The sequence below is a fragment of the Paroedura picta genome, chromosome 1 (assembly GCF_049243985.1).
Source record: "Paroedura picta isolate Pp20150507F chromosome 1, Ppicta_v3.0, whole genome shotgun sequence".
NCBI classification, from domain to species: domain Eukaryota; kingdom Metazoa; phylum Chordata; class Lepidosauria; order Squamata; family Gekkonidae; genus Paroedura; species Paroedura picta.
In genome coordinates this window covers 14,965,702-15,105,497 of record NC_135369.1, presented here as the reverse complement: position 1 = coordinate 15,105,497, position 139,796 = coordinate 14,965,702, and the positions used below count along the sequence as shown (strand labels likewise).

Here is a 139,796-nt window from a genome sequence, read left to right as displayed (position 1 = left end):
CAATTCCAATGAGCCCCTGCCAGCATTTCTTGGCGGGGGCTCATGGGAATTGTAGTCCATGAACATCTGGAGGACTACAGGTTGATTACCCCTGCCCTACAGAATGCAGGAGCTCACAACAACCCACCCACCCACAGTGCCCTCTCTGATGGCAGTCTTGGGGCGGCAGACAGCATAAATAACCCATACGTACATGGGTTTAAACTTCAGACAGGACATGCCCAGGTCCCTTGGCCTTTCCTCGTAGCCTTGTTCTCCAGGCCTGTGATCGTCTTTGTTGCTCTCCTCAGCACCCACTCCGTTCTTAGAGAACGAGGAAGTGGGTGCCTGCCCTAAATTGCTTTTGGTGTTAAATTCCACAGTGAAGAAATTCCCGGTGGGGAGGGGGAAGTGACAGAATTGGTTCCAGTAAAGGGGAGAGAATGAGAACTGAGGGTGTGTGGCAAAGGCTTTCTGGAAAAGGTGGGTTTTTGAGGAGGGACTTGAATAAACAAAAAGAGGGGGGCGGGGAATTGTACGGATGTTCTTCTGGGAGAAAGCTCTAGGAATGTGGAGTAGCATGGGGAGTTATTGATGTGGGACACATCTTCTGGCGCGCCTCGTAAAATGGAAATGTAGAAGGACGTGACAGACATAGTCCCGCCCACGGAGCACTCCAGAAGGGCCCAGCCAGCAGCCGCACAGGCCCCATGACCCTAGGCAGCCATTGTGTGACCTGCAGGGGCCGAGGCAGGGGCGGAGGAGCAGGTAAACGGGAGCAGGGAGGGAGTGTGTATTTGTATGTTTGCTTGGGAGGGAGGGAGGTTGGGAAACCAACAGGTAAAGGGGGGAATGGGAGGGGAGAAGGGTGTCTGTGTGTTTGTGTTTGCGGGTGAGGGAGGGGGTGGAAGCAAGGAGGAGCTTGGGAAACCAACAAGTGTGTGGGGGGGGGAAATGGGGGGGGAGTATCAATATGTCTGTGCGTGTTTTTTTGCGAGGGAGGGAACTGTCCAACGCGTCATGTGAGGCAAACTTGTGAGCAGGGGGTTGGACTAGATGGCCTGCATGGCCCCTTCCAACTCTATGATTCTCTGATTCTATGAAGTGTGTGAGAGAAAATAATGCGTGTGTTTCCACAGCAGAAAGTGGTGGAGAAGAAGAGCCCAAAATCTACCCGCTGGCCACCGAAGAGAGGACCATAGTACCGTTGCAGGCCTCCCCCGTTCCCTCGCCTTGTCCCCAATTAAATGATCAGGAACCGTGGTCCAAGTCTCACGGCCTCTATGAGGCCAATTCCCAAGCGACACCCGCCTCTGGGGACAGGGAAGGAGACTGTGACATCATCTGCTTGGGAGACGTCCAGTACCCTGAGGCCAACAAGTCAGGGGAGAGCCGTCGGGGAGCGAGGCAAACCAAGCAGCCCGAAAGACACTACATGCGCAGCATATCTGGCGACGAGGAAGAGTCAAGGAGTGACAAGGAAGGAGACTGTGACGTCCTGTGCTTGGGAGAGGTCCAGTACCCTGAGGCCAACAAGCCCGGGGAGAGCCAGCGGGGAGGGAGGCAAACCGAGCAGTGCAAAACACACTACACGTGCAGTGTCTGCGACAAACGCTACGTCTACGAGAACGCCTTGAAAAAGCACATGCGCTGGCACATGGAAGTCTCGCGTGAGGTGGTGGCTTCCGTCCAGAGAGAGCAGCTGAGAAGGGCACATGCTTCACCACAAGAAAACTGCAGCCTGGGACAGCAGAGTTGGGAAGTTCAGGACAGGAGCACCCTTGGTGCCCAGTAGCCCAACATTTATGACTCCCTGTAGGAAAACAGGTGTGTGTCTCTTCCTGCCATTTTGAAAACCCATTCCGGTTACTCATTTGGACTTAAAAATACATCAAGTACCATAATGTCAGCTGGTGCTTTTTTTAATCTTACCTTCCCAAGTTCACAGTTCTCCCTTCCTCTTTTCTTCATCTGCACGACAACCCTGTGAGGTAGGCGAGGCCCAAGTGTGATGGACTCAGAGTCACCAAGCAAGTTTCCATGGTAGAGTGGGACATTTGAACTAGCTCTCCCAGATCCTAGTCCTGGCGTCATTTAATTGGTATTCCCCCCACACTAATGTATAAAGTTGTGAGGGACGGAAAAACAAGATGGATTTTGCAGGGGTGGCCAAGCTGTGGCTCTCCAGTTGGTCATGGACTACAATTCCCACAACCCCCTGCCAGTATGTCTAATTGGAGACTGGTAACTATAGTCCATGGACATCCGGAGAGTCACAGTTTGGCCACCCCTGGTGTAAAGGATGCCAGTTTACAGCTGGAATCTGGGGGTCCCCTGGAATTATAGTTCATCTCCAGGCTGGATGCTGTGGCGGGGGGACTCTGTGGCATTGTACCCCACGGAGGCCCCTTCCTTCCCCACATCCCTGGCTCCACTCCCATCTTCAGGGGCCTCCCAATCTGGGCCTGGCACCTTTCCCCCCATCCCCACTGGTGGCTGAGGGGAGGGGACGTGCCAAACCTAATTCTGGATGTGTTTGACTAATTTGGCTGCATTGTTCAGTGGGATTTATAATAATTACAGGGAATCCCTGCGGCCTTCAGACGAACTGAGCGTTTTATCTGTCTCTGTCCTGCCTTTGGACACATAGGCTCCACCCCTTGGCCCCACGGCTCCACCCCTTTCCACTGGCCCCGCCCCAAGTAGGTGGGGCAGGACTGGGCTCCGCCCTAGAAGGCCCCACCCCCTTGCCAGATTTGTGCCTTCCGAGAGTTAGACCCCCTTATCGGTGCGAGGGGGTTAAGTAGCCCCCTGCCTCATTTCCAGAACCTTCCGAAGGACACCGAATAGCATCCTTCTTTGCCGCGGACCGCTTCGTCCCCGTTTTGTTTCCAGCTGAAAGGCCGGAAAGGAATATTATTTGTTGTTTTTAATATTAAAAATTTCTATCCTCTGCCTTGTTTTCTCACCACCCACTCTTGATATATTTATACCCCAGTCTGTTGGCTCTTGAGGGAGGCGCAAGATGGCCGCCGTCCTGGCATGGCGCAGCATGGGCCAGGTGGGCCCTGACAATATTTTCATGCTTTCTCGTACCGAGCGGAAACATCCATCTGCGCGAGCAGCTCGGCTGCGTGGGTTGGGAGTTCTGCAGAACTTCTGCCGTGGTGTCGGCTCTGTCCCGAAGGAGCTGCGGGGAACTGCCTGGCTTCGTCTTCGTCGTCAGCCGAACGGCTGCTCCTCGGAGCCTCGGCCCGTGATGAACCGGGCATCTGCTTTTGCTCCCGCGTGGGACCCCAGGGTGCCCACTGTTATGCCAGCCAGCTTGCTTCGGCATCCAGTTTGATGTCCCCTCCTGCCCGGAGCTGGACGTTGTCTCTGCTGTTTGCTTTCGGTTGTGTTTTTAAAGAATTTGGGAGCCCCTTTGAGCTTTGTTGGTAAGCTGGATTGACGGTTCAGGGGATGTATCAGATTTGGGTTTTTTTCCCCCCTCTGGCGCCAGAGAAAGGCTCTTTGGCAGAATATAAAAGCCAGACCTGAGAATGGTACCAGCTTAATGCTTTTGGGTTCACTGAGGCGTTTGGGGATGGCTTAGGGTTGCCAGCTCTGGGTTGGGAATTCCCTGGAGATTGGGGGCGGAACCTGGGAAAAGGTTTGGGACGGGGATGGACTTCAGTGGGGTATGATGTCACCCTCCACCTTCTAAAGCAGCTGTTTTCTCCGGGGGAACAGATCTCTGTTACTTGAAAATCACTCAACTAGCATGCTGTAGTGGTTAAGAGTGGCAGCTTCTAACCTGTCAAGATGGGTTTGATTCCCCGCTCCTCCGTATGCAGTCGCCTGGGTGACCTTGGGCTGCGCACAGTCCTGATTGAGCTGTTCTCACAGAGCAATCCTATTTGGGGTCCCACCTCAGTCCCACCTCAGTCCCACCTCCCTCACAGGGTGTCTGTTGTGGGGAGAGGAAAGGGAAGGTGATTGTAAGCCGCTTTGAGACTCCTTTGGGGAGAGAAAAGTGGCATATAAGAACCAACTCTTCTTCAGTAATCTCAGGGCTCTCTCAGCCCCAACTATCTCACAGGGTATCCGTTGTGAGGAGAGGAAGGGAAGGCTTTTGGAAGCTGCTTTGAGACTCCTTGAGGCAGTGAAAAGTGGGGTTTACAAACCAACTCTTCTTCTACTTTTAATTCCAGGAGATCTTGGCCCCACCCCCACAAGGAATTTTGTCAACCTTTGGTTGCTTTGCTTTTTTAAAAAAATGTAATTGCTTTTAGCTCTTGGGGACTGAAAGGCTTCCCATTTGAAAAGTGGTTTCTCAAGTCTGCTGCCCAATTGATTTCGTAATGTTTTTAGCCAGTCAGAGAGTTTGACCTCACGCCCGCCCCCTTTTAAGCTGCCGTGTTTTATACTGTGATTCATCTGTGGGCTATATTGTGCCACTACCATCCTCTCACCCAGACCACTTCAGACTGTCCTCGTGTGGAGTGGCGGAAAAGACGTCTCTTGAATAAAGAAGGGCTTCCTGTTATCTGAAAAATCTGAGAACAGTTGTTGACTCCACAGGAGCTGAACCGAGACCAAAAATAAGGGACATTTTTGTGTTTTGCTGACCTTCGAACCTACCTGTCAAGAACTGCTCGCTGCCTTCCCCCCCCAAAAAAGTATATGTACATTTATTTAAAATCCTTGCCCCTCTTCATTTGCAGGGTAGTCAAAACTATGATAAATTCATACCTGATACTGAGGGGGAAAATCTGATTTATTGAAGACCTAGGAATACACAAGCGTGCAGGGGGAAGGGGGCTCATTGTGTGCTCCGAGATGACTAAGGTACTTCGGCATGATGTAAATGGATGAAATTTGGTGTGCTTTTAATGAAAGACAAGGTGAAGAGAGTGGCAGCATCTTGCCATTTCAACAGAGGGACTTGGCTCAGCGGAAAAGCCTCTGCTTGCCGTGCAGGAGGTCCCAGGGTCAATCCGTGTAAAGGATCTGGCAGCGGGTGATAGGAAAGACCTCTGCCAGAGAACCTGGGGAGTCAAGGCCAATCTGAATTGACATGAAGGACCTTGATGGACCAATGGTCACATTCCGCATAAGGCAAATTCATGTGTTTATGGGCGTTCATGGAAGTGGACCTCAAATGCTTGGGAGACTTAAAGGAGGAAGAACACGGGTTTTGTACCCTGCTTTTCAGTACCCGAAGGAGCCTCAAAGCGCCTTCCCTTCCTCTCCCCACAACAGATACCTTGTGAGGTAGGTGAGGCTGAGAGAGCTCTGAGAGAACTGGGACTGGCAGCAAAGGACACTTCAGAAGCAGAAACATGGTAATCACATAGGCCAGGGGTACAGAAATGGCTTCAAAAGCCCTGCACTGGGGTAGCTTTACAGCTGACCTTTGCAACTCATAGCATCAATGGCTTCACAGAGGCCCAGAATCATGCCTATGTGTTTGTATGTTTCTCCAAGGAGGTTGGGGCACTGTAGGTGGATCTCCCCTTCTCCATTTTCACAACAACTCCGTGAGAGAGGTGAGGCTGAGAGACCCAAGGTCACACGTAACGTCTCAAAGCCGAGCAAGGAGTGGCAGCTTAGTCTCCCTGAGCCCTCTTGGGACTCCACTGCCCAACAACGGCCCTTGTGTGCTGCTCGCCCAGCCCAGCCCTGGTGTAAGTTCCCAACCACGGTCACACAGCCTTACAACCACAAGTTGTCAGAAAGCTGAGCCCGCACGTTTAGTCAAGCTGAGGCTCTCCAGATGTCCATGGACTACAATGACCATGAGCCCCTGCCAGCACACACTGTCAGGGGCTCATGGTCATTGTAGTTTGTCCATAGGAGGTTTCAAACCAGGGATTTAAGAGATGGCCATTCCAAAGAGCCTCATGGCCTACAACTGCTATACGAAGGGGTGCTGTTCTAACTGCAACAAACTGGGAACGAGTCACGGGATGCAGCTGGGCCTCTACAAAAAAGAGTGCAGGCCAGCTTAGCTAATGGGTTTGCATAGCAGCTGTCGACCCAGGCTGACCTCCTTTCTCGTCCCAGTTCAGGGAGGAACTACATCTGACCAGCCGCCTCGTCTCATTTTTTTTGGAAATCCTTCACATGTAACTCCCGCGACACCCCAAATTGCATGCACACTGGCCCATTCCCCCTTTCTTTTACTCCCTGTAAAGCAAGAATGAAAGATGCAGCCAGTTATAGGTGACCTTTTCGGCGACGGTTCTGGAAACGGCCGTAAGAGAGAAGAAACAACCACCCTCGGTTTGGACATTTCCCCCTGATTTATTGTATTCACATGCTAAAAGAGTCAGTCCTCAAAGCAGCTCAGTCCGTGCCCCGTGGCAGATCCATCCCGTGACCCCCATCACTGTCCCCTCCTGTTTCCAATCGCCGACGGTCTTGTAAACTTTGCCATAACTGAAGAGCGATGTAGCGTGTCGGTGCTCAGAGCACGTGGACTTGGTGCAGTTTTGATTTGCGAGGGCAAGTGTGGAGCAGGTAGGCGCATGGATTTCAGGAAGCACCCCCCTTTCCTAGGGGTAGGATGTACCAAAGCAGGGTACAGGGAATGGTGAACTTGAGAGTTTTTTAACTAGTACACGAGATTGCGAGCCATGAGAATTTTTGCACTACCAAAGGATCTGCCTTTCATTTCCCCCTAGAGGAATGGGACCAATTTTTAGGATTAAAGTTGTTTAGTTCAGGCTGTAAGCTCGGGAGATCACATTTCCCTTCCTGCTGCTTTTAGCTGTTAGCGACTGGCTCAGAATTAGCTGCTGTCCTGGTGGATGGTTACAAGAATCAGCGGGTTTCTTCAAAGCAGTGTCAACAAGAAGCTTCAACAAAATGCCTGGATCAGCTGTGCCAGAGCTAGTTTCCCAGCTCAATAAAGCTTAATCAGGAAATTAAGATACACATTGCAAGAGATCAGCTGCAAACTGAGATTGAGGTTTCTTTCTCGTTTTTTGCAACCTAGGATATAGAACAAGATGAAATCAAACCAACCTATACATTTCGCAGGAGGAAGCTTCTCTGGGAGATGCTAGGTTGGTTGAAGTTGACCTCTGGCAAAGCTTATCTTAATCCCCCCCTCCTACCAAACAAAAAAAAAGCTTATAGAGTGAATGGGACGTCCCTTGATGAGCTTTGTGAGTGAGATTATACTTAGGGCATGTTCATCTGGGGTCGGTGCATGTAAATTTAGTGCAAATTAGTAACATTCATCCTGGCGCTCGGAAAAGAGTTGATCCTCCACCTGTCTTGGAATGTATGGGTGGGGAGTTATATCAGATGCAAGTATGAAATCAGGGTACTAGTCAATCCAGGTGGCTAAACCTTGATCATGATAGAGAGGTAGGGAAACTGAAGACAGGAAACCGAGCTGCTTCCTGCTTTCATCCTCTACAAACTTGTTCCACTCTAGACAAGCTGATGTTTCAGGGGCCTTAGGTCTCTCTGTCATGTTTATCATCAGTAAAGCAAAGAGGTTTCAAGGGCAAACAGGATGGAGGCGGATCAGTTGTCTTCTGAACAATTTGGCCAGCTCAGAATCGGCAAGTCGCGGTTTGATTCTTACGGGTGCTTGGAAAGTGCAAAAATAAGCCTCACAAATTTCCCAGCTGGCTCCAACCCCCCCCCCCTTTGTTCTCTGGCATTTCAGCTGGTATAAGGATCAGCAAAGCTTCCAATTTCGGCTCCGTGGGGAGTGACACTCAAAATGTCAACCACCCACATGAGGCCTCTGTTGGGCGCCGGGCGACTTACAAAGTGCAAACGTGTCACGGAATCAAAATGGGCAAATTTAACCTTGTTCCTCCCCCCCCCCCCAACTCTGCCCAAAGATTTAGCCCCTTTACATCAAGCGCTTTTCCATGGCTTTCTGTCAATAAGATTGCTAGGCTGCTGGATCATGGCTATTAGAAAGAGGGAGCACCCTTGCGGGAGCTGGTAGAGGGTGCGTGAGCTTTGGGGAAGCCGCCCCCCCACCCAGTTATTCCCCACCCCAGCTTTGGAGAGAGCCCCACCCCTCTCCGGCCCTGAAAACCCACCCTACCCCTGCTTGATTATATTACAGAACGTGCAAAATTTCACTAGCCCCACCTAACATGGGGAGGAGAAGAGGAAACGGGGCAAGGCGGGCCGCGCAGGGGAGAAGGTCGAGAGGCCGGGGGAGACGGGGAGAGCGGTGGAGAGGTGAGGTCGGCGCGGTGGCGGCTCAGGGGCTGGGATCCTTTTTCCGTTTCTGGAAGCGCCGGAATTTGCCCTGGATGGCCAGGGCGGCTTTCTCGGTCTCGGGCGCGTTCAGGTCAATGTCTACTTCCTCTTCTTCGGCTTCCACCTTCTTGGTGCTCCCAGCTTTGTCTGTGGGGAGAAGCAGAGGGTGTGGTCGTTAAACGCATCAGGGAAGGCGACAACATGGCAACCGCACAACCCTCCCTCCCTCGTGAGCACAGGCACAGCCGACGGGCATTGACACAAGGAAGCCGGCCGAGGATTTAAATATATATCGATTGCAACCTCCTCTCTGCGGCAGAGACGCGTCTGCATGTCCTTTGGTTTGGCAGGTGACGGACGTGGCTGGCAGCCAGCGGTGGGTGCTGTGAGTGGTCTGGCACACCTTGCGTGGTGCTAGTTTCCGCCCACCAGCAGAGGGCGACAAAGCCACCGTCTCCACCCACGCCCCGGAGGCTGATGGGAAAAGACTGTGGTGGACCCTACTGGCGGCCCCTAACAAAAGCGACAACCATTTGCTGTGTTAACACTGGTTGATCATTTGGGATTTTACTGATCCACCTGGCAAAGCATTGCCCCGAAAATGGACATTACACTCTTAAGCAGGAGTCCAGTCCCTTCAACAGGGTTTGCTCCGAGAAAAGTGTCCTTAGGTTTGCAATAAAGAGAGGGAAAATGGAAGATATTGCCTTTCTCTTTAACCCAATGCTGGGCTTCACCCACACGAACTGCTGTATCACACCGACTGTCCTGCTCAATTTTAGTAAGCCCCATCCCACGGGGTTCTACTCAGCCTGTCTCCGCTTACCTGACCCACCTTAGTCCACCCTGTCCAACTCGGTTCTACTCAGCCTTGTCCGTTCCAACCAAAATCCTGTCTCCGCTTACCTGAACCACCTTAGTCCACCATGTCCAGCTCGGTTCTACCCAGCCCTGTCCGTTCCACCCTAAATCCTGTCTCCGCTGACCAGAACCACCTTAGTCCACCCTGTCCAGCTCGGTTCTACCCAGCCCTGTCCGTTCCACCCTAAATCCTGTCTCCGCTTACCTGAACCACCTTAGTCCACCCTGTCCAGCTCGGTTCTACCCAGCCCTGTCCGTTCCCCCCTAAATCCTGTCTCCACTTACCTGAACCACCGGGTTCTCCTCCGTCCCACTCATTCCACCCTAAATCCTGTCTCCATGGTCCACTCACTCTTCCAACCCTGCCTTTTATGCCTCTTTCCCCTGTTCTCACTCTCTCCACTGTGCTGCCCTGCCATTGGCTCTGGATGGAGGATCACTGCTGATCCCAGAGAGGGTAGGCAGTGAGGCCGCACAGTAGCCATGGACCTTCCCAGGGCCCTGGCAACGACTCTGCATCACCATCTGTCTGGAGGGGAAATGCCCTGTCTTTTTAATAGAGCCTGAATGGTACGTTAATTTAACAGGTGATGTCATTTATCTCCATGCTGGGAACAGCTGCTCACGCCTACGCCTTTAAATCTATATTAAAGAGGCAGGCCAATTTTCTGGAGACTTATCGGCAACCCCACAAGTGCCCGACAATGCCAGCTCCCGGTGCCAGCGGTAACAGATTGCTCAGCCCATTGAACCTCAGCATGGATCCCCGCGGGGCCTGCCAAGGTGATGGCCCTTTCCTTCTTCCCCAAAGCAAGGAGCTAATTCTGGCTTCCCTCCACATCCCTGGGATGGGAAGTGCTTCAGAAGAGCATCACATTTTGTCTGCCTGGAGCACCACTCTGGAAACAGCTGCTGTTGTCATCGGAAGAGGGGCAGCTGGCAGCCTCCCGGCTCTCAGTGATTGGTTCCTGCTGTACGGCAGCCATTTTTCAGTCACTTCCTGCTTTCGGAATTTCAAAAGTCTCCATGGGGTCAGCAAAGACTGGAGTCTCCTGGTTTCATTTAATACTCTTTTTCTCTCTGAAGTCCTGTGAGATTCCAAAGAGATGCTCAGCTTCTTGGCTGGCAGCCCAAGATGGTGGATTGGTCTTATAAGGTCACAAGAGACCATCCAGTCCAGCGCTCTGTGTCCCACAGAGGCCAAACGCCAGGGGCCATCAGGAGGTTCCACCAGCAGGGTCAGAACTCCAAAAGCTCCCCCACTGCTGCCCTCCAAGCATCAAGAAGACAGCGCATCACTGCCCTAGAGATAAGAACATACAAGGAGCTATGATGGATCAGACCAATGGCCCATCTAGTCCAACACTTTGTCAGGAAGCCTACCAGTGGGGCCAGAACTTAAGAAGGCCTCCTGTTCTTGCCCCCCCCCAATTACCAAGAATACAGAGCATCACAGCCCCAGATATAAGAATATAAGAGAAGCCATGTTGGATCAGGCCAATGGCCCATCCAGGCCAACACTCTGCGTCACATAGTGGCCAAAACCCAGGTGCCATCGGGAGGGCTATCAGCAGGGCCAGAACTTCAGAAGCCCTCCCCCCTGTTGCCCCCTAAGTACCAAGAATACAGACCACCACGTTTCATTTATTGTTGTTGTTATGTGCGAAGTCGTGTCCGACCCATCGCGACCCCATGGACAATGATCCTCCAGGCCTTCCTGTCCTCTACCATTCCCCGGAGTCCATTTAAGTTTGTACCGGCTGCTTCAGTGACTCCATCCAGCCACCTCATTCTCTGTCGTCCCCTTCTTCTTTTGCCCTCGATTGCTCCCAGCATTAGGCTCTTCTCCAGGGAGTCCTTCCTTCTCATTTATACCTTATGGCTAAGAGCCACTCTGCTCCATCTGTGTCCCAGGGGAATTTGTGGGATTCCAATTCCAATTATGGAATTCATTATTTATTTACAAAATTTATACCCTGCCTTTTTGTCCTCATCAGGGCCACTGGGACGGCTAACAGAGTGAAAACACACACCATCAAAACCATATCTTAAAGAGCATTAAAACCAAGCAGGTCAGTAGTCAACACCCCTGACCCCAGCTAAATGGCTGTCACAGAAAACTAGCAGGGAAGGGCTGTATGGATCAGGGGTGGTTTGGCTTTCCCATAATTGCTGAGAAGGAAAGACTCCAAGTGATGTACTTTGCTTTCAAAATGATGTTTTGCGTAGGTTTTCGTTTTGGAAGGGGCAGAGAAAAAAGAATGGGAGGAGGAAGAAAATGAAGAACAGGAAGAAGTAGAGGAGGAGTTGTTTTTATATGCTAATTTTCTCTACCAGGGCAGAATCTGCACTTCGCTTTTTATCCCAGGTGACCCCAAATTAAACAAACTCATCTACACCTCACTTGATTTCCATTTTGGTATTTAGAGCTTTAAATTTTCCCTCTGCAACGTCTATGATTAATCCGCGGTGACACTACCTTTCCCCCACAATATCCCGGAGTGGATGTAACTCACTACATTTGACAAAAACACTCCGAAAGTCCCTGTATTAATGTATGTGTTTTGCCGGATTCACTTCTTCCACCTCCTCTGCACCGCCAACGCTGACACAGCGCAGTCGTCTGTCACTAATTGGTCAGGGCATCAGTTCAAAGACTGCTGGATCCCAGTTGCTATTCCCTTGTAAGATTTATTTTTGCCCTCATTTTTTAAGTGACTATGCTCTTGTCCAAAAGCCCAAACTTCTATATGCCAAGATTTGCCTTTCAGATTGTCTTTCCCCCCTCGCTCGTTCAGGTAGAGAAAAATAAACAAGCAGCCTCATGCTGCATTCCCCCCCCCCCTCCTGCTTTGGCTGTAGAGCCAGGAGACAAATTGCAGGAAATAAAGCTTTCTCCAGCCTTGTGTTCCTTCAGTGCCAGCTGGAACTTCACGACCACCGTTCCCCTCTCCACTCTTAGCTTCCCCAATCAAGTGTGAAGGAGAGAGCAACCAGACAATTAAGTCTAGAAGGCAAAGTCTGTTTCAATTTGGGAAAAACAAAGGCAGAAGACCCGGGTTCAGATCGACCTGAATTCAGCAGGAATGACAACAGGGGGGAAATATGCAGAACTAGCCTAGAAGGAATCTCAAAGTGGTTTACAATTGCCACCCTTTTCTTCTCCCCACAACAGATACTCTGTAAGGTGGGTGAGGCTGAGAGAGCCCTGAGATTCCTGCTCAGTCAGAACAGCTTTATCAGTGCTGTGGCAAGTCCAAGGCCACCCAGGTGGCTGCATGTGGTGGAGCGGGGAATCAAACCCGTCTCACCAGATTAGAAGTCTGCACTCCTAACCACTACACCAAGCTGGCTCTCAGACAGAGGCAGTCCTGCAGGTATAATAACTCCAGACCCTTTGGGGTTTTAAAGGTCATAACTAAAACCTTGAACCTGAATCTGGCGTCAGGTTAGCTGAGTCACCACAGGTCTTATATGTGTTCTCCAGCTTGGTGTAGTGGCTAAGAGCAGCGGCTTCTAATCTGGCGAGCCAGGTTTGATTCCCCACTCCTCCTCCACATGCAGCCAGCTGGGTGACCATGCACTAGTCACAGCCCTGATAGTGCTGTTCTCACAGAGCAGTTTCTCTCAGAGCTCTCTCCGCCTCACAGGATGTCTGATGTGGGGAGAAGAAAGGGAAGGCAATTGTCAGCCGCTTTGAGACTCCTTCGGGCAGCGAAAAGTGGGGTATGGAAACCAACTCTTATTCTTCTTCACTGACTACCCATAAGGACTTGTATAACCGCATTCTGGACCAGCTGGAGTTTCCCAAGCCAGAGCTTCCCTGACCTTTCCATCAGCGGCACCCTTGTTATGGATATTTGCTCACATGCCGTCTGGTACCCCAGGCTTGCCGAGTTGCATTTCAGTTCTCAGCGTCACAATTCCTCTTAAAGTCTCCTGAGATGTGAGCTAGGGATGCCAGCCTCCAGGGAATCCCCTGGAATTACAGCCTACTTCCAGGCTACAGAGATCATTCCCCCTGGAGGAAATGGCTGCTTTATCATCATCATTAGTTTTATTACCTGCCTCTCCCAGACAACCTAGCTCATGGTGGGTTACATACAAAATGCACATATAACACAATCTCCAGTTAACCCCCCCATAAAACCCCCATGAGCCTCTTGTGGTGCAGAGTGGTAAGGCAGCAGACATACTATCTGAAGCTCTGACCATGGGGCTGGGAGTTCGATCCCAGCAGCCGGCTCAAGGTTGACTCAGCCTTCCATCCTTCCGAGGTGGGTAAAATGAGTACCCAGCTTGCTGGGGGGTAAACGGTAATGACTGGGGAAGGCACTGGCAAACCACCCCATATTGAGTCTGCCATGAAAACGCTAGAGGGCGTCACCCCAAGGGTCAGACATGACTCAGTGCTTGCACAGGGGGTACCTTTACCTTTAAAACCCCTATAAATTGGAGAAAGATATAAAAACCATATGGCAGAAATAACACATTCTCTAACAGCCCCCATTAAGAGCCGGGGTGGCTGAAGAGGGCTGTGACACCTAACCACGCCAAAGGACCAGCGTGGAAGCATATCTTCCAGGAGGGAGTCCCATCTGAGCTTCTCCTAGCACTAGGCCTGGCCTCAACCATAGACCTGGCGGAAGAGCTCCGTTGGAGCGTGGACTTTGTGGCTTTGTACCTTGCTGAGGTCCCAGTCTTCCCGAGGCTCCTTTCCCAAATCTCCAGGAGTTTCCCAGCCTGGATCTGGCATCCCTAACCCTCATCCCCACCCCACCCACGGGGGATCAGGGAAGACCCTTCAACCCTAACCCCTCTCACACTCCCAGCAATGGTGACAGGTGGTCCAGGCTGTCATCCGAAAGAGTGAGGAGCCACAAGCACAGACCAAGGACCTGGGTTTGGGAATGTGTGGAGGAAGGGGACATGATAGCTCTCTTTAAGTATTTGAAAGGTTGTCACTTGGAGGAGGGCAGGATGCTGTTTCTGTTGGCTGCAGAGGAGAGGACACACAGTAATGTGTTTAAACTTCAAGTACAACAATATAGGCTAGAAATCAGGGGAAAAAATTTCACAGTCAGAGTAGTTCAGCAGTGGAATAGGCTGCCTAAGGAGGTGGTGAGCTCCCCCTCACTGGCAGTCTTCAAGCAAAGGTTGGATACACACTTTTCTTGGATGCTTTAGGATGCTTTGGGCTAATCCTGCGTTGAGCAGGGGGTTGGACTAGATGGCCTGTTTGGCCCCTTCCAACTCTATGATTCTATGATTCTAAGCTCAGGTTTCTGAATTGCAAGACCTGGGGCATGGGAGGCATGCAAAGATCCTGCCCCGAAGCCCAGCAAAGGAGCCGCCTTCAGGCTGGGAGATCCGGGTGCCAGGGACAGCTTGTGGAGTGAATCTGTCAAGCTGATCTACGATCCTGTCGCCGCTGCTGCCTGTCCCTTTGCTCTTATCGCTGCTGAAAAGCTGAGGCCACTTAGCTGACGCTTCATAACTCTGTTGGGGTCTGAGCGAGAGGCAAGGGATGGGTGAGAAAGGCTGGCTTTTGGCAGTTTGGATGAGCACAGAGAGATGGGAAAGGAGCAGGGATGCCAGCCCCCAGGTGGGACCTGGGGACCCCCCAGAATGACAGGTCATCTCCAGACTGAAGAGACCGGTGGCCGGGGAGAAAATGATTGCATTGTAGGGGGAAGCGGCCTATAAGAACCAACTCTTCTTCTTCAAGAAAAGAAAGAGAGAGACGACAGCATTTGGCTCCCCTCCCCTCTCTGAGCTTCCCCAATCGAGTGCTGAACACTTTCTGTTTCAACTGGGGCAGAGGGGGATAGAGGAAGACCCGAGTTCAAATCGATCTGAATTAAACAGGATCCACAACGGAAAAAATACATAAGTGCAGAATCAGCCAGAGAGAGATTATGTAACTGGAGTTAAGACCAACCAAGTTTAGTTCTGGGTGTTAGGTTGGACTCCAACAGCACTTTTCAGACTAGGATTGAGCACTTTGGCACAGTTTGGCTGAAGCCCGAGGCGGCCAGCACCACGGTGCAGAGGGGAGGGGCGTGGTCGACATTGCCACACGCTGGCGGCCGCTCGCAGGCACAGAGTTCAGCAACTGTGTGCAGGCGCCGGCTGGTGCAGCGCCACCAGCGCCACCCCTCCATGTCACAGCACTGGCCATCTCGGGCTTTGGTGTTTGCCGAGGCTGCCAAAGCACTCACCCCTATTTCAGACCAACAAAGACCTAAACTTTCTCGGTCTTAAAGGGGCCAATGGAGGACTCAAACTTCATCTTGCATTATTTTTAGCCCGCCCTCTTGCTTGGACTCCAGACGGATCGTGCAGGTTGGGTCAAACAGTCAGCGGGATGGGACGCCGAATAAAAAGTGCATTTGGAGGAAGGCTAAAGAGCCAGCCAGAAGTCGAAAACCGGAACGGAGGCAACGCATAAGTAGGGAGGTGACGCATCACACGATGCCAAACTCCCACCGCAGGAGGCTCGTTCCAACTAGCTCAATGCAGTAATACGGACCGCAGTCCCTAATAGCTCTTCGTCCCAGTAACCCTGTGAATTACCTGTAGAAATGCCTTCTTGAATAATTCAGTTCCGCAAGGCTTGCAGAACGGAGCTGTTAGTGCTCGGAGTGATGCTCACACTTTTACGCTGGAAATAGGCCAAAAAAAAATGGCACACACCTCCGTCAGCCGCAGGAAACAAAATCTGGGGCCCTCGCTCCAGAACTAGGGTGTGCGTAACAGCCGTGCGTGCGTACGTATGGAAGGCGGGATTAATGATCCCGGAGGGGTGGTTGGTACCACTCCGATTGGCAGCCTGAAGCTACCTACCGTGTACTTACTACCTGCCGTAGCTCACCTTTTTCCTCCTGGCCAGGGATCTCGTTGGGGGACGGTGACTCATTGGAGCGCAACTGCAAGGGAGGGAGAGAGAGAAAGAGAGAGAGAGAGAGAGAGAGAGAGAGAGAGAGAAGGTCACTCATTAGAACAGACTGCATTAGAACAGGAAGACTCAATTGCTTGGGCACTCCGCATCATTCAGACAACCCAGGGTCTACGTCAGCTTGTTATGCAGTTCAGGATCATAGAATCATAGAGTTGGAAGGGGCCACACAGGCCATCTAATCCAACCCCCTGCTCAACGCAGGATCATAGGATCATAGAATCATAGAGTTGGAAGGGGCCATACAGGCCATCTAATCCAACCCCCTGCTCAACGCAGGATCATAGAATCGTAGAATCATAGAGTTGGAAGGGGCCATACAGGCCATCTAATCCAACCCCCTGCTCAACGCAGGATCATAGGATCATAGAATCATAGAGTTGGAAGGGGCCACACAGGCCATCTAATCCAACCCCCTGCTCAACGCAGGATCATAGGATCATAGAATCATAGAGTTGGAAGGGGCCATACAGGCCATCTAATCCAACCCCCTGCTCAACGCAGGATCATAGGATCGTAGAATCATAGAGTTGGAAGGGGCCACACAGGCCATCTAATCCAACCCCCTGCTCAACGCAGGATCATAGGATCATAGAATCATAGAGTTGGAAGGGGCCATACAGGCCATCTAGTCCAACCCCCTGCTCAACCCAGGATCAGCCCAAAGCATCCTAAAGCATCCACTGGGAAAAGAAAAGGGCTCCATATTGGGTGGGCAGCTCACCCACAGCAGGGGCTGGGAGGAAATACTCAACTAAGGGGAGGATGTTTTCTGTCTTGCCCCCCCCCCCCCACTTGGCCCGGTTCCGCAAGGCCTGCAAAATGGAGCTCTTCCGCCAGGCTTTGGATTGGGGCATCATCTACTGCGCCCCCTTTAACTCCCCCCCACAGTCAGAAATGCCTGAGAACATACAGGGTGATCTAGAATTAATGACCAAAAACAGTTGCTAATTACAGTTTCAACTGTTTTTAATAAAGGTGGTGGAGATGATGATGATGATTTCTTAACAGCCGCTCCCTAGACGTTTTCAATATTTCAACCACGCCTGGTATCTGGACAAAGCTCTCCCATACCTGTGAGCTGAACAAAGCTCTCCCATACCTGTGAGCTGAAGGCTCGTTGAAATATTGAAAACTTCTAAGATACGTTTCAAAATCATAGGAGGAAACAACCACCAATGAAAGGTCTGCTTTGAAAACGGAACAAACTCTAGAGTCTGTTCTGGTTGTTCCATTTATCATTAGAGGTTGTATAAATATATTGTTAACTGATTTTGATAGCCGGAGACAGGTTCTCTCTTTTTCTGTTAGAAGATGGAAAAACGGCAGGCGTGTCATTCTCGTGACCTGCGCCTCCATGGTGAGTGAGGCCGGATTCCTAGCCCAGGGCACAACACACCGTCCAGGTCAGGTAAACGCACCTCCTGATCTGCCACCTTCCTTCCGAGCCACAGGACCTCCGTCTTAGAGGGGTTGAGTTTCAAGTGACTCTGCTCTAGCCACCCATACAGGGAAGGCTTAAATTTTTAATGAGAATAATTTTTAGTTGTTGTTGTTGTTAGGTGCGAAGTCGTGTCCGACCCATCGCGACCCCACGGACAATGATCCTCCAGGCCTTCCTGTCCTCTACCATTCCCCGGAGTCCATTTCTGACGTTCCAGGTTCCTATGGAATAAAAATCTTTACAGCATCGGACTGTCTTTTCGCCACCAGTTACTTCCACAACTGAGCGTCCTTTCGGCTTTGGCCCAGCCGCTTCATTCATTCTGGCGCTACTCGTACTAGCCGTCTGCTCATCCCCAGTAGCATATTGGACACCTTCCGACCTGAGGGGCTCATCTTCCAGCGTCATATCGTTATGCCTATTGGAACTGTCCATAGAGTTTTCATGGCAAAGATACTGGAGTGGTTTGCCATTTCCTTCTCCAGTGGATCACCTTTTGTCAGAGCTCTCAGCTATGACCTGTCCGTCTTGGGTGGCCCTGCACGGCATAGCTCATAGCTTCACTGAACTACGCAAGCCCCCTTGCCACAACAAGGCAGCGATCCTTGAAGTGGATTTTTAGTATTGACTGCCTTTTGTATTTTTGTACTGATTGTGATGTCCACCACTCTGAGCCGTTCCCAAGAGGGTGGAATACCTGGGTTCAACTCCCCTTTGCCCGCGCAAGACGGGATCCAAACACAAATGCACAAGCTGTTCATTCCCGTCACCAAGACACAGCGTGGTGTAGTAGTCAGACTCAGGTCTGGGACACCCAGGTTCGACTCTGCCAGTCATACGCGCTCAGCCTCCCCTACCTCACAGGGTCGGCGTGTGGTGACAGAACAGAGAGGAAGACCTTGGAGGTCAGGCAGGATGAAAACATACAAGATGGCCTCTCGGCTCCATTTCGCAGAGTCACGGAACCAAAGGGTGGGAAGGGCCATCTACTCTGACGGGACTCAAGGCAGGATCAGGCTAAAATATCCCGGAGATAATAGAAACCAATCCACTTCTGGTGGGTACAACGGACAGGAAGAAGGGCCAGTGACTGTGTCCACGGTAGATGATTTTTTTAAAAACAAGATTTTAACATACCGCCAAATCGGTTTTTGTTTTTGTTTTCTGCTGGAAAGCTCTGCTTTCAAAGGCAGCCTGGCTTAGAGTGAGGTCCCGATTTAATCCAAACTAGTCCAATTCTGCGCTTTCACAACAGCTTTCGTGATCCTCTGTCAAACACCCAAAATTAAAGCCGTCCTGCTTAGGCGGAATATAAAATACGGAGGAGATAATTGCACTGCTGAGGTCGAGCGTTATTTTAAAAAAGGAGAACGGGCTTATGGCATTTGTCACAGGAGCAGAAGCCATGAATATTTATGGCTGTCATCCGCCAGGCCCCAAAAATATTTATGGGCTTCGAGATTCAGAGTGTTCCTCACCCCCCCCCCCGCCTGCCCACATCAGTTGCCTGAATAGCTTGTCGGAGGTAACTAGGGATGCCAACCTCCAGATGCAACCTGGGGATCCCCCTGGAATTACAGCTCCCATCCAGACTACAGTTCTTGGTTCCCCTGGAGAAAATGGGTGCCTTGAAAGGTGGGCTCTTATGTAGGGTTCCTGGGTCGGGAAATGCCTGCACATTTTGGGGGTGGAGCCAGGAGCGGAGGGGATTTGGGGCAGGGGAGGATCTCCCCAGGATATAATGCCATACAGTTCTGCCCTCCAAAGCAGTCATTTTGTCCGAGGGAACTCATTTCGTTCATCTCCATGGGTACCACTGGGAGGTTGGAGACCTTAACACTATGGCAGGGGTGGCTGGACTGTGGCTCTCCGGATGTCCATGGGCTACAATTCCCATGAGCCTCTGCCAGCATGCCAGGACACCCCTGCCATACTGCCAGGGGCTCATGGGATTGGAGTCCAGGGACATCCAGAGAACCACAGTCTGGCCACCCGTTCCATAGTATTAGAGGCTCATGGGAATTGTAGTCCATGGACCTCCGGAAAGCCACAGTCTGGTCACTCCTGCCATAGTGTTAGGGGCTCATGGGAATTGTAGTCCATGGACATCCAGAGAACCACAGTCTGGCAACCCGTGCCATAGAATTAGAGGCTCATGGGAATTGTAATCCAAGGACCTCCGGAGAACCACAGTCTGGTCACCCCTGCCATAGTGTTAGGGGCTCATGGGAATTGTAGTCCATGGCCATCCGGAGAGCCACAGTCTGGTCACCCCTGCCATAGTGTTAGGGGCTCATGGGAATTGTAGTCCATGGACATCCGGAGAGCCACAGTCTGGCCACCCTTGCTCTGTGGTATTGCAGCCCACTTGAGGTCCTTGTCCTCAGCCTCCACCCCCAAATCTCCAAGAGTTTCTCAACCTGGGTCTTGCAACCCTACCCCCAATCCCCCAAAACGGGCCCGGAAGAACCAGACCACCCTAGAGGGTGGCCACAGTCGGTACTTGGACAGGAGACCCTCAAGGGCCTGCAGGGTTGATCCCTGGAGGAAGCCAATGGCAAACAGCCTCTTCTCCTCTCACGCCCGGAGAAACCCTGTGGATGAGGTTGCCGGGAGCCAGGCGTGACTTGACGCCAACGTCTTGCTTGCGGTGCAATCCTGAGAATATTTTCTCAGAGCCCGCCCCCATGGACTGACCCAAGCAGGAGTCTGCATCGACCGGGCTCGGATTGCTCAATTGGTTGCCAATCAATAAATGTCACGGCGCTGCCAAACAGTATATATATATATATATTGAAAATGCATGCTTTCTAACTAGATTTAAATCAATGGTTTTATGAGCTCTTTTGTCAGTGATTTAGAGCCTGGCTTTGATTTAGATCGATCCACCCGGTGGGAATTCCTTTGAAAGCGGCACAGAGCGAAGAAGCCAGTACAGGGGTAGGGATGGGAATAGCGAGAGCCAGGAAATGGCAGAGGAGGGCAGCGCTAAGCCCCCTTGCCCCCCCCCCCAGATGAAGAAGAAGAGTTGGTTCTTATATGCTGCTTTTCCCTACCCGAAAGATTCTCAAACTGGCTTACAGTCGCCTTCCCTTTCCTCTCCCCACAACAGACACCCTGTGGGGTGGGTGAGGCTGAGAGAGCGCTGATATCACTGCCCGGTCAGAACAGTTCTATCAGTGCCGTGGCGAGCCCAAGGTCACCCAGCTGGCTGCATGTGGGGCAGTGCAGAATCGAACCCGGCATGCCAGATTAGAAGTCCGCACTCCTAACCACCACACCAAACTGGCTCTCAATTTCCTGATGTACTTCCTGCTCAGTGACCCTCACTGGGAAGTACTTTCTTGACCTAAACAAGTCGTCCCTGACAGCCTAGCCTGATCTCATCGCATCTCTGAAGCTAAGCAGGGGCAGCCCTGGTTTGTAGTTGGATGGGAGACCCCAGGGAAGTTACCATGAAGAGCCATGCAAGGGCAAAACACCTCTGTTTGCCTCTAAAATCCTAAAGCGGAGAGGCCAAACTGTGGATTTCCAGGTGTTCGTGGACGACCATTCCCATGAGCCCCTGACATCGTAGTCCATGGAACATCTGGAGAGCCACAGTTTGGCCACCGAAAATCGGCTGTAATCTGGCATTACATTTCGCCATCAAACAGGGCCCCGGGGGTGGCTGTGCATGTTTGCGTGGAATGTCTTGTTTCGATTTACTCCATTCATACCTCACATTTCTCCCTAGTCTCCATTTTTATCCCCCCAACAACCCTGTGAGGTAGGTTAAACTGAGAAAGCATGACTGGCCTCTCGGTCACTCGGGAAGCTTCCATGGCAAAGGGGGGGATTTGAACCCAGGCTTCCAAAATCCTAGTCTAACACTACCGTGAAATACAATGGCCAAAACCCAGGGGCCATTAGGGGGACCACTAGTAGGGCCACACCTCCAGGAGCCCTCCCACTGTGACCCCCAAAGCGACAGGATACGACATTTCTCTGCCCCAGAGTGCTCCATCTATATCTTGTAGATAAGAGCCACTACCGGACCCTAGCTCCATATAATAATAATAATAATAATAATAATAATAATAATAATAATAATAATAATAATAATAATAATAATAATGATGATGATAATAATGATAATAATGATAATAATGATAATGATAATGATGATAATAATAATAATAATAATAATAATAATAATAATAATAATAATAATAATAATAATAATAATAATAATAATACATAACTAAGTGGTTACAGCTTGGAGATTAGCTGCCATTCCAGGAGCTCTAGTGCTGGCAAATTCCCCCTGGCCATTGGCAGGAGATGGGGCAGGGTTGGGGGGGCTGGGAAACGCCTGGAGATTTGGGGGTGGGGCCTGGAGAGGACAAGGGCCTCAGTGGGGCCCGACGCCGCAGAGTTCTCCCCGCGCAAACATCCCTTTGCCTCCAGGGGGAGCCGATCTCTCCCGTCGGGAGACGAGCTGCCCATCCGGGAGATGCCCAGGTCCCACCTGGAGGCTGGCAGCTCCAAGCAGGCGCTTCCTCCCCCGCCTGGCTGGCGCGCGCGGTTGCAGCACCGCAGCGGGAGCGGCTGCCGCTTGGATGACGCCCGCGCGGGGGATTGGCGGCGGGAAGCGGCAATTACGCCCCGCGGAGGAGCCGCGCCGGGAGAGAGACGCTTCGAGCGCGGGGGAGGCTGCCCAAGGGAGGGAGGGCGGGCGGGGTTCCCGGGCGCGTCTCGCGAGGGGAATAGGGGGGGAGGGACCTCCCATTGGGTGCAAAAATACACGCATACACACCCACACCCCGTTACTAGCCCAGCTCTGTAGCTTGCTGCGGTTGGTTTCGTGGTTGGTGGCTTTGGAGGGGCGGGTGGGATTTGCACTCAGGACCTGCCGGAGTTGCGACAACCGCAAGCGTTTTTCAATAGGGGGCTGGAAAGTGCCCGTCAAGTGACCGCTGACCCTGTAGGTACAAGGCAAGAGAGGAAGGAGGGATGCCAGCCTCCAGGGGCTGGGTGCGGGCAGGATTTGAGGCAGGGAGGGAGTTCAGTGGTGTATAAATCTGCAGCCATTCTCTCCAGGGGAACTGCCCACTGTTGCCTGGAGATGAGCTAGAATTCTAGGGCAGGGGTAGTCAACCTGTGGTCCTCCAGGTGTCCGTGGACTACAATTCCCATGAGCCCCTGCTAGCAAACGCTGGCAGGGGCTCATGGGAATTGTCATCCATGGACATCTGGAGGACCACAGCTTGACTATCCCTGCTCTAGGGGATCCCCAGATCCCTCCTGGAGGTTGGCATCTCTATACCAGGCGGGTCCTGGAGACCCCTGGAATGACGGGTCCAGAGGACAGAGATCAGTCCTGATAGCTTCTGAGAACTGACAAGATCAGAACAGCCAGGGCTGCTGAGGTCAGGGTAATGTTTTATGGGCCCTGCCGGCTAAACCAGCCTAAGCTGCCCTGGCCCAGTACATTTCATTATGGTTCCCACTGGGCATGGACTTCCCCACCTTGGTCTTTCCTGGGGATTTGGGGGTGGAGCTTAAAGAGGGTAAGAGATGGGGACAGCAGTACAGTATAAAGCTGTAACAGAGGTAGTCAAACTGCGGCCCTCCAGATGTCCATGGACTACAATGGGAATTGTAGTCCATGGACATCTGGAGGGCCGCCATTTGACTACCCCCGCGTAGAGTCTGCCTTCCAAAGCAGCCCTCCAAGAATTACACATCTTAAGTCATTTGCAGATTTCAAGGACGCACCTATCCGGCTCCTTCAAACTTTCCCTCCACCCCCAAATGTCCATAGAGGTGTTGTTTTAAATCTCAGTGTGTTCAAACCGTCTAGGTCCCTGGATTGACCAATGGAGATAAATCAACAAGATTTATTAAAGTGAGAATTGGGGGACAATTAATCAAATATTAGAAGCTTCCCTAGTGACACATTTTCTGCAAAAAAAAAAAAAAACTGCGGGTGATTTAAGATATTTCAGAAACCATCTTCCATGTTAAAGAGCCGTATCAGTCAGCAATTCTTTTTCCTTTGTGAAGCGCTTTAAACACATTTTTGATATGTAAGAGGCGAGATTGAACTCCACGTTACTTCAAACTAAAATTATTTGTATTTGTCCTCGGGGCTTCGAGCGCAGTTCACTTGTGGGGGGAGGAGAGGGGAGAGGGGAGGCAGCTGTGAATTTTTGTGTTGTGCAGAGGGTTGGACTAGATCAGCCTTTCTCCACCCTGGGTTTTCTTGACGGGTTTTCTCTACCCGAAGAAGTATCAAAGCAGCTTCCAATTGCCTTTCCTTTCCTCTCCCCACAACTGACACCTTGTGAGGCAGGTGAGGCTGAGAGAGCCCTGAGATTACTGAAGAAGAAGAAGAGTTGGTTCTTATATGTCGCTTTTCTCTACCCAAAGGAGTCTCAAAGTGGTTTACAATTGCTTTCCCTTTCCTCTTAGTTCAACGATATAGGCTAGATATCAGGAAAAAAAATTTCACAGTCAGAGTAGTTCTGCAGTGGAATAGGCTGCCTAAGGAGGTGGTGAGCTTCCCCTCACTGGCAGTCTTCAAGGAAAGGTTGGATACACACTTTTCTTGGATGCTTTAGGATGCTCTGGGCTGATCCTGCATTGAGCAGGGGGTTGGACTAGATGGCCTGTATGGCCCCTTCCAACTCTATGATTCTGTGATTCTCTCCCCACAACAGACACCCTGTGAGGGAGGTGAGGCTGAGAGAGCCCTGAGATTACTGAAGAAGAAGAAGAGTTGGTTTCTTATATGCCGCTTTTCTCTACCTGAAGGAGTCTCAAAGCGGCTTACATTCGCCTTCCCTTTCCTCTCCCCACCACAGACCCACTGTGAGAGAGGTGAGGCTGAGAGAGCCCTGAGATTAGTGAAGAAGAAGAGTTGGATCTTCTATGCCGCTTTTCTCTACCTGAAGAGGCTCAAAGCGGCTTACAATCTCCTTCCCTTTCCTCTCCCCACGACAGACACCCTGTGAGGTGGGTGAGGCTGAGAGAGCCCTGATATCACTGCTCGGTCAGAAAAGCTTTATCAAGACCGTGACGAGCCCAAGGTCACCCAGCTGGCTGCACGTGGAGGAGCGGGGAATCAAACCCAGCTCTTAACCGCTCCACCAAGCTGACCCACAAGGCCCCTTCTGTGTATCTTTGTCAGAGCATTGTAGGAGCCCATGTGGAATGTGGAGAGAGACGGTCGCTGGGGCTGGTGGACTCCTCTGTCCTTCAGAGGAGCGTTGGAGAAATGCTCACTCCTCCAGACCCAGAGGAGGAGTCTGCGTGAGCCAGACGCTTCTGTGCATGGATCTCTTTCCCCGTATCAGGCGTTTAGCACTTCCTATTTGAGCCATTTTTAAAAATTGAGCTGTAATGAATTAATGTCCTTTCCCCTCCATAACGGTGGCTTTTCGCTCTTCGGGGAATGCTTTCCGCATCGATCTGTCTGCCCAGGAAGCTCTGATGATGTGCCACATGACGACCGATCCTCGGGCAGAGCGGGTGGGCCTCTTGAGACTCCGGATTCACAGAAGCATAGTGCTGGATGGGACCTCCAGGGCCATCTAATCCAACCCCCTGCAGAATGCAGGAAATTCACAACTCCAACAGTGTTATGCAGGGGTAGTCAAACTGTGGCCCTCCAGATGTCCATGGACTACAATTCCCATGAGCCCTGCCAGCAAATGCCTGTTTCCTCCAAAAATAAGACACACACACACACACACACACACACTGGTGATCAACATGGATTGATAGCTGTAGCCAGTTTTTCAAAGGAGTCTCCCATGCAAACGCTAACCAGAACCAACCCTGCTCAGTTTCCAAGAGAAGAAGAAGAGTTGGTTTTTATACTCCACTTTTCAGCACCCGGAAGAGTCTCAAAGCGGCTTACAGTGGCCTTCCCTTCCTCTCCCCACAACAGGCTAGGGCTGAGAGAGCTCTGACAGCACTGCTCTGTGAGAACATCACTATCACGACTGTGACTAGCCCAAGGCCCCCCCGTTGGCTGCATGTGGAGGAGCAGGGAATCAAACCTGGCTCACCAGATTAGAAGCCACCACAGAGCCTGGAAATTCAACTCTCAGCAGAAAATCTACAAATTGGATCCCCAGACATTTATTGCAATGTTTTTTTTGGAAAGGCTGCTGTGGGGAGGGGGGGAAAGAGAGACCAAAGCCATGGCATTGGACCAGTGGGTTTAAAAACCCTTTCCCCCCCCATTACCACTGAGACGCCTCTTTCTCCCCCCCAATTTTCCTGTCCTCGAGTCCTTTCCCAGTGCAATAGTCGCCTTTGTTTCCCAGCCCCACCCCTCGCTTCCTCTTTGCCTCATCCCACAAATAGCTCTTGTGATAGGCTTTGTTTTCATTCCGCTGCGATTCCCCCACACAGGTCACGCAATGGTTGTGCATGCATGCGCACGCAGGCACACAAACACACGCCGAAGATCCGGCTGTGTTCTCTTCCTTTCCCCGACAGCGGCACAGCTCAGGCCCCCTGCTGTGTGCACATCAGCCCTGCCCTCTCCGTCAGTGGAGGACAGACAAACTATAGGGTTATGGAGGGGAGGAAGAAGACCCCACAGGGGAGGGGATGCGGCTGCCTCTGGCCAGAGCGGCAGCAGCAACCCAACAGGTAGGGAGGCGGCAGCAGCAATCCAGCAGGTAGGGAGGCGATGGCTGTTTAATTCCTGCAGCTCCAGGGACGCTACCATCCAGTACTAATAGCATAACCACGCCTGACGTTTATTAGAGCCATGCAGGGGGTTCCGAACAGGGCCTGGTGCTGCATCCCCCTCACTTTGTAGCATCTGAAAGTCAGGTTGATGACTGGAGATTGAATCTCCAGACTTTGCCATTTTGGGATTCCAAAGCAGCTGTTGGGGGGAGGACAGAAGTTTGGATCAAGGCCACAGCCAGCTAATCTAATCAGGAGCGATTGTATTGCACCCCGTGGCATCTGTGAAGGAGACAGAATCATAGAGTCGGAAGGGACCATAGAGGCCATCTAGTCTGACCCCCCTGCTCAATACAGGATTAGTCTAGAGAAGAAGGAGGAGAGCTGTGGGGGGGGGTTGTACCCCACTTTTTACTATCTGAAGGAGTCTCAAAGCTTTCCCTTCCTCTCCCCACACCAGACACCCTGTGAGGTAGGTGGAGCTGAGAGAGCTCTGTAAGAACTGCTCTGTGTGAACAGTTCTAACAGGACTGTGACTGACCCAAGGTCTCCTAGCTGGCTGCAGGTGGAGGAGTGTGGAATCAAACCCGGTTCTCCAGATTAGAGGCTGCCGTTCTTCACCACATCGCCACGCTTGCCTCCAGCGTCCCAAACGGGGGATTGTGAAGCTGCTCCTTGAAGTGGGCCAGTGAAGGGGAGCGGGACACCTCCCAAGAAAGCCGATTCTGCTGCTCAGCTACTCTTACTGTTGTTGCCTGGTATCCAGCCGGTATCTTTCCACCCATAACCTGTATCCATCCTTGCAAGTCCTGCCCTCTGCTGCCCACAGAAACAGTTCAGGGAGAAGAAGGAGAAGGAGAAGGAGAAGGAGAAGAAGAAGAAGAAGAAGAACAAGGAGAAGAAGAAGAAGAAGAAGAAGAAGAAGAAGAAGAAGAAGAAGAAGAAGAAGAAGAAGAAGAAGAAGAAGAAGAAAAGTTGGTTCTTCTATGCCGCTTTTCTATACCCAAAGGCGTCTCAAAGCGGCTTACAGTCGCCTTCCCATTCCTCTCCCCACAACAGACACCCTGTGGGGTGGGTGAGGCTGAGAGAGCCCTGATATTCCTGCTCGGTCAGAACAGTTTTATCAGTGCCGTGGCGAGCCCAAGGTCACCCAGATGGCTGCATGCGGGGGAGTGCAGAATCGAACTCGGCTCGCCAGATTAGAAGTCCGCACTCCTAACCACGACACCCATCTGGCTCTCAGCAACATGGTCCTGATCTAGGGCCCCCTCCCCATGATTTTACCAGAAAACACCTGGCACAGATCGGTCACTGACCTCCCACTTAAGGCAGCTTGAAAGACACTCTTGGTTCTCAGCACCCCGGCTAGTTCCCTGACTGCTTAACTTGTATCTTTGCAAATAAGCAAAATTATGTGGGTTTCTCTCCCTCCCCGAGTTCTCTCTCTTGTTTTTGGAATATGTTACTCTTCAGGGAGTAGGTGGGGGGCTGGACTTGGATGGCCCTTCGTGGTCTCTTCCAGCTCTGTGAGATTCTGAGATTTTTTCACGACAGCCACTGCTGATGCCGGGGATCGAACCTGGGACTTTCCTCTACCAATGAGCCACTGAGGTCTTCCACATGACCCACTGCTTGGTCCTTCTTAACCGGAGATGCCGGGGATCGAACCTGGAACCTTCCACATGCCGAGCAGAGGCTCTTTCCCTAAGCCACAGCCTTCCCCTTTGGAAAGGCTCCTGAGCATGTCCATCACTGTACCTTGTTGCCAGGAGTTCCACAGATCAATCACGGCCTAGGACAAAACAGGGCCCATTCTGCACACATAGGATAATGAACTTTCAATGTGCTTTGGCAGCTGGATTTTCCTGTGCGGAACAGGAAAATCTACTTCTAGTGCATTGAAAGTGCATTATCGATTGTGTGCAGACTAGGCCCAGGTCTCTCTTTTTTTCTGCTCCAGCTTGACTCTAGCACCATTCTGAGCTCCTCTTTCTTTTCCATCCCTTTGTGTTGGATCCTGCCATCACCCTTGCCTGCCTTCGGTCGGGTCCGTTTGGGCTAAAACCGGGTCTGGGAAGAGAGAGAGAAGAGCATGGGAGCCCGAGCTCTCTTCTCTCTGCTCCATATGTGAGCTCTGGCACTCACTGTCACTCTTTTACTTTCCCCCTCTCCAGCTTTTGTGACGCCCCCCGCCAGGCACTCCCGCCTGTCAGGCGACGGCTAATTTATTTTTCCGCAAGACGGAGAGCTGCAATTGTACGCTGCCGACACCCGCCAGCAAGAACACATTGCAGTCAGCTTGCGACTCTCTTATTACCTGCCTGGGATTTTCCATCTCAGATTCATCGGTGGCCCCAGCAAGGATGGAGCGGAGGAAGGAGGGTTATTCAGCCAATCCCCGAAGTCGGGTTTTTTCCCCCTTCTTCTGCAGTTTATCTCACAGGTTGCAGAACAGACTCGCAGCTGCCAAGACGTACCGGATTACTGCCTGCTGAGGGAATTCCCAGGGAGAATATTTTTAAGGAGCTGATCTTTTAAAGGACCTGATCTTGGCACAGACTCCCATGCGGGAAGGGATAAGGACGGCTCCCTCTCCAGCAGGGTCCTCACGTCGGTGCCCAAGGCCGGGTGCCCACTGACCCCTTTCCTGGTGCCGGCCAATTGTTTTCAAAAAGCAGGTGGATTCAAATGACAACCATCTTCAAATAATTAGAATCACAGAGTGGTTAGAATCACAAAGGGACCTCCAGGGTCATCTAGTCCGACAACCTGCACTATGCAGGAACTCACAACTATTTGCCTAACCACAGTGAGCCCAATTTCATGCCCAAATGATCTCCACACAAACACACACATGCACGCACACACATAAGGTAAAGGTATCCCCTGTGCAAGCACTGGGTCATGTCTGACCCTTGGGGTGATGCCCTCCAGCGTTTTCATGGCAGACTCAATACGGGGTGGTTTGCCAGTGCCTTCCCTAGTCATTACCGTTTACCCCCCAGCAAGCTGGGTCCTCATTTTACCAACCTCGGAAGGATGGAAGGTAAAGTTAACCTTGAGCCGGCTGCTGGGATCAAACTCCCAACCTCATGGGCAGAGCTTTCAGACTGCATGTCTGCTGCCTTACCTCCCTGCGCCACAAGAGGCTTTTTACACACACATATACACACACCAAAAATCTCCAGAATCCAGCCTGGCCCGGAGCAAATTTACCTACCATCCCACAGCAGCAATTAGCTGATTTTACTACCTTAGGCAGATGGTGAGTGGGTGGGCAGGGAGGGATGTGCCAGTGTTTGTCTCTTGGGACCCTTCCTTGCACACCCAGAAAATTGCTAATCGCCACTCTGGGATGGTAGGTGAATTCCAGTCTGGATTCTGAAGACTTTTAGGGTGGGGTGGGGATGACTTGGGCATGAAATTGGGGTCCCGGTGGGTGGGCAGCTAGCTGTGAGTCCCTGCATTGTGCAGGGGCTTGGACTAGATGACCCTGGAGGTCCCTTCCAACTCTTCTATGATTCTAAGGGGGATTTTGACCCAGCTGCTCTACCAGAGATGTGATTGGCTGTTCAACCTCCCACAGTGACCATTTTATGTTTTTGTGCCCCTCCCCACATTAATTTCCAGATGCTCATCTATGACCACAATGAAGATCTGACTGAAGACCAGAAACCAAAGGTACCCACAGGCTCACGAAAGCCTCCAGCGACCCCCGGTTTATCATCTGAAACTCCTGGCGCTATCTGGCTCACAACCCAAAGCACCCCCCCCCCGCATGTTTGCACAGCAGCCATCAGCCCCCCTCACTCGTGTCTCCCCAGGGTGGGGTTGTCAGGGTCCCCCAGCCGCCAGTGAGGGATGGCAGGGTGCGGTTGCCAGCTTCAGGTCAGAAAACTCCTGGAGATTTGGGGTCGCAGCCTAGGGGGGAGAAGAGACCTCAGTGAGGTACAATACGATAGAGTCTCCCCTCCAAAGCAGCCCTTTTCTCCCAGGGGAACTGATTTCTGTAGTCTGGAGACGAGCTGTAATTCCAGGGGGGTCCCCAGGTCCCACCTGGAGGTTGGCATCCCTAATCCAGTCAGTTCACGGTCACGCCAGACAAGTTGTTGGAAGTCTGAAAGCCGTCCTCTCGTGCCCAGCATGCCGGATTTTGAGGCTGCGTTAAGAAGGAAACACATTGGCTGTCCAAAGCCTTCCCTTCAGCAGTTCTGCCTTCTCCCCCTCACTTCCGCCTGTCCCCAGAGCGTCCTCCCACAACATGGGAGGGAATTACATGAAGCTGCCTACTATTGAATCAGATCCTTGGTCCATCAATGAGTATTGTCTGCTCAGACTGGCAGCAGCTCTCTAGTGTCTCGGGCAGAGAAAGGTCTTTCCCGTTCCCTCCTGTCTGGTTCTTTTAACTGGAGATGGTGGGGATTGAACTTGGGACCTTCGGCATGCCAAGCTGAGTCTCTGCCACCAAGCCACGGCTTTTTTTTGCCCTTCTTCCTCCAAACTCATCTTCCTTTTGTAGGTACCACTCCTAGCCCCTACTGACACAGCATGGGAAGCTTCAGATTTTGTCTGAAATTTCCTCAGGGCAGGACCTGCTTTAGGATGCTTAGGGCTGATCCTGCGTAGAGCAGGGGGTTGGACTAGATGGCCTGGATGGCCCCTTCCAACTCTATGATTCTATGAAACTACAAGTACAACGATATAGGCTAGATATCAGGAAAAAATTTCACAGTCAGAGTAGTTCAGCAGTGGAATAGGCTGCCTAAGGAGGTGGTGAGCTCCCCCTCACTGGCAGTCTTCAAGCAAAGGTTGGAGACACACTTTTCTTGGATGCTTTAGGATGCTTAGGGCTGATCCTGCGTTGAGCAGGGGGTTGGACTAGATGGCCCGTATGGCCCCTTCCAACTCTATGATTCTATGATTCTATGACCTTCCTGGTTCATCGGTCCAATAACTAAATCAGTGCTAGAAAAACAGAGGGTGCCAGACTAGGATCTGGGAGACCTGGGTTCGAATCCCCACTCCATCATGAAGCTCTCTTTCTCTCTGAGCGCCTAGCCTAGCTCACAGGGATTGTAGTGAGGAGAACCTGAGAGGAGAAAGAGGGTGAAAGAGTACAAAAAATGTAAAGATAAAGCACGAAATAACAGAAGGAGGCAAAGGTAAAGAAGGTGACAACAGGGAAGAAGAGTTGGTTTTTATGCCCCACTTTTCTCTACCAGGAGTCCCAAAAGCAGCTGACCATCGCCTTCCTTTCTCCACCACAGACACCCTGTGAGGTAGGTGGGACTGAGAGAGCTCTGAGAGAACTGCTGTATGAGAACAGCTCTAACAGGTCTGTGACTAGCCCAAGGTCACCCAGCTAGCTGCCTGTGGAGAAGCAGGGAATCAAACCCTGGTTTGCCAGATTACAGGCCATCGCTCTTAACTACTACACCACACTGGCTCTATTTCTTCCTTTCCACTCATAGCCAGAACCCATTTTATCTGGCCAGGAGAAAAGCAGATACTTGAGTTTTGCTCAGATTTTTACTCTGGAGGGCTCCAAATAATTCATTCCATAAATGCCCCACAGTTATTCCCCCTTCCATTCTACAATTTCCACATAGTCTTAGTCTCTCTGTCTCTCTGTCTCTCTCTCTCTGTCCTTCTGCCCTGGTGATATGATATTCTGACAGTCCTTGGGGCTGGGTCTTTCCTCTGTATCTGTCGTTGCTGAGGCAACGGCCAGCTAACCCATAACGATCTGAATTGCAAAGAAGAAGAAGAAGAAGAAGAAGAAAGCAGATGCATCGGTAATAATCTCCCACGGAAGAAACAGAAAAGGGGTGTGTGAGACAGAATACAAAAAAGATTTCATCTCAGAGAGACTGCTTTCTTGTTTTCCCTCCACCGAGATTGGATTCACACAGCCACAAAAGAAAAGAAATGAAATGCAGAGAATGTAATGGGAACGAAAGGTCATGCGTACTAATGGGTGCATGGGGGAGGGGGGAGTTGGAGCCATTCCAGAAATGAGGGAGGCCCAAGGAGAACTGACAATTGGTTGGCCCCTTTCCTTTCTCCTCTGGGAGAGTTCTCCCCCCTTTCACAGCTGTGCAGCAGGCAGAAGTACAAAGTACCCAGCAAGGAGGGCCAAGCCGTGGCTCCCCAGATGTCATCAAATTTGGAAGGGCCCTCCAGGGGTCATCTAGTCCAACCCCCAGCACAATGTAGGAACTGACAACTACCTGCCCACCCACAGTGACCCCAATTTCACGCCCAAGTGAATCTCCCACCAAAAATCTCCAGAATCCAGGCAGGCCTGGGGAAACTTCAGGTACCATCCCACAGTGGCAATCAGCAATTCCCTGGGTGTGCAAGGAAAGGCCGCAAGAGACAAACACTGGCTCAACCCTTCCATGGACTACAATTCCCATGAGCCCCTGCCAGCCTGAGCCTGGCAGGGCATCATGGGAATTGTAGTCTATGGACATCTAGAAAGCCACAGTTTGGCCACCCCCGGTATATAGCAACCCCCCTCCCCTCTCCCGCAAGTGGTTTGATGCATCGAATACCAGCTCTCTCTCTCTGGGCAGTGTTGAAAATCACAGGGGTCTGTCTGGACAAGCAGACAGTCATCCAGGGTGGGAGAAGAAGCAGAATCCCCAGGGAGATTTATTATCCGGTCACATCCTGATACAGGCTGTTCACCGAATGCCAAAAAAGCTGCCCCCTGGGGAGAAGGATTTTCACGGCAAGAGACGTTCAGAGGGGGTTTGCGCAGCCCCAAGTCAAAGCGATTAATCAAACCAGCTTCGTTTCCGAGACTTGGACGAAATCAGCCTAGCCCAGCCCTGGCATTTCTCTAGTCTAAAAAAGCACACGATGTCTCTGCCCCCAAAGAGCTTACTGTGCAAAAATCTACACAGGTAGCAGGGGAGAGGGAGGAAGGATGAGAGCTAAGTTAGTGGAACGTTGGCAAGGAGCTGTGAATCAGCGGAGGAAGAAGAAGAGCTGGTGTAGGTAATGTGGAAGACCTCTTCCTGAGCCTTTGAAGAACTGCGGGGAGTGGCGGGGGCTCAGTGGTAGAGCAGTTGCTTGGCATGCAGAAGGTCCCAGGTTCAACCCCCGAACTCTCCATATTACCTACCAAGCAGGCTTTGGACAGCCGCTACCATGTTGAATTGATTTGATGGGCACACTAGCCTCTGGTCTCTCCAATGACATTGTGGGTCCCCCCTCCTCCAATTGGATCTCTATAGCAGGGGTAGTCAACCTGTGGTCCTCCAGATGTCCATGGACTACAATTCCCATGAGCCCCTGCCAGCATTTGCTGGCAGGGGCTCATGGGAATTGTAGTCCATGGACATCTGGAGGACCACAGGTTGACTACCCCTGCTCTAAAGCTCTCTCACTTCATTCCTGCTAGGTTGAATTTTGTTTCTCCCCCCCCCTCACCTTGTTAACTCGGCTTTTCCTCCACCGACCCTCCAGCCGCCGGTGTAAAAATAGCATCTCCGTTTACTCTGTGAATTGGATGGAGCAGCCGGAGGCCCCCTCCCCTCGCCGGCTCCCGCCCGGCCTTTTGTGGCAAGGCCTTCCCTCCCCACAGCCTCCTCCATGGCGCCCTTTCCTCTCCCTCTCAAGTACTGATGTGACCGATGCGGATCCAAGAGAGGAAACTGAAGAAGGCGTTCGGGGGCACTGCCAGTGAGCCTCAGGGTCCCACCTTTGTGCAACCCCTGGCTTCTTACGAGAAGCTCACGGCAAGCGATCCTTTTTTATTCTCAACGGGCCTGGGGGGACGTCAGTCAGTGGGGGAAGAAGGTCGACCGGCCTGACGTTAGGCTTTAAGGGCGAGTGGAGTTTTTGAACTCGGGTTTCCCAGGTCCCGGTCTGATGCCCTGAGGACTAGACGGCAGAGGCGTCACATCAAAATCGCAAGAGGGGCGTAGTCCCACTGTATACTGCATTGGTCAGACCCAGTTTGGTGGAGAGCCAGTTTGGTGTAGTGGTTAGGAGCGCAGACGTCTAATCTGGCATGCCAGGTTCGATTCTGTGCTCCCCCACATGCAACCAGCTGGGTGACCTTGGGCTCGCCACGGCACTGATAAAACTGTTCTGACCGAGCAGTGATATCAGGGCTCTCTCAGCCTCACCCACCCCACAGGGTGTCTGTTGTGGGGAGAGGAATGGGAAGGCGACTGTAAGCCGCTTTGAGCCTCCTTCGGGTAGGGAAAAATGGCATATAAGAACCAACTCTTCTTCTTCTTCTCACCTGGAGTCCTGTGTGCAGTTCTGGAGGCCTCAATTCAAACGGGACATTGGCAAAATGGAGAGGGGGCAGAGGAGAGCAAGGAGGATGATCTGGGGCCTGGGGACCAAGCCCTGTGAGGAAATGCTGAGGGACTTTGTGATATTCAGCCTGGAGAAGAGGAGGCTGAGAGGGGACAGGATGGCTCTCTTGAAGGATCTGAAAGGTTGTGCTTGGTGGAAGGCAGGGAAAAGTTCCTGTTGGCAGCAGAGGAGAAGATCCACAGTCATGGGTTTAAACTATGTGTAGAATGGTACCGGCTAGGTATGAGAAAAGTTATTTACACAGACAGAGTAGTTCAGCAGTGGAATGGGCTGCCTAAGGAGGTGGGGAGCTCCCCCTCACTGGCAGTCTTCAAGCAGCTGCTGGACAGATCCTGACCAAGGATGCTTGAGGCTGATCTGCATTGAGCAGGGGTGACCTGCATTGACTAAATGGCCTGCATGGCCCCTTCCAGCTCTATGGTTCTGTGATTCTAGACGACCCCGGCTATCCATCCTGACCAAAACGTGTCTGGTGTTTATCTTCCCAATGGACAGTCAGGCTGGTTCTTTGCAAATCACTCCCGGTGAATTCACTCCCAAGGAAATGTGTGCAGCATTGCAGTCTCGGAGGCCTGGCAGCCGGAAATTTGGCTGCCGGTCCCAAATCAATAAGGAAACTTCAGGCGCCCTCAGTTCTGGATCCCCTCCAGGCCCTCTGCTCCTCTCCTTGCTTCCCCCACCCCCTCCAGTTTTCCTGCCCTCCTTTTCTTTCAACCATTTTCCAGGCTGGGAAACGGGGCTGAAATAAATAAAAGGAATTTTGGAAGCGATAAATGTCAAGTTCTGCATTTTGGTAGGAAAAATTGAATGTATCGTTATAAGATGGGGGAGACCTGTCCTGGCAGTACTATGGGCAAAAAGGATCTAGGGGTCTTAGTACACCAGACACTGAACGTGAGTCAGCAGTGGGAATTGGTGTCTAAAAAGGCAAATGGGATTTGGGCTGCATCAAAAGAAATATAGTGTCCAGTGAGGTGATGGTACCGTTTTATTCTGTTCCGGTTCAGCCTCACTTGGAGTACTGTGTTCAGTTTGGGGCACCACCACTGATGAAAGATGTAGAGAAATTGGAGCAGGTCCTGAGGAGGCCAACGAAAAGGGTGAGGGGTTTGGAGACCAAGACGTATGAGGAAAGGTTGGGGGAGCTTGGTCTGTTTAGCCTGGAGAGGAGGCGACTGAGAGGGGATCTGATAACCATCTTCAAATACTTGAATGGATGTTATAGAGAAGATGGAGCAGAATTGTTTCCTGTTGCCCCAGAGGGTCGTACCAGAACCAATAAGTTGAAATTAATTCCAAAGAACTTTCAGCTAAACATCCGGAAGAAGTTCCTGACAGTGAGAGCAGTTTCTCAGTGGAACAGGCTTCCTCGGGAGGTGGTGGGTTCTGCTTCTTTGGAAGGTTTTAAGCAGAGGCTGGAGAGCCATCTGACGGAGAGGCTGATTCTGTGAATGTAGGCAGGTTGTGAGTGGCTGGGCAGAACGGATTGTGTCGGTGCTTGGCTCTTGTGGCCCTTTCTTGCATGCCCAGGGTAATCACTACTTCGGAGTCGGGGGGTGAATTTCCTCCAGGCCAGTCTGGCCAGGGATTCTGGGTTGGGAGGGGGAGCATCATCTGGTCATGAGATCGGGATCCTGTGGGTCGGCAGGTAGTTGTGAATGTATATAAATTGGTTATAAATTGCATATAAATTGATGGGTGCCTTCAGGAGGAGCAACAGTGGTGGTGCCCCCCCCAGCCAAGCTGCTTGCCCTGCCGTGACTCCTATGGAAGTGTTGTTCGACCCCTAAAGGGGTCCTGACCCCCAGGTTGAGAACGACTGATCTAAAGACTACCAAAGACACCTTTCTCCCCACCCCTGAGCTGCAGGACAAGACTGCCTTTTCCACATTTTAGCCCACAAGAACGTTCGCTTCAAGAGATCGGTTTGTCTGTGTAACGCAGGGATGCCCAACCAGGGGAGCTCCAGAGGGGGTCCGTGGCCTTCCCCCCCCCCCTGCCTTAATGGACTCAGCCACAAGCTGGCGAACCGGCTACTTCCACCAAGTCGTCTGGTGGTTTCTGCGCCTGCAAGAGAGGGGATCCCACACATCTGCTCTTGCCCTAAACCCCCTCCTCACCCCCCCCCAGTCCTCCTTGAGCCGGCCGGTGGTGATGTCACTTCCAGTGACACATCACTTCCTGGGGCAGTAGCAGGGAGGCGTGGCCAGCTGACATCACTTCCGGGGTTCCTTGAAGCCTGAAAAATTATTTCAGCCATTCCCCATGGTGAAAAGTTTGGAAAAGGCTGGCGCAAGGCTGGTCGCGTAGTTCCTTCTTGCCCTCGCACGTCATGCCAACGCCATCCTTTTCAGAGTCCCACTCAGAAATGGCAGGAACCCGACAGAGGCAACAGCCTCAGAGCAAGACTGGCACCCCAAACGGCGTTCATCCGGCAGCTCCAGACATTTTGAGCCACGTCCTTCTCCCTCCGGCCAAAGTCAAAGCTGCCTCTTGTTTTCTCCGGGTCTCTTGGCCCACACCCCAGATTCCGGTTGGAGCCAGGCAATCATTCTGAAAAGCTGGGAAATGTTATGACGAACTTCATTACCATTGTTTGTCAGCACGATCATCTTGCGAGCAAAACAAGACCTTTAGGTTTCGTGTTGCTGTAAATAACCTGGATCAGAAGGCCAAAAACACAGCTAACCTCTGGAAACAATACCAAGGGGCCCTGGCTCGGTGGTAGAAGAGCTTTGTTTTATACCCCACTTTTCACTACCCGAAGGAGGCTCAAAGCGGCTTACAGTCGCCTTCCCTTTCCTCTCCTCACAACAGATACCTTGTGAGGTAGGTGAAGCTGAGAGAGCCCTGAGAACTGCTCTGTGAGAACAGTTCTAACAGGACTGTGACTAGCCCAAGGTCACCCAGCCCGCTTGATGTAGTGGTTAAGAGTGGCAGCAGCCAGCTGGGTGACCTTGAGCCAGTCACAGTCCTGTTAGAGTTGTTCTCTCAGAGCAGTTCTGTCAGGGATGCCTCAGTTCCACCTAGGTTCTGGGAGACCCCGGTTCAAATCCCTAGTCCTTCTGCCTGTTTGTCATTCTGTCGTACTTCCTGTTTGTCATTCTTTCTGCCAGCCCATCATTCTTTCATTCTTCGTCTCACTTCTTCACACATGAAGACATACGATTCTTATACTGAATCAGACCATCAGTCCACCGTGGTCATTCCTGCCTATTCAGACTGGCAGGGGGTCTCAGGCAAGGTCTTCTGCATCACCTGCCGCCTTGTCCTTTTTAACTGGACATGCCGGGGATAGAACCTGGGACCTTCTGCGTGCCAAGCAGAGGCTTTCCCACTGAGCCACAGCCCTTCCCCTTCACGGGTTGTGTTTATTTTGTGAGGAGGGTGGAACAATGTTATAATTGTCCCAGATTTGACCCCCCCCCCCACACACACACACACATACCATCTCCAATTCCTCCACTGCTGGAACAGAACTTTCGGGGGAACTGTTGCCAGTCTGAGCTGGATGGACCAATAGTCCCATGATATCAGGCTCCTATGTATGCTGCTGAATCCACTGGACAGTATGAACACATACATTTCCTTGACACTGAACTTGAACATGGAATCGACCGCCTAAGAAGGTGGGGAGCTCCCCCACACTGGTGGTCTTCAAGCAGCGGCTGGACAGATCCTTCTCCTGGATGCTTGAGGCTGATCCTGCATTGAGCAGGGGGTGGACAAGATGGCCTGCTAGGTGGCCCCTTCCAACTCTATGGCTCTAAGACTCTATTGGTCCATCAAACTCAGTATTGTCTGCTCAGGTTTGCAGTGGCTTTCTAGGGTCTCACACAGAGGTCTTTCACATTGCCTCTCACACGATCCTTTCTTAGCTGGAGATGCCGGAGATTGAACCTGAGACCTAACGCATGCAAGCAGAGGATCTTCCACTGAGCCACAGACTCCGGTGCACTCTTCCCAGAAGGATGAATGACCAGGCTTTGAATCTTGGGATTGATGGTTCAGACCTCTCCAGGTAAGACTCCTTCTCAAATATGAGCCTGGTAGATTTCTGAAGCCTTCTTCATAGGCCTTGCAACAAGCATCCTGGTCTTCAGAGCTTGGCGGGTGGCCACCAGGGACGGGGCCTCATAGAATTCCCACCCCAAGGCCAGTATCATCCTTGTCCTTATTAAGATACCGTGCAAAGTTTTTTCTGCTTGGGACTTTCCATGGCAATTAAGTTGATGTTCACAGCTCTTTTCTCCCTCTTGCTTTTTCCAGCATTCTGAGATTGTTTCATGGCGGTTTCCTCTAATGGTATTGTTTTAGATGGTTTTGCATTAAAAAGACCCAGAGGACCAAGTTGTTAGAAAGGTGGAGTGCAAATCCTTTAAACAAAGAAAACCAGCCCGTCCCCTAAGGCTGTTCATCGTCTTCATGATCTCCGGTTGAAGAAGGTAAAAAAAAAGAAGGCGCAATTTGAACAGCCATGTGATACATGACATTGAGCCGGAGTGCTGACTGGCCCTTTAAATTCTCTGCAACTTTGCTTGAGGGGCAGAGCCCTAACTAGCTGTCATCTGTCCCCGATTTGGGGATATAAAAAGCTCAGCTGAACTTTGGGCTTTGTTGGAATAACAACTGCCTTCCCTGGGAGCTCTCCTTGGTGCTGAAGAGGATAACCCGGGAGCCTGTTCCCTGCATACTCCTTTATAGTGCTGAATGGCTCTTGTACAAGGTCAGTCCTTTAAACTCTTGCATGTCCTCAGCCTGTCCAGAATGGAACAGTATTCAGATTTTGAGAACACCAGTGTGGCGTAGTGCTTAGAGTGTTAGACTAGAACCTGGAAGTCCAAGATTTGAATCCCTGTTGTGCACTGGATCTAGCCTACCTTGCAGGAATCTTGATAAAGTGGCGGCATGGAGAATGATGCAAGCTGCTTTGCATTAGAGAGGAAGGCAGGGGATAAATAAGGTAAACAACTAAAAGGGCAACATAAATAGGTACATTACTGTTCTCCAAGACAGCCTAAAGGGTAAGAGATGACAGAGGCATATTACAGAAATCCGATTATAAATTTCTGATGCACCAGTACACTGGTAGGACTACAGAATTTGGATGTTATCAGAAAGAACCCTAACCTAAACCATTAGAACAAGGGGGACTCATACACGGCCTCATTCTCTGACTTAAGTATGAAAACATGATCATACTGGACTACAGGAAGAGCCTTTCCAGGCAAGGGAGAAGCAATGGTGGATGGCCACGGGCTTCCTCTGCAGAGCCTTCCTTGGTGGCCTCCCTTCCAAGTACTCTCCCTGCTTATCTTCCAATGTATAAGGACTCCAGTGAGGGACTTTCAAGGCCAGGGAGAAGGAGAGGTGGTTGGCCATGGTCTTCCTCTGCAGAGCCTTCCTTAGTGCTCTCCTATCTATGTACTGACTCTGCTTAGCTTCCAATGTATAAGGACCCCAGCGAGGGCCTTTCCAGGCAAGGGAGAATCAGAGGTGGTTGGCTGTTGCCTTCCTCTGCAGAGCCTTCCTTGGTGGTCTCCCATCCAAGTACTGACCCTGCTTGGCTTCCATTGCATAATGACCCCAGCGAGGGGCTTTCCAGGCAAGGGAGAAGCAGAGGAAATTGGCCATGGTTTTCCTCTGCAGAGCCTTCCTTGGTGGCCTCCCTTCCAAGTACTCTCCCTGCTTATCTTCCAATGTATAAGGACTCCAGTGAGGGACTTTCAAGGCCAGGGAGAAGGAGAGGAGGTTGGCCATGGTCTTCCTCTGCAGAGCCTTCCTTAGTGCTCTCCTATCCAAGTACTGACTTTGCTTAGCTTCCAATGTATAAGGACCCCAGCGAGGGCCTTTCCAGGCAAGGGAGAATCAGAGGTGGTTGGCTGTTGCCTTCCTCTGCAGAGCCTTCCTTGGTGGTCTCCCATCCAAGTACTGACCCTGCTTGGCTTCCATTGCATAATGAACCCAGCAAGGGGCTTTCCAGGCAAGGGAGAAGCAGAGGTGGATGGCCATGGCCTTCCCCTGCAGAGCCTTCCTGGGCAAGCTCCAAGCACCAATCCTGCTCAGCTTTCAAGTGCTGCTGAGATCAAGCCTTATCATGCCATTTTCCTTCCCCAACACTGCTGGTCTTCCCCTTCAAAGCCCAAAAGAGAATCTGTGTAGCACTGTAGTCGGACCAGGTTCTGCCATGGAAGTTTTCGCAGTGATTTTGGAGACAGATTCAGGTGGGTCTTGACTAGGCCTCGACCAGGGCCAGGGCCTTTCTTGGGGCTGGGCCTGACCTGGTGGAATGCTCTGCCAACGGAGATCAGGGACGTGCAGGACCTCAATTGGTTCTGCAAGGCCTGCAAAACAGAGCTCTTCCACCAGGCCTACCGTTGAGACCGGGAACATAACGCCAAATAACATCAAATTGCCTGGCCTACCGGAGAAACATCTGGAGAAACATCTGCTGGGATACAGAAGGAAGATCCATCTGCCTAAAGGATGACCCCTCCCCCTCCATTTCAGAGGCCTCCCCCTGTTAGAGGACATAATAAGGGCTCTGCTGGATCAGACCACTCATCTATCTAACACAGTCATCTACCTAGTAGAGCGAATACATCCTGCCTCACACAGAGGTCAGTCAGTTCCTCTCAGCTTCAACTCCCTCACAGGGTGTCTGTTGTGGGGAGAGGAAAGGGAAGGTGACTGTAAACCGCTTTGAGACTCCTTCGGGTAGAGAAAAGCAGCTGCAAACCTTCTTCTTCTACTTCTTCTTCTAAAAACGACTGCATTGAGGCAATCCCACTCTGGTCAGCAAGTCCCCCGAAAAGACAGGAGGAAAAGAGGAAGACCCCAGTGGAGACGAAAGGATTCCATCAGGGAATCCAGAATCCTCCATTTGCAAGACCCGAGCCAGGTTGTGGAGGAGAGGATGTTTTGGAGGACATTAATTCACAGGGTTGCCAATAAATCACATGCAACTTGACTGCACTTAACAAAGAGAGAGACTGGCTGGTAAGTGCCCAGAGTATGTTCCAGATCTCCTCTTCCATAATCCATCCCGACACCACTGGATACATGATGGGCGATCGCCTCAGCAGAGGCTTTCCTGACAGAAGCACCCCAGTAGTGGATTACGTTCTCGAGGAAAGATTGCACCGCTTGATTTTACTGTTCATTTTTTTATGTGCTTTTGGAAATCAAACCCTTTTCAAGGGAGCCTCCGTAATGTTGAGGACCGGCTGCTGCGACTGGAGAGGGTCCCCGTTTTCTAGTTTCTGGTTTTAGATCATTTTACTTCGCCGATATAGAGATTGATTTTTACGGCCTCCTTTCTCTTCCGGCGATGGCTGCGTCTTCCCCTCCTGTCGGCGGCTGAGTCTTTAAGCCTTTAGACGGCTTTTGTAATTATTCGAGAAAAGATTCCCTTATCTATTTATTATGTCGTTACCTGGTTTCTCAGGGGTGGGTGGGAATTAACTCCCAAAGCTGCTCTTGAAAAGAAAAATGGAATAGAAATTACAATCGAGGCGCCACGCAAAATGTTCTTAGTGGTGCAAAGGGGGGTGGGGGACAATTCTCCAATTAGGGTTGCCAACTTGCAGGTGGACCCTGGAGATCTCCTGGGATTATAGCTGTTCTCCATAGAATCAGAGAATCATAGAGTTGGAAGGGACCCCCAGGGTCATCTAGTCCAACCCTCCTGGAGAATGCAGGACATTCACTCTACAGAGATCAGTTCTCCTAGAGAAAATTAAGGGATTATTGTGACTAGTTAATTATTGAGACTTAATGAAAGGATATTGCGACTAATGTTTTTGTTGGTTTTAATGGGTTTTTATGGGATGCATTGTTTTTATGCTTTTATTCTGTAAGCCGCCTCGAGGCGATGTCGTCACGAGAGGCTGCGTAAAAATTTAATAATAAATAAATAATAAAATGCATGTTATTGGTAGAGGCGAGAAAGTGAAGAAAATACTGCATTACAATTCTGTACTACAGCTACTATTTGGAAGAAAGGTGAAATATTCATAAAGTATAGATTTAACAATATTGTTCCCATTCTTTTCTATCATCTTGGACAGCAGTTCTCAACCTTCCTAATGCCACAACCTTTTAATACAGTTCCTCATGTTGTGGTGACCCCCAACCAGAAAATTAGGCAAGGGTTCTTTCACAGAAATTAAACCAAAACTGACCAATGGTGTGGAGATCCATGGTTCATGATTGGATAGAAATTGGCTTTTTTCTGGGCTTTCTCAGTTCAGTTCTGCCTCTTGTCCCACCATGCCGATCTTGCTCTTTTCCGCTGCTCCAGACAGACGAACGCTCTACCTCGATCTACCCTGCAAGGCTGTTGTGTGGATGGCACCCCCTCCCTAGCCAAGCTGCTTGCCCTGCCGCGACCCCTGTGAAAGGATTGTTCGACCCCCAAAGGGGTCCCGAACTGCAGTTTGAGAACCACTGATCTAGAACTTATCAACAAGGTTGGATACACACTTTTCTTGGATACTTTAGGATGCTTAGGGCTGATCCTGCGTTGAGCAGGGGGTTGGACTAGATGGCCTGTATGGCCCCTTCCAACTCTATGATTCTATGATTCTATGATTCTATAACTAGCTCCTGTATTAACCCCAGAGTTTAAATACACAATCTAAAGGTTGCTGCTCTTTCTTCTGCTCCAACTTGATTTTACTGTTTAATACAATCTCATACTGGCCTCCAACTTCTTCTGAATTCCAATGCTGATTTGTTGTGTCCCCCTTACAGGTAAGTTTTCAAAAGGTGGACTCTATGGCCTTGTATCCCACAGGGGTCCCTGTCTCCCCCAGGCTCCACCCCCAAATCCCCAGGAGTTTCCAAACTTGGATCTAGCATCCCTTCTCAGAGTTTGAAGGGGGGGGGGTTGCAGTGGTAGGGAGTGGGAAGCAAGCCTGACCAAACAAAACAGAGGCGGACAGGACTCCTCCCACCAGCTCTAGAGAATAATGCCCAGTTCCTTTTATAAAGGCTGACTGCGGCACGGTGTAGCCAGATCTCAAAAGCTAATCAGGGAAGGGAGCTAACTTGGAAGGGAGACCCAGAGCTGGCAGTGCTTCCTCCACCCCACGGCCGGCAATTTTACTGATTGCCTTGTTGCCAGTTTGCCCTAGAGGGTTTGAGGAGAGCTGGGAGCGTCCGTGTGTTTTCGGTATCAAGTCCCTGCCTCCCTTTTAGCCTCCTAAGGACTTGAGGGCAGGGGTGGCCAGACTGTGGTCCCTGGACTACAGTTCCCATGAGCCTCTGGAGAGCCACAGTTTGGCCACCTTTGCTTCAGGGTGTCACAGAACAGAGGGGATCTGGGGAGAGGGCCTCCTCTGTGTCATTTCAGCCCTGTGCTCCAGTAGGGGCCTGCCCCTTCTCACAGGCATCCAAGTCTCAAGCTGGGTGTTACTTGCCCCACTTAGAGGGCCGCGTTGAGGGGAGACCGCAATGTGCCCCCTGCCATGGCTCATAATCTAATTTAGGCTACGTCAAGGCTGAGTCTGAATTTCCGCCTTTGTCTTTCGGGAGGGCGAGCTTAAGACATGCCTGCCTGAAGAATCGACATCCCTGTTTATCGACGCATTCATCATCATTAAGCCCCGAACTATATAATTATTGTGTTAGTTTTCCACATGCTTACACTGTGTTTTTCCTAGGACAGCAAGGGTGGGGGGCTACAGAAGAAAGCCCCCAGACTATAATGTCGCTCCACTCCCAGCAGCCTTCCTGCCCTCTCGAGGAACGCTTACTTAGCACCCGTGTTGCTCAAATGTAGGTTCCGGGGGGAAAGCGATGGGATTTTCCTGGGTGTTTGCTCAGCTCTGCCGGAGGCCCAGTCAGAGATGGTTACAGTCAAGTCTGCCTGCTTGGCTTGCTTAATCTTTTAAAAATTATCTTCACCCTGTCGTCATGGGATCAGGTTTGGAAAGTGGTGGAAAGTTGAGGCAGAGCCGAATTATGACAACCCCACAGGGCAGGGATTCCCAGCCAGGGTTCCAGAGAACTCTGGGGTCACGGAATAAAACAATAAAACAAAGAGCCTCTTGTGGCGCAGAGTGGTAAGGCAGCAGACATGCAGTCTGAAAGCTCTGCCCATGAGGCTGGGAGTTCAATCCCAGCAGCTGGCTCAGGGTTGACTCAGCCTCCCATCCTGCCGAGGTCGGTCAAATGAGTACCCAGCTTGCTGGGGGTAAAAGGTAATGACTGGGGAAGGCACTGGCAAACCACCCCGTATTGAGTCTGCCATGAAAACGCTAGAGGGCGTCACCCCAAGGGTCAGACATGACCCGGTACTTGCACAGGGGACACCTTGACATTTTACCCCATAAAAACCCCCGTACAACATGAAAACAAGCATACTCCACAACCATCTTAACAGTAACATCTTCCAATCGATCAAGATGGCGGTAGAGAGTCAACAATTCACCCTTATTTTACTCAGCTGTTCCAACCTCAGGACCGTTCCAACCTCAGGTCCCCAGACCTTCCACGCCCAGCGGAAGGTGCTTAGCGTAGGGCGGGACCCCCCAGTTCGTAACTCCAGGCACCCCACGGCCTCAACCATATGACTGGCGGAAGAGCTCCGTCTTGTAGGCCCTGCGGAATCCTGAAAGGTCCGTCAGGGCCCACAGCTCTTCCGGGAGCTCATTCCACCAGCTTGGGGCCAGGACCGAAAAGGCCCTGGCCCTGGTCGTGGCCAGGCGGATATCCCGGGGGTCCGGGACAACCAACAAATTCCTACCCACAGAGCGAAGAGCCCTGCAGGGGGCAAAAGCAGATAAGCGGTCCTTCAGATTGGTGTGACCCAAGTGCATATAGCCTTGAAGGTCAATAACAAAACCTTGAACTTAATCAGGAGGCAAACTGGGAACCAGTTGTCATTGTTCCCAGCCAGCTCTCTGTCAATAAATCTATTCTAGATTAGAATCTTGGGGGGGGGCTTTTATTGGGGGGGGGATTAGATATTACAGGGTTACTCGCCTCAGCAAAAAGCTTGATGGAATAACTCCGTCTTGCAGGCCCCACGGAACTGAACCACTTCCATGAGGGCCCGGATCTCCTCCGGGAGCTCCTTCCACCCAGCGGGGGCCACGAGGGACCAACAGTGGTCAAGAGTTTGCAGAGAAAAGCATTCTTCAGGGGACATAGGCAGAAAGAGAGCCAGTTTGGTGTAGTGGTTAGGAGTGCGGACTTCTAATCTGGTGAGCTTTGATTCCCCATTCCCCCACATGCAGCCAGCTGGGTGACCTTGGGCTCACTACAGAAATGAGAAAGCTGTTCTGACCGAGCAGGAATCTCAGGGCTTTCTCAGCCTCACCTCCCTCACAGGGTGTCTCTTGTGGGGAGAGGAAAGGGAAGGTGACTGTAAGCCACTTTGAGCCTCCTTCGGGTAGAGAAAAGCGGCATATAAGAACCAACTCTTCTTGTTCTTCAGTAATATCAGGGCTCCCTCAGCCTCACCTCCCTCACAGGGTGTCTGCTGTGAGGAGAGGAAAGGGAAGGTGAATGGAAGCCGCTTTGAGACTCCTTCGGGTAGAGAAAAGCGGCATAGAAGAACCAACTCTTCTTCTTCTTCAAAGGCAGTCCCCCGGGTACCTCAGGCTGCGACCGCAATGGACTTAAACATTGGCCTATTTTTCTTCCCTATCAGATTCGGGTTAGTTTTTCTTTAAAAAAAAGAAGAAAGAAAAACTGGTGAATGTATCCCCCTGAGTAAATTCAATGCAACATTTAGCTGCTGCTTTCTCAGGAGAGCCGTGGAGGCCAGCCTGTTTCAGGGCCCCAGAGATGGTCTGTTTTACAACCATACCTTGAGACTTCAATTTCACACACACACACACACAAGTCCAGACCAAACTGGAAAGAAGTACATTTTGGGGAAGTTTATTAAGGAATTTTTTTTTTAGAAGGAAACTTACTGTTTGGAGAAGAATTGCTGAGGTTGCATGAAAAAAGGGCAAAAAGCTAATGCAAGCATTAGAGGAGAAAGAGCACATGCAAGCATTCAGGTGGCCCAGAATCATTCAAGCACATGTCGGCCAATGCACTTTCAATGCACTTTAGAAGCAGATTTTCCTGTTTCGCTCAGGAAAATCCAGCTGCAAAAGCATGCGGCCTTTCCTTTTGTCGCCTTTCCTTCCATTTTGGCTTGACGACAATCTTACAGGGTAGTCAAGGCTGAAAGAGGGATGTTTTCCATAAGACTCTCCCTTCAGTGCGCTCCATGACTGAGAAAGGGACGGAATTTAGGAGGATGGCCTCCAAAGCTGCCTCTTGCTCATCCAGAATACTGCCAGCTTCGGAGCAAAATCCTGCTCTCTTTGAAGACTGCTGGTCTCAGTACATTTAGACTAGAATCATTCCCCATTTATTAAGTTGCAGGTTCTCTGGAGCAGGGGTAGTCAACCTGTGGTCCTCCAGATGTCCATGGACTACAATTCCCATGAGCCCCTGCCAGCAAACGCGGGCAGGGGCTCATGGGAATTGTAGTCCATGGACATCTGGAGGACCACAGGTTGACTACCCCTGCTCTACAGGAAAGGGACAGTCTTGATCACGGACCACATTGCTAGGTTGGAGAGGTCCAGTCAGGGACAGGTGGTAATAAAATGAAATGAAGAAGAAGAAGAAAAAGAAGAAGATGGAGGAGGAGGAGGAGGAGGTTTTTATACCCCAATTTTCCCCACCCAAAGGAGTCCCAAAAGCAGCTAACGAACATCTTTCTCTTCCTGTCCCCACAGCAGACACCCTGTGAAGTAGGCGGGGCTGAGAGAGCCCTGAGAGAACTGCTCTGTGAGAACAGCTCTAACTGGACTGTGACTAACCCAAGATCACCCTGCTGGCTGCATGTGGAGGAGTGGGGGAACCAAACCCAGCTCTCCAGATGAGAGGCCGCTGGTCTTAACCACGACACCAAGTTCTCAGGTTCAGTCCCCAACATCTCCAGTTGAAAGGACCAGAGAGGAGGGGATGGGAAAGACCTCCACTGGAGAGCCATGGCCAGTCAGGGGAGACAACACAGACCCTGATGGACTGATTCAGTACAAGGCAACTTTGTGTGTGCTCAGCTGAGTGGTTTGTTAGGACTAAAAAGACCTGGGTTCAAATCCCCAGCCAGCCATGATGAACCTGGGTGACCTTGGGCAGGGTTCTCAGAACAGTAACCCAGGTATTCAGCCCTAAGTTCACTGGAGGAAGGTTGGGACGGAAGCAACATGAGAGATCATAAATAAATTCTGACCTGTGCACCCCCACAGTTCTGACACTTTCCTCTGAAGGATGCTTTTTCCCTGACCCACAGATTACAGGCCCCACACCTAGCGTGGTACTGCCATTGTCCACAGAATCCACCAGACTGCCTGCCCGCAAGCCAGAGTCTCACGGGAAATGTTAGCAACCTGAAAAGGGGAGGGGGACTCAGAGCTAACTCTCCTCTTTAACTTCCTGCCAACTTCAAAAAAAGCTTTTCTCCTTAGTCCCCTGGATGCAATTCCAGTTCACCAAAGACCGCTTGTAAACCTGGCCTTTGGTCCCAGAAGAAGAAGATGAGGAGAAGCAGGGGCAGGGGCAGGGGCAGGGGCAGGGGCAGGGGCAGGGGCAGGGGCAGGGGCAGGGGCAGGGGCAGGGGCAGGGGCAGGGGCAGGGGCAGGGGCAGGGGCAGGGACAGGTTTTTATACTCCACTTTTCACTCCCCAAAGGAGCCCCAAGGAAGCTTGCAAACACCTTTCCCTTCCTGTCACCACAAGAGACCCCCTGAAGCAGGTGGAGCTGAGAGAGCCCTGACAGAACAGCTCTATCAGAACTCTGACTAGCCCAAGGTCGCCCAGCTGTCTGCATGCAGAGGAGGAATGGGAAACCAGACCTGGCTCGCCAGACTAGAAGCTGCCCCTCTTAACCACTACACCAAGCTTGCCCGCTGAGACAACAGCCCCCTGGTCGGAACCACTGTTGCAAGAGAGGTGGCCCCACCCAGGAAGCCACAGGGGAAAGGGCCCTGGGGATCTGGGAGCTGTGAGATACGTTTTGAATCATCGGTGTCCATCTGGAGCAGAGGGATCAGTGCCAGCTCCCATCCCAGAGTCCCAAACGCCCCCCCAAGGGCTCTCCTTGGCCTTTCCGAGGCAATTAAGCATCATTAAGGGAACTGGCCGGGCCGGCCTCACGCCTAAATGGCTCCTGTCAGCCCCACTTAGGCACTGCCTGCTTCAAGAGCTCATTCCAGGCGGCTCTTCTCTCTGCAAAGGAGATCCGCAGTTGGGGTGAGAATCACAAGGCAGAGCCGTGCCCCCGGGGGAAGGGGGGGCTCCAGGACTGCCCAGGTGGGTGCCACGGGTCACGCAGTAGTGGATCGTCAGGCGCTTTTCACAAACGCTAAACAATGCCGTTCCCATCCGCTTTGCCGGCCCTTCCCAAGAGGATTTGGCCATTCCGCACAGGGAAATCCAGTGCCGCAAAGCACATTGAGAACGGGTTGAAACCGTATTGTGTGTGTGGAAGCACCCGTTGTCGAGGTGGCTCAGCGGGACCGGACGAAAGGGCCCTCTAAATCCTGTCTCCTCCTTGGCAGCCAACCAGATCCCTGCAGGACGATCCTGAGAGAAGCACGAAGAGAACAGCCTGCCTCCGTAGTTTGCAGCATTGGCTGATTAAAGGTATTCTGCTATTGCACATGGAGGTTAGACTCAAAGAATAATAGAGTTGGAGGGGACCTCATGGGTCATCTAGTCCAACCCCCTGCACTATGCAGGACACTCACATCCCAATCGCTCATCTACTGTTACCTGCCACCCCCTTGGACTTTCACAGAATCAGCCTCTCCGTCAGATGGCTAGCCAGCCTCTGTTTTAAAATCTCCAAAGGTGGAGAACCCACCACCTCCTGAGGAAGCCTGTTCCACTGAGGAACCGCTCTGACTGTCAGGAACTTCTTCCGGATGTTTAGATGGAATTTCTTTTGAATTAATTTCATCTCATTCGTTCTGGTCCATCCCTCTGGGGCAAGAGATAACAATTCTGCTCCATCCTCCATATGGAACCCTTATAAATACTTGAAGATGGTTATCAGATCCCTTCTCAATCATCTCCTCTCCAGGCTAAACTGACCAAGCTCCCCCAACCTTTCTTCATGCGTCTTGGTCACCAAGACATATGAAGAAAGGTTCTCTGCACTCCAGGGTGAGGCTAAATCCCTGTTGTTGTTGTTGTTGTTGTTGTTGCTTTCACGGCCATCAAAAACCGGTAACCATCACTGCATCTTGTGGCAGGGAATTCCACAGCCAGTGCACATAAGGACTTCCTTTCTAGGCCGCAGAGAACCGACCCATGCGCAGGTTTTTGGAATGCTTCAACCGTGAGAGAAAGAGAGTCCCACTTTGTCCGCATTGCTGGAGATTCTCGTGGGGACCTCTCCCCCCCACCTTTTCTTTCATTCACAGACAAAGGGGGACCTCTCTTCCCGTATCGCACGTACTGCAGAGTTTATAGCACATATGCTTCAGAGTTCACAGCGCATGCCTTCGGATCGATGCGCCCGGACGCGCATAGCGGGCAAGGGCTGGCTCCTCTACTCAGAGGGAATGTAGCAGAGCGAGACGGCAGTCAAATCAGAAGCACGCCTGGAAATCCCGTTTTCTCTCTCATACAAACAGCCACACGCAACCGGCTACAGCTCTCCAAACTGACCCTCACTTCTGCATTTCGAACACAGGCTCGAGCGCTGATGGGCATGCTCCAGCCAAAGAAGGCAGGGTCTTTTGCGGCGACACACGGGAGACATTCGGCAGAGTTCTGCCGCTCACCCCCAGCTGAGAGAAGCTGCACCCCGCAGAAATTCCCTCCGGCAGAGATGCGCGCTATCCCCGTCTTCCTCACCGTTCCTCCTGACCTCGGAGGTCTGCCTAACACGAGCTTTCCCTTGGTCCCTCTGAATGCTCTCACTCATGCTAAGCCGTAGAAACAAGCATCGTATTGAAGTGGGTGCAGGATCGCCCGAACACCTAGATGCTCACGGCCAGATCCTCTTCCTCTGCGGGCTGGTTTTCAGACCACCCGTTCTCCAGTGTTTGGAAATCTCTTTCCTGGTTTCCTCACTTGCAGACCCAAAAGTTCTCTCTCTCTCTCTCTCTCTCTCTCTCTCTCTCTCTCTCTTCCACAAAATCTCTCTGGCAGACGCGCGCACGCCTGCACACTCTCTTGGATGCTCCCTCTCCTCCCCGCGCACCCATTACACAATGAAGTCTGCCTGTCTCACCTAGCCAGGTAGAGACAGGAGCGTTGGAGGAGCTCCTTGGCGGACTTCTCTGCCGCCCACCTCTGTGGCATCGGTCCTTTGCGGTGCCATCTGCCCCCCCCCCCGGGGGGATGCCAAGCACAGATGAGCTGCATCTGCAATGTGGGAGGGGGCCTTCCATGGAGACAGGGGGGAGGGAAACCCCTTGATTGCCCACTGGATCCTGCTCCCAGGCCCCCCCCTCCACCTCCCTTCCCCCCACCCCCAGGCCAGCCTCCTTCTCACCTTGCTCATGATGACGCCTGCCGGGCTGGTACCCTGGGGTTGCTCCGGCCGAGATGCTGTGGTCCTCTCCCTCGCTCTCTCCGGCTCTCATCCACGCACTGGCCCCCCTCTCTCTCCGGCTGCCTGGCATATATAGCATCTTACCGGACTCAAAGATGCCGGCACTGTGAGTGGCAGGGGCGGGCAGCCAATGGGAGAGCGCCCTGGCTTTTGCTGCATTTGCAAAGTAGGTTAATACAAAGGGTTAGCGATAGTAAACAGACACTTAGGGGGGGATTTGCCACCTGGCTGGTTCCGAGCAAACACAGCTAGATTTCCCTCCTTCTCCCCCCTCCCCCCCCTATCTCCAACACAGAGGTTTCCTTTCAGTCTCATGCTCCAGCTAGAAGGTTGTGCCGGGCAATTTGCATCCAGCAAGCTGTGCAAACAGATGAATATACACAACAAGCCAATAATATTGGGTTGTTTTTTTTGCCGAAATCATTAGCCCTTGTCGGGGGGGGGGGGGAGCCCCAAAGACTGCAAAGACTGAGTAGGCAGACCTCTAGAACGGCAGCAGGGATATTCTAAATAAATAAAGCATGCGTCCTCCCCCTCCCTTGAGGAATTTATACTAGAACCGTTCCCCCCCTCCCCAGGTCAAATAATCGAGAAGAACTGATTACCCCACCATCTCATGCCCGGGCCCAGGCTAACCTGGTTTTGTTGAATTGCGGAAACTCAGCCGAGTTGCTTTGTATTTGGATGGGAGACCTCGAAGGAACTCCAGGCTTCCTGCATAGATACAGGAAATGATAATGGTTAAATCTGTAGGTTCAGAGTCCAGGACGCTGGGGGTTCCTTTCACCTCTTTATTGTGACCCCGGCTCAAGGTGCAGGAGGCAAAAACTGAAGGGGAGAAAAAAAAACCCCAATTTATATGCACACAGAGAACAAAGGATCTTCCCACTGGCAGGCACTATTGGTCAGTTTCACTTTGAACCGACTGGATCCGGTAGACGGGATCCAGTCTGGCCAATTGTGTTCTTGAGATTATGATCCCACATCGGACCTCGAGCTCGACAATTGGCAGGTCTTCAGCCACAACTGCAACCTTCCTCTGTTAGTTTCTCGCCTCAAAAATCTCATGCAGGGGCCCTGTGACTTGCTGGCTCTCCCCCTACAAAACATGTAGTGCGCAGAACTATTGAGAGGGTGTGCAAATGCACCCCTCACTCGCCCTTTACCTGCGGGCAAACTGCGTGCACAAAAGGAGCAACCAGCCTGCACTTAGAAAACTTCCACGGTAGCTTGATTCTGACAGTAGGCTTTCACTCCCGAAAGCAAAATTCTGTCAACTGGGGTCTCCCTCCCTTCGTTTGAGTCTCCTGGAATCATAGAGCTGGAAGGGACCTCCTGGGTCATCTAGTCCAACCCCCTACACTGAGCAGGACACTCACAACCCTCTCGCTCATCCACTGTAACCTGTCGCCCCCTTGAACCTTCACAGAATCAGCCTCTCCGTCAGATGGCTCTCCAGCCTCTGTTTAAGAAGAAGAAGAAGAAGAAGAAGAAGAAGAAGAAGAAGAAGAAGAAGAAGAAGAAGAAGAAGAAGAGTTGGTTCTTATATGCCGCTTTTCCCTACCCGAAGGAGGCTCAAAGCGGCTTACAGTCGCCTTCCCTTTCCTCTCCCCACAACAGACACCCTGTGAGGTGGGTGAGGCTGAGAGAGCCCTGATATCACTGCCCGGTCAGAGCAGCTTTATCAGTGTCGTGGTGAGCCCAAGGTCACCCAGCTGGCTGCATGTGGGGGGGCGCAGATTCGAACCTGGCATGCCGCACTCCTAACCACTACACCAAACTGGCTCTCTAAAAATGTCCAAAGATGAAGAATCCACCACCTCCCAAGGAAGCCTGTTCCACTGAGAAACCACTCTGACTGTCAGGAACTTCTTCCGGATGTTTAGGCGGAATTTCTTTTGAATTAATTTCATCCCGGTTCTGGTCCGTCCCTCCGGGGCAAGAGAGAACAACTTTGCTCCATCCTCTACATGGCAGCCTTTTAAATACTTGAAGATGGTGATCAGATCCCCTCTCAGTCATCTCCTCTCCAGGCTAAACAGACCAAGCTCCCCCAATCTTTATTCATATGTCTTGGTCTCCAAACCCCTCACCATCTTTGTTGCCCTCCTCTGGACACGCTCCAGTTTGTCTACATCCCTCTTCAACTGGGTGCCCAAAACTGAACACAGGACTCCAACTGAGGCCGAACCAGAGCAGAGTACAGCGGTACCATCACCTCCCGTGATCTGGACACAATGCTCCGTTTGATACAGCCCAAAATCCCATTTGCCTTTTTAGCCACCGAGTCACTCTGCCGACTCATGTTCAGTGTGTGGTCTACCAGATCCTTTTCGCACATGCTACTGCCAAGACAAGTCTCCCCCATCTTATATTGGTGTATATTGTTGTTCCTACCTAAATGCAGAACTTTACATTGGTCCCTATTGAATTTCATTTTATTCAGTTTAGTCTAGTTCTTAAGCTGCTATATCATAGATTCTGCGAGGAATGGGACCCTGCTTATGGTGCTGCCAAGTGCAGTCAAAAAGCACTTATTTAGGATTTTGGGCACCTGGTGAATGGCCTAGAAGAGCCAGAGCCCAGGAGAACCTGAAAGACTTTGTGGCAGGGGTGGAGCTCTCGTGAGTCGCAGCTCACTTCTTCAGTACCCTGATGGATTTCCATTCTGTACGGTGACCTGTGGAGCCTTCCATGGAGAGAGATCAAGACGGGCAGCCGTGTTGGGCTGCCAGTAGCAGCAGAAAAGAGCAAGAATCCAGGAGCACCTGAAAGACTAGTCAAGTTGGTGACTTTATTGAGCCCTGGGCTGATTCTGCACTTACTTTGTTTTTTCCATTGTGGATCCTGCTGAATTCAGATAGATTTGAACTCGGGTCTTCCTCTATCCCTCCGCAATTGAAACAGAAAGTGTTCTGCACTTGATTGGGGAAGCTCAGAGCGAGGAGGGGAGCCAAGGGCAGCAGGAGTCTCTTTCTTTTCTGGAAGGGGGGGGGGAGGATTGGAGATAGGAGAGGAGAGGGAAATAACAAGAGGCAAATCTCTGCTGAGAAAAGTTAGGGCTTCTGGAGCGCAGTCACTTTAAGGGAAGCCTTGCAACCGGGAAGCAGGAAGGCTTTGAACTGACTCCCTGGCCAATCAGGGAAGACTGCTTTGAGGCACGGAGAAGGGTGTTAATTTGAAAAAAGCAGGAACCTGCACACTTACTGATGCCGGTTTATCAAATATTGAGGGTTATATCTACTTCTGAATATTGCGGAGGAAAGGTAGGGTCACTCCGAATCAATCATGCAGAGGTAAAATTTAAAGCGCCCCAAATAAAAGTGGAAATCGAATTCAGTGTAGACGGAAGGGATTCATTCGAACTGGGAGTGGGTAAACAGCCCTGTGCAGTCGACACCCTGGACAACCCAGACTAGCTTGATCTCATCAGATCATGGATGCTAAGCAGGGTCGGGCCTGGTTAGTTCTTGGATGGGGAACCACTGAGGAAGTCCAGGGTGGCTACACAGAGGCAGGCAAAACACCCGTGAACGTCCCTTTCCTTGAAAACCCTGCCATGACTGGATGGCACCTTCCAACACCACGTGGTTTATACCAAGTCAGACCCAGGCAGTGGCGTTCTGGTATCTCGGATGGAGTCAAGTCTTCTCCGGTCTCTGGTGCCTAAGACCTCCTGCAAGGATTTCAGAACACGGTTTGAGAGTTCCAGGTTCAAATCCCTGCTCAGCCATAGATACTCAAGGTGACTTGGATAGATTACTGTCTTTGAGCATCACCTACCTCACAGAGTTGTTGTTGTGAGGCTAAATGGGAGGTGGGGAGAAGGAGACTGTAAACCTCTTTGGGAACCCCCCCCAGGCAGTGTATCCATTTCAAAATATTGTTTGGACATGAGAAAAAGAAGAGCTGTTTTTTTGTTTGTTTGTTTGGGGGGGGGGTTGCTTTTAACCACCTGAAGAAGCTTCAAAGTGGCTTACGATCACCTTCCCTTCCTCTCCCCACCACGGACACCCTGTGAGGTTGGCGAGGCTAAGAGAGCTCTGATAGAACTTCTCTGTGAGAACAGCTCTAACAGGGCTGTGACTGGCCCGAGGCTACCCAACTGGCTACCTGAGGAGGAGCAGGGGAATCAAACCCAGCTCACCAGATCAGAAGTCACCGCTCTTAATCGGTACACCAAACCAGATCTCAACTCAACAAGCAAGTTGCGCTGAGGCAGAATTTGACAGTGGCTGCTTTTTGGCACCGTACGCCTCACGACAGCTTCCGCCACCTTCCCCGCGTTTATCTGTTCAAAGGAAGACAGCTCCAGTCACCCAGACTGGCCCATTTAGAGTTGATGAAAGGCCTCTTCCTTTTCTTTTGGGGGTGGCTTTTCCCCCCTCTGTTTTCCCCTCATGTTTAATTGAGAGCCGAAGAAGCTGGTGATAAAAAATTAATGTGGCACAGCCCGACCCGGGGAGAGGCGAGGAGCGGATCAAGACGGAAATCTCTGACTCAATTAGGCTTCCCGCCAGGCCGTCCCCTCTGCAAGGCCATGCGCTGCTCACGTCACCACGACACCAAGCTGGACACTTTAATATATTCTACAGGAGTCCCAGTAAGAGGAGAATCCGTGCAGAAGGCCCCAGGTTTAGTCAGACTCAGTGTAGTGTGGTGGTTAAGAACAGTGGCTTCTCATCTGGCGAGCTGGGTTTGATTCCCCGCTCCTCCACATGCGGCCATCTGGGTGACCGTGGGCTCATCACAGTCCTGATAGTGCTGTTCTCACAGAGCAGTCCTGTCAGAGCTCTCTCAGCCCCACCTACCTCACAGGGTGTCTGTTGTGGGGAGGGGAAGGCGCTTTGAGACTCCTTCTGGTAGAGAAAAGCAGAGTGTAAAAACCAACTCTTCTTCTTCTGTCATAACCAGTTCTAGGGATACATCTCTTTTCCCCAAGGCTTTCGAGAGTCCCTGAATTTCAAAATACAGTTCTCTAAATGGAGCACTGATACACCTAGGCCCGGTTTAAGGATTTACGGGATCCGTAGCACCAGAGCCGGTTTAAGGATTTGTGGAGCCTTAGCAGAGCACAATTGGCACCATGAATTGTGCTGAGCCAATATTTACACTAAAATCAGAGTCCAGTAGCACCTTTAAGACCAACGAAGATTTATTCAGGGCGTGAGCTTTCATGCGCTAGCGCTCTTTGTCAAAAGACTTATCCCCCCTAAATAAATCTTCACACCTTGAATAAATCTTTGTCGGCCTAAAAGGTGCTACCGGACTCTGATTTTATCGCGCTACTTCAGACCAACACGGCTACCCATTTGAATCAATAATTACAAGGTCACCCTCCCAGATAGTTGGAATTTTGGAAGCCACGGACAGATTTCCCCAACCTTCTCAAACCTTGGTGGGATGCACAGATGCAATGTCCCAATTTCCGAGGAACCTTCACACTTAATGCGGCTTGTGGTCCGCACGCATGCTCAGTGAGCAATGCGCGTGCTCAGTTACTTACAGAGCAGACGTGTCCCCCTTTTATCGTTCCTGAGGCCCACAATCCATGTGAGTGTGAAGACCCACCTTAACAATCGTGTGCGAATGCCCCCTAACCGCACAGCGCCGTCAGGCCCCGGAAATCGCAGGGCCCGTAGCATGCGCCAACACTTCTAGACCACACCAAGTCAGACCCTTGGACCTCAACCTCCTATACCTCCCTCAGCAAGCACACCTGTTTCTCGCACACCTGCTTCCCGTTGGCCAGAAAGGAGCTTGCTTTCTCACTCGGTGCTCAGTTTGGCATCTCACAAAGCCATACAGATCCCCCTGTCTGACTCCTCTTCCGAAACACCCAGCCTGAAAGCCCGATGTGCGTTGGCGCTTCCAATTACACACCCACCAGTGAGCTAACAGAGCTGCACTTGCTCCCCCCCCCCAGACAGACACCATTCGTGCACGCAGAGAAAAAGACTCGCAGGCAGGAGGGACACAAATCAATGCAGACTGTCTCTCTCTGTCTCTCTCTCCGTGCTTCAATCAGGCAGACGCTCAGAGGGAGGTGCGCGCACACCAGCGCACCTCCCACCTTCACACAGCCAGCGGCACGTCCTGAAGCGTCCTCTTTCCGAGGGGTTTGTGTGCTGAATGTGCCCCCCTCCCCTTGCAAGGGCTTCTGCAGTTCGCAGTTGAGCGCTAGGTTTGTAAACTGAGTACATTTTAGGGATTTCTGATGGGTTAAGAGCAAAATGGATCTCAGTTCAATGACTGTGAGTCTGTGGCTGCTACAGGTACTTTTCTCAGTCCACGCAAGGTGTTTCCATGGTCTCCCTTGGGCCCGGTTGGGGTGCAGTTGCCAACCTCCAGGTGGTACACCAAGAAGGATAAAGACCTATCCGAAAGGTGTGGAACAGAATTAAGAAAAGATTTTTTTTTTCACAATGTCCTTCCTTTCTTTCCTTCTTTTATTCAGTTCTAAGAATTCTGCCACAACGGTGTCCAGATACAATCCATTTTCTTTCCTCAGTGGCAGGCCCTAAATAACAAATACTAATTATACAAATTACTAATTATACAAATACAAATTACTAATGTTCCATAAACTAGATATATTATTACAAAACATATCTTTATAGAAAACGTATTTTTATATTTATAAAAACCAACCATACTTCTCCTTGTGAATATTATTAGTAAATATTATGAATTCAAAACCTATAAACCAAAGATAACGACTGACATTCTCCAAGTGGGGGCTTGAGATCTCCTGGGATTACAACTTGATCTGCAGGGTGTCGTCTGCAAAGGGCTTTTTACCCAGTCCCAGTTCAAATAAATCCCTTCCGTCTACACTGAATTCAATTTCCATTTTAATTTTGGGCGCTTTAAATTGTCCCTCTGCAACATGCATGATTGATCCAGAGTGACCCCACCTTTCCCCCATGATATCCTGGACTGGATAAAGGCCTCGATATTTGAAAACCTGGCATCAGTAAGTTTTTTGTGAATAAACTCCCTTCTCTGTGCCTTGGAGCAAAGTTGTCTTCCCTGATTGGCCAGGGCATCAGTTCAAAGTCTTCCTGGTTCCCGATTGCAAGGCTTCCCTTAAACTGACTGTGCTCCAGAAGCTGTCAGCAGAGATTTGCCTCTTGGGTTCCCCTCCCCCTCCTCCTCTGCTGTCTCCAATCTTCCCCCCCCCCTTCAAGAAAAGAAAAAAATAGACTCCTGCTGCACTTGTCCCCCTCCCTGCTCTGAGCTTCCCCAATCGAGTGCAGAACACTTTCTGTTTCAAGGAAGGGAGGAATAGAGTTCAAATCGATCTCAATCCAGCAGGATCCACAATGGAAAAAACAAAGTAAATGCAGAATCAGCCCAGAAGACAGAGATGGAATCACCTGGGGTAAATGGCCACTTTGGAAGATGCAGGGCTATAGCATGCTGAGTTTGCCCACCCCCACACCAGTTTTCTCACCAGTTTGCCCCACTAACATCTCCAGGTATTGCCAACAGTGCGATAAGGCATCTAATGTGATATTGAGCTGCATTGCTTAGGAGCGTGGAATTGATTGCCAGGGAAGTTCTAATCCCGCTCTATTCTGCACTGGTTAGGCCTTTTTGTATCCACAATTCAAGGAGGACGTTGACCTGCTGGAGGGTCTTCAGAGAAGGGCGACTAGGATGGCGGAGGGGTTGGGATCCATCCTTTACGAGGAGAGGCTGAGAGAGGGGGCTACGTGTCGCTTGGAGAAGAGGAGGGCAAGGGGAGAGAGGGTAGTCTTATTTAATTACGTAAAAGCTAGATGTGTTGAAGAGGGGGCCAGTTTGTTTCCTGCAGGAGAGGACCAGGACAACGTGCACGGGGTTCAAATGACGGGAAAGGAGGTTCCACTTAAATATCAGAAAACATTTTCTGATGGGGAGTGTTGTTTGTAGGTTGAATAGGCTGCCTCAGAGGGTGGCGGAGTCTCCTTGGGTGGAAGTTTTCAGGAGATCGGATGAGCCCCTGTCGGGACGTGTCCTCGACAAGGTGGGGGTGGACTGGATGGCAGTGAGGAAGATCACTGGAAGATCATGCCCCCCTCCCAGGGCTGGTGTTAGCACCTGGGCGTTGCCAGCTAGGCCCTCTCTCTCCCAGATAGTGGGTTATCAGTCTTGGGTATGGGTTTTTTTTAATTTATCGCCTGATGCTGTGTATTTTATATTGCATCAGTCTGTCCTTTTAATGGGGGTTTTAATGGGATTTTTAATGAGGACCTTGTAACCTGCCACGAGCCATTGTATGGGAGTGGTGGGCAATAAATCAAATCAATAAATCAATAATAAATAAATAAATAAATAAATAAATACATACATACATACATACATAATTTTGTGGCATCTTCCAGCTCTGTTTGATTCTGATTTCCCCACGTAGAGCTGGCAACCCTCAGTGAGCGACCACATAGGGCCAGGTAGGCTTGCCAACCTCAAGGTGGAGGCTGGAGCCCTCCTGGTCGCAGAATCACAATGTACAGCTGATTTCCAGACTCTCTCTTCTCCTGCAGGAGACAGCAGCTTTAGAGGATGGACTCTCTAGGATAAACAGAGAAGCAGAAGTCCCAGAGTGGCATCAGATCCCCACCGAGCTCCAGGCTCCCCAAACTCTGAATCTTACCTGTAAAGGTAAAGGTAAAGGTATGCCCTGTGCAACCACTGGGTCATATCTGACCCTAGGGGTGACGCCCTCTAGCGTTTTCATGGCAGACTCAATACAGGGTGGTTTGCCAGTGCCTTCCCCAGTCATCACTGTTGACCCCCCAGCAAGCTGGGTACTCATTTTACCGACCTTGGAAGGATGGAAGGCTGAGTCAACCTTGAGCCAGCTGCTGGGATCTGCCTCATGGCCAGAGCTTTCATACTGCATGTCTGCTGCCTTACCACCCTGCGCCACAAGAAGCTCTTCCTGTACATCAAGACAAAATATCCACACAAATCCCATGCCCTTTGGAATTCATTGCACATATCCATGTGCGTCTGCAAATTTCCAAGTCACAGCTAACTTACAGAATGGTGACCCCAGCAAGCGGCTTTCCAGGCAGGGGGGAAGCAGAGGTGGTCGGCCATGGCTTTCCTCTGGAGAGCCGTCCTTGATGGCCTCTCATCCCTGCTTAGCTTCCAATGTATGATGATCCCAGCAAGGAGCTTTCAAGGTAAGCAGAGATGGCTGAGCATGTCCATTCTTGGTGTTCTCTGCCCCCTCCCTAATTAAAAAAAGTCTTGCAATCTTCTGCAAACTGCAGGTGCTAAGCAGGGTTGCCAACTGCCCAGAACACTCATGCGACGTGTCAAAACAAGAGGCTTTCACAGCGTACCACCCAATGTTCCTGTTTAATTGCCACCAATCACACAGTTGCTAGAAGCACAGGAGCAGTGGCCATTGAAAAGTTGGCAACCTTCCTTGGCGGATAGCTCTGGCAGAGGCACCAAGTAAATACAAGGCAGGTGTGGGGGTTGCCACCCTTGGCAAATCTGCACGGCAGCTGAACAAAGCCTAAGGAGGGACGGCTGCGCAGCCAATGTGGCAGGAGAGAATGGAAAGAGAATGTTCTCTTTGTCTCCCTTCTTCCCAAATACAAGGAAGAACTAGCAAGACATTCCCCTTGGGGATCCTAGGGAAAAGAAGGTGCTGAATCTGGGTGGAGCCTGGAAAGGGCAGCATTTGGGAGAAAGGGGCCGATCTCATCACAGTACAATGTCATGGGGTGCCAGCTTCCAGGCAGGACCTGGAGATCCCCCAGAATTACAGCTCATCTCCAAAGAGCAGCCCCCCTGGAGGAAATGGCAGTGTTGGAGGGGGGACCCTATGGCAGCACACCCCACTGTCCTTGTCTTCCACAAGCTCCAGTCCAAATCTCCAGGGGTTCCCCAACCAGGATCTGGCAACCCAACACCCTCATCCCCAGCCAGTGACCAGGGGGAACCTGGGAAACGATGGTGGGCTTTCTCCACCAGGGTGGCATTTCATGAGGGTCCTGGAAGGGTTTCCTGTATGGGTGGGTGTTAATTTTTTTTTTTATGTGTTAAACATTTTTCAGGTGATGGGACCATATATGGTCATGTTGACCCGCCCACCCCTCCCAAAACAGCCAATGATGGGCCTGCAGGGGGTGGGAAGGGGAGGGGCCTCAGGTAGGCGTGTCTACAGTTCTGCTTCCCAACCATATTCTGCCTGGTTGCTCTGCTTGTGGGGTTTGTCAAAGCACGAAGAAGTTTTCAGGGGTTTCTCAACAGTAAAATAGCTGAGAAAGGCAGCATTACAGTTTTGGTCTTGGCATTAGGTTTTAAGGCAATTGGTTTGTTTGAAGACAGTGCCCCGTTTAAATGAGGCCGTGTTGGAACGGTTTTTAATCATGTCATGCCGGGGCGCTTATATTTTATTGAAAGCACCTTTTTAACAAGTCTGCCCAGAGCAAACTCAAGCGTTTCTAATGGAAGGAGCGGCAGATAAATATTTTAAATAAGGCACAGAGCCCGGTGTTAACATGGGGGTTGTTGGAGAAGGAGGGAGGTCCCAGGGGGGGGCAAGATTCCTCATGTATGTACAAGCTCAAGTGATTTCAAGCAGAATTTTAATGGCTGGGAAGGGGAAACAGCTTTGAACAGCCCTGGACAGAGGTCATAAGAAAGGTAGCCAAACTGTGGCTCTCCAGATGCCCATGGACTACAATAACCATGAGCCTCTGCTGGCATGGCCAATTGGCAGGGGCTGATGGGCATGTGGAGAGCCACTGTTTGGCCACCCCTGCTGGAATAATCTATAACTCAGGACATGGAGCGAAAACCATTTTTCACCATTCTATTTTATTTATTTATTTATTTATTTATTTATTTATTTATTTATTTATTTATTTATTTATTTATGTCTCTCATATCAACATGTTCGTATTGGCAGAGTGGAATGCTCTTCAGGGAATATGGTCAGTTTGCATTTTCCCACATTTAAAATACCAACAACAACTATGTTCTTGTGCTTTGCTCAATTAGTGTAGACAGTAGAATTCTGTTTGTTTAGTGCAGGGGTAGTCAAACTGCGGCCCTCCAGATGTCCATGGACTACAATTCCCAGGAGCCCCCTGCCAGTGAACGCTGGCAGGGGGCTCCTGGGAATTGTAGTCCATGGACATCTGGAGGGCCACAGTTTGACTACCCCTGGTTTAGTGGTTCTCATAGGTACTTGTTAAATATTTTACTCAGGGGGGCTGTCTAGCCACAGATGACTGATAGCGACCAATACAAAGACATTCAGAGTTGGTTTGTTATTGCCCGCCTCTGGGTCGCAACCCCGGACTTCTTCTGTCATCTCCCGTCAAAATCCTAGTCAGGGCCAACCCTTCTTAGCGTCTGAGATTTGAAGAGATCGAGTTAACGTGGGCTATCCTGGTCAGGGCCAATGTTATCCTTACTACTAATAAAATTACTACTACTACCGAAAAGAGCAAGTCTCTAGGCCTCAGGAAGGAGAACCAAGAGACTAGACACCTGGGCTGAATCTGCACGGAGCTTTTATTCCAATCCCTGGTCGATTCAATCCCTGCCATCTACACTGAATACGATTTTCATTTTGATTTTGGGCAATTTAAGTTTTCCCTCTGCAACAAGCAGGATTGATCTGGAGTGACCCTACTGTTTCCCCCACAATATCCTGGACTGGATATAACCCTCAATATTTGAAAAATCGGCATGAGTAAAGGTGCAGCTCTCTTCTTGTAGCCTCCAACACTGTAGAAAAGCCCTGATTGGCTAGGGTGTCAGTTCAAAGGCTTCCATGTTCCCAGGCAGCAAGGTTTCCTTTAAAGGGGAAGCAGGGTTGGTGAGGGACATTTTAACTGCTGGGATGGATAGCCCTCCGGATCCTATGGCAGCTCCCGCTGTTTTACAATCATTTGATAGGAACAAAGGTAGCCAATAAGAAGCCCTGCTTTTCAGTACCTGCACCATTTCCCAGAAAAGAGGGGGGATGCCAAGTTGGGGACCCCTTGCTTACGGTGATGAACTGGGCTCCGGGAGACCCGGGATTGTGACTGGTGTCATTGGGCTAATCACAGTCCTGTTAGAGTTGTTCTCAGACCGTAGTCCTCACAGAGCTCCCTCAGCTTTCACCTACCTCACAGGGTGTCTGCTGTGGGGAGAGGAAGAGAAGGCGATCATCAGCCGCTTTGAGACTCCTTTGGGCAGTGAAAAGCAGAGGATAAAAAACAACCTTTCTTCTTCTTAAAGGCACTGGAGCAGGACCCGGTTAAAAAGATGGAGACCCAGACCTAAGAAAGTAGCAGAGCAGAGCTGGCTCCAGCCCATGAAGTCCCATCGTCTCCCCGGTGTCTGATTAATGCCCCATTCCCCTGGCGATGAAGCCCAATTTCCTGCTAATGAAACTTGGAGAAGAGCTTGATTAATCTGCACTGTGTCAAGCCAGGCGGCTCCGTTCTCCCCCGGCTCCCGCCGGCAGTGGCGGCTGGGGCCGAGATGATAATTATATTTGAACAGGACGTCTTCATTTCCCCGTGACGGCTTCACCACCTCCTTCAGGCCTCCTTCTTCGGCTCCTCCTTCCGCAACCCCAGAGACCCCTGGGATTCTGCTGGCGTTGCAGCTAAGAGAGACGGGGAACTAAACACGGTTCGGTCAAGTTCCTCCTTTGCCCCCTCTGCCAAGTACCCAGGGAACAAGAGGACCCTCTCGGAGGACTTGGCTTTCTACAACCAATGCTGGATATTCTGTTTTTAAAAAAATGGGCAGCGCTAGAACATGCCTGCCCAGGTTGGCGTGGCAGCAAACACGGCACAGAGGAAAACAAGAATATGACTATGACCCCCAACTCAGACTGCCAGAACTCCCCCCTTCAGGCTGTTCCGTGTGGCTGAAGGTGCCACTTTGCCACTGCACGAATTTGTTATTTGGCTCACTTGGCGATGCTACCGGCCACTAATGTAAAAGCTGAGGGGCCATTTGTTTGCTCAGTCTCAGTTTGCTTTAAGTGCAGTCAAGATGCTTCCAATGCATGATGACCCTATGAATTAATAGCCTCCGAAACATCCTGTCCTTAACAGCCTGGCTCAGTCCATCTGTCCCCTGTTGCATTTCCTTCTTTTCCTGATGCCTTCTATTTTTTCTCACTTTATCGCCTTTCTTCAGTCTGTTTCCACGCTAGGGAAATTGTTTGGATTTGCATTTTTAAAGGGTGGAGTTTTTCGTCCGTTTCCACACTGAAATTTGCCTCTTCGGGCACAGACCCGAATTGTACCCAGAAAACCAGTTTTCGTTTTTTCAAGTGGGGGCTATCTTTAAGTATTTAAAAGGCTGCCATGTAGAGGATGGAGCAGAGTTGTTCTCTCTTGCCCCGGAGGGACGGACTAGAACCAATGGGATGAAATTAATTCAAAAGAAATTCCGTCTAAACACCCGGAAGAAGTTCCTGACTGTTAGAGTGGTTCCTCAGTGGAACAGGCTTCCTCGGGAGATGGTGGGTTCTCCATCTTTGGAAATTTTTTAACAGAGGCTGGATAGCCATCTGACAGAAAGCCTGATTCTGTGAAGGCTTAAGGGGGTGGCCAGTTACAGTGGATGAGCAATAGGGTTGTGAGTGTCCTGCATAGTACAGGGGGTTGGACTAGATGACCCATGAGATCCCTTCCAATGCTATTATTCTATGATTCTATGACTAACTGGGCCCAGTTCAGACTGGAATGCATTCATTTGTGAATCACTCAACAGGGATAGGTCAGGTCAGCATGACCCCTGTTGGATTACAGCCTGAATTAGCGCCTGACGTGACCTTCAGAATGATTTCGCGGTCATTTCAGACACTGCCTGTTTACAGTTTATTTCGATACAAAATCAGCTTGAAAGCTTGCCACGTATCATACTCAGATCAGCAAATCCATTTAACGGTGTCATCATAATTCAGCCTCGGTTAAGGACTTGGCCATCTGCTTACGCACGCAGCAGGCCCTCGCACAGGACTCTGTGACGTTGCACGATATTTCAGAAGAGAGATCGGAGAGAAGCAGAAAGGGACAGAGGCCTGCTCTGATATTCCTGGGGAGTTGGCTAGAACTGGCATGCCATATCGTGAGTGAAAGCCATTATAGTAAGAGCAGGGCAGTAACTCACCCTCTATAATAGGCTTTCTCAACCAGGGTTTCGTGAAACAATGGGGTTTCTCAATGGCCCTGAAAGGGTTTCCTGAATGGGTGGGAATTAATTAATTTAAAAAAAAAATAAAATTTGTTAAACATTTTATTGGGTGATTTGACCATTTGGTGAGAGGGTTTCGACATGCCCATATACAGTCATATCACGTGATAAATGTTTAATACCTTTAAAAATATATTAAAATTAATTAACCCCCACCCTTTCGGAAAATCCCTCCAGCAGAACATGAAGATATAAGAACTGGTTTTTTGTACACCATATTTTGCTCCCCAAAGGAGTCTCAAAGTACCTTGCAATCGGCTTCCCTTCCTCACCCTGGCCCATTATGCACGGCCGCCGAAACGGCGATTTCGGGTCACATGGAAAACGCAGAGGGGGAAGACTGCTGATGGCGGCAAAACCCAGAGCAACCGATGATGCACGCGGCGATCCTGGCGCCACTTCTGGTTGCGCCCCGGTCACCCGGAAGCTGCACTTTCTTCCGCGTTTCACGAACGCGGCTTTTTCGGCGGCATGCACCGAATCTGCGGCTGGTTGCAGCCGGCACCGTGCGTTATCGGTAATTTTAGTCGCCGCCATTCCACCCCGAATGTGCGCTATTCCCCCTGTGCATAATGGGTCCCTGCGAGGTAGGTAGGGCTGAGAGAGCTCTTTGAGAACTGCTCTGAGAACAGCTCTAAGACACCTAGGCCTGGCCCAAGATCACCCAGCTGGCTACATGTGTGGAGGAGCAGGGAATCAAACCCGGCTCTCCAGATTAGAGACTGCCACCCTTAACCACGACACCAGGCTGGTTCTGCAAGACGGATTCTGCAGTTATCGTTGATGCATTCTCGCCACATCTAAATTTAGACTCCGAATTTGCTCTTGGCAGTCTGCATCTGTGGTTTGCTCCCGTCACTGGTCAGGACTCCATTCACTGCATGTGTTTCGCATCGGGAGAGTGGGAGGTCCTGCCTCCCATTGTGCCTTCCCCCACCCCTTTTTCTTTTCATAGAATCATAGAGTTGGAAGGGACCTCCTGGGTCATCTAGCCCAACCCCCTGCACTATGCAGGACACTCCCAACCCTATCGCTCAGCCACTGTCTGAGCGTCTGAGCATGAGCAACGTTCTGAGCATGAGCAATAACACACTCATGCTGTAGCACAATTAAAAAAAATAATTAAATTGCTCCCGCCATCCCTCGATTCCTGTGGCACTCAAATCACCCAAGCAAGGGGGGTGTTCTTGTGTCGATGTGCGCTCAGTCGCCACACAAGCTGGAAGACAAAGCACATCAGCCACCATTACACAACTGTTCTTTTGCATGGAAGTGACAAAGTGCCGAGTTGCATGTTGAATCATAAAGAGTGTTTTGTTGCTGGAGGAGGAGTCAGACTTTCTGGAGCATCCTAATAAAAACGGATGCTATTGTTACTGCAAAGTTGCATTGTAATGCAATTGTAATTTTTTTTAAAAAATTAAAAATTAGGGAGGGGAGGGGAAAGACGAGAGGGGAGGCAGATTACTAGTCGGAGTTGATACCTCATCACTTGAGGCAGGAATGGAGGAGGAAGCAGACTTGAATCCTGAGATTCCTCGTTGGATAACCGCAAATTCTCTCTCAGGGGAGGGGGAGAAGGTAGATCTACTGCCCCGCCGGACCTCCGGGCCTCCAGGCCTTTGGGCTCGGAATGAACATCGTTGGACCTCCTTCTCCACACGTTTGCTGGCAGGGGGTCATGGGAATTGTAGTCGATGGACATCTGGAGGACCACAGGTTGACTACCCCTGATCGAAGAGCTCTCCAGTCCCCAGCTGACATTGGCTCTCTTAGTCATCTGCCTGATGGAACACAAGCTGAATTCCACCCATCAGCAGCATATTATGGTCTGCAACCTCTTGACATTCCCTAGAAAGCAGCCCCAAAGGGCAGGGGTGGTCAAACTGCGGCCCTCCAGATGTCCATGGACTACAATTCCCATGAGCCCCTGCCAGCATTTGCTGGCAGGGGCTCAGGGGAACTGTAGTCCATGGACATCTGGAGGGCCGCAGTTTGACCACCCCTGCCAAAGGGGGATGATGGAGTCCCTGCTTAGCTCCCAGGCATCGCTTGAGAGATTCGCTGCTTGCACAGTCCTGCTGCGGCTTGAAAAAGGAGTTCAGCCCATTTGCAATCATCACATTACTTCAGTACAAATAAATCTCGCAATTAATTAAAATTCAGGCCACCAGCGACAATAGACCAGCCCACTCCTGAGGGGTATTTATGAGCATGAATCAAAATTAGCACTCCTCAAACACCTTCTGAAACAAGGAAGTAATTATAATATGAGCAGAAATTGTTAGCCCCGTGGAGCATTTTTGTGCCAGAGTCTCATTTCTTGGAATATGCCACGTGGTGATTTGGAGACTCTGAGCATATGCAGTGTGTCTTCATCAATATGAAAATCAGCCAAGGGCAACTGTCATTGAAATGAAGGGCCACCAAGACAGAAATGGCACAGCCAGTACCTCTGCAGGGCCAGCAACAGGGCAGGGAGGCCGAGGCCTTCCCCTCACAAGGACATCAGGAGAGCCCTGCTGGGTCAGACCAGGGAGGGTCCCTCCAGTCCAGCCTCCTGTCTCACCCAGGGGCCAGCCAGTCCCTCTGCAGGGCCAGCAACAGGGCAGGGAGGCCGAGGCCTTCCCCTCATAAGGACACAGGAGAGCCCTGCTGGGTCAGACCAGGGAGGGTCCCTCCAGTCCAGCCTCCTGCCTCACCCAGGGGCCAGCCAGTCCCTCTGCAGGGCCAGCAACAGGGCAGGGAGGCCGAGGCCTTCCCCTCAGAAGGACACAGGAGAGCTCTGCTGGGTCAGACCAGGGAGGGTCCCTCCAGTCCAGCCTCCTGCCTCACCCAGGGGCCAGCCAGTCCCTCTGCAGGGCCAGCAACAGGGCAGGGAGGCCGAGGCCTTCCCCTCATAAGGACACAGGAGAGCCCTGCTGGGTCAGACCAGGGGTCCATCCAGTCCAGCCTCCTGCCTCACACAGGGGCCAGCCAGTCCCTCTGCAGGGCCAGCAACCGGGCAGGGAGGCCAAGGCCTTCCCCTCATAAGGACACAGGAGAGCCCTGCTGGGTCAGACCAGGGAGGGTCCCTCCAGTCCAGCCTCCTGCCTCATCCTGGGGCCAGCCAGTCCCTCTGCAGGGCCAGCAACAGGGCAGGGAGGCCGAGGCCTTCCCCTCATAAGGACACAGGAGAGCTCTGCTGGGTCAGACCAGGGAGGGTCCCTCCAGTCCAGCCTCCTGCCTCACCCAGGGGCCAGCCAGTCCCTCTGCAGGGCCAGCAACAGGGCAGGGAGGCCGAGGCCTTCCCCTCAGAAGGACACAGGAGAGCTCTGCTGGGTCAGACCAGGGAGGGTCCCTCCAGTCCAGCCTCCTGCCTCATCCTGGGGCCAGCCAGTCCCTCTGCAGGGCCAGCAACAGGGCAGGGAGGCCGAGGCCTTCCCCTCATAAGGACACAGGAGAGCCCTGCTGGGTCAGACCAGGGAGGGTCCCTCCAGTCCAGCCTCCTGCCTCACCCAGGGGCCAGCCAGTCCCTCTGCAGGGCCAGCAACAGGGCAGGGAGGCCGAGGCCTTCCCCTCAGAAGGACACAGGAGAGCTCTGCTGGGTCAGACCAGGGAGGGTCCCTCCAGTCCAGCCTCCTGCCTCACCCAGGGGCCAGCCAGTCCCTCTGCAGGGCCAGCAACAGGGCAGGGAGGCCGAGGCCTTCCCCTCAGAAGGACACAGGAGAGCTCTGCTGGGTCAGACCAGGGAGGGTCCCTCCAGTCCAGCCTCCTGCCTCACCCAGGGGCCAGCCTGTCCCTCTGCAGGGCCAGCAACAGGGCAGGGAGGCCGAGGCCTTCCCCTCATAAGGACACAGGAGAGCCCTGCTGGGTCAGACCAGGGAGGGTCCCTCCAGTCCAGCCTCCTGCCTCACCCAGGGGCCAGCCAGTCCCTCTGCAGGGCCAGCAACAGGGCAGGGAGGCCAAGGCCTTCCCCTCATAAGGACACAGGAGAGCCCTGCTGGGTCAGACCAGGGAGGGTCCCTCCAGTCCAGCCTCCTGCCTCACCCAGGGGCCAGCCTGTCCCTCTGCAGGGCCAGCAACAGGGCAGGGAGGCCGAGGCCTTCCCCTCATAAGGACACAGGAGAGCCCTGCTGGGTCAGACCAGGGAGGGTCCCTCCAGTCCAGCCTCCTGCCTCACACAGGGGCCGGCCAGTCCCTCTGCAGGGCCAGCAACAGGGCAGGGAGGCCGAGGCCTTCCCCTCATAAGGACACAGGAGAGCCCTGCTGGGTCGGACCAGGGAGGGTCCCTCCAGTCCAGCCTCCTGCCTCACCCAGGGGCCAGCCAGTCCCTCTGCAGGGCCAGCAACAGGGCAGGGAGGCCGAGGCCTTCCCCTCATAAGGACACAGGAGAGCCCTGCTGGGTCAGACCAGGGAGGGTCCCTCCAGTCCAGCATCTTGTTTCATGCAGCGGCCTGCCAATTTGTCAGCAGGACCAAGACCAGGGCAGAGAGGCCGAGGCCTTCCCCTAAAGATACCTCCTGGCTGTGGGATTCAGACCTTGCCTGCCTCTTGCAAGTAACTTCCAATAATACTAGACCTCTCCTCTGATAACCTGTCTTAGTCCCCCTTGGAAACCATCCATGCCTGTAGCCATAACTCTTTTCTCTGGCAGCGAATTCCACGTTTTGAGAACTCGCTGCGGTAAAGAAGGGGACACACCTGAGGGTGGGTGGGTGACAAGGGAGGCCCCTACCTGGTGGAATGAGCTCCCGGGTGAGCTGCGGGCCCTGCAGGATTTACCAGCTTTCCGCAGGGCCTGCAAGACGGAGGTCTTCCACCAGGTTTTTGGTTGAGGCCGGGGTCAGCGAATGAGTGCCAGCATTCCCCCCCCCCCCCCGGACCTAGTAAGTTAGACCTCCTCCCCACCCTCCCTGCCGCTCTGATAGCAGGGGATAGGAATAATGAGAGCTTCTGCCATGTTGGGATTGTTTTTAAAGTCTTTTAATGGGTATTTTAATGGGGATAGGACTGTTGTGACCCGCCACGAGCCTACGGGGAGTGGTGGGAAATAAATCTAATTAATAATAATAATAAGTCAGAGGGTCTGTGGCAGGGGTAGTCAAACTGCGGCCCTCCAGATGTCCATGGACTACAATTCCCAGGAGCCTCTACCAGCTTTCGCTGGCAGGGGCTCCTGGGAATTGTAGTCCATGGACATCTGGAGGGCCGCAGTTTGACTACCCCTGGTCTATGAAGCCAAGGAAGGGCGGATCTCCTCAACTCCCTTTGCCTAGAATCCCCCAAAACATGGAACCAGCTCTGGTTGGACGGGCACTGCTATCTCCTGGCCGTGCCGGGGAAACTGATGCAAGCCACAAAGATGTCGCAACTCTGCCGGGAAGCAGCCAGCTAATCTCTGCTGTCTCTCCACCCTGCCTCACACCTCCCTGATGCCCCCACCCCACCCCTTTCCCCACCAGACCTCTAACCTCCTTCCACGCACACCCCTGCACCGGGGCCACTGACCTCCCTTTCTCCCAGCAGCGTGTCCACACACCAACAATCGCACACCCCTCCAGCTGGGCAGCTGTCCCTTTAACTCCTTTGGGACAAAGTCCACATTCCACCTGATCAGAGGGAATCTCTCCGGCTCCCCTTCCCAAGACGTGGGTCACGGCTGGGGAAAGAGTTAGGGAAGGGGCCCTGCTCCCCGGCAGCTGGTCCTCGGGACCCACGAATCTCCCTGCCCCCACCCTCATCTGCCCTTGCACCTTTCGTCCGCACTTCACTGGACGCTCGACCGGTAAGCCATTGCCCTGGGATACCTGGACCAGGTAAGGACGGGGTCAAGATGGAGAACCTTTGCAAGCTGTGTAGGGGATGGAGGGATTTGGGGTGCAGGGAGGGAAAAGAGACATAACAGAGGTCAGGAGAAGTGTATGTACCGACTGGTAAGGTTAGCACCCCCACCCCTTTCTCCAGTTCTGTCCTGCAGTAGACACCTTAGAGCACAGGTGCAATTGGGTGGGCCCTGTTACGATAAGACTGGAGAATGATCCCCGGGTCTTTTTCCTTTCTCCTCCTCTCTAAGCTCCCTCCTTTCTTCCACGCACAAGAAAGGCACTTTCTTGTGACCTTTGGTTCCAGTGGCTTATGTAAGGGCAATTTCTCCCTGCCCTCCTGCCCCCAGGAAGATAAGATTCTGGCAGGTTGTGTTGTCTGAAGCGACAGAACCAAGTTTGAGTCCAGGGGCACCTTCCGGTGGCACACGAAAGCTTATCCGCATCATGAGAATTTGTTGGCCGCCCTGCACCCAGAGAACCTTTTGGGAGCTGGGCAAGGATCAGGCCTCAAAGTCTATGTGGCTGCAGCAGGATCGGTTCTGGCAGGAGGCTGCTGACCTAGGCCTCTGCAGGCCAGAGGTGGCTCCATGCAGAAAAAAATCTGGCTTGTCGAAGCAAGGAAATGAACTTTTCAAGTTGGGGCTTATTGAAGGAGCAGGGTTGGGAAACAGCTGGTGATTTTTTTGTTGGGGGGGGGGGAGGACCTGAGAAGGCAGAGTTAGGAGCAGGGACGGCCTTCCGTACGGTACAATTTGTTTGTTTATATACCTCCCTCCCTGGAGGCTCAGGGTGGTTTACATAAAACGTATAAACCAGTGGTCCCCAACCCCCGGTTCGAGGACCGGTACCGGTCCAGAGATCAGTCAGTACCAGGCTCCTCCTCATCCTCCTCCCCGGCTGCTGCCTCGGGGGCTGCCCTGCCACTCTGCCACCGGCTCACCTTTGGTACTCTCCAGCGGCCGCCATGGCTGGGGCTCCCCCTCGGCATGGCTCTGCGCAGTTGCTGCTGGCAGCACCCCCCAGGAGGCGGTGGGAATTCAGGGGCACCGGCGGGAAAGCAAGTGGAGCAGGGGCTCAGGCGGCGGCAACATCCCTCGGCGAAAGACTACCCCCCCCCCGTCCCCCCCAGGCCTCAGTAAAATTGTCAAGCATTGACCGGTCCCTGGTGATAAAAAGGTTGGGGACCACTAGTATAAACAATACAAGAAACAATCCATAACATATAAATACCCATAACATTAATACTACTAACTGATAATTATGACAGTGCAAACAGTGCAAAGAGGGCCAGGAACAGAGTGCATGGATGGATTTCTGGGAGGGAGGGAGCAGGGGCCCTTCAGATGTCATTGGTTATGCCTGGTCTCAGGAACTCAAAAGTTGAGCTGGAAAACAATATAAAATGTAAACAATTATTTATTAAAGTGCACCAATATTAGGTTAAAAACAAAGTAAAAGCCATATTTTAAAAACTATACAGATCTAACTGCACACGAACAGACCAAAGGCGTTTCGACCCTACTGGGTCTTCCTCAGTGGTCAATATTATTGAATAAGGCACTCTTATCTAAAACCAATTATGAAATATAGATGGGCGGTGAAGGGAAATCTGTTAGGTGTAGCCCCAACAAATGCTGGTATAATATTTCTTTTTGGAGCACCACCTTCTAAGACAGGGGTGGGCAAACTGTGGCCCTCCAGATATCCATTGGCTACAATTCCCATGAGCCCCTGGGGCTCATGGGAATTGTAGTCCATGAACATCTGGAGGGCCACAGTTTGCCCACCCCCCTGTTCTAAGATATGTGATATCTAGGAACACCGCTCCCAGCTACTGTTTTACTCTGCACAGAGAGTGCATCTCATAGAATCACAGAATCATAGAGTTGGAAGGGGCTATACAGGCCATCTAGTCCAACCCCCTGCTCAACGCAGGATCAACTCAAAGCATCCTAAAGTAGTGTGTTTTAACCTAATATTGGTGCACTGGAGTTTGGCAGCCGAAGAAGAAGAAGAAGAAGAAGAAGAAGAAGAAGAGTTGGTTCTTATATGCTGCTTTTCCCTACCCGAAGGAGGCTCAAAGCGGCTTACAGTCGCCTTCCCATTCCTCTCCCCACAACAGACACCGTGTGGGGTAGGTGAGGCTGAGAGATATCACTGATATCAGGGAGGGACCCTCCCTGGTCTGACCCAGCAGGGCTCCCCTGTGTCCTTATGAGGGGAAGGCCTCGGCCTCCCTGCCCTGTTGCTGGCCCTGCAGAGGGACTGGCTGGCCCCTGGGTGAGGCAGGAGGCTGGACTGGAAGGACCCTCCCTGGTCTGACCCAGCAGGGCTTTCCTGTGTCCTTATGAGGGGAAGGCCTCGGCCTCCTTGCCCTGTTGCTGGCCCTGCAGAGGGACTGGCTGGCCCCTGGGTGAGGCAGGAGGCTGGACTGGAGGGAGCCTCCCTGGTCTGACCCAGCAGGGCTCTCCTGATCTTCCTATGAGGGGAAGGCATCCGGGGATGGAAGCACATGTCAGCTTTAGGCCAGTTGAATCATTCCTTAAGGACTGGACTTAAAGGGTTTCCGTCTTGCAGAGTTCCAGGAAACCTGCCCTTATCCCCGTGCTAGTCAATCTCTTTGTAAAGCCCTTAGGCGAAATTGTTTGTGCTTTTGGAATTGAATGCCATCAATAAGCTGATGACATATTTTTTATAGGAACAGACAGTATGCCATCAATACAGTGATGCAAAAATAAAACAGAAGGACTGGGACCCAGTGAGAAGACAAACGAGGACTAAGCAATAATGCACTGGGACTCCTATAGGATACAACAAAATAATCCAATGTTGTAAACAGACATCCAGGGAGTCTTCAATCTTCAATAAGTTTTTTAATAAGCTGAATTCTTAATCAGCCCAATGCATTTCACTGTGTGGCTTTATCAAGGTACATCAGGGGAAGATCTCGGCCTCTATGCCCTATTGCAATAGAAAAGATTAATACAATTTGTGGCAGGGTTATGACCATTTGCGGAGCAGTTGAATGCTCAAACCAAGCAACAAATTTTGTTAGTCCTTGTGGCGTAATGGGCCTGCTCTGTCCTACCCTCTGAAGTTTCCCCAACACCTGGAGAGTCTTTTAATTCTTCACCACCATCACATGACCTTTGTATGGAATTGCCTGCTGGGAGGGGCAGGACTTCCAGCTTCCCTTCCAATTTCTGAGGGCCATTTCGCACGGCTTCAAAATAGCACAATGGTTGCTATTTGGAAACGCTACTAATTTGCCATAACCCACGACGTCGTAGACAATCTGCAACAATCCTGAAACCGACCCGCAAAAAGCGCTTCATTGTAGCGCTTTCAGGGGAATCCAGAAAAGTGGATTCACCCTCCGGATAGCGATACACTCCTGCAACCAATCTGCAACAGTAGCGCTAAAGACCTGTGCGTTACCATTGTTGCTGGTTCTTCAAAGTCCCTCCCCCTGGCTCTCTCCTCCAAACTTCCGGCGAAGCGATCGCCATTTTTTTTTCTCCGAGCGAGCCTCTTTCTGTTTAGAGGCTTCCCTGGCTTCAGTCCTTCACCTTTAGTCACTAAGCACAAACCACTGAAAAGCCCGTTTGCTGAAATAAAGTCCCTTTATTTTTTACAAATAAATTCAGCCGAAAATCGGGCCCGTGAGAGGGGGGGGGATTTTTTTTTTATCACTCGAGGCAGCGTGCAAACGATCATACAATCAAACGACAGCTCACATTAGGCAGCTGGATGGGTCTCTCCGTAGCAACGAATATACCTAGATTCGTTGCTATGGGTCGTTTTTTTTTTTTTTTTAAACCTTTCTTAAAGGGAAAGGGGCTGTTTGGGAGCATGCTAACGGCTGCCCATTGGCTGCTTGACGGCCAGGGGCGGGACGAGCTTGGCAATAGCGCTTCCTTTCTAGCGATTTCTGCCGAGACCGGAAACCTGTGGGAAACGCTAAAAAACGCAACTGATTCCACTACAAAGGCAGGTATGCATAACGACGAATTCCACTATTTTAAATGGCGATTTTTCATTCCGCAAACAATTTGCAACAAAGATCCCCGTGCGAAAAGGCCCTGAGGCTTCCCTGCTGTGTTTCCTTCTGCCAAGAGCATGGCCGCCATGGGGACCATTTACTGCCCCTGGAGGAATAGTCACTTGCCAACTGACCGCCTTCCCCCTGGTGCTCTGTTTAAAATAGCATCTCTTCAAGAGAGCAGAGGTCTATGTGGTGCAGAGAACCACTACCAGAATCCAATGCTAATAATGTATTCATTAAAAAGAAAATGTTCACAAGCATACTTTTGGCACCACACCAGAATGAGCAAGGGATTCAAAAGAAATGGGTAAAACGCAGTTCCTTTTTTCTTCTCTCTATTCATGGCCATGAGGATGTTAAAATATAGGGCAGGCATAGACTGTTATAGAATTCTACATTTTCTCCATTACCTTGCAGCTTTCTTTAGCTGTCTAGGCCAGCACATGGTGATGGCTGCCTTCTCCAGACCTCAGTTAAGGGTTCTGCCTTCTCTGATGGACTCAGTGCCAAAGAGTACTTCCTCCTTGCTCCCCTGAGTTTTATCATGTCTTTTTTCCCCACCAACTAACCAGGTCAGGCCAGATCAAAGAGGCTTTTCCTGGATATCTCACTTCTTTCCTGAATTCACTCTAATCTTAATTCCTCCTTATTCCTGTTCCCTGCTTGGGGAGAGGGGGGGAGAGTTTGACCATCCCATTGCGTAGACCTATTAACACTTGTATGAAGGTGGGCTGAGGTAAGTCTGGAAAGCATCTGAACTTACTTCCACCCCTCCTGCCTGTTCTCTGCCCAGAGAGGGAGAAAAATCTTTTAAAACTCAGAGTGAAGGTTTTGCTCATTTCAAACCTCCAAAGAAAAATGCATTTCTTACAATCTTCAAGGTACTACTGGACCATTACTCTTTTCTACCTCTTGGTACAGACCAACACCACAACCCCTCTTGATCTATGCCCTGTTGGGGACCTCTGCTCTAACCCATTATGTGCCTAATCCTACTCTTTGGCATTAACATATCACATGTAATACTTGTTATTCTCAGATTTCTGTAACCCCAGTCCTTTGACTTCACTTATCAGACATCTTGGTCCATCAGCTGCATTGACTTAACGCTGCGTAATCTTCCTTGGAGAAAAAAAAGTGGAATATTAATACCGTAAATTTTAACGAAATTGGTTTCTGTGGTCCCAGAACAGCAACCCGTGGGGAACAGGCAGGCAGGCTGCCAGCATGCAGTGTCAGTCGGATGGCGAAAGCAGCAGCAGCGGAAGCTCAAGTACCACCACCTCGAGACGCGGAGACGTGGACCTTGAAGGCGAGGAGAAGATCTGTGCCGTGTGCAGAGACCGGGCCACCGGGTACCACTTCCACGTCATGACCTGCGAAGGATGCAAAGGCTTCTTCCGGTACATTCTTGTCCCATGTGTGTAGGGGAGAGGAGAGGAGATTCTCACTCAGGGTAGCCTAATCCCACACCCAACAATTCTAGGGTGGAGTCTTCAAAAGCCTTTATCAGCAGGCCAATAGAATTGTCTCCCTATTACAGGCAGGAAGTAGGCAGGAGCAGAGACAGAGTCTATTTAGCGGTGGCCCCCTGGAGGATTCCCACTTTACAACTTATCTCCAGGCAACCAAGATCCGTTCCCCTAGAGACAATGGCCGCTTTGGAGCCCTCCTTAGGCTCCACCCCCAAAATCTCCAGGATTAACCAACAAACTTTTTGGGCAATGTAACATGAGCCTTGAAGTTGAAAACAAGTTCACATATCATGAACTATCATAGATTAGTGTGGGGCCCCAGGGGCAACTGCCCAGACGGCCCTATACCAGGGCAAGATTCGAATAGAGGGCTTCTCCTTGGTGTAAGAGTTAAGAGTGGCAGCCTCTAATCTGGAGAACCGGGTTTGATTCCACACTCTTGTAAGGTGACCAGATTTTAAGATTGGTAAAGCGGGACACCATTGACCGGGGGGTTCTTGATTAAAAATTTGGTCCATATGGAGCAACAAAACGTTTCATAGAACGCACAGAACGCAAAAATAGTAATGTAATATATATTTTGTTAATTTCAACATAAGTACAATTTGCCGGGTACCCCCAGATGCCCCTCCAAATGTGGGACAATCTGGTCACCTTATCTTTGGGGGGTATACCAGGAGAGACGGTCACGATTTATAGACCACCCCTCTCCGAAAGCAGGCTTGAGGCAGTTTGCGACATAATTAAAACATTCATAATCAGAATTTAAAATATCCCACAGTTAAGTGCAGAACATTTTCTGTTTGAATCTGGGGGGGGCGGAGCGGAATCTGAATTCAGCAGAATCAGCCTGGGGTTGCCATGGGTCTGCGCCCCAACAGCCCATCCTTCCTCTTCCACCTGACGGGGCACCCTGTGCTTCTCCCTCCTCTCCTGCAGGCGGACCGTCATCAAGGGCGTCCAGTTCACCTGCCCCTTCACCCGCAGCTGCACCATCACAAAAGCCAAACGCCGCCAATGTCAGGCCTGCCGCTACCAGAAATGCCTGGACGTGGGCATGCGGAAAGACAGTAAGTCTGGCGGGCAGTTTCTCGTTGCCTTCCCTGCTAGGGAGTCGGGATTCGCAAGTCGAGGCGATCCGAGGAAGCGTGCAGCCCGATCGGTTCGCCGTCAGACATTCTGTTCCCAGGCGACATTGATTTTTCGCAGCTGTGCAGCCACCGTGTCCTGCAAAGCATTCTGGGAGACGCTCGGAGGCATGAAGGCAGGGTTCGTGCTGCTCTGCTCTGGCCAATCTGTCAGGGCTGATGCCTCACGTGAACTCGTAGCGGGTCAAAAACACTCCTCATTCTCTCCCACATTGTGGGGGGAGACGTGTAGCCGATGTGAGGAGCTAAATTTCTGGGAGAATGGTCAGCTGATTATTGATCTCCTGTTTGGGAAGGTTATATGAAAATCCATGCGAGGCTTGTTGGTTGAGGCAGGAGTTCTCACTCTGGGGGCCAGAAGGCCTGGGGCCAATTGCTGGGCCAGGGTTGCCAATCTCCAGTGGGGAGCTGGAGTCCTCCCAGAATTGGAGTCTTCCCAGAATTACAGATGACAGACGTTCGTTCGCCTGGAGAAAATGGCCAGTTCGGAGGATGAACACTACGGCATTATACCAGTGTGATGTACTGGTTAAGAGCAGGTGGAATTGGGTTTGATTCCCCATTCATAGACTCATAGAATCATAGAGTTGGAAGAAGAAGAAGAAGAAGAAGAGTTGGTTCTTATATGCCGCTTTTCCCTGCCCAAAGGAGGCTCAAAGCGGCTTACAGTCGCCTTCCCATTCCTCTCCCCACAACAGACACCCTGTGAGGTGGGTGAGGCCGAGAGAGCCCTGATATCACTGCCCAGTCAGAACAGTTTTATCAGTGCCATGGCGAGCCCAAGGTCACCCAGCTGGTTGCATGTGGGGGAGCGCAGAATCGAACCCAGCATGCCAGATTAGAAGTCTGCACTCCTAACCACTACACCAAACTGGCTCTCCTGGGTCATTCCTCCTCTCCATAAGGCCCACTGGGTGACCTTAGGCCAGTCCCAGTTCTTTCCAGCCCCACCAGCCTCCCAGACTGCCTGTGATGGGGGGAGGAAGGGAAGGCGATTACGAGGTACTTTGAGACAGGGTAGAAAAGCAGGGTACAAAAACCTTCTCTTCTTTACGTGACTAGTATCTCCTTTCCCAAAACTCTCTGGAACCGTGGTTCTCAACCTTCCCAATGCCGCAACCCTTTAATGCAGTTCCTCATGCCGTGGTGACCCCCAACCATAAAATTATGCAAGTGTTCTTTCACGGAAATTAAACAGAAACTGACCAATGGCGTGAAGATCCATGGTTCATGATTGTATATAAATTGGGTTTTTTCCGGGGTTTCTCTGCTCAGTTCTGCCTCTTGTCCCACCAGGCCGATCTCGCTCTTTTCTGCTGCTCCAGACAGACGAACGCTCGATCTCGATTTGCCCAAGCCAAGCTGCTCGCCCTGCCGCGACCCCTGTGAAAGGGTCGTTCAACCCCCAAAGAGGTCCTAACCCTCAGATCGAGAACTCCCTAGATACTGAACCCCAAATCTCCAGGAATTCCCAAAACCACAGTTGGCAACCCCATGCCAGACTCAAGTGTCTTTGGAGAGGGGAGATGAGTGGCCTCTGTCCTTTGAGTCCCAGTGGAAAGATCTGATGCTACAGCATTAGGGAAGCCCTGCAGAAGCAGACAGGATCAGCTGGAGGTGGCCAGGAAGGCCACACTACTGCCTATTTTTTGAAAAAAAATAGATCCTGTTTCCCCCTGCTCATTTTGCAGCTTACAAATACAATTTAGCAAAGCTGGCTCTGGCTCCAATGGGTTTCCCTTGGCAGATCTTCCATGCTAGAAACAACATACGGACTCCCTCATGCTAGGTCTGACGCCCATGCCAGAGGGCCCGGACGAAAAACCTCCGGCATCGCCCTGCTGAAATGCTCTGCTCTTCCGAACTGCAGCTAGTTCCGCAGGGCTGGATGGAACTGCCGCACCCGTCTGATGGCCCATGCTGGCCCTCTCACCTTTGGCAGGGTTGCGAGGGCATGAACCAGCTCTCCCAGTACCAGCCTCCATCACAGTCTCTCTGGCCGAGCAAATTGCAAGACCTCCCCTAGAGGTCTATTGCAGATAAATTAGGGATGCCAGTCTCCAGGTGGGACCTGGGGATTCCTCCAGAGTGACAGCTCATCTGCAGATGACAGAGCTCGGTTCCCAACTAGAACAAGGATTCCCAATCAGGGGAGCAGTGCTCTGTGCTAGAGAGCTGGGCGGATGGATGAGGCCACCCAGGCCTGGCTTTCCTCCGCAGCGGCTGGCCGACGGGAGTCAGGTTTCATTAAAGGGGGGGGGGGAAGAGAACCAGACCCGGGGGTCCACGGAAGTCCTGAAGGGGGTCCGCATGAAGTGGCATGGAATGGGGGGCGGGTCTGCGCTGTCTTCTCCGCTCTCGCTATTATTTCCAGCAGAACTGCTTTAGGATGCTTTGGGCTGACCCTGCGTTGAGCAGGGGGTTGGACTAGATGGCCTGTATGGCCCCTTCCAACTCTATGATTCCAACTGCAATAGTAGTGCTAAAGGTAGGCAGAGGGAGCAAAAGAAGGGTCAAGGGGACAGGTAATGATGTAACTTCCGGGGGCATGGTCGGGTGACATCACTTCCGGGGCCCCTCAAAGTCTGAAAAATGATACCTGGGGCTCCTCCGTGGACAAAAGGTTGGAAAAGGCTGCCCTAGAGGAAAAGGGTGCTTTGGCAGGGGGCACTCTGTGGTTTTGTTACCCCTGACGTCCTGGCCTTCCCCAGGCTTCCTCCTCAAACCTCCAGGAGTTTCCCAACCTGGGATAATTTTTAGAATCACAGCGGAGAAGGAAACCCAGGATTCCCCTCCCGGCGCGCAGCCGGAAAAGCAGCCGCAAAGCGCATGAGGGACCTGGGGGGCTCAAAGGCCCAAAGGCCGGGCGGCCTATTCTCTTCCACTCCAAGGACATCCCCACTCCTGCTGGCAGCCCCCTCTGCAGCGGGTGGGTGGGCTTGGAAGGCCACCGTGTGCGGAAAATCCTTTCTCTCGCCTGCTCGGAAGCTATCTTTGGCAGGGAGCAGCTGAAAGGAGGGGCGGGGGTGGAGGAGGCTGTCAGCAAAGCCGCATCGTCTCCCCGGGGAGCAGCGCTCTGTGCTAGAGAGCTGGGCGGATGGATGAGGCCGCCCAGGCCTGGCTTTCCTCCGCAGCGGCTGGCCGACGGGGGTCAGGTTTCATTAAAGGGGAGGGGGGGGGAGAGAACCAGATGAGATCAGAGTAGAGACGCATCTGCTCTTTCTCTTGCAGAAAGAGAGTTCCCTCCCTCCCAGCCTGCCGAAGCAAGCAAGGTGGGTGGGCAAGGGATCCGAAGGGGGCCCTGTGCAGAATCCCCTAATGGGGTGAGAATCCCCTAACAGAGTGCAGAATTCCCTAATGGGGATCGAGCTGACAATCTATCCTGCGCCGCAGGGCAGTGAAGAGCGAGAGAAAGAGACGCATGCAAAAACACACCCCCCCCAACGGTGATGCATTGCAGTCTCTCGCATCCGTAGGCCCTGCCACGCTGCAGTCTGCCTTCTGTCTAAGCGCTGAGCAGGGGTGTGGGGGAGGAATCGTACAATCCAGATCCGTGCCACACACAAGCGGCCCGTTGATGCCATTGGCACCTGACCCCTCCGCATAATCCAGTTAGAGAGCTTCCACCGGCAGGCACAGTGACAAAGGAGCAAGGTGGCTCCGCGATTCAATCAAACAGGCGCTCCCTGCAGAATCCTGGTCAGGCTGAGCCACAGTAGAGTGGCAGGTGGGCGGTGGAGGGAGAGGAAACGCATCCTCGCACGGGGGAAGGCCGGTGTGAAAAGGGAGCCGACGCAGCGGCAACACCTTTGCGCGGTGTTGGCCGCTCCTGCTATGGGCGAGCAACGTGTGGTTCCGAGAAATAAGGAGGTCATGGACCTTGCCGCAGCTACCTTGGTAGCCTTGGGGCTAGATTACCGCAGGGAGCTGCACACGGGGCTGCCCTTGAAGACCTCTCAGAAAATTCCGCCGGTTGAGAATGCAGCCAAAAGGCCAGCACCTTAGGTGGCCGTGTCTCTAGGGTTGCCTCTTTCAACAATGACTAGCAGCTCCTCTCTCCTCTCTGGGCTCTCACCGGGACCTTGTTGGACGTTCCCTTGGGAGCGCTGCTGACTGTGAAAAGGACTCAGCAGGGGGTTCCAATCATAGATGGCTGGGAGCAAACAGAACCCTGCAGATTCCCTCTTCTCCTTGGCCAAGCAGATGACCAGAGAGCCAGTGTGGTGGAGTGGTTACTAGTATCAGACCACTACTACTACGACTACTGCCATTTTGTAGGCCCTGCAGAATGCCGAAAGCTCCCGCAGGGCCCCGCAACTCTACTAAATAAAGCCGTAAGATTGCTCCCTTGCCGGCGGCCTGATGCGGCGGAGGCGCGAAGCACCTCTCGCCACTTCAGGCCGCCAGCCCTGGAGCCGCCGCCAGCCGCACTGTGTGCGGCTGCCGGGGGCTCCCTTGCCTAGCAGCCGCTGTATTATGATTACAGTGGGCTTGATTACTAGTATAAATATAATCCTTATCCATGGTTCCTCTATATATATTTGTGAAACAGCCTGGGGGGTGGAACGTGTCTGGCTGTCCAAGTTGGAATAGGGCCAATCAGGGTGAAGCCAGCAAAGTTGGCTGCACCCTGATTGGCCCTGCCCCTACAGCTCCCTGGACTCTAGCCTCTTTGCTCTCAGACACGCCTCAGTGCCTGGAGCCAGCAGCAGGTAAGGGGAGAGGGCCCTGGGCAAAGGGTCGTGGTGGAGGGCCTGCTAACAAGGTCCTCCCAGCCAGCTAAACATGGCCTGCTAACGAGGTCCTCCCGGCCTGCTAATGAGGGCCTCTTGGCCTGCTAGGCTGGGACTGCTAACGAGGGCCTCTTGGCCTGCTGACTGCCTGCTAAGGAGCTCTGTCCCGGGCCTACTAACGAGCTGGCCAGCCCCTGCCCGCCCTACTTGATCTGGCAGCAAGCTGGGGCCCAAAGCCACCTTAAGCTGCCTGGCCAGGGACCAGGGGAGGGGGCCCTTTCAAGACCCGTTCATAGGAACGGGCTTTGAAGCTAGTACATAAATAAACACATAGGAGCGGCCAAGGGACCTCTGAGAGAACTGCTCTGCCAGAACGTCCCTGCGAGAACAAACTGGCCCAAGGTCACCCAGATAGCTGCATGTGGAGGAGTGGGGAATCAAACTCAGTTCTCCATGTTAGAGTTGGCCACTCTTAACCATTATACCATAGAGAGAGCTGGAAATTTGTCAGCAGAAACGCAAAAGGGCTTGAATTTTTAAATAGCTACAGATGTTCTTTTCGGAACTGCCCATTTTCGAATGACACAGATGTCCTTTTGGAAACGCACGTTTCTGCGCAGCACGTTTCTGCAGAGCCTATTTTTGCCCCTGAACTCCACATTTTTGGGTCTGGCTGTACATTAAATGCCCTGTGCGGACTGCAGGTCTAAGCTGGGCTCGGTGGGTGCATGGCACATCAGCCTGGTTTTGAGCAGCATCTCCTGGTTCTGCCCTAGTGATCATGTCGGAGGAGGCATTGCGCCTGCGCCGGGCGCTGCGGCGGCAGAAACAGCATCCAGAGCAGAGCCCCCCAGACGTGTGGGAGCCTCCCGAGGAGACCAGTTTGACGGCAGAACAGGAACAACTGATTGAGATCCTGACGGAGGCACACAAGAAGCACTTTGACTCCACCTTCGCCCAGTTCAGCCACTACCAAGTGAGTCCCCGGGACAACGTCTGGAGAGTGGAGCTTTAGACAGAGGGGATAGCTGGCTCACACTGGAATGCGCCTTAAATCTAGTCAAACCATTGGTCTGGCAGACAGGGCCCCCCTGTGAAGCAGGGTCTTTCATCCTGATGGTTTTCACGGGAGGTGCTTGGGATAGAGTCATAGAACCATAGAGTTGGAAGGGACCTTACAGGCTATTTAATCCAACCCCCTGGTCAATGCAGGATCAGCCTAAAGCAGCCTTTCTCAACTTTTCTACCATTGAGAAACACCTGAAACATTCCTCAGGCTTCAAGGAACCCCAGAGGTGGCACGATTGTGCAGAATATAGTTGTAAAGAACAGCTGTGTACATGCCCTTATCTGGGCCCCTCCTTTTTCCACCCCCTCCTGGCCCATTGTTGGCCATTTGGGCAGGGGGCACGGACAGTTCGACATGACCATATGTGCTCATATCACCCGATAAACGCAGAGTGGTAAGGCAGCAGACATGCAGTCTGAAGCTCTGCCCATGAGGCTGGGAGTTCAATCCCAGCAGCCGGCTCGAGGTTGACTCAGCCTTCCATCCTTCCGAGGTCGGTAAAATGAGTACCCAGCTTGCTGGGGGGTAAACGGTAATGACTGGGGAAGGCACTGGCAAACCACCCCGTATTGAGTCTGCCAAGAAAACGCTAGAGAGCGTCACCCCAAGGGTCAGACATGACCCAGTGCTTGCACAGGGGATACCTTTACCTTTTTTCCTTTAAAAATAGATTTAAAATGTAACCAACTCCCACCCATTTCAGGGCTGTCAAGAAACCCCAGGGTTTCATGGAACCCTGGCCAAAAGCATCCAGGATACGTTTCTGTCCAGGTGTTGCTTGAAGACTGCCAGTGAGGGGGAGCCCACCACCTCCTGAGGCAACCCATTGCACAGCTGAACTGAAAATCTTTCAGCATTCTGCAGGGCCTGTAAGACAGAGCTCTTCTGCCAGGTCTACGGTTGAGGCTGGGGTCGGCAAGGTAGATTAACGCCCGCCACCCCCCCCCCCAGGGTTGAGTAATACATCATTAGATCTCCTTCTCCACCCCTCTAGTAGTGAGGGGGTGGGATTGGATTCGCTGCCATGTTGGGTTTCTTGATGTCTTTTAATGGGTGTTTTAGTGGGGATTTTATAAGATGCTGTAACCCACCATGAGCCAGTCAGGGAGTGGCGGGGAATAAATTGAACAACAACAACAACAACAATAATAATAATACCTTCAAATGGCTACTGAAGTACTCTGTGGAAAAAAAATCTGATATCTAGCTGATATCGTTCTCCACATAGCTTAAACCCGTTCCTGCAGGTCCTCTCCTCTGCTGCCAACAGGGACCTTTCCCAAAAGACTTGAAGACAGCAATCCTGTCTCCTCTCAGCCTCCTCTTTTGCATTGTTTTATTGAGATGGTTATATTTTTTTTATCGCTTTTTGGTAATTTGCTTGCTGATCGATTGAACCGCTCTTATCACGTCTGATGGGAAAAACAGACTACCAAGGAAGCTAGGAATAAATTACGACTAAGAATTAATCGGTTGATGTACTGAACCCACAGGGAAGCTGCCTTAGATCGGCAGCCGTTCATCAGAGTCTCAGGATGAGGTGACAACCTGGTTCTTTTGACGGGAGGTGCCGGGGATAGAACCTGGGACTGGGGATTGAACCTGCGATCTTCAGCATGCAAGCCAGAAGCTGAGCTGCCACACCTCCTGGTGATTGCAGCTGTTGTTGTGAGCTGTTATAAGATACACCTGTGCAGTTGGTGTCCCTCTAACTCAAGCGTCCCCCTCTTTTTTGAGCCTGCGGGCCCCTCTGGGATTCTGACAGCGTAGTGGGCACAGCCACAAAATGGCTTCCAGGGTAGGCGGAGCTATGCACACACCTAGAAAAGCTCTCAAGGGCCTTGAAGAGGAGGGAGGGATAAAAAACAATACAGTGGGGAAGAGGAACGAGACGCAGAATAAAACCAGCGCTGGGGCACCAGCAGCCACCTGAGCAACATTATTTGAATCCACATCACCAAGCAGAACTTAATTGGCCAGACAGTCCTACTGAGCAAGGGCCCCACCCACGTTATGAAAGTGCTTGGTGGGTGCCAGGTAAAGTGTTAGTGGGCACTGTGACACCCCTGGGCACCACATTAGAGACCCCTGCACTAACAAGAGACACTTGCTGGCTCGTACCTATTGTCCATTTAGTCCATTCCTGTGTTTCCAAGACAAGATCCTGGGATGCCACAGAGAAGCCCATGAGGAGGGCTTATTGCCACGTGCTGGATGCCCCCTAGCTTCCCACAATATTTTTATTTCTTTTATTTATTTAGGCTTACATTATTATACTGCAACTCCCAGCAAGCTGGCTCGCGGCGATTCACAAAAAGGAAAATACCATAACATCCAATAAAAACGTGCAATATTAATACGCAAAGAGCCTCTTGTGGCGCAGAGTGGTAAGGCAGCAGGCATGCAGTCTAAAAGCTTTGCCCATGAGGCTGGGAGTTCGATCCCAGCAGCCGGCTCGAGGTTGACTCAGCCTTCCATCCTTCCGAGGTCGGTAAAATGAGTACCCAGCTTGCTGGGGGGTAAACGGTAATGACTGGGGAAGGCACTGGCAAACCACCCCGTATTGAGTCTGCCATGAAAACGCTAGAGGGCGTCACCCCAAGGGTCAGACATAACCTGGTGCTTGCACAGGGGATACCTTTACCTTTACCTATTAATAAGCACCTTAAAAACAATCCCCCAATACACACAAAATGGCGGTATCCAGTATGGCCTAAAAAAGAAATCCCTCCCCACATTCCGGAACATCGGTCTTGGTGCAAATGAAATTGAAGGTGTGGATGGCAGATAATGACATAATGCTTCCAGCACAGTCTAGCACCATGAGCAGGGTCTGGGGGGGGGGGGGCAAACAGCCAATAAACCTCCTTTTTAAAACCCATCTGACCACAACTGTATGGGTTGCCGATCTTAATAAATATATCTGTCTGTCAGTCACACCCACATCTTGGGGCAGCGAGTCCCACAAGCCCTTCTCTCACCCCTTTATTTTCCAATTTCTCCCCAAGGGGTGCAGCCGGAGAAGCCGGCACACAGCGCAGAAACTAATTTGCTCAGGGCGGAGATTTTTCTCTAGCCAATTGCATTCTGCCTGATTTTTTTTTTTTAACCAGGACAAATAATACATCTAGGCACCTTTGCAGCCCAGTCACAACCATCCGTAAATACCCTCATTGAAATTAATCACACATGCAGTATTTAAAAGCTCACATGCTCGGAGACAATCCAGCAGGCACCTCTGCGAAAACGTCTGTTTGGGGGCCTGCGAGAGAAACTACCTGTCACGGTAATAATATGTACAAATAGCTGTTATTAGCCTGCCGGCCCACGCAGTCCTTGGATAGAAATTTGTTACCAACGGCTTTCATGGAAGAAGAGAGGGAGGGAGGGAGGGAGGAGGAAAGGGAAAAACAAGTCTCTTCCAGTTCATAAAGCCGTTTAGAGGCCGTTCTCAGCCCCTGCTTTTACGGCATCTGCCTGTTTCTCATGAGGACTAGCACCTCACCGGGGCATGTGTTCACTGCGCGCCGTCCCCCCTCCTGTCCCCTCTTAACTAACCAGTTTGGTGTAGTGGTTAGGAGTGTGGACTTGTGATCTGGCAAGCCCAGTTTGATTCTGCACTCCCCCACATGCAGCCAGCTGGGTGAGCCTGGACCAGTCACAGCCCTGATAAAGCTGTTCTGACCGAGCAGTGATATCTGGGCTCTCTCAGCCTCACCCGCCTCACAGGGTGTCTGTTGTGGGGAGAGGAAGGGAAGGCGAATGTAAGCAGCTTTGAGACTCCTTTGGGTAGAGAAAAGCAGCATATAAGAACCAATTCTTCTTCTTCTTCCATAATATCAGGGCTCTCTCAGCTTTACCTCCCTCACAGGGTGTCTTTTGTGGGGAGAGGAATGGGAAGGCAACTGTAAGCCGCTTTGAGCCTCCTTTGGGTAGAGAAAATCAGCATATAAGAACCAACCTTCTTCTTCTTCCAGGCTCCAGTGCGCCTGCACATTCACAGCCCCGGGTCCCGGAGCCCTCTGGATCCCGTCTTGCCTCCCCTCTGCCCGTTCAATCCACAAGACCACTTTGAGAGCGACACGGAAGAGGTCCTCCCGGACGTCTTCTCCATGCTGCCGTTCTTCGCCGACCTCAGCACCTACATGATCCAGCAAGTGATCCAGTTTGCCAAGGAGATCCCGTCTTTCAGGTTGGAGTTCCGTGGGGCCCGCGTCCGCTGTCTTCCTGAACCCAGGCAGTTGTAGGATGGGGGGGGGTTGTTTTAACATTTTTGTATGCCATGATTTCTCCTTCACAGGACTGAACTCTGAGAGCCAGATTGGTTAGGAGTGTGGACTTCTAATCTGGCATGCCGGGTTCGATTCTGCGCTCCCTCACATGCAGCCAGCTGGGTGACCTTGGGCTCCCCACGGCACTGAGAAAGCTGTTCTGACCGAGCAGGGATATCAGGGCCACTTTGAGACACATGAGGCTTGCTGGGTGCCCTTGGGCCAGTCCCAGTTTTCTCAAAGCTCCCCACCAGCCTCACAGAGTGTCTGTAAGTGGGGAGAGGAAGGGAAGGCAATTGGAAGCCGCTTTGAGACTCCTTCAGGTAGTAAAAAAGCAGGGTACAAACCCCCCAGCTCTTCCTCTTTTTTCTCACCCTCCTCCTTTGGAAGTTCTCAAGCAGAGGCTAGGAGGCCATCTGACAGCAGTGCTGATTCTGTGAAGGTAGGCAGGTCATGAGAGGGTGGGCAGAAAGCCAGATGGAGCACTATGCTTGCTTCCTGCAGCCATACCTTACAGAGTCTGGCTCCCAGTGAAGTGTGCACCTCATGCCCAGCCTCCTGGATGTTTACAGAATATGTCTCCGTGTCCTTTAAATTTTGCCGGTCAACGTCTGGAACAAATTTCTGATGCCTTTTCCATTTCTTATATCTTAAAGATTTTCCTGAAGGCTGCCACATGATGTTTCCATATCAAAAAATTCTAGCTCTCTAAATGATTGTCAGTTGCCCTACTATCTGTAAGAGGAAGAGGAGGAGGAGGGATGGGGAGGTTCTTATATGCTGCTTTTCTCTACCCGAAGGAGGCTCAAAGTGGCTTACAGTCGCCTCCCCTTTCCTCTCCCCACAACAGACACCCTGTGAGGAAGGTGAGGCGGAGATAGCTTTGAGATTACTGAAGAAGAAGAGTTGGTTCTTATATGCCGCTTTTCTCTACCCAAAGGAGTTTCAAAGTGGCTTACTGTCATCTTCCCTTTCCTCTGCCCACAACAGACACCCTGTGAGGGAGGGGAGGCTGAGAGAGCCCTGATATCACTGCTCAGCATCTGGTTTTCCTCACACAGCTTTTGTGCTTGCTGCGGCACAGTTCGTAAGGGAAAATGGCTAGGGGCTGGGTCCACAACTGAGTTGGTTCTAAGGCTGACAACTTCATGTCATTTGCTTCTCCCTAGAAGTCTGCCAATCGAGGATCAGATCTCTCTCCTCAAAGGGGCTACTCTTGAGATCTGCCAGATCCGGTTCAACACAGTCTTCAATGAAGAAACCAACACATGGGAATTTGGTGAACACTGCTACACAATCCAAGATGGTGCCATGCGTAAGGAAGTCTAGAGCTGCGCATTGCCGATATGGCATGAAAGATGGGATGTAGGAAAAGTTTGCCCTGATCTGAATGGCCCAGGCTAGCTCAATTTCATCAGATCTCAGAAGCTAAGCAGGGTCATAGAACCATAGAATCATAGAGTTGGAAGGGATCTCATGGGTCATCTAGTCCAACCCCCTGCACTATGCAGGACACTCACATCCCAATCGCACATCTACTGTTACCTGCCACCCCCTTGAACCTTCACAGAATCAGCCTCTCTGTCAGATGGCTCTCCAGCCTCTGTTTAAAAATCTCCAAAGGTGGAGAACCCACCACCTCCCGAGGAAACCTGTTCGACTGAGGAACCGCTCTGTCAGGAATGTCTTGCAGATGTTTAGACAGAATTTATTTTTGCATTAATGTCACCCCATTAGATTTGGTCTGTCCCTCCGGGGCAAGAGAGAACAACTCTGCTCCATCCTCTACATGGCAGCCTTTTAAATACTTGAAGATGGTGATCAGATCCCCTCTCAGTCGCCTCCTCCCTAAACAGACCAAGCTCCCCCAACCTTTCCTCATATGTTTTGGTCTCCAAACCCCTGGTTAATACTTGGATGGGGTCCACCGAGGAAGTAATATCCATTCAAGTATTTAAAAGGGTGCCATATAGAGCAGTGGTCCCCAAACCGCGGGCTGCGCCTCCCTCTCCCCGCCCCCCCTGCAGTAAAAAACTTCCCAGGCCGCAAGCTTGCAGCCCGGGAAGCTTCTTACTGTGGGGGGGGGAGGGAATCAGGGCTGCGCATGCACATCGCGCATGCGCGGCCGTGCACGTGCATCATGCATGCACGATTTCGGGTGCACATGGCGCATGTGCGCATGCACGGCCCAGCTGCGCGGGCGTGGGCGCGCATGCACGGGCGGGCAGTTGCCCTGCCGGTCCCCAGCCTCAAAAAGGTTGGGGACCACTGATATAGAGGATGGAGTAGAGTTGTTCTCTCTTGCCCCAGAGGGACGGACCAGAACCAATGGGATGAAATTAATTCAAAAGAAATTCCGTCTCAACATCCGGAAGAAGTTCCTGACAGAGTGGTTTCTCAGTGGAACAGGCTTCCTCAGGAGGTGGTGGGTTCTCCATCTTTGGAAATTTTTAAACAAAGGCTGGAGAGCCATCTGACGGAGAGGCTGATTCTGTGAAGGCTCAAGGGGGTGGCAGGTTACAGTGGATGAGCGATAGGGTTGTGAGTGTCCTGCATAGTGCAGGGGGTTGGACTAGATGACCCATGAGGTCCCTTCCAACTCTGTTATTCTATGATTCTTCTTTGCATCTCTCTATCTGCATGACTCTTTTCCTTTCTACCTCCCTCTCTCTTTGCTATTTCCCCCCTCCCCCCATTCTAGCACCCGTTGTATCAGCTACAACAGGCTTTAATTCTAGTTTAAGAGTAAGTCACACAATTTGCCTGTTTAGGAATAACACTTTTCTTCTTGAACACCCACGGTTATTTTGCTCATAAGGAGGGAGCCCTCCACCCCCACATGGAAACAACATGGTGCGTACGCTGGAAAGAATTTTTTTCCTGGTTACTGTTTCCAACCCTGGGTGGCCCCGAAATAGCAGCAGGGACAATGGGCTTTGAGAAGCAAGACATCACTTGGTCACTTTCTAGGTTCACATCCTGGGTCACCAAAAGCAGCCTGATGGCCACAGATTTCTTGGGAAATGGTGCCATCGTGTGGCCAGAGAAAGGTATTTATTTGTCGAGGGCCCATTACTCACACATAACTTTCTGCAGATTTTCAGAGCAGTAAGCCTTTAATATTCCCTTTGGATCCCGTGCCCGCCTTACGCGTCACCCTTTTCCCTCGAGTATATTTATTCTGCAGCTACAACTTTTAAAACACGTTTTTCTAAAATGGGGTGAAACATCGCTTGTGACAGCTGGGGATGGTGCCCAATGTGTTGTTTTTTAAAATGTATGCTATGGAAGAAGAAGAGTTGGTTCTCATAGGCCGCTTTTCCCTACCTGAAGGAGGCTCAAAGTGGCTTACAGTCGCCTTCCCTTTCCTCTCCCCACAACAGACACCCTGTGGGGTGGGTGAGGCTGAGAGATATCACTGCTCGGTCAGAACAGTTTTATCAGTGCCGTGGGGAGCCCAAGGTCACCCAGCTGGCTGCATGTGGGGGGAGTCCAGGATCGAACCCGGCTCGCCAGATTAGAGGTCCACACCAAACTGGCTCTGTTGCGGCTGTTAGCACTTCCCATTTAAATTGTGCTTTGCACATGCATTTTAACCTTAGTTAGTTGAATGGAAAGGAATGCAGAGAAAGGAGGGTATTGTTGAAATTGATGGGATTTATTTATTTATTGTATTTATTTGCCACCGTCCCATGATGCTCAGGGCGGCTTACATAAAAATGCAGAAAACAGTACACAGAACTCACCCTTTTATAGTATCAATAACATTAACATTAAATGTAACATTAAACAGAAGCAACAGGATATAATACTGCAAACAGGTCCAGAGCAGAATGCATGGGTGGATTTCTGGGAGAGAGCAGGGGCCCTGTAGAGCAGGGGTAGTCAACCTGTGGTCCTCCAGATGTCCATGGACTACAATTCCCATGAGCCCCTGCCAGCAAATGCTGGTCTCAACCCAATGTCTGGTGGAAGAACTCCCTTTTGCAGGCCCTGCAGAACTGTTTTAGCTCCGTCAGGGCCCTGATCTCCTCCGGGAGCTCATTCCACCAAGTGGGGGCTGGGACAGAAAAGGCTCTGGCCCTGGTCTAAGGCCAGGCAGGCATCTTTAGGGCCAGGGATCATTGGAAGACTTCTGAATCTGACAAGCAGCTGTAAGGCTACCTTTGCCACCTTGTGACATACTGGGAGATTCTCTGCTGTTATCAGCCACAGTGAAATGTGAAAAATGGGAGCCACAGAAACTCATAATCCAGGGGGAGTATGTTAAGTGTACAGAATGCATGGTAGAAATCACTGACACGGCAAGCTGTGATCATTGGTAACACATTGCCTGTTCATGGGGCCTGTGCAAAATCAGCTGCAACTCCTCCTACAGCCCTTTGACAAGGGCTGTAATTTGTATGGGGGAGGAGTCCTCTGGCAGAAGCTCTGGAGAATTTTCAAGGCTCATACCAGTAATCTGGAAAAAAAGGCGAGGAGGGTATTTTTGGCAATGCCCTGACACAGCTGCGTGTCAGTGCTGATTTCCTGCCCTTCCTTGTAAATTTGTGTAGTTTTTTTTTCTCATTGTGATTCTCTAATTTAATCCTGCACACTGGTCATAATCTTGGCAGTTTTTAAAAAGCCAAATCTTTGTGGATGTAACTCTGTCCTTCAAAGGGATGTATTCCAAGAGATTCCTAAACTCAGCGTTTTGCAGAAGATCCAAGTGGCTCAGCTTCCGTTTTTGGAGGTTGCTAACCTGATTCCACACCCCCCCCCCCAATTTTGTTCACTAAAAGATTAAAGAGAAAATGTTTTCAAAGCTTTAAACTTCCCATACCATTCTCTCTCTTGATATATCAATTATATTCTGCACTGAGGAACCCCCCCCCTCATTTTGTTTGCATGCCTCACTTATTTTTTTTAACTGGGACATTGCCATTAGCTTCCTCTCTAAGCCCCTTTTCAAGTCCATACTAGCAGTCCATACAAGTGAGAGCCAGCTTGGTGTAGTGGTCAGGATCTTGGACCTCTAATCTTGGGAGCCAGGTTTGATTCCACGCTCCCCCACATGCAGCCAGCTGGGTGACACTGATAAAGCTGTTCTGACTGAGTAGTAATATCAGGGCTCTCTCTGCCTCACCTCCCTCACAGGGAATCTGTACCCTTTTGAATTCCATCTGGTTTGGAAGTGAAACAAGGGAGAAATCAGCACAAAAGTACTCTCAGAAAACCTGGGGAAACAGTGATCAGAAAACAAAGTGAGCCCTGACAGGGGAGGAAAATTTTTCACAGTCAGAGTAGTTCAGCAGTGGAATAGGCTGCCTAAAGAGGTGGTGAGCTCCCCCTCACTGGCAGTCTTCAAGCAAAGGTTGGATACACACTTTTCTTGGATGCTTTAGGATGCTTTGGGCTGATCCTGCGTTGAGCAGGGGGTTGGACTAGATGGCCTGTATGGCCCCTTCCAACTCTATGATTCTGTGAAAATCAATGCAGAATAATAAAGAAAATCCAACAGATGTGCACAAGTGGTGAGCTCCCCTTCACTGGCGGTCCAAGCAGCAACTGGACAGATCCTTCTCCTGGATGCTTGAGGCTGATCCTACAATGAGCAGGTGGCTGGACTAGATGGCCTGGATGGCTCCTTCCCACTCTAGGATTCTAGGATTCTTATACGCCAAAGAATACCAAAATGCCAAGCTAGGTAGCCTTCAACGGCTTCCCTTGAACCACGCTGATTAACTGAAACTGCCTCATATTGAATCAGACCCTCAGCCCATCAAGGTCAGTACTTTCTATTGAGACCGGCATCAATTCTCTAGGGTCTCTGAGATAACCAGTCATTCCAGCTGCACAAGCACCAAAGCCTGCCCGTCTACTCACTTTGCTGCCTTTCTTCCAGTTGGTTTCCAGCAGCTCTACTTAGAGACGTTGCTGAAATTTCACGTCACCCTGAAGAAGCTGAGGCTGCATGAGGCGGAATACGTCCTGCTGCAAGCCTTGGTGCTGTTCTACCCAGGTAAGACCCGACGACATCCCACACACCCCTTCACCCAAAGGCAGATTGTAACATCTGCCTGGTCACAGCTGCACAGAATAATGCACATGGCTGCTGGAAGAAACCCTCATGTTATTTATTCAGGCTTCGACTCTGCCAGAACGGTCTCTAGATTTGTTTTCCGTTTTCAATCTTTCGTCAGTGGCAGTGAGTCCGTCGTTAATATTTGAGTATAATTAGGCAAACGCTCCTGTATCATGGAGAGTCAAGGCTGTGAGCTCTTGAGAGTTTGCCTAATTATACTCAAATATTAACAAGGACGGACTCACTGCCACTGACGAAAGATTGAAAGCGGAAAACAAATCTAGAGACCGTTCTGGCACAGTCGAAGCCTGAATAAATAACATAAGAGACTCTTTATCTTTTCAAGCTTTATTAAGCCACTGGATGGATTCTGTTTCTCTCTTGTCACTAATTTGGAATCGTCCATTTTTTTCGTGCAACTGTTGGAAAAAACCCGGCAGTCAGAATGCACATCTGAGCATATGGTGCTCAGCCAAGTGGTGCTCACCAGGTGACCCTGGTGGTGTTCAGAGGTGTTCAGAGGTGGTTGGTCTGCCTGCCTCTGTGTAGCAGCCATGGGCTTTCTCAGTGATGTCCCCATCCAAGTACTAAACAGGAGCAACCCTGCTTAGTTTCCAAGATCTGACCAGATCAGGCTAGACTGTGCCAGCTGGGTCAGGGCATAGGAATAGCAGTTTTCCCCAGAAGTTATTAGTAGTAGTAATTAAATTTCTACACTGCCCTTCAAGACCGGCTCAGGGCAGTGAACAGGCCTCAAGTCAGAGCCTATGCCGAGGAACTTTTCCTTTTAAATGAAAAACCGCCTTTCCTGATCTCATACCCATACAAAGAGGCAGCGTGGTGTTGTGGCTAAGAGCGGCAGCTTCCAATTTGGTAAGCTGGGTTTGATTCCCCGCTCCTCCACATGAAGCCAGCTGGGTAACCTAGGGCTAGTCACAGTCCTGTTAGTGCTGTTCTTACAAAGCCATCCTGTCAGAGCTCTCTCAGCCTCACCTGCCTCACAGGGTGTCTGTTGTGGGGAGAGAAGGGGGGGGGGGAAGGTGATCGTCAGCCATTTTGAGACTCCTTCAGGCATACAACCCAACATTTCTTCTTCATCCCCTGTCCTGGTGTCAAAAGGCAGCCGCATGACAGCTAGTGAGTCCGTTATCACCCCAGATTTCCCCATTTTAATTTCTGGCCTTTATACACCACCTGTTGCCACAGTGAGGGCCCAAAGGGGCTCTCATCCCCTTCTTCGCCATTTTATCCCCTGTGACACCAGCTAGGCTGCAAAGGAGCAATTAGGCCGAGCTTCCGCCCAATGAGCTTGCATGGCAGAGGGGGGATTTGAACCTGGGCTTCCCAGATACTAGTTCAGGTGTGCCCAACACAGGGCCTGTGGGCACCATGGCAACCGCTGAATCCTTTTCTGGCACCTACCAAGGCTTTTGCCCAGCAGGGATTCTGATTGGCCGCTGGAGAGCTTCTGATTGGCCAATGGCAACTGGACAGGGTGTGCAGTTTTTTAAAAGATGTTGCTTTGGCGGCAGCTGCCAGCACAGCACAAGGGTGGCCAAACTGTGACTCTCCAGATGTCCATGAACTACAATTCCCACAAGTCCCTGTCGGCATCCTTTTGTCATGGGAATTGTAGCCCATGGGCGTTTGTTTGGAGAACCACAGTTTGGCCACTTTGTTACTGCAGCTAGACTGTGGCAATCATTTCATGGCTGGCTCCGCCTCCTGCAGCAGCCATTTTTTCCCTGTGCCATGTCGCAATTCCCCCCTCGGGATCCTGCCCAGCCCACCGTTTTTCTGTTCCGCTTCTACACGCCCTCGTTTCCCGTTGGCTCAAGCCCTGCCCCCTTTGCAGACAACGTGAACGTCGTGCAGCAAGACGAGATCGACCGGACCCAAGAACAAATCGCTCTCACGCTGAAAACCTACACTGACCGGCGACACCCTTTGCCTGAAGGCAGGTGAGTAGGCAGCAACTATCCCAGGCCTTCTGGGATGCTTCACGCAGCATTGGGTCTATCACCAAAAGCTGTACTCCATGGGGGGGGGGGAGCTGTGGCTCAGTGGTAGAACCTCTGCCCGGCCCACAAGAGGTCCCAGGTTCAATCCCCCCATACTGTACAAAACGCAGCTGCCCAAGTCCTTACGGAAATCCCAAGGAGAGCACATTTCGACCGGCCCTCCAGCAGCTGAACTATATCCAAGTCGAGTTCCAGATCAGAGTCAAGGTGTTGGTATCGAGATCTCCCAGTGCGTCCCCATAGAGTGCTTCTTTCCTCTGGGGCAAATTTGTTGGCAGCCCCAGGCCCCGAAGAGGTCCAGCCTGGGATGTCTGACAGAGCTACCAGAGTGTCACAGGGGTGTGTAAGGTTGAGGCCTCAGCAATCTAGTAAAATGGGTCTCCCTCAGTCCCTGTCAGGCTCCCCCCCCCCCCACACCCTTCTTCCGTGCCAGTGAAGAGAGGTAATTGCCATCGTCAGCAGGCAGGAAATGACAAAAAGAGAGTTACTTGTTTAATCATTACTGAGTTGAGGGTTAAATTTTTAATGTCAACTTAAATGAATTGCTTTTCGTGATTTAACTATGTCATACACCACCCCACTACCATTATGGGAGAGAAGTCGTAAAAATTCCAATAAATTAATAATAGTAGTAGTAATAAGAATCATTTTTTTAAAAAGGTTGAGGCAGTAGGTGACGGGAAAGACCTCTGCTGGAGAGCAGCTGCCAGTCTGAGCAGACAATTTTCACTGTGCTCGACCAAGGGTCTGACTCAGTTTGAGGCAGCTTCATGTGTTTTGTGTATTCATTTGCTGCGTGTTGCCCGTTGCCTCTGTGATTAGCAGATTGGCTTTGTTTCAAATGCTCTGCTGGCAGCTGCTGGGAACACAGGAGCCTCCCTTGTACTGAATGAGGCCCTTGGCCCATCATCCCAGTGAATATTGTCTGCTCAGACTGGCAGCTGCCCTCCAGGGTCTCAGGCTGAGGTCTTTCCCATCACCTGGTTCATTTAGAGCATGGAGAGAAAAAAAGAGCTGTTTTTTAATACCCCGCTTTTCACTACTTGAAGGAGTCCCAAAGTGGGAAGCAAGCACTTTCTCTCCCTCCGTCAGACACCCAGTGAGATGGGTGGGGCTGAGAGAGCAGTTTTGTGAGAACAGTTGTAGGTGAACTGGGACTAGCCCAAGGTCATCCAGCGGGCTGCATGTGGAGGAGTGAAGAAGAGATGGTTCTTATATGCCACTCTTCTCAACCAGGAGGAGTCTCAGAGCGGCTTACAGTTTCCTTTCCTCTCCCCACAACAGACATCCTGTGAGGGAGGGGAGGCTGAGAGAGCCCCGCAATTACTGAACAAGAAGAAGAGTTGGTTCTTATATGCCACTTTTCTCTACCAGGAGTCTCAAAGCGGCTTTCATTCACCTTCCCTTTCCTCTCCCCACAACAGACACCCTGTGAGGTGGGTGAGACTGAGAAAGCCCCGAGATTACTGCTTGGTCAGAACAGCTTTCTCAGTGCCGTGGCGAGCCCAAGGTCACCCAGCTGGCTGCATGTGGAGGAGCGGGGAATCAAAACCGGCTCGCCAGATTAGAAACCGCCACTCTTAACCACTGCAACCAAGCTGGCTCTCAAATCAAACCTGATTCTCCAGATTAGAGTCCACCGCTCTTAACCACTACACTGCACGGGTGCCAGAGACTGACTTACCTTTTAAGCCAGAGATACCAGAGATTGAATCTGGGCCCCTTCACCAGACCCCACTGCTGCTACACAGCTCCCCCTCTCCAGGTGGTGGGTCAGACTCGATCCTTAGGAAGTATGGATGGCCCCTCATGTGCAAAACGGAAAGTGTGGTGTAGCAGAGCAGTGTTTTCCGACCTTTTGACCATGGACAAGCCCCTGCGGAGTTTTTCAGGCTTTGAAGAACCTCAGAGCCAGGCTGGAAGTGTGGCATTACAGCACGATATAAGGTTGGGGAGCTCTCATGAAACCCCAGAGCAACAGGGAGCGCAGAGCCGTATGGAAGGGTGGTATAAAAATAAAAATCTAAATAAATAAATAGCTGGGAATCCTGGAGTGTCAGACTAGGCTCTGGTGGCAGGAAGCTCTGATCCCTCCTCTCCACCCAGGTTTCTCTACGCCAAGCTTCTCTTGCTGCTGGCAGAGCTGAGGTCGCTGAAAGTCGAGAACACCCGGGAGATACTCCGCATTGACCAGGATTTAACCTCCATGACACCGCTGCTGTCGGAGATTATCAGCTGAAATGAGGAAGGTGGATATTGGACTCTCGCGCCTAGACCTGCTGCTTTGAGAGCCACCGTGGGATGCAAAGCCCTGCTGAGTCCTCCCCCAAGGGTTTGCGATCCCCCTTTCAGGTGTTGCTAAGGGCCAAGTAAGCAAAGAGGCTCAATTATCATCCTCAGGGCCAGAGTTAGGAACAGGGCGATTGGCTTTTCATGTGAACCTGCAGCCAACCGGATGGTCCAAGGGGGAGGGGAGAGATACTCAGGAGTGATGAAGTAATTTTCTAGAACATTCCAGCAAGAACACATCCTGATTGGATCGTCGTCATTGCCTGAGCCTGATTGGCCAAAGCCTGGAGAAAAAAAAACTATCTTGAATTCTGAGGGACTAAGGGCCTGGGCTACATTATGCTGGGATTGCAGTGGACCATAACAGAGGATCTGTGAGTTACAGCCCTTTAATTTGGGACTGCAAAATTCTGGCCATCTGATGCCGATTTCAAATGTGTTCGATAAATTAGCTATTTTGTTTTGTTTTCCTTGCTGTATGATTTTAGAGTTGTGCATTGCCTAAAGCAGGGGTAAGTCAACCTGTGGTCCTCCAGATGTTCGTGGACTTCAATTCCCATGAGCCCCTGCCAGCAAACGCTGGCAGGGGCTCATGGGAATTGTCGTCCACGAACATCTGGAGGACCACAGGTTGACTACCCCTGTCCTAAAGGCAAGACGGTTTCTGGAATAGTATTCAAAGATATTCTCATTATATATTTTACAAGGATTGTTTCCTTACGTTCACTAGCTCTGGGAACCTACAGGGACATCGTCTTTGGGAAATCTTGGCTGGGATGGATCCTGATTCTAAAATCCAAGGACCTGTGATCTTTTCCAAAATGGGGCACCCTTACCCTGTTGCCTTGAGCCAGGCCTTCCACAATGGATCTGGGAACCTCTCGCCTCTATATGTTCTGAGCCTGATATTCCCCCCGGAACTGTCTAATCTTCCATTCATCCAATAGTAGCCAATCCTGTCCACACACTCTGCCCTCCCGCCCAGCTGATCCCAGCTTAGTCGGTGTCATATGACCCATCCCTGTCTGATCCACTGATCCTTTCTAAGCTCCCCAGCCTCTGCCTTTTAAGCCCTCTTTGATTTTCGAGGTCACCGAAGCACAGCCCAACCATGCCCCCTCCCCTTTAAAATGGTGAGAGGTTTGTGGCCATTTTTGCCAAATAAAGGGAGAATAAGGCATGCCTCTGTATGAACTGACAAACCGAGGATGGGCAGGGCTGATGGTAAAAAAGGAATCAGGGGTGTCAAATCTCAGCAGGCTTCCAGGCATGTGAGACTAACTTCTCTTCAAACTGCAGCCCCTTCACTTAATCTGAACGGTATTCCTCTCCCCACCGCCACATGGCGCATGCCCCTCCTGGGAAAACACAATTTTAAGTGGCTTCTTGAAGAGATTTGCTTAGGGAGAATTGCCAATCTGAGAACACAAGCAGTTCAGACAGCTCTGAAAATCCACACCTGGAAGAAAACATAGAGGACCCAACCCAAAAAGTAAGAAAGTGTCCCAGATCACCTATCTTGGGTCTCACCAGAACGAAGGGGTTGCTGGCCAGAAAACGCGGAGGAGAGCAGGACGGAGTCGTGCCAGCAACGTCCGGGCGTTAGAGACCTGCCACCGGTAGAATCCGGTTTTGGCAAGGCAGCTACCCCATTCCGGAAAAGACTGAGAGCGAGGCGTTCATTGAGAAGGGGCAGAGCGGTCTCCGGTATGATTTTAATCGTGTTCCAAGTCATCATACACAGAATTCAAGCAACCATTTCAACAGTCAGGGGAAAGGGGGGAGGGGTACACAGCACCCACAAACCAATCCCAGTGGACCAGGATGGGAGATAAACAGCCTCTCTCCCAACCTCCAAAACCTGGCACTGGTCCAACATAGAAACAACACCGGCTCCGTGAGGTCGGCCTGCGAACAAAGGCAGGGAGGCGTCCGTCCGTAAGGCAGGGACCCGACAGGGTTCTCTCTCCCACCACGCCAAAGTCAGTACCTCGCAGATCGGTACGAGAGCAATCTGCAACCGCTTTTTGATGCCCCTCCACGCCGCGGCAGAGAACCCGACTCCGGCGGGACTCTGGAGAGAAGGCTCCGAGAGGGAGGGCGTGGCATGCCCCAAATCACCACCCGTGTGCCCAGTCCGTGGCGAACGAGCCCCTCGCAGTCACGCGCAGCCGGACCTCTCAGACCACAGAGTTTGGCAAGAAAAGGAAACCCGATGACAACTCTCAGCCAAGGTGAGTCCCAGGCCGCTCTCAGCCCACGATGATGCTGAAGCCGCAGTGGAAGCGGTTCTTCCAGTGGTTCAGGAAGGCGCCCAAGGCCAGGGTGACGGGCAGAGGGGGAAGCTCCTTCTCCAGCACGCCCCCCACGCACCAGTTACTGTCCAAGAAGCCTCAAGAAGAAGGGGAAAAAAAAAACCACCTTAAAGCAGCTCAGGAGACATGCCAGCCTCCTTCCCACACTCCCCTCCATCTCAGCTATAACCCAGGCAGCTCCATGTCCCAGAAACCTGGCCTTCAAGGAGCTTTGAAGGGGAACTGGGCCTCAGAAGAAGGGCCGTGCTCAGACTCTTAGGAAGGACACGGTGTCCTCGGCTGAGGAGCTAAGGAAACCTCGCCCACTTGGGCTACCGATTTTCAACAGGGTTTTCCTTTGGCTTCTCAAGTGAAGGAGGAGCGGGGAATCAAACCCGGCTCGCCAGATCATTCACAGTAGATTTTCCTCTGAAGTTCTCCCTCTGATTTAAAAGGTAAAAGGTAAAGGTAAACCCCTGTGCAAGCAACCGAGTCATGTCTGACCCTTGGGGTGACGCCCTCCAGCGTTTTCTTGGCAGACTCAATACGGGGTGGTTTGCCAGTGCCTTCCCCAGTCATTACCATTTACCCCCCAGCAAGCAAGCTGGGTACTCATTTTACCGACCTCGGAAGGATGGAAGGCTGAGTCAACCTTGAGCCGGCTGCTGGGATCGAACTCCCAGCCTCATGGGCAAAGCTTTCAGACTGCATGTCTGCTGCCTTACCACTCTGTGCCAATGCCAACAAAGTTTAATTCAAGGTGAGATTGGTGGTCTTCAAGCAGCGGCTGGACAGCTACTTATCCTGGATGCTTGAGGCTGATCCAATATCGAGCAAAGGGGGCTGAACCAGATGGCCTCTAGGGTGCCTTCCAACTCTAAGATTCTACTCTCTTCTGGTTCTAAGCTTTTGTGTGCATGCACAAATCCAATCTGAAGAAGTGTGCTTGCACATGAAAGCTTTTATCTTGAACACAATTTTGTTGGTCTTTGTTCAGTAAAAAAGCCATCTACCATAGAATTTTCGCCTAAATACCAGAGCATCCTGCATTGCCAGCAGCACAATGACATCACTTCCGGTGCCTAGGCCTTCCACATGTTGCCAGTAAGTTTTCCTGACCCCCTATCAGAACTGGGAAACCTACCACAAGCCTTATCACACCCCCCCCAAAAAAAAACCTTACCCATTCCAACCTCCAGCAGCTGCCTAAAACCAGCCAGGGGACGATCACACAAAACTAAGGTCCCCCTCTGTCATATCTAAGCTGCCCACCAGCATCCAGAGCAGACAGCACATGACGACTGACGTGCCAGAATGCAGAATCTTGGTGGAAGGCTCATGGGGCAACCCCTCTTTCGACCTTAGGCTAGAGAGTTTCCCAACTCCTGGCTCACCTCGGAACATCATGTTTGCGCGAGGAAGGTTCAGCTGATAGCCAAAAGCGAACCTTGTGTCCTGCAGCCGGGTGTTGGCTTCAAATTCTACCCCAACCTGAATCTGCAAGAAGGAAGAAATTGGGAGGTAAAAACACAAGGAATCGTAGAATCATAGAGTTGGAAGGGACCTCCAGGGTTATCTAGTCCAAACCCCCTGCACAATGCAGGAGTGGGGATTGGATCCCTGGGGTTGAGGGAGGGGCTCATTTTCATCTTACCTGGTCGTTGGCTCGGTGGTAGTAGCTGGCGTGAGCCCCTCCGTAGCCGAGGTTGAGCGTGGCTACCCATTTGAGAGCTACAGCAAGGAGAAGATGGGGGGATTATAATAATAATAATAATTTATTACCCGCCCTCCTTTTGGTGTCTCAACAATTAAGTCTACATAAATAGGATAAAGTCAATATAAGAACTTCATTAAACCGATCCCCTTAAATGTCCAATTTTCACTGGCTTACCAGAAAGGGCAGGGGAGGATCATACAATGAATAAACATGTGGCTTGGAAAGTAATTCAGTGGGGGGGGGGGGAGAGAAACGGGCCCCGAAGAGACCTCTCCCATTTGTTTATAGCCTTATACACAAGATTGATAGACTATAGGGGCTACTAGTACATAAGACAATGCCAGATTATAAGACAAAAGCTTCCACTCTCTGTGGAAGAACTGGAGAACAGCTATTTCCCCTTCTGCCTCTTTCATCACGTGTCGGTTTCAACGCCAGCTTACAACACAGGGGAATAATCCCAAACATTCCATATCCCCACCCCACACATTCTGAAGTGGTACAATCCAATGCGGCTGAACCATGGTCATTTTCCAAAGATCTGAACAGGCTGGTGTATCCGTCCATCCCTTTTGCTAACGCAAAATCAACCTCTCAAAAGCCATTGAGATCATAAGGGATACTACGGAAACAGTTTCAAGCCCAGTGTATTTGAGGGACCATGTAACCCCCTATGTCCCCTTGCAAGGCCTTGCGCTCTGCGGGCAAAAATTGGTTGGAGATCTCTGGCCCTTCTAAAGTTCGCCTGGCCTCAACCAGGGCCAGGGCCTTTTCAGCCCTGGCCCCTGCCTGGTGGAATGAGTTCCCGGAAGAGCTGAGGGCCCTGACAGAACTTCTTCAGTTCCACAGGGCCTGTAAGACAAGAGTGTTTGGCTCAAGCCGGGTGAGAGGGCTTTTTTAGTTGCATATTTTATTGTTGCTGATTGTTATATTCTATTAAATTCAGTGGTTCTCAACCTTCCTAATGCCGCGACCCTTTAATAGAGTTCCCCCCAACCATAAAATTATGCAACAGTTCTTTCACACAAATTAAACCAAAACTGGCCAATGGCATGAAGATCCCTAGTTCATGATTGTATATAAATTGTTTTCCCCCCCGGGGTTTCTCAGTTCAGTTCTGCCTCTTGTCCCACCATGTCAATCTCGCTCTTTTCCTCTGCTCCAAACAGACAAACGCTCTATCTTGATCTACCCTGCAAGGCTGTTGTGTAGATGGCACCTCCCCGCCAAGCTGCTTGCCCCGCCGTGACCCCTGTGAAAGGGTCGTTCGACCCCCAAAGGGGTCCCCATCCCCAGGCTGAGAACCACTGTATTAATTGCTGTGAGTCACTGCAAGCTAGTGAGCTAGGAGCGGCGGCATAGAAATTAAATAAATAAAAAGCTTAGTGAGGGACCCTTTTTGACTTCCAACCCCAATGCTTTATCACCCACCTGTATACTTCCCAGCCAGCGTGACAATGGCGCCCTCTTCGCCCGGCCGCCGGTGGTATACCATTTCGCCCCCTAGAACCAGCCGCGAAGTCATGCTCTGCAGGAAGTGCGCGACAACAATAACTGCGGGGAAGAAAACACAACGGCTGCCATTAGACGAGGAGACAGAACCCTTCCTAGGTGTGTTGCAAAACAGCAGAGAGGAAACAGTTGTCCCTCCTGAACACAGCTGTTAAGCACTGCAGAAATTTCCCCAGAAGAGAAAAGAAACTGGGGAGCCTGAAGGAACGGTCAAGAAAGCCTGGAGTTTGGGTGTAGCTCATATTGGAGCAGGGTGGTATATTAATTCGGGGACCAGGTCTCCTGCTCTAGAGAAAAACCTTCCACCAGGACCCCCCAAATCCCATCCAAGAAAAGTGTGTATCCAACCTTTGCTTGAAGACTGCCAGTGAGGGGAAGCTCACCACCTCCTTAGGCAGCCTATTCCACTGCTGAACTACTCTGACTGTGAAAAACTTTTTCCTGATATCTAGCCTATATCGTTGTACTTGAAGTTTAAACCCATTACTGCGTGTCCTCTCCTCTGCAGCCAACAGAAACAGCATCCTGCCCTCCAAGTGACAACCTTTCAAATACTTAAAGAGGGCTATCATGTCCCCTCTCAACCTCCTTTTCTCCAGGCTGAACATTCCCAAGTCCCTCAAACCTATCTTCATAGGGCTTGGTCCCTTGGTAATGTGACATTACTTCCAGTTCTACCACCACAAGGGACATCATGTGACACAGCACAACACCCAGGCCTGCCCCCAGAAGCACCCAAGGGTGGCCGGCTTATCTGTGAGACTGTTTATCTGCTTATGCCCCACAGGGCGCTTTACTCTGCAGGTACGAATCTGCTGGTTGTCCCGGGCCCTCGGGACGTTCGTCTGGCCCTCGACCACGGCCTTTTCAGCCCTGACCCCAACCTGGTAGAATGAGCTCCCAGAAGAGCCGAGGGCCCTGTCGGAGTTGTCAGCTTTCCTCAGGGCCTTCAAGATGGAGCTCTTGCACCAGGAGTACGGCTGAAGCCAGGTTGTGGTCCTGGAGTTACTATCAGGGGATCCTCTAGTGTTGGGAGATCAGGACCCTCACTCCTAATGAGAGAGCTCCTTGACCACAGATGGACGGGGGGAGGGGGGGTTAGAACATGATTCTACCATCTTTTAATGTGATATGGGGATTTTTAGGAGCTATATTGTTTTTGCTGTTTTATTGTGAACCGCAGCTAATCTCTTTGAGAGCGTCAGTATACAAGTCCAAAAGTAAATGATAAATAAATGGGCAGGAAAAGTCATCACACCTGCTGTTTAAGTGACCACCCCCTGGACTGCTCAGAGTTTATGATCGCCTCCCCCCCCCGCCCCTGCTCATCCCAAGGGGTCACTACTGAACATTACATAGTAGCTGAGGGGAATTCTGGTGCTCCCCCTCCTACTTGACAGTAGCTAAGCTGCTTTGGAGGCGTGATGCTCCATCCTTCTCTAAGCCGCGCAGATCCACCCCGTTTCAGAGGCAGTTGCTAGGTTACCTACAGGCCGTCCTGTTCCCAGCAACAGTTGCTAGGTTACCTAGGGCCTGGGATACTGACCCATAGAACTCCCCTCGCCCTCTAGTGGTGGCTGTGGGGAATTGCAGGACCAGAGGTTCTGTCCCCCGCCATCCAAGGGACACAGATCCCAGCCTCCATCCCTCTCCGTGGCGCAAACAAATAAATAACCCTGCCCTGGCTTTGGAGGGTTTCAGTTGTTAAGTCACACACCGTGCAGGCTTTCCACACTGCAGCCCTGGCAAGGATTTGCACCCCTCAGCAAACCCCTGGCCGTATTTCACAATTACATGACACTCTCATCCCATCAACAGCATCTTTGCCAAAAATCAGGAAGTCTCCCTTGCCAATACGCCAAGATATTTCAGCAGGGTTCCTAGTCCCACAGAGAGTGAAGAAGCACTTTCACGCGTGGAGGTAGGTTTTGTGTTCCAAAAACGGACATACGGATGTCCTCCGAAGCCCCAACAGGAGAACTCAAGCAGGCCGGCTTCCCTACCATACCGCCCCATTGGTCCTGCCCCCTATGAGCCTCGGCCAGCTGTGAACTGGAGAAGCAAGGAAAAGAGGGGATTGCCATCCTGGCAGTCATGGAGCAACACTCACCCGACTCGCTGATCAAATCTGGGTTGCCCAGCGTCAGGGTGGCTGTGTAGTCCTCGCCCCGGTACTCTGCATCGAACTGCCAAGTCAGAAATTTGGACTGCTGCGTCTGGAAGGAACAGAGAGAGGGGAGAGGGTGCTGGCTCAGGAAGGAGGCAGGATTCGAACCAGGGGCTGGCTGATTCACCCTCTTATCTGCTACTGGTCATTGGTGGCTTGACAAGAGAAGAACAGGAAGATGGGCACCAGACCACCGGTCTATCAAGGCCAGTCTTCTTAGGCCATCAGCAGCTCTCCAAGGCAGTGGTCTTTCACATTACCCACTTCCATTCCTTTTAACTGAGGATGCCGGGGATTGAACCTGGCACCTGCTGCATGCCAAGCAAAGGCTCTACCACTGAGCCACGGCCCCTCCCTGAACTCAATTGGATTGTCAGGCTAGGAATAAGGAAGCTGCCAGGAACCTGACTTGGGAGCAGGGCTGCCCAATCTGGGTTGGGAAATTCCAGGAGAGCCTCTTATGGTGTAGGATGGTAAGGCAGCTGACATGCTGTCTGAAGCTCTAACCATGAGGCTGGGAGTTTGATCCCAGCAGCCGACTCAAGGTTGACTCAGCCTTCCATCCTTCCGAGGTCGGTAAAATGAGTACCCAGCTTGCTGGGGGCTAAACGGTAATGACTGGGGAAGGCACTGGCAAACCACCCTGTATTGAGTCTGCCATGAAAACGCTAGAGGGCGTCACCCCAAGGGTCAGACATGACCCGGTGCTTGCACAGGGGATACCTTTACCTTTATGATGCCAAGGAGGACCCCCTCCAAAGCAGTCATTCCAGGAGACCAGGAGTAAAGTGGGGATATCTCCGGGCCCCACCTGGAGATTGGCACCCCTACCAAGCAGCTCCACCCATCTGCACCCAACCAAGCCAGGCCATGCGTGGGCCTTACCTGGAAGACGGCTTTCGTCCGGATCTGCTCTGCCAACAGGAGGATCGCCTGAGCGTTGAGACTTCCAGCCGTGTCAATATCCCCAATCAGGGTCGGGAAGTCCTACGCCAGAAGCCGGAAGAAAAGCAAGAACGAAATGGGAAACGGAAGCCAGGCTGAGCATGAGCAGTGGTTGCTAACAAGCAAGGGCCATATCCTGTATCATCTTGGGAGCATCGCTCCACCTCTGGTAGAGAAGAAAGAGAGCTGCTGTGGGGTTTTATACTCTGCTTTTCACTGCCCGAGGCAGTCTCAAAGCGGCTTACAAATACCTTTTTCCTTCCTCTCCCCACAACTGCCAGCCTGTGAGGTAGGTGGGGCTGAGAGAGCTCCAAGAGAACTGTGACTAGCCCAAGGTCACCCATCTGGCGGCATACTGAGGAGGAGTGGAGAATCGAACCTGGTTCTCAAGCTTAGAATCGCCTGTTTGTAGCCGCTACATCATGCTGGGAGTAAACAGCTTGGCACAGGGTAAGGCAAAGAGAACTGGAAGTCCACTGAGGCTGCCTCTGCCACCCATGTGATGAATGAGAGGGCAGAAAGGACTATACCACTCCATATGGCAGGACAGAAAAGAAATCTTAATTCTCTAAATGTCACGCTTGCCATCTTTTACTGCAGCACCTGTTAACGATTAAATACTGAGGCCTCAAGTAAAAGATTAGAGGGATCCCGAGATAACAGCTAAGCAGGCCCTCAAATCCCCAAACCCATGTCCACAACCTTAACCATTAAACCAAAACCGGCTGAAACCCGGTGGACGGAGCAAAGGCACAGAAAAGAGACACAAAGTCAACACCGGCCTGCTTCAGACATTTGCACCCAGTGCAAAAAACAAAACAAAAAAAACCCTATTTCCAAATTGTCTCCAACCTCTTCCCCACCACCCGCCTGCATACAATAAAGCTACGGTTCATTCATCACTCACCTCGGAGGGGCTGGCCTGCTGATCCCCAGTATATGTGGCGTTTAGGTGATAATTTGACTGCCCTATTGTGCTCATGTGGATTGTGTGGGACACCTGGAGAGAGACAACCAGTTTACGCAGCTGGACAGAAACAGCCAGAGAAGACGGAGACCATTTCCGGGGAGGGGAGATAACTTCTCAACTGTTTGAGAATGGTCTCAGAAGCTAAGCCAGGTTGGCCCTGGTCAGGACTTGGATGGGAGAACCACCAAGGAGGTCTAGGGTTGCCACGCAGAGTCAGGCAATAGCAAACTATTGCTGGTCTCCGGCCTCAAAAACCAAGGGCCAGAGATCTTCAGGTGACAAACTGCTTATTTATTTAAAGCATGCACTGCACTTCTCCGGGAGAAAATGTCTGCTTTAGCAGGTGCCCTGCATGGCACTTGGACCCCCTACCAAGGGCCCGCCCCTCCCTAAGCCCCGCCCTGCCGGACCACGCCCTCCAATCTCCAGGTATTTCTGAACCCAGAATCAGGAACCTGAAACAATGTTCACCGTTTCTCCACCCTGCTCCCCAGCAGTGACCCGGCCATACCAAAGCCTAGCAGATCAGCTGGTTTCTCCATGCTGTCGTTACAAAAATCCACCCTCCCCTCTAGTATTAAGACCATGGACAAGAGCACAGACCTGGAAATGGCTGCTGAGGCTTTTATTAAGGATCAGCTTGACCCCTTCCATCTGCTGAGGGAAGACTTCTAGAACAGGGGGAGAGAAGAAACCGCATTAAGTCTGACCACACCACAACCTCGCTATCGTAGTTTACATGTGGGGGCCCTTGCAAAATTTGGATTTTGTTTTCCCTGCAGCCCATATATATTATTAAGACACTGGGCCTGAGTACGAGTTAATCCATGCTTCTAGTATTCTACCGGTGTACAATGTTTATTGTTATCATTATATTGTTATTGTTCTTATTGTCACCACGCTGCTATAAACTGAGTTAATTGTATTGTTCCCGTTTCATAGAATCATAGAATCCTAGAGTTGGAAGGGGCCATACAGGCCATCTAGTCCAGCCCCCTGCTCTACGCAGGATCAGCCCTAAGCATCCTAAAGCATCCAAGAAAAGAGTGTATTCATGTAAACCAGTGGTCCCCAACCTGCGGGCCACAGCCCGGTGCCGGGCCGCGGCTCCCTCTCCCCGCCCCCCCCCCCCCGCAGTAAAAAACTTCCCAGGCCGCAAGCTTGCGGCCCAGGAAGCTTCTTACTGCGGGAGGGCAGGGAGGGCGGGGAGAGGGATTCGGGGCCGGGCTGTGCCCATGCGGGCGCAGCCCGCGGAGGGGGCGCGGCCGATGCGTGGGCGTGGCCCGCACGGGCGCGGGCCGCGCCCCAATGCCCTGCCAGTCCCCAACCTCAGAAAGGTTGGGGACCACTGATGTAAACCACCCTGACCCTTTGGGGAGGGCAGTGTATGTATAAAATAAATATTTGAAGAATGGAGAGTTCCTTGGGGGATACAGGTAGAAAGGCATTCTCTCAGAGACACAGGGCCCGGACCACGAATGGCCTTGGAGATCAGTGCCAGGAATTTCAACTGGATCCAGAATCCAACCCAAAACCAGCGTAGCTGCCAAAGCACAGACCAGGTATATGGGTCCTCTGAGACGTTCCTATGAGGAGTCCAGCAGCCCGGTTCTGGACCAGTTGCAATTTCCAGAACAAGGATAAGGGCAGGCCCGAGTGGAATGAGTCCAATCTAGAGGTGACCATCACATAGATAACGGGCTGGGGGTTAAGGTTTGACGACTCTCATGCTTCCAACGCAGTCTTATTAGTTTCCTGAGCATGCACCCTTCTTCAGAGACACCAAGCGCACATGCACATGAAAAGCCATGCCCAGAATAACACTTTGTGGGTCTTAAAGGAGCCCCTGGACTCCACTGTGGTCCTATGAAGTGCCCATGCAGGCCAAAGCTTAGGCCCAGAAGGGGCTTCAAGGTGCCCCAGACTCAAAATTTGCACTCCACCTCAAGCCCCAGGGAGACAGGCGGCCCGGGCCACCCATTGGGCACCCCAAGCAAGAGGGGGGCGGGAAAGCCACGAAGGACTACAAGGCGGGAGGATCCCGTCCCCCCCCCCCGCCCACTCACGTTTGCATTTCCTGTGCAGCTCGTCGAAGCTGCCGGGGTTGGCCCGCGGCTCCTCCCGGCGGGGTCCCCTGCGGAGGCCGGGCGCCGGGTAGAGCACGTTCCCCATGGCGGCCGCGGAGCGGGACCCCTCGCCGGGACCATCCCACGGAGCCGCGCGCCGGCCACGAGCACCCGCCCGCCTGGGGCGGCCTTCTCGCCGCTGGCCAGCGAGGGAACGAGCCGCGTGCTCCGCAGGGCAGCCCCTGCACGCATCCTTCGCCAGCCGGGCCCGGGCTACGTGCGGCGGGCTCACTGGGCGAGCGGGACGGCGGCGACCATTTTATCCCTCCCCTGCCCCAGGAAGTGACTTCCCGCAAGGAACCCGCTCTCCCGCCGCCATATCGGAAAAGGGCCGGCGCTCTGTTCCCTCCCCTCCCCGCCTCGTTTTCATCAAAGGAAGCGAACCAGCTGGAGTCCCGAGCCGCGCCGTGATTGGATAGCAACGTTGCCCCTCCTCCTTTCGCTCAAAGGAAGCGAACCGGCTGGAATGCGGAGCCGTTCCGTGATTGGATGGCGATGTTGCCTCGCCCCCCTTTTCATCAAAGGACGCGAACCAGCTGGAGTCTCGAGCCGCTCCGTGATTGGATAAGCAACGTTGCCACCCGCTTCCTCCCGTCCGGGTTCCAAAAGCCGCGCCCGCGTGACGAAGGAAGCGAGCTGCGCCCTGATTGGAGAACGGCGCCGCGGGGCCCTTGGCGGTGTTTATCTGAATGCCTCGAACGGCGCCTTGTGCTGGCTTCTCTCTCCGCCCCACCGCTTGAGGTTATGGGTGATGCTCAAGCCAATGGGATTAAGAACATAAGAGGAACACGGTTGCATCAGGCCCATGGCCCTTCCAATCCACTGCTGGACTGTTGCCCTTAGGAACCCGGCTACCCGTAATGTAAATAAATACACACACGTGTCAAAAACCCAGGCATTGTTTGTAACTCCAAGCTTACCTGTTTGTGGTGGTGACAACTGTGCCCTGTCGCAACTGACTCACGGCAGCAGCGCCTCATGGGCTGGGCTGCCATTGCCTTCCTTGGTGGACCCCTGCCAGGCCCTAACCAGGGCCGATCTTCCACAAACTCTCAGGGCTATATCACATAAACTGATCCGGTGTGGGGATATTCAGAAGCAATTCCAAGCAAGTTTGTTGTCTTCCTTCTGAGTATATCCATAGAGCACTGTGAGTTGGTGGGACGAAGCAGCAATGGTGGAGAACTGAGGCCGGGGAGAGTCGCATTCAAGGCCCCACTCAGTAAAACCACAGACTGGGCCAAAGACATCCCAAAGAATGTTTACTCTGCTGAGTTCCAACTCCAGATGTCCTTGGGAAGGGGCTGCCCTGGATGGCCAACCTCCTGGCAGGGCCTGAAGATCTCCCGGAATTCTAACCAGTCTCCAGATGAATGGAGAAAATGGCGGCTTTGGGGGGCGGAGTCTCTGGCATTGTGCCCCAGGGCTTGGAGAATTAGGAACTTCTTCTCTTCTTCCTGACGCAACAAAATCAGAGTCCAGGAGCACCTTTAAGACCAACAAAGATTTATTCTTGAAAGGTGCCACTGGACTCTGATTTTGTTGTGCTTCTTCAGACCAACATGGCTACCCACTTGAATTCTTCCTGACAGAGTGGTTCCTCAGTGGAACAGGCTTCTTCCGGAGGTGGTGGGTTCTCCTTCCTAGAGCCATCTGACGGAGAGGCTGATTCTGTGAGCTTAGGCAGATTGCGAGTGGCTGGGCAGAAGAAATTGTGTCGGTGCTTGGCTCTTGTGATCCTTTCCCGCATGCCCAGGGAAATGCCAATCTCCACTTCAGGGTCAGGCTAGATATCAGGAAAAAAACTTTTCACAGTCAGAGTAGTTCAGCAGTGGATTGGGCTGCCAAGGGAGGTGGTGAGCTCCCCCTCATTGGCAATCTTCAAGCAAAGGTTGGATACACACTTTTCTTGGATGCTTTAGGATGCTTTGGGCTGATCCTGCGTTGAGCAGGGGGTTGGACTAGATGGCCTGTGTGGCCCCTTCCAACTCTATGATTCTGTGATTCTGTCAGGAAGTGAATTTTCCTCCAGGCTGACTGACCAGGGATTCTGTGTTTTGTTTTGTTGTTTTTTTTGGGGGGGGCATCATCTGGGCATGGAAATGGGGTCATGGAGTGGACTAGTAGTTGTGCAATCCCTGCATTGTGCAGGTGTGTGTGTGTGTTGGATCATTTCTTTCTTAGAAACAACTGAGCAAAACCCAAAGCTTTCTGCTGATTTCGGGGAAGGGGGAGGGGTGCCGAATGTCCTGCCTTGTGCAAATATTGTGGAAGCCATGATTACATAAAAGAAAAGACATTTTGGACTCAAAGAACCGAGCAGCTCTCCAAACACCAGGGCTCGTGATCCCCACTCCCAGCCGCTAGTGACCAGATGTCCTGTTCTTAGAGGACATGTCCTTTTTTTCTGGTGATAAATAAACCCATTAAAATTGTTGTTTAAAAACAAGGAGAGTTGGGAATATTCCTAGTTAGCAGCAGTGGTTATGGCATGAAGAGTACGGGATGTTTGAAATAAGATTTGTCACAGTCATCAGCTGCAAGAAGTAGCCAGTTGGGAAATATGCCCTCTTTTTGGCTTTTCGACTTGTGTGTTAAGTCTGCGGGTTCCGTAGACACAGACTAAAGTTTTCCAGAAACAAATAGCTTTTTATTGGATCCAACACGAGCTTCAAACAGCAAACAACAGAAGCCAGCTTGGCATAGTGGTTAGGAGTCCAGACTTGTAATCTGGCGCGCTGGGTTTGATTCCCTGCTCCTCCACATGCAGCCAGCTGGGTGACCTTGGGCTCACCATGGCACTGATAAAGGTGTTCTGACCGAGCAGGAACATCAGGGCTCTCTCAGCCTCACCCACCTCACAGGGGGTCTGTTGTGGGGAGAGGAACGGGAAGGCAACTGTAAGCCACTTTGAGACTCCTTCGGGTAGAGAAAAGTGTCCTATAAGAACCAACTCTTCTTCTTCTTCTTCAGTAATATCAGGGCTCTCAGCCTCCCCTCCCTCACAGGGTGTCTGTTGTGGGGAGAGGAAAGGGAAGGCGACTGTAAGCCGCTTGGAGACTCCTTCTGGAAAAGTGGCATATAAGAACCAACTCTGCTTCTGCTTTTTCCAAGACGTATGAAGAAAGGTTGGGGGAGCTTAGTCTGTTTAGCCTGGAGAGGAGACGACTGAGAGGGGATCTGATAACCATCTTCAAGTATTTAAAAGGCTGCTATGTAGAAGATGGAGCATTGTTCTCTCTTGCCCCAGAGGGACAGACCAGAACCAATGGGATGAAATTAATTCAAATTCCGTCTCAACATCCAGAAGAAGTTCCTGACAGAGTGGTTTCTCAGTGGAACAGGCTTCCTCGGGAGGTGGTGGGTTGGAGAAAATCTTGGGAGATAGCCATCTGATGGAGAGGCTGATTCTGTGAAGGCTCAAGGGCAGTGGTCCGCAACATTTTTCAGGCTGCAGACCGGCAGCGGCAGGGAGGGTGATTGCCTGGCCGGATTGTGCATGCACGTTTGCACCATGAGTGGCAGCAAACATGCATGCGTGGCACTCCCATGCATGCACGCATGCGTGGGAGTGCCACACGTGCACATTTGCGCCTGCACATGCACATTTGTGGTCTCGCATGGCGCAAACACGCATGTGCAATCCGGCTGCGCATGCGCGCATGCACGGGAGTGCCATACATGTGCGTTTGTGGCCATGCATGGTGCAAACGTGCATTAACAGCCCTGCATGGCTCTGCGGAGGGCCTTCGCGCCCCGGCACTGGGCTGCAGCCCGGTGGTTGGGGACCACCACTCAAGGTTACAATGGATGAGTGATAGGGTTGTGAGTCTCCTGCACGGACCCAGGAGGTCCCAATTCTATGATTCTATGATTGGAGAGGAAAGCCTGGACCCCCTCCAGAACTCCTGCAGACCCCCAGGAGTCCATGGGCACCTGGTTGGGAATCCCTGCCTTGAGATATAGGGAAAGAAAAAGCGGGAGGTCTCGGTAACTCACACAGCCAGTTCAATCGAAAAAAAGGCTCTCCCACTAGCGTTGCCATCGTAACGCACAAGTTTCCGGACTCGCCGAAATCGCAACAAAGAAGGCGATATTTTTCCGCACTTCCTCCCTCCCCTGGCGGTCAATCAAAGAGAGCAGCCAATTAACTGTTGTGTTTGTGTTTCCCTTTAACACGAAAAGACCGGTAGCAACGCATATTCGTTCATTCGAAGTATCAGAAAGACCTTTTTTTTCTGGCTTAGGAGCTGGAGCTTATTCGTTTACATGTTCTGAAATTTTTTTTTAATCGCTTATTTTTAAGCATCGCTTATTCGTTGCTTTGGCCGGTTTAAGGGGGAAAAATGGCGATTGGGACGCCGGAAGCTCGGGTGCGAGAGATTAGGGAGGAACACGCTTGCTACCGCTGTTTTGAGAACGCACATGTCTTTTTCGGATGTGTTGCAGGTTGTTCTCAAGAGTCAAGCATTTTTTTTAGGGGGAATCCACTTTTGTGGATTCCACTTTTTGTGGATCCACTTTTGTGGATTCCCCAAAAATCGCTACAATGAAGCTATTTTTGCGGGAGTGTTGCAGGACTGTTGCAGATTGTGTACGACGTCGTGAATAACGCAAAATACATAGCGTTACACAATGGTAACATTTTGGCAACATTAGCGCTGTGCGGAATGGACCTAAGGTTTCCTTAGGAAAAAGACTCCTTTTAAGGTCAAATAGCTGAAGTGGATTTTTCCAGGGTTAGTTTGTTTGACCCCCAGGATAAAGCCCTCCGGAGAGGCTTAGAAAGCATCTTTTATACCTTGGACTCCTTTTTATTTTTTCTTGCTGACTCCGTTTTCCTGCTTCTCTCTCCCCCTCCCCCTGACTTGTTGGAGGTTAACGTCCAGTGATAAGATTAGATCTGAGCCCCGTCCTTCACCCCTCGGCTAACAACACTCCGCACAATCACAATCTCTGAGCTGGCAGGGCTGTTTGGGATGTCTACCAGAGAGGTCAGGATGCGGGAGCCAGTTGAGGTTGCCACCTTTGGGCAGGGAAATTCCTGGAGATGGAAGGATGGCTCTAGGGAGGTGACGTTTGGGGAAGCATCCCAGCAAGGACGGCCACACGGTCCATCTGCCAAAGCAGCCCTTTACTCCAAGGGGAATTGATATGTATAATCTGGAGATCAGACAGAAAGGTGGGAGTTCTCCAGGCTCCATCTGCTAATATCAATGTTCAACAACTGCTAATTTTACTTTTGTATTCTCCAAGAACCGTCCCTTGAAAAAGCTATAGGCGAAACACATCGAGACTTGTGTGAAATAAGAATAAAAGAAATACTGAATTACTGAAACTGAAGAGACACCTCTATATAAGCCCAATTTGGATATTTTTTATTGCCATATTGGTTTCCCAGTGCATTTGTATTATTCCATCTGGAGGTTGGCAACTGCGCCTAAATATACCAATGAACTCATGATACAAGTGAAATAATAATAATAAAATAATAATAATAAAATAATAATAATAATGATAATAATAGTAAATTGCAAGCCATTTTCATGATGTTTTCCTAATACCCCATAAGAGAATCCACTAAATAGGGACCAGTTAGCAAAGACGACTTGGAGTAAGCAACAAGAATGATGCAGGGTTGCCAACTTATTTCCAAGCTCTGGCTCCTCTGCATTTAACAGTCATCTGACATGCACAGATTTAGGCAGTGAAGCTGTTCCTGGCATGAAGCTGAGACACTGCGGGAAACGTCGCTTTGATTTTAGGGACAGAGCAAATTTGAGAAATAATGATACGGGGGCATTGATGTAGCGTGCACCCCCTTTTTGCCGGGTGGTGCTCCTCTCTTTTAACGGCCATGTGACAGGCAGAGGAGGAGGAATTAGAGTTTATGTGGTGATTCAAAGAAGTGCGCCTGCATTAGCTTTGTACAATGACCCTGCGAGGAAGGCCAGTATTATTAATCATTATTATTAGAAACTTTGTTACCTGTCACAAGCCGGCAATGGGAGTGGCAGGCTATAAGGCAAATTATAAATAAATAAATAGATAAATAAATGGAATCTCACCACTTTTCCACAGAATGTAAGAATGCAAGAGCAAATGTTATTTCACTGTGTATGCAGGCTGAATATTGTTTGAAAACTTTCTCCTCAGAGGAGAAAAGGACTTGAAATTTGGCGAGAGTTTATTATGAAAGCAGAAAATTCAGGAACGGGACCTCAGTGGGGTACGACACTCCAAATTTTCCTTTTTCTCCAGGGGAACTGATCTCAATAGTCTTGAGATTAGCTGTAATTCCAAGGGGGAGGGGGAATCTCCAGGTCCCACCTGGAGGCTGGCATCCCTAACCATTCAGCACTTATTCACAGAGAGGCAGCCTCTAGCCTTTTCCTCACAGACAAGATGCACCAACTCTTTGGCCATTTCAGTTGCCGTTTTGGCCCCTGCCTCTGAGCCTTTCAAAGATGGAGGGAGGGCGACCTAAATTGTACCTGGCCTCCTATACATGGTCATGCCAAATCATAGAATCATAGAACCATAGAGTTGGAAGGGGCCATACAGGCCATCTAGTCCAACCCCCTGCTCAACGCAGGATCAGCCCTAAGCATCCTAAAGCATCCAAGAAAAGTGTGTATCCAACCTTTGCTTGAAGACTGCCAGTGAGGGGGAGCTCACCACCTCCTTAGGCAGCCTATTCCACTGCTGAACTACTCTGACTGTGAAAAACTTTTTCCTGATATCTAGCCTATATCGTTGTACTTGAAGTTTAAACCCATTACTGCGTGTCTTCTCCTCTGCAGCCAACAGAAACAGCATCCTGACCTCCTCCAAGTGACAACATTCCCAAGTCCTTCAACCTATCTTCATAGGGCTTGGTCCCTTGGCCCCAGATCATCTTCGTCGCTCTCCTCTGTACCCTTTCAATTTTATCGACGTACTTTTTGAAGAGAGGCCTCCAGAACTGCACACAGTACTCCAGGTGTGGTCTGACCAGTGCCGTATACAATGGGACTATGACATCTTGTGATTTTAATGTGATGCCCCTGTTGATGCAGCCCAAAATGGCATTCGCCTTTTTTACTGCTGCATCACACTGCCTGCTCATGTTTAGTTTACAATCCACAAGTACCCCAAGGTCTCGTTCACACACAGTGTTATCTAGAAACGTATCCCCCATCCAGTAGGCATGCTTTTCATTTTTCTGACCCAAGGATTTCTGACCCAAGGATCATTTTTCTGGCCAAGGATGTGCAGACCAGCCGCGGATGAAGCCTGGCCTGACAACATCTCCCCAATCTGCACACATGCTCAAAGCAGTGGCGAGTTGCCCTGCTGGTCTTATCGCTGTGGTGAGGGGGAACTTGACCCTTAGACCCCACACCTGTTTGCCCAGGAAGCGTCCTCCGTTACCAGTCATACAGCACGTAAACAGCCGGTTTGGAGCCAGAGAATGTGACATGAAGCCAGGGGAGGGGGGGCTGACACCACATAGACAGGTGGGACGAACCAGGTGAAATCAGCTGACATCCCCACCAGTATATAAGAACCCGCAGCTCTTGACAAAAAGCACTTCTCTCTCCTGACTAGCTTCCTTTCTGGATTTCCGTGGGTAAGAAGGAAACTATTTATTTATTTTTGTGTGAGACAGAAAGCTGGGGGCTTTGTGGAAGCTCTGTGACTTTACTGAATGCCTGACAGGTAGAAATCCAACTGGTGCAGCTGACCTGGAAATTATTTTCCACGGAGTTAACGTATGAGGACTGTTGCAGGGGAGGGGAAACACATTCTGCATTCACTTCTCTTAGGAGTTTCTTAATAATTCAATAATTCATAATAATTCAAGGGTTTCCGGATTGAGGTCTGGTTTTGATAAAGTTACAGTGGGCACCTCCAGAGAGACCAGTACCAGGTTAAGTCTTGGTGTGGGTTTGCATTAGCCGTACCAGTTGAATGGCTGTCTGTTAGCAAAAGTGGGGAGAAAGGTGGTGAGGCTGATGGGAAAGAATGATGTGTAAAAATGAAAAATCAAGGTGTATGAACAAGAAAATATCCAGATTTGATGTGCTTCATACATTTCTGGGTTTTTTTTTGGGGGGGGGGTGTTTTGCATTGGTGATATATTATTGACTCTTGGGGGGGGGAATATGATTGTCATTTATTTTAAGGCTCCCTGGGTGGCTGGAAAATAGGGGACAAGATATCTGCGTGGTGGTTAAGAGCAATGGACTCTGACTGGGTTTGAGTCCCCACTCCTTCCCATGCAGCCATCTGGGTGACCTTGGGCTAGTCATGGTTCCATTTGAGCTGTTCGCAACTTAGCAGTTCTCTTAGAACTCTCTCAGCCCCACCCACCTCACTGGGTGTCTGTTTGGGGGAGAGAAAGGGAAAGGGGTTTTAGAGCCACTTTGGGACTGAAAAGCGAGCCATAAAAAAACCTAAATATAATTTTCCCCCCATTTTTAATTTACCCAAAGCACAGTATAGTTGCGTGTATTCAAGCAGAACCTTGTCTGCGGTTTGATTCTGTCACTTATTTATAGCCCGCCTTTTTCGTAAGACTCAAGGTGAATTACAGAGTACAGAAAGAGAACAGAAAAACAAAAATGTAATCCTACAGTACAGGCCATTGAATGACCAGTACAATACGGCTGCCGGTAGAAAAGAGCAAGAGTCCAGCAGCACATTAACACAAACAAAATCTGTGGCAAGGGAGGAGCATTTGTGAGTCACCAAATAAGAACAATATCTCACAAGACCTCCTACCCTATCCCAAATTTTGTAAGTCTTGTAGGTACTCCTGGACACTTACTCTTTTCTACTGCTGCAGACAGAGTAACATGGTGAGCCATCTTGACAGGACGCTGTGTGTATGTGTATGTGCACACATGTGCGTGCGCCTGTGTAAAGAGCTGTTCAGTCACCACAACCCCAGCCAGTGAGAAGCATTGTTGGTTGGCCATGACCTTCCTCAGATCGGCAGGTACTTCTGTGGTGGTCTCCCTTCCAAGTGACAACCCTGCTTATCTTCCAAGATCTCATGAGGTTGGGCTAGGCCAGGGGTGACCAAACTGTAGCTCTCCAGATATCCATGGATTACAATTCCCATGAGGCCCTGCAGCATGTGCTCATGGGAACTGCAGTCCATAGACATCTGGAGAGCTACAGGTCGCCCATCCCTGGGCTAGATCATTCCACCTTCATTCCTGCAAGAGAAATACAAAATTGAATATCGAAGAAAACAACAAACTACCCTAGTGGGATTACAAAGGTACTGGGCAGGGTTAGGAACCACAGCTTCGAATCTGGCGAGCCGGGTTTGATTCCCCACTCCTCCATATGCAGCCAGCTGGGTGACCTTGGGCTTGCCACAGCAATGATAAAACTGTTCTGACCGAGCAGGAATATCAGGACTCTCTCAGCCTCACCCACCTCACAGGGTGTCTGTTGTGGGGAGAGGAAAGGGAAGGCGACTGTAAGCCGCTTTGAGCCTCCTTCGGGTAGAGAAAAGCTGCATACAAGAACCAACTCTTCTTCTTCTTCAGTAATATCAGGGCTCTCTCAGCCTCACCCACCTCACAGGGTGTCTGTTGTGGGGAGAGGAATGGGAAGGCGACTGTAAGCCGCTTTGAGACTCCTTCTGGAAAAGTGGCATATATAAGAACCAACTCTGCTTCTGCTTTTTCTGCTTCTTGGGTTTCTTCTGGACTCAAACTTTGGTGTCCCAAGACTTCTGTTCACTAGTTGTGCCCACGATCCAGGGACCCCTTAGCAGTTCCCCATACTGTGGCCATAGGAAACATATTTGATCTGCATTTAAGGACATTTCAGGGGGGAAATATTGGGGATATCCCTTTTCTGCAATTAGGCAATCACAGGAGAAGTGGCAAGCATTCCTCAGATCTGGAGCTGACAGTTCAGATCCCTCTGGGTTTGGGCTGCCAGGTGTGTCCCCCCCCCACACACACCCAGACACCGGTGGTGATGGAGGGGTAGGGTTGCCTGATCCAGGTTGGGTAACTCTTGGAGGTTTTGGGATGGAGCTTGGGGAGGGCAAGGATCTCAGCGGGGTAGAAGGTCATAGAGCCCACCCTCCAAAACAGCCCTTTTCTCTAGGGGAGCTGACCTCTGCAGTTTGGAGATGAGCTGTAATCCAGGGGGATCCCCAGGCCCCACCTGGAGGCTGGCATCTCTACTTCGGGATGGATCTCAACAGGCCTTTAAAGCTAAATCCTGCCCCATTCCGCTCCCTGCTCGAGATCCCTTTTCCCAGAAACCTTTTCGTACCCACAGGTCCCAGGATTCTCATCCTAGCCTTTTCGGTGGCACCAAAGGGTTTTCTTTCCTGTCTCAAGTGGAAAAGCAGCCTGAATCCCTCCCTCCCTGTCCACACTTTGATATTTCTAAGTGAAGGCGTTGAGAAGGGTTTCCTTTTATTTTCAGAGTGCCACAAAGCCCAAGTCTGAGGGCACCTTTAAGACCAACAAAGTATACACGTTCGTGTGTGCATATTCTTCTTTACTTCATATGTCTGAGATTTACCCTTTGTCCTGTTGTGTCAGAGCAACATGCCGACCCGCCTGAATTGATCTTTCAGGAGAGGCAAAACTCCTCTTTATCAGGCGCAAGTATGCCGAAGGGAACTTTGACTCTCAGAACTGTAGTCCTCCAGAATCCCATTTGGCCTCTAAGAAGAAGCGTTGGTTTTTATACTCCTGGTTTTCAGTACCCAAAGGAGTTTTAAAGCAGCTTACGAATCGCCTTCCCTTCCTCTCCCCGCAACAGGCACCCTGCGAGGGAGGTGGGGCCGAGAGAGCTCTGGGAGAACTGATTTGGACTGTGACTAGCCCAAGGTCACCCCAGCTGCCTGCAGGTGGAGGAGCGGGGAATCAAACTGGGCTTGCCACTCTTGTGAGTCCCTAAGAGCCTCTTGTGGCGCAGAGTGGTAAGGCAGCAGACATGCAGTCTGAAGCTATGTCCAAAAGGCTGGGAGTTCGATCCCAGCAGCCGGCTCAAGGTTGACTCAGCCTTCCATCCTTCCGAGGTCGGTAAAATGAGTACCCAGCTTGCTGGGGGGTAAACGGTAATGACTGGGGAAGGCACTGGCAAACCACCCCATATTGAGTCTGCCATGAAAACGCTAGAGGGCGTCACCCCAAGGGTCAGACATGACCTGGTGCTTGCACAGGGGATACCTTTACCTTTAATGTGCCTTGGACTCAATACAAACTATTCTCCGTGAAGGTGCAAATTCTTACAACAAAATGAGGGGTGGGCGGTTGAGCGAAGGGCATCTTCCGTGCCAGTAGCATCCGGTCCTGGGCTCCTCCCTTCTTCTCAAACTCTCCTTGTTCTCTCTTTTATTCCCAGAGTGCTGCGAACGGTGCCAGAATGAAGGTCTTTGTCCTGGGACTCCTGCTGGTCAGCTTGTACTGCATAGAAGGTAACAGTGAAGAACAGCAGCTCCCTGCTCCACAGAGGCCAGCAATGTTGGAAAGGGGTGCGAAAACAACACAGGCAGCATCACAAGGCCATCGGGAGCCAGTGTGGGGTTGTGGTAAAGAGCGGCGGCTTCTAATCTGGAGAGCCGGCTTTGATTCCCCACTGCTCCACATGCAGCCGGCTGGCCGACCTTGGGCTAGTCACAGTCCAAAGCACTAGCCATGTTGAGGGAGTGGGCATTCACCCAAAAGCTTATACCCGAGATTGGAGAAGAAGAGCAGCTGGTTTATTATATCCCGCTTTCCCCTACCCAAAGGAGTCTCAAAGCGGTATATAATCGGCTTCCCTTCCTCTCCCCACAACAGACACCCTGTGAGGGAGGTGGAGCTGAGAGACCTCTGACAGGACTGCTCTGAGAGCACAACTGTAACAGGACTGTGACTGGCCCAAGGTCACCCAGCTGGCTGCATGTGGCTTGCCATATTAGAAGCTGCCACTCTTAACCACTTTACCAAGCTGGCTGGGTGACCTTGGGCTTTTCACAGTCCTGTTAGAGCTGTTCTCCCAGAGCAGTTCTCTCCAAACTCTCTCAGCCTCACTGACCTCACAGGGTGTCTGTTGTGGGGAGAGGAAAGGAAGAAGAAGAGTTGGTTCTTATATGCTGCTTTTCTCTACCCAAAGGAGGCTCAAAGCGGCTTACATTCACCTTCCCTTTCCTCTCTCCGCAACAGAAACCCTGTGAGGGAGGGGAGGCTGAGAGAGCCCTGAGATTACTGAAGAAGAAGAAGAGTTGGTTCTTATATGCCTTTTTTCTCCACCCGAAGGAGTCTCAAAGCGGCTTACAGTCGCCTTCCCTTTCCTTTCCCCACAACAGACAGCCTGTGAGGGAGGGGAGGCTGAGAGAGCCCTGATATTACTGCTTGGTCAGAACTTTATCAGTGCCGTGATGAGCCCAAGGTCACCCAGCTGGCTGCATGTGGGGAAGCGCAGAATCAGACCCGGCATGCCAGATCAGAAGTTTGCACTCCTAACCACTACACCAAACTGGCTCTCAGTGCTTGTAAGCAGCTTTGGGGCTCAAGGTCCCTTTGATTGGCTGCAGATTCAAAGACAGAGGTGGGGGGAGAATCTGCATCTGTACACAACACATAATGAACCAATCTTGAGTTGGCAACCCAAGCCCCTTGTGGGCTATTTGAGGACATCCAGCTGGGCCCCATGGAACCTAAAACACTGCTAGACTCGATGGACCTTTGGCCTGCTCCGGCAGGCCTGCTCTTGGGCAAGACCAGAGCTGTAGAGTGAAAACAGGCTTATGGGGGGGTCCGTTTCCTTGAGCTCAGCAGGACTTCCTTCTGAGCAAACATCAGGTGATGGACCCCTGGACCCCTGTTAGGAAGGCAAGTCACTCCCCCAGAAATCCCCGCGGAAGGCAGGTGTTACTCGAGCCAGGGGTGTGCAAACAGAGATGTGTTTGGTGTCCTGGGGGAGCAGGTTAATCATTTTTTAAAAGTCAATGGACACGGGGACACTGTTGCAACCCGTCTCTGGGGGTGGAAAGTCACAGCTGGCAATGGGTGCCTTTCCCCAGTTGGGGAAGAAATAGTCCAAAAACCATTGTATGCTCCACTTCATAGAATTATAGAATCATAGAGTTGGAAAGGTCCTCCTGAGTCAAAGGCTTGCACATCCATTGGGAAGCACAGACACAACAAGAAATAAATATTCCGGACGACAACTCAGGTTGAAATGGACTTTATCCCGGAAGTCGCTTGAGGAAATCTTGTTCATATGTTTTCTTCCGCCAAACGTATGGTGTATCGTAGCTACTTCTGGGTAACTATTTGGACTATAAGGTGACCAGATTGTCCCACTTTTGGAGGGACATCTGGGGGCACCTGGCAAATTGTACTTATGGTTACAGCTACGGTTGTTGGTTAACCTTTTTATTAATCCTGGAGGTTGGCAGCCTGACTCACCCGTTTCTTGTCTGCTTGGCAGGTGCCGTGGTGAAACGGGAGGCCGAGGGAGAAGGGCAAGAACCGGCACCCTCGGAGGCCGAATCGTTCATTGCTCAGTATTTCCCGATGTTAGCGCCGTACCTTAAAAAGGATTTTGTCACCCAGTATGCGGACCAGACACGGTAGGTTTCGAAATGCCGGAGGGGAGGGGTAGGGTTGCCCACTCCAGGTTGGGAAATACCCGGAGCGGTTGGGAGGCGGAGCCTTAAGAGGGCGGGGCTCGTGGGGGGAGGGACTTAGAGTCTGCCCTCCAAAGGTTGAACAGCAGATCTCCAGACGCCACCTGGATATTGGCAACCCTTTGGAAAGGGCAGGTGGATGCATCCCAGTGGCCCACAGTGAGATGCGTACCCTCTGGTTGGCACTGCAGTGCCCTCTGTCTGTTGTGGGAAGAGCGGAGACAGAGGCAGGCGTGGCCCTGGGCTAATCTTTCCACTCAAGGGCCAGGGTCGTCCCCAAGGGACCAAGCCCTATGAAGATAGGTTGAGGGACTTGGGAATGTTGAGCCTGGAGAAAAGGAGGTTGAGAGGGGACATGAAAGCCCTCTTTAGGTATGTGAAAGGTTGTCACTTGGAGGAGGGCAGGAGGCTGTTTCTGTTGGCTGCAGAGGAGAGGACACCTCTGAGCCTGTGCAGAGGCTGCTGACGCCCTCCCTGCAGTCAGACGCAACTTCTGCCAAGGGAACCGCATAGAGAGGCAGGCCCGCTTTCTTTATTTGCCTTTACGCCTCATAACTTGGCAAGGTAGCTTAAAATTTCAGTTTTTAAAAACAAAATGCTGTTTTTAAGAAACAAAACGGCAATTAAAAAGTGAGGCGGGCTACAGTCCAGGAGCGCAAAAGAGCCAGAGTGAGGTAACACCTTAAAGACAAATCAAATTTGTAGCAGGGGAGGAGGTTTTTGCAAGCCACTGCTCACGTACTTCATCAGCAGTGAATCACAAAACCTCATCCTGTTGCAAATTTTGTTAGTCTTTAAGGTGCTCCTGGGCTCTTGCTCTTTTCTACGGCTACAGATAGACAAACATGGCTACCCATCTTGTACAGTCTGGAAAACAACTTTTAAAAGGTTCCAGAGGGGCAGTCTAGAAATGTAAACGGTCAGTAAATAAAAGCTGGAATCAGACGGGTAGCCATGCTGGTCTGAAGCAACAGAACAAAGTTTGAGTCCAAGAAGAAGAGTAGGTTTTTATATGTCACTTTTCTCTACCTGAAGGAGTCTCAAAGCGGCTTTCATTCGCCTTCCCTTCCGCTCTCCACAACAGACACCCTGTGATGTAGGTGGGGATGAGAGGGCACTGCTCTGGAAGAACATCTCTAACAGGACTGTGACTAGCACAAAGTCACCCAGATGGCTACATGGGGAGGAGTGGGGTAGCAAACTTGGCTCTTAACCACTACACCAGGCTGACTCTCCAACAAAGTTTAATCCTGGACTAAAATTGTGGAGTTTTGTTGTTGTTTTGGAGCTGGCTCACTCCGGGCCTCTCCCCCTGGTTTCCAGCTCCCTGTTTTTAGGGAGTCATCTGGTAGTGGTTGGTCTAGCGGTTAGGAGAGCAGACTTCTAATCTGGCAAGCTGGGTTTGATTCCCCGCTCCCTCATATGCAGCCAGCTGGGTGACCTTGGTCTCACCACAACACTGATAAAGCTGTTCTGACTAGCAGTAATCTCAGGGCTCTCTCAGCCTCACCTCCCTCACAGGGTGTCTGTTGTGGGGAGAGGAAAGGGAAGGCGACTGTAAGCCACTTTGAGACTCCTTCGGGTAGAGAAAAGTGGCATATAAGAACCAACTCTTCTTCTTCTGGCTGCCATTTTGAGCAAATCACTCTGCAACCATCGTCTGTGGGGCCAGGTTCTACAAGGCACTTCTTAGGCTCTAACTCTTTTCCCCCAAAAAAATTGCAGGGCTCTTATCCAGCAGTTTCACGAGCGTATTTTCAACGAGGAGACGACCCAGCGCATCGGGCAAGCACTGACTACCGCCATAGAGTCCGCCAAGAGGGCCATCCAATAACCGGTTGAAGTCACTGCTACAAGCTGTTGGGGCTGTCCGATAAGAGGGAGGCATGGGGAAATACTTGGGCCTGGTTGGAATGCTGTGATTGTGTCAGGATCGTGCTGTCGCTGCAATAAAATAAATTTAAGTCTTAACCTCTAGCGCTGAGTGTCTGTGTACAGATTTCAGTAAATTCAAATTTCCAGCAAGGTTTTTTTCCCCTGCAGCCATTCTTTTCACTGCTTTTATTTACACAGGGAGGTTTCCTCCCCTTTTCCACATGCGTTTGGCTCCCCCCAGTGGCCGCTTCGATAGTTCATTGCTGTATGTCGGGTTTGTTTCTGAGCTCGAAAATAAAGCTGAAACACAGCTATTAAATATTGAAGGAATCACTGGAAGAAGTAAAGGGTTGAGAAGGAGAATCATGCCATACAGGCACACAAATGAGGAAAGGACACACAGAAAAAAAAACAAAAAATTGTACACTGACTCCACAAACGATGCCAGGGGACAGGCCAAGAATGAAAAATACTCTTGAGAAACTGTTTTTAGTACTCACACCAATACAGAGATTTTCCCAGGCATATTATGATAGGTTGCTGCTGCTTGAAACATCGTGGTGAACCCCTTGAATCATTTATAAATGCTGTTTTCTTGTGAGAGCCTCCGCAGTCTTCAGAAATCAGCTTATCGAAGGGAAACTATTAGCTCATCGCAGAATCCCTGCTAAGACTTAGGAAAGCATCCCCTTATTAACCAAAAGTGCCCAGCCCCTCTCGGCTCCATTTAGGTGTGAAAGAGTCTTGTTGATGGATTAGACTCTCTGGTCTTAAGGAAGCAGGAGACAGTGTCTCAGGCAGCAGGATTAGGAGCACGGCATTTCCCAGCTCGCCTGGAACACAGGAAGAGAGCTCCAAAGACAAAATATTCCAGGGATCTGTCTGGGGCTTCTAGCAAGACAGTGCTACTAGCCAGGGTGTCAGACTATGCAGCAAAGGCATGTCATAAAGCAGTACAAGGCAGAACAATAGAAATGACAAACATCAAACATGATTTTGACATTTGTAGAGCAAGGTCTCGTTTAGAGGGACAGCATGTTTGACCCTGGGGGGGTCTATACCAGGGGGGACACACCGTACAAATGGGTTGTTCTGAAGTAGATGGAAATCTCAGCAGGAGTGATCGTGACTTCTTCGACAAATCTGTTCAGATACAGAGAAAGAAACAGCAAGACAGAATAAAAGAAGAAGAGTTGGTTTTTATATGTCGCTTTTCTCTACCAGGAGTCTCAAAGCGGCTTACAATTGCCTTCCCTTTCTCTCCCCACAACAGACATCCTGTGAGGGAGGGGAGGCTGAGAGAGCCCTGATGTTACTGCTCAGTCAGAACATCTCTAACAGGACTGTGACTAGCCCAAGGTCACTCAGCTGGCTGCATGTGGGGAATCAAACCCGGTTCACCAGATTAGAAGCCGCAACTTCTAGCAACTATACCAAGCTGGGGAAGAAGCAAGACTGTGTCTGCAAAACTGAGCAAGCAATATATCACTGAAACTATTTATTTATGGGGAACATTTTTTCCTGTGCTCCCACCTGGTAATTCCCCAGTGGCCTACAAATCTCCATGAACAAAGTTCACTTTTAAAATCAACAAAGTTGTGTTCTGGGTATAAGCTTTCTTCAGACCAACACAGCTGCCTGCCTGTCCATGAAGACAACCATGGCTCCAATAAAAAAAACATAAAAACATCATAACATTTATGAGAAAATTATAATATTAAAAAGTACAATATTTATTTTATTTTATTTATTTATTATATTTATATACCGCCCTCCCTGGGGGCTCAGGGCAGTTTACATAATAACATAAGAACAATACATGGAACGGTCGGCAATATGATATAATCTACAATAGACTACAATAATAGTCTACAATAATATTAGTATGCATGCCTTAGTTCTCCAAGGAGTGAAAATCCCAGGGACAACTGCCTACCCAGGTCAGGTGGCATTTATGGGAGAGATTTAAGGTATTTTTGTAGTTTGTTTTATTCTCAAATATACAGGGAGAGGAGCCTTGAGGTCCTCTTCCAGGGTAGCAAATCACCTACCCCACATCCGAGGCAGATCCTGCACCCACCAAGTACAAATCACTCAGTAAAGTCCTTCTGCCTCTCCCTGTGTGGTCACTCACACATAAGTTGCCTAACGAAATTTGGGTCCAGTGGCACCTTTAAGACACACAAAGTGTTATTCTAGTTAAGTGCTTTTATGAAGAGGTGTGCATGCATGTGGATACTTATACCCGGAACAGGTCTTTTGGTGCTGCTGGACTCAAAACATTGGTCTGCCGCTTCAGACCAACACGGCAACCCACCTGAAAACAGTTGTTTGCCTAGGTCACCAGGTAACATTGGTAAAGTGGGACACCATTGACCAGGGATGTGTGTGTTAAAATCCCTTTAAAAAGCTTGATTAATTCAGCATTAATCTCACACTATTACATAGTGTGAGATTAATGCTGATGTTTTTAAAATTTTTAATGTGTACATGAATGTAATAAATTTTGGAATTTTAATATTCTGTGACCATTCTAACTTTTGGGACAATTAAGGTTGCGACACACAAAGATGTTCCATGGAATTTTCTTCTTTCCTGGGATTACACAGCAAAAACTTTAAGGAAATAAAGTTGTCCTATTGATAAGCCTCGGGCAGGATATTTTTTTGTGTATGGCACCATACCCACCACCTGCGTGGGCAGTACATTTCAGCGGGCCACCTGCGAATCCAATTTGCAACCCTGGTGCAACCCATGCCTATAAAGTACCAGCGGGAAATGAATTTTGGAGATGAGTGGAAACAGGAAAAAAATGCACTCTTGAGACTTGGGCTGGATACTTCTTGCATGTCTGTGGCCCTGTACCCCTCACCTGCTTGGGCAGGACATTTCAGCGGGCCACCTGCAAATCCAATTTTTAAAACACCCAGCCCTGTTTCTCTCATGGGTGCACGAGAGAGGCTTCGTTGCCTGCGGGGGTCCCTCCTAAATCTGCCCCTGTGTCAAATGATGGTGACCTTGACCGGAGAACTTGCCCTCAACAGTCATGGCGACCTAAGCCACGGTCACGTCATCCCGACCCATCGACGCCTCCAGCGTTCTCCGCTTCCCACGACAATCATGGCGGGCTCTAGGCCAACGCCCAGTTCCGGTCGAACCACCCTGCCCTTAATAATGATGGCGGCCGTCGCGCCCACAGCCGTCCCCCCCCCGCCCAATGTGAAGCCACTTCCGGCTTTCCCTTCCCGAAGATGGCGGACGAAGCGACCCGCCGGGTGGTGGCGGAGCTGCCGCTGTTGAAGAGCAATGCCGGCCCGAGGGACCGGGAGCTGTGGGTCCAGCGGCTTAAAGAAGAATACCAGGCGCTCATTAAGGTCTGTTCGGGGAAAGAAACATGATTTCTTATTGGCTGACGTGGCTCCCTACGGTGGCTCGAGAGGGTCAAGCGTTTTGCTTTGGGTTGACAGACGATGGTAAATAGCATTTGCAGCAGTCTCTGAATGGCATCCGGCAGCTCCTGCGTAGAAGCTAACCCAGCTCTTTCCCTTCTGCGCTGGAATCCCTTAGCAACTGGCAATTCCGGGGTACACTGCCTCTGCGCATGGAGGTTCTAATTAGGTGCTTTAATAGGCAAATTCTCATCCTCTGTGGATGATCCCATTCAAAGCACTTAAATCAGTAGCCACTGCCTCCTAGGGTGTCTGTTGTGGGGAGAGGAAAGCAAGGCGATAGTAAGCCGCTTTCAGTCTCCTTTGGGCCATGCAAAGCAGGATATAAAAAAAACAGTTCTTCATATCAAGGGAAGCTGTGTGCATTGCCTGTTGGTTTCTCAAAATCATCTGGTTAGCCTCTGTAGAAAATGGAATGCTCAACTAGATGGGTGCCAAGGTCATAATTTAACTAGGACCCTCCCCCCACCAAAACAAAAACAAAAAAACTTGGACCAACCCTGGATGGGTCACTGTAACAAGTAAATTGTGAATCATTATACCAAAAAGGTTAGGAATTTCTGATACAATCAATACACCAAACTGGCTATGTTAAAGACACATTGGTTGTGGAGTGAGTTTTAGAAATCTGCACTGAACAAACCAAGTTTGTATTATGTACATATCTTCTTAAATTCTTGAGCCCAGTATCACTTTAACAGGCATGCTAGGAGCTTACGTGACTTGCTGCTCACTTCTTTAGATTCTCCAGATTCACAAAAGCTCCTGCCCCTCTGCAAATTTGGTTAGTCTTTAAGGTGCTCTGGGATTTCTGCTCTTTTCTGCGACCCATCTTGATCTACCTATATTATAGCAGCTTCACTCATCTGAGCAGGGCTTGGATACTACTCTGAAAATGGGAAAAATCGATAACTACCCATATATGTGCATTCCCTGTAGTGGCTCCAGCTGTATCAAATAGCCTGTGAGGTAGGCTTCAGAAGGTTATTGATCTAGGTTTATGCAAATCATGTGCAATTGAATTATTATTCTAGAGGGATTTTTTAAACCTAGGTAATTGGGCTGGACCATAATGAAAAGTTTCACAAAAATACTTTGATCAAGGAATTGAAGCTGTAGACCATACTACCGTGAATAGTTAATCCTGTCTGCTACTGTAAATAAGATCCTACTATGCGATTCCTGCTTTGCTTAATGTGTCATGATTAAATGTGTATGCTTTGTTTCAAGTTTATAAGCAAAGGCTAGATAGCCCTCTGACAGGAATGCCGATTCTGTGAATGTAGGCAGGTTGTGAGTGGGTGGGCAGAAGGGATTGTGTCCATACTTAGCTCTTGTGGCACTTTCTTGCATGCCCAGGGAAATGCCCATTGCCAGTTTGGGGTCCGGAGACTAATTTCCTCCAGGCCAGACTGGCCAGAGGTTCTGTTTTATTTGGGGGAGAAGGGGCATCATCATCTGAGCATGGAATTGGGCTCACTGTGGGTGGACAGGTAATTGTGAATTTCCTGAATTCTGCAGGAGGTTGGGCTAGATGACCCTGGAGGTCCCATCCAACTCTGTGATTCAATAATTCTGCCTGGAGATTCAAAGTTCATCCTGGAGGAAAGGAGGTTGAGAGGGGACATGAGAGCCCTCTTTAAGTTTTTGAAAGGTTGTCACTTGGAGGAGGGCAGGATGCTATTTCCGTTGGCTGCAGAGGAAAGGACACGCAGTAATGGGTTTAAACTACAAGTACAACGATATAGGCTAGATATCAGGAAAAAAATTTCACAGTCAGAGTAGTTCAGCAGTGGAATAGGCTGCCTAAGGAGGTGGTGAGCTCCCCCTCACTGGCAGTCTTCAAGCAAAGGTTGGATGCACACTTTTCTTGGATGCTTTAGGATGCTTTGGGCTGATCCTGAGTTGAGCAGGGGGTTGGACTAGATGGCCCCTTCCAACTCTGTGATTCTGTGAATTCTAAGATTGGTTCAGCTGTTGTTTATAATTACCGCAGTCCTAACCCTGTGGCTCTGTTTATCAGACCTCCTGTTGGATTGACTGCAGTTGACTCATGCGATGTAATCCGCCTTGAGTCCCTGTGAGAAAGGTGGTCTACAAGCACCATCGATCAGTACATAAATTCATCTTGTGTTCTGCTCAGTGAATGTGATTTTTATATAATATTTCTGTATGCAGCATTCTGGTGCTGGTTTGCAAGGCGGCTCACTACGAAAAAATACACCTTGAGACGACAAAAGGCCAATACAACCAAGAGCAATGTTAAAATGGAACTTAAAATCAATTAGTGGTCTTGATATTAAGAAACAGTTATTAAAAGGATTTGCGGTGGCAACAAAACCCACCAAAGAAACAACAGACAGAATCAAATAGCAAAGAAGGTAGATCCCTTCTTGCCAATGCAAATTCAACCCAGTGATTATCTGTGTTCTTTGTTCTTCCAAGGACAGAACATGAGTTTGCCTTTTCCCCTTCTTTTTGTTCCTTGGAATCCAGCACTGGATTGTTAGCTTCCCTCTGCTGGTGCTACTGCCGTGGGCTCAGATGGACATGAGAATCATAGAATAACAGAGTTGGAAGGGAACTCCTGGGTCATTTAGTCCAACCCCCTGCACTATGCAGGACACTCACAACCCTATCGCTCAGCCACTGTAACCTGCCACTCCCTTGAACCCTCAGGGATCTGTAAATGTCATTTTGTGTGGGGGTTTTTCAAAAGTTAACACATGTGAGTATCCAGGCACAAAACTGTTATTTCTGCCTTTCTCTCCCGCCTCCTTCCTCAGTATGTAGAAAACAATAAGAATGCTGACAACGATTGGTTCCGGCTAGAATCCAACAAAGAAGGCACCAGGTGAGTGAGTCAGGCTGTAGCTAAGCAAGTTGCAGGAGAAAAAAAGAAGAGCTGGTTATTGGTACCCTGCTTTTGACAGCCCTAAGGAGTCTCAAAGTGGCTAATAATCACCTTCTCTCCCCACAACAGACTCCCGGCGAGGTAGGTGAGGCTGACAGAGCTCTGAGGGAACTGGGAGTGGGCCAAGCTCCATGTGGAAGAGGTGTGGGGAATTGAATCTGCTTCTCCAAATTAGAGTCTGCCTCTCTTAGACTGTTTACGCACTGCAGGTTTCATGCCGAGCTGCAAGCTGGAGTTTTAGACGTGGCAGGTTGCCCCACCTCTTCCTGCACCCACACGGGGGAGCATTTGGCCTGGTGCACCTCATAAGCCCCTGATTTGTGCTCCTGCATGGGAGCCGGGGCAGTGAAGTTCCCAGTGCATAAACGGTCTTAAGTGCAGGGGATTGGACTAGATGATCCGGGAGGTCCCTTCCAACTCTATGATTCTATGATTTTTAAAAGGGACTTAGATTTCTGTAGCAGTCTATCAGCGGCCGACCGCCCAGAGGGAACCTCCACACCCAGAGGGAATCAGCTTTGAACCCCAGTGTTAGGAGTCAGTATCAGGGGAAGGCCTCGGCCTCTGCCCTGTTGTTGGCCCTGCAGAATAACTGGTTGGCCACTGTGTGAGACAAAGAGTGGATGAATGATATGTTCTATCTGGCAGGATGGCTCTTAGGTTTCTAACCCTGCCTGATCTCTCTGTCTTTTCTCTTGCAGGTGGTTTGGGAAGTGCTGGTATATCCACAACCTTCTGAAGTATGAATTTGCTGTTGAGTTTGACGTGAGTATTGGTGTCTGCTCTGCCCGGTGCTTTCCCGACCCCCTTCCCTTTCCTGCCTCTTCCCTCTGTGGGAGCCGCTGAATGGAATCTTAAGCGGGGCCTTTTCCCCTTCCGCTTACTCTGCCCATCCATGGAGCACGGTCACAATGGCAGCTCTGACCATATGAAGCTGCGACTGGAAGAAGACACCCCAGAGGCCCAGCAGAGATTGCTGAGAAATAAAACTGGAAAGAAACTGGCATAGGCTTAAAGCTTTTTTCTTCTTTCAGTCGAATTCAGCCAGAATGGACTTCAGATACACAAGCCGTTTTCAAACCCAAATTTGCATCAGTGGCTCACAAATGCATTCTTAACACATACTCAAGCCTCTTGTGGTGCAGAGTGGTAAGGCAGCCGTCTGAAAGCTTTGCCCATGAGGCTGGGAGTTCAATCCCAGCAGCCGGCTCAAGGTTGACTCAGCCTTCCATCCTTCCGAGGTCGGTAAAATGAGGGCCCAGCTTGCTGGGGGGTAAATGGTAATGACTGGGGAAGGCACTGGCAAACCACCCCGTATTGAGTCTGCCATGAAAACGCTAGAGGGCGTCACCCCAAGGGTCAGACATGACTCGGTGCTTGCACAGGGGATACCTTTACCTTTACCTTTAACACATACTCAAATGTTTTGATTTTAAAGAAAGTTCTCAGATGTGTATTTTTTAAACTTGGTTTGCTAAATTTCCAAGAAGAGCAAGGTTTTGAGTCGAGTAGCACTGTAAAGGCTCACAAGAGGCTTTCTTTAAAGAGTCCCTGTATTCTGCAGGGGGTTGGACTAGATTTATTTATTTATTTATTGTTGCATTTCTAGCCTGCCGCTCTCTGGAGACTTGGAGCGGGCTAAAATATATAAAACCCCATCATTAAATTCCAATAACTATCAAACCCTCTCTCCCCTCCCCCATAGAATCATAAAGTTGGAAGGGACCTCCAGGATCATCTAGTCAAACCCCCTGCACAATGCAGGAACTCACAACTACCTGCCCACCCACAGTGACCCCAATTTCATGTCCAAGTGATACCCCTACACACCAAAAATAGCCAAAATCCAGCCAGGCTTGGAGGGAATTCACCTACCATCCCACAGTGGTGATCAGCAATCCCCTGAGTATTCAAGGATGGGCCCCAAGAGACAAACACTGGCTCATCCCTTCTTGTCCGGCCACTCACAACCTGCCTAAGTTCATAAAACCAGCATTTCAGTCACATGACTATATATCCTCTGCTTAAAAACTCCCAAATAAGGAAAAACCAACAACTCCTGAGGAAGCCTGTTCTACTGAAGAACCGCACTAACTGTCAGGAACTTCTTCCGGATGTTGAGCCAAAAATTGTTTTGAATTAATTTCAACCCATGGGTTCTGGTCCGACCCTCTGGGGCAACAGAAAACAACTCTGCTCCATCTTCTCTATGACAGCCCTTCAAGTATTTGATAGTTATCGTATCACCTCTTAGTCATCTCTACTCTCCAGGCTAAACAGGCCAAGCTCCCTCAACCTTTCCTCAAACGATTTGGTCTCCAAACCCCTCACCAGCTTCATAACCCTCCTCTGGACATACTCCACTTTCTCTACACTCCTGCATCTACATTGGAGAGACACTACCACGTACCCTTAGACCAGGGGTAGTCAAACTGCGGCCCTCCAGATGTCCATGGACTACAATTCCCAGGAGCCCTTGCCAGCATTCGCTGGCGAATGCTGGCAAGGGCTCCTGGGAATTGTAGTCCATGGACATCTGGAGGGCCGCAGTTTGACTACCCCTGCCTTAGACTTTCTGGTTCCACCTCTGTGGTATTAAGAGGGTTAGAAATCTGAGTCTACAGATGTTCCCCAGTTCTGTGAGGAAGAGAGTTAATTGTTATCCCGTGATATAGATTTCGCACTAGTTATTTCTGAATTTCTGATCCCAACTTGCAGATTCCTGTCACGTACCCATCAACGGCACCAGAAATAGCCATTCCAGAGCTGGACGGGAAAACTGCGAAAATGTACAGGTGAGAAACCGTCTTTTCACACTTGCCGAAAAAATGGGGCCGTATTGGGGTCAGCAGCCTCCAAGTGAGCTTGGAGATTGCCAAGAGTTATAGTTGCTCTCGAGATTGCAGAGATCTTTAGCCCTGGAGGAAACAGCAGCTTCCGAGGGTGAGCGTTATTGGCATTTCATCCTGCTGAAGTTTAACCCCAGCCTTCAGTCCCATGTGCCGGGTCCTCACAGAGACGCACTGGAGAGCACACATTCAGCCTGCCAGCTGTACTGGTTTCAGATTGAGGTCTGAATCGTGTTTGAGGGACTGGTCCTTACCTTAAAAGCCCGATGTAGCTTGGGACCTTCGTGTCTGTGAGACCGCCTCCTCCACTACGTCCCCTCAAGAAGATTAAGCTCTAAAGATCCCCATTCCCAAAGAGATGAAATTGGCCTCCAGCAGGGCCTTTTCAGGCCTGGCCCCAGCCAGGTGGAATGCTCTGCCCAATGAAATCATGGCCCTGCTGACCTCAGCCAGTTCTGCAGGGCCTGTAAGACAGAGCTGTTCTGCCAGGCCTGTGGTTGAGGCCTAGAAATACCCGTCAAATATTCTGTCCTCCCTACCTAAGCCTGCTAATATCTACCTACTGACTACCAGGAGTGCAGTTTATGTGCCCCTCTTTCACTACAGAGAAGAAGGCGACCCTTCTGGAATCGTTAGACTTTTAACTTAATTTTTGTTTGGATTCTAGTTTATATGTCGTTGTTATTGTTTATGTAATTATGTGAGCCGCCCATCATAGGCGCTTTTGGGAGGGTGAGGAGGCAGGTCGACATGACCGTATATATGATCATATCGCCTGAGAAATGTTTAAGAAATTTAAAAAAATTAATTAACTCCCATCCTTTTGGGAAACCCTTCCAGGGCTGTCAAGAACCCCTGTTTGAGAAAGGGTGTGTATCTCTCTCCTTTGCCTGCAAAGATGCATTTTGCTATCTTCTGTGCATGTGTGTGTTCTTTTTCTGCATGTCAGCTAGTGGGGTGTAGCGGTTGTTAAAATGTCAGACTAGTATCTGGGAAACCCAGGTTTGGATCACTTGCTGGGTGACCTCAGGCCACTTGCACACACTTAGCCAAACCTACCTCACAGGGTTGTTGTGAGGATAAAGTTAAGGAGAGGAAAACTATAGAAGGGACTTTGGGACCCCACTTGGCAGACAGTTGGGGTAATAATAATAATGATGATAATAATAATAATATCAGTAGTAGTAGTTGGTTTTTATATCCCACTTTTCACTACCCGAAGGATTCTCAAAGCGGCTTCTCTTCCTTTTGCCACAGCAGACACCCTGTGAGGGAGGTGGGGCTAAGAGAACTGCCTTTGTGGGGAATTGAACTCAGTTCTCTGGATTCACCATGACACCCCCCTGGCAATTAAATCGTCTTCATCCTGGTCTCTTTCTTCTTTCAGAGGCGGCAAGATATGCTTGACGGACCACTTCAAGCCCTTGTGGGCCAGAAACGTGCCCAAGTTTGGACTGGCCCACCTCATGGCTTTGGGGGTGAGTGGCGGGCGCGACTCAGGGAAATTCAGGGGAGGAAAGCGGGTTTGGAGGGAACGCCCATCCCAGTTGCAGTGGAACTCCAAAGGAGCACCTTTAAGGCCAACTAGAGCTCCACGCATTATTAGTTATTTGATTTATACCCTGCCCCTCGCTTAGCTTCTTGGGGCAGCTAAATAACAAAGTTAAAATGCACCTTATCTTATAAGTAGGAGCCAAACCCGTTGCATTCAGGAATACAACGGGCGCTAGTTTTGGGGGGGGGGGGGTTGGAGGGCCTCTCCCTTCCCCCAGGAGGGCCTCTCCCTCCCCCCCCCCGGACCTGGAAAGGCTGCAGGCAGCTGTTAGGGAATTCACCAGCAGGGGAGGCTCTCATGTTGTAGGGATCTGCAGCCTCCGAGCCTCGAAGGGAAGTGGAAGGAGGAGGGGGTGGTGAGGATTGGGGGATGGAAGGTGATTGGCTGGCCACTGGACTGACAGGCAAGGCAGTTGGAGGAGGCTTAGAGGAGCAATTCCTGGTGAAACAGTGAAGAGAAGGGAGTGTATGTATGTATGCAGGGAGGAGTCCCATAATTCCCTCTTTGTATCCGCACTGGCCTCAACTAAAGGCTTGGCAGAAGAGCTCCGTTTTACAGGCCCTGTGGAACTGCTGAAGTCCCAGCAGGGCTCTGATCTCTTTTGGGAGCTTATTCTACCAATCCAGGGCCAAAAATGCCCTCTCCCCAGTCCTGGCCAGACACACTTCTTTGGGGCCGGGGACCACCAGCCCGTTGGCCTTGGCAGAGTGTAAAGCCCTTTTGGGGATTATTCACATAGGCAGTATAAACAAAGGAAGTCCAAACTCCCTTTGACAGATACCAGGAGGGAGCTTTGACTCCCGAACGTTTTTACCCAGTGAAATCTTGTTGGTTTTTCAGGTGCTTCTGGGTTCAGATTTACCTGTTTGGTGCATAGACCTTTGAGCTCGCTGGAGATTTTTAGCAGTGGCTGAAATTGCCCACTGCCCAAATGGTCCTCTGGTGGGTTGAGGAGATGAGGGTGGAGGATGTGGGGACTGCAGCTGTCCTGTTGGCTCCTGACGACCCTCTTTGCCTTGCAGCTGGGACCCTGGCTGGCCGTCGAGATCCCGGACTTGATAGCCAAGGGCCTGATCGAGCACAAGGAGAAGTGAGCCTGGTGCGGCCTACACCTGGACGCTGGGCCTCGGCCGTCTCTCTGGGCCTCTGCTCTCCATTCCAGCAGGCCCAGACCAGCACCAGTGACCACTCTTGCTCTTTGTGTAATGTCTGGACTTTGGTTTGCCAACTTGCCTGTGGCACGTGTCTCGCTAATAAAAACTGCCCCATCCTCGGGCTGCTGCTTTGCTCCGAGTTCGATAGCTGCCCAAACTCTTTCAGCTAAGCTTCCTGAAATCTACCCCCGGCTAGTGTGAGCCTTCGTTTCTGTTCTCAGGCTTGATCAGACTATGGAGCGTTTGCGCTAGAAGTCTTTCGAGAGCAAGCAGCTTGCAACGCCACAGTTAGAGAGGCAGCCATGCAACCATGATGCATATGCAGTTACCAGCCTCCAGGTAGCACTGAGAGTGAATATAGGCGTAGTAATTAAGGAGGACACAAATAGCTAATAATGAAGCCACAATGAATCAATACAATGGTAGCGTGAACGCCACAATAATAGAGTTACGTCAAAGGTGAGACTCGTAGAAAAAATGCTCTCAGAAAACTGCTCTCATTCCTGGTCCCATAAAGGGAATCGATGTAAGTCAAACAGGAGCAATCCAAAGAATCATAGAGTTGGAAGGGACCTCCTGGGTCATCTAGTCCAACCCCCTGCACTATGCAGGACACTCACAATCCTATCGCTCATCCACTGTCTCCTGCCACCCCCTTGAGCCTTCACAGAATCAGCATTATCACAGAACCTGCAAAGGAGCGTGTATGTGCTGAAATACTCAGAACATGAGTTCCACTGCAGCACAGATGCTTAAGCATAACACTTGCATTAAAGTCCTTGGTGTCGTGGTTAAGAGCAGTGGCTTCTAATCTGGAAAGTCAGGTTTGAGTCCCTGCCCCTCCGCATGCAGCCGGCTGGGTGAGCTTGGGCTAGTCACAGTCCTGTTAGAGCTGTTCTCACAGAGCAGTTTGTCAGAGCTCTTTCAGCCTCACAGGGTGTCCGTTGCGGGGAAGAGGAAGGAAAGGCGATCGTAAGCTACTTCATGTCTCCTTACAGTAGAGAAAAGTGTGGCATAAAACCCTTTTCTTCTTCTGCCAAGTCACTTGGGGCCACAGTGCAGCTGGCTGAGGGGCTCCACCACTTCAAATGCGCCCACGGTTGGATTCGTTCCCATCTCACGGCTGTTTCTGCACTTGCAAAGGAGTGAAGAGAGGCAGAAACACCGCCCTGTGGACTGCATCAGGATTGGGCTCCTGCGGCATTTATCGATTTATTAGATGCAAAGCCCATCCGTAAGGACTGGCTTCGAAAGGCCCCTCCCCCAATAGGGGACCGCAGTGGCCCGCCCTGTAGCAGTGGCGCCACATGAGGCTCCCTGTCGGCCCTGCAGCTCTCTTGCGACGGTGAGAGAGCTGCGGGGCCTAAAGGGACTGGCCAGGCCCCTCTGCATGGTGGCGCCGGGATGGGAGGATCCCTGTAGGCCATGCAGCTCTCTTTCGAAGGCACGAGAGCTGCAGGGCCCAAAGGGTCTGAGCATGCCCCCCCACCCCACCCCAGGTGGTGGCACCGCCATGAGAGGCCTCCGTTTGGCCTGGAAGCTCTGTTGCCGCGGCAAGAGAACTTCCAGGGCCAAAGAGAGCCTGGTGCGGCAGCAGTGCCGATTGCCACTGTGCTTCCCGATTGGCCCCTCACCCGGACTGGCTACGCCCACTCTCCTCCCACCAAGGGCTTAACCAAATATGACAGCAAATATGACTGTTTTTTACAGTCTGACTTTCTTGCTGGGACTCTAGGTGAATTCTGTAGCGGACGGGACAGTTAATGAACAAGGCAATAGGACGGGGGTTGTAGAGCCCACTAGACAGCTAAGAACAGAACTGAAGCAGATCTTTTGTGTCAACACAACACATTCAGGGATGCAAGCATTCCATCATAGGGCAATAGTGTCAGCAAGCTAAATGCAGTACTATAGACCTCCATCCCTAATAATTTGTCAACATAACCTTGGGGAACATTTAGTGTGGTGGAGTGGGACGGGGGCAGCGTCCTTGTGGCCCTGATTCAAACCAGTGTAAAACTTCAAGCCTGCAAGGGGGTTAAGGGTTATTCCCTGCTGGAATTTGCAAGAGCTGCAGTGTGCAAAATATAGCGTCCTGCAGGGGGCGTCGGAGGAGATACATATTTGGCATACTTAGAATAGGTGTGAGGTTCTGTCGATTAGTCCCAAGAAACAGACTTTATTTGTGGAAAATCTCTTTATTGAAAGGTTATGCCCTGATCCTCAGGTGCTGTCCTGGTTCAGACTCTCAAAGAGAAACACGCAGGCATTGGGGGAAACGAGTTTAGTTTGGCAAGGCAGCATCTACAGGTGTTCAGTGTCACAGGTGGGCATTGTTGAAGACAAGGGACAATACAGAAACCCAAGCAGATACACTCTTTGCCCCCCCCCCATCAAAATTAGATTTAGGT

The 139,796-nt window shown here is 51.0% G+C and overlaps 6 protein-coding genes across 11 annotated transcripts in view; 4 read left to right on the top strand and 2 right to left on the bottom strand.

The window, feature by feature from the left end:
* The window catches only part of LOC143830578 (uncharacterized), a 25,879-nt gene extending 22,947 nt beyond the window's left edge, over positions 1-2,932 (top strand). For 3 of the 4 annotated variants that reach the window (XM_077323279.1, XM_077323262.1, XM_077323290.1), the window contains one exon: positions 1,119-2,932. In XM_077323279.1, coding sequence (XP_077179394.1) covers positions 1,119-1,774 — 656 coding nt within the window. In that variant the 3' untranslated portion in view covers positions 1,775-2,932. The remainder of the gene's footprint in view (positions 1-1,118) is intronic. The other variant, XM_077323269.1, reaches the window with a different exon arrangement.
* A 3,311-nt stretch (positions 2,933-6,243) lies between these two features.
* PCP4L1 (Purkinje cell protein 4 like 1) lies at positions 6,244-51,162 on the bottom strand. Its single transcript, XM_077323249.1, has 3 exons — positions 51,015-51,162; positions 15,935-15,989; positions 6,244-8,346 (listed from the first exon to the last, which is right to left on the bottom strand). The coding sequence occupies exons 1-3, from the start codon at positions 51,021-51,023 to the stop codon at positions 8,201-8,203; spliced, it is 210 nt and encodes a 69-aa protein (XP_077179364.1). The 5' UTR covers positions 51,024-51,162; the 3' UTR covers positions 6,244-8,200.
* A 19,448-nt stretch (positions 51,163-70,610) lies between these two features.
* NR1I3 (nuclear receptor subfamily 1 group I member 3) lies at positions 70,611-98,683 on the top strand. Of its 2 annotated transcripts, none has more exons than XM_077323237.1 (9): positions 70,611-71,058; positions 76,332-76,546; positions 77,558-77,688; positions 83,276-83,475; positions 87,546-87,760; positions 89,009-89,154; positions 93,727-93,843; positions 95,762-95,867; positions 98,034-98,683. In XM_077323237.1, exons 2-9 carry the CDS (start codon positions 76,371-76,373, stop codon positions 98,164-98,166), a joined length of 1,224 nt encoding a protein of 407 aa, XP_077179352.1. In that variant the 5' UTR covers positions 70,611-71,058; positions 76,332-76,370; the 3' UTR covers positions 98,167-98,683. The 2 variants fall into 2 exon arrangements, with proteins under 2 accessions (XP_077179352.1, XP_077179343.1); XM_077323228.1 differs by having other exon boundaries at positions 70,612-71,089.
* Positions 98,684-100,247: 1,564 nt separating this feature from the next.
* TOMM40L (translocase of outer mitochondrial membrane 40 like) lies at positions 100,248-110,295 on the bottom strand. 2 transcript variants are annotated; one of them, XM_077323214.1, is made up of 9 exons: positions 109,888-110,295; positions 108,425-108,489; positions 107,759-107,851; positions 106,792-106,893; positions 105,850-105,955; positions 103,659-103,781; positions 102,165-102,241; positions 101,905-102,007; positions 100,248-100,608 (listed from the first exon to the last, which is right to left on the bottom strand). In XM_077323214.1, exons 1-9 carry the CDS (start codon positions 109,991-109,993, stop codon positions 100,469-100,471), a joined length of 915 nt encoding a protein of 304 aa, XP_077179329.1. In that variant the 5' UTR covers positions 109,994-110,295; the 3' UTR covers positions 100,248-100,468. The 2 variants fall into 2 exon arrangements, with proteins under 2 accessions (XP_077179329.1, XP_077179320.1); XM_077323205.1 differs by having other exon boundaries at positions 108,425-108,492; positions 109,888-110,294.
* Positions 110,296-117,390: 7,095 nt separating this feature from the next.
* On the top strand, positions 117,391-125,560 carry LOC143830546 (uncharacterized). Its single transcript, XM_077323190.1, has 4 exons — positions 117,391-117,559; positions 121,318-121,390; positions 123,391-123,532; positions 125,315-125,560. The coding sequence occupies exons 2-4, from the start codon at positions 121,339-121,341 to the stop codon at positions 125,421-125,423; spliced, it is 303 nt and encodes a 100-aa protein (XP_077179305.1). The 5' UTR covers positions 117,391-117,559; positions 121,318-121,338; the 3' UTR covers positions 125,424-125,560.
* A 3,116-nt stretch (positions 125,561-128,676) lies between these two features.
* On the top strand, positions 128,677-137,524 carry UFC1 (ubiquitin-fold modifier conjugating enzyme 1). The gene is made up of 6 exons (XM_077323178.1): positions 128,677-128,838; positions 131,700-131,767; positions 132,529-132,592; positions 134,546-134,622; positions 136,064-136,154; positions 137,254-137,524. The coding sequence occupies exons 1-6, from the start codon at positions 128,716-128,718 to the stop codon at positions 137,323-137,325; spliced, it is 495 nt and encodes a 164-aa protein (XP_077179293.1). The 5' UTR covers positions 128,677-128,715; the 3' UTR covers positions 137,326-137,524.
* The last annotated feature ends 2,272 nt before the right edge of the window (positions 137,525-139,796 follow it).

Bases quoted from the DNA above. Each gene is read 5' to 3' on its own strand.
- PCP4L1 (XM_077323249.1), bottom strand. The intron at 8,347-15,934 runs GTGAGCTACGGC...TTCTCCCCACAG, and splicing joins CCCTGGCCAGGAGGAAAAAG to ACAAAGCTGGGAGCACCAAG.
- NR1I3 (XM_077323237.1), top strand. From the start codon at position 76,371: ATGCAGTGTCAGTCGGATGGCGAAAGCAGCAGCAGCGGAAGCTCAAGT. The intron at 93,844-95,761 runs GTAAGACCCGAC...CCCCCTTTGCAG, and splicing joins CTTGGTGCTGTTCTACCCAG to ACAACGTGAACGTCGTGCAG. The intron at 95,868-98,033 runs GTGAGTAGGCAG...CTCTCCACCCAG, and splicing joins CACCCTTTGCCTGAAGGCAG to GTTTCTCTACGCCAAGCTTC.
- TOMM40L (XM_077323205.1), bottom strand. From the start codon at position 109,993: ATGGGGAACGTGCTCTACCCGGCGCCCGGCCTCCGCAGGGGACCCCGC. The intron at 106,894-107,758 runs GTGAGTGATGAA...CTTCTGGCGTAG, and splicing joins AGCAGGCCAGCCCCTCCGAG to GACTTCCCGACCCTGATTGG. The intron at 102,242-103,658 runs GTGGGTGATAAA...TCCTTGCTGTAG, and splicing joins GCTGGCTGGGAAGTATACAG to CTCTCAAATGGGTAGCCACG.
- UFC1 (XM_077323178.1), top strand. From the start codon at position 128,716: ATGGCGGACGAAGCGACCCGCCGGGTGGTGGCGGAGCTGCCGCTGTTG. The intron at 131,768-132,528 runs GTGAGTGAGTCA...TTTCTCTTGCAG, and splicing joins TCCAACAAAGAAGGCACCAG to GTGGTTTGGGAAGTGCTGGT. The intron at 136,155-137,253 runs GTGAGTGGCGGG...TTTGCCTTGCAG, and splicing joins CCCACCTCATGGCTTTGGGG to CTGGGACCCTGGCTGGCCGT.
- LOC143830546 (XM_077323190.1), top strand. From the start codon at position 121,339: ATGAAGGTCTTTGTCCTGGGACTCCTGCTGGTCAGCTTGTACTGCATA. The intron at 121,391-123,390 runs GTAACAGTGAAG...TCTGCTTGGCAG, and splicing joins CAGCTTGTACTGCATAGAAG to GTGCCGTGGTGAAACGGGAG. The intron at 123,533-125,314 runs GTAGGTTTCGAA...AAAAAATTGCAG, and splicing joins CAGTATGCGGACCAGACACG to GGCTCTTATCCAGCAGTTTC.